The following is a 134,651-nucleotide window of genomic DNA, read 5'->3' on the forward strand; positions in this document are numbered from 1 at the left end:
TCTTACATATGTATGTGCTTAAGAGAATGGATATATATGTATATACATACATATACATATATACATACATATATACACAAGGATATGTAGGTAGCACACCTACATTTTAATACACACACATACCCACTTCATTGGGTCTAAACATGCACTAGCAAGTTATTTTAGGGCTTCAACTCTTCAGAAAATCTCATTATGTGAGGAGCGAAGTGGCTCTGCGGGGAGCATTATGGAAATATCTGGGCTTGATTTAATGAGGCTGTTCACATTGGTGGAATATCAACTTAACAGAGAAAAGTCTACCCAGGGCGTCCGAGTTACCAAAATGAAAATTGGCAATTGAGATGATAAGAACGTGGCTTTCTTCTGCGAAATCACTTCAGGTAACAGAGATAACATTAAGTAACATACATTCTATGCACCAAGAACAATGTTTTATGTACCGAGTCTCTTATCCGTCTCTCCTAATGACTTCCCTTAGCGGGTTGTTAGTACTTGACAGCAGGTCTCCGTGCGGGGAACTTTTCTCCAATTCCACATTCAAAGGAGGTCCATCAGAGAGCATGATTGGCAATTTTCGTCATAATCTGCACATTATTAGCATCAAAATTGACGTGGCAGTTAACACTGGTGGGTTTTGATGTGCCTTTCTTCAAGTTCAAGGAAACCCCTCCAGTAGCCGGGGTTGGCAGAATGGGTCTCAGCAACCCATCCGTGGCTTTGCAGAGGCGAAAGCGCAATAGACATGCGTGAGAAAGATGCCAAGAACCATTTTGCCCGAGCAAAAGGAAAACGAGGAGGGGAAGGAGTGAGGGGAATCGAGTTCGAACTTAGAAAAGTGTCTAAGGAAATGCTTCAGGATAATATATATCTAGAGATTCAAGTATTTCCCAGATCGAGTGGAACCCGGTAGTTGGAAAACTGAGCTGGAAACGCTTCTTCAAACATTACAACGATCTGTCAATCTTACCCCTCCCCATTCTTTCGTTTCTCTTTCCTTTTCTGGCCAGGCTGTGGCACCCTTATTAGCCATTGCTTTTTGCTTAAAATATGCAAGACGCCTGCATCCCACACCAAAAGATCAAAAGAGAGAACAGCGGAGGGCCGAGAGGGGAAGCGAGACCACCACTCCTTCCGGCCTCGGCTTTGCCCTTCCCCGGGCAGGAAAGACCGCCAGGGCCCCCGCCGGCCTTGCTCCCGCACGCGGTAAACCATCTCACGAACACCCGCAGCCGCCCGCGCTCTCCGTCCGCCCTCCTGGCCTTCTCAGACCTCCCTTCCTCCGCTCCCCGCGGACAGGGCCCCTAACAAGCTCAGGCTGAGAGGAAAAATTGCCACCTCCCCTCACCCTCGTGTAAAGAAAAGAAAGGATGGAAGAAAAAGAGCAGCCGCAGGAACCTCGGGGGCGACTTGCCCTTCCGCACAAAGCACTAGCGCACAGCATTCCCCCCTCTCTTTGTTGTGGCTCTCCGTTGCTTCTGGCCACGTGGTTCAGGAGGGCTTACAGCCAGGACCCCAGACCTCTGAGGACCAGTTTGAGGGCGAGGGGATTGTCTTCGGGAAGACCAAGAGCTCCGGACAGAGGCGGGAAACGGGGCATGGGCGGTGGGAAACACTTAGAGGAAAAGATGCTGCTGGGTAGCCAATACAAAAATAGAAATCATTTGAGGGCACACCGCCGGGTTTTTTGCGCGGCTCTTTCCCCCAATTCGGTCGGGGCAAGTTCCCTTCGGCCTCCCGCGCCGGGGCGCCCCCTGGCGGCAGCTTTGGCAGCGGGCAGCGCGCAGAGGGCACGTAAGCGCGCGGAGGGCGCGGGGGCGCTCAGGGGACCCCCGGGCACGGCCCCCTGGCGGCGGCGACGTAGTTATCTGGTGAGCGGTGCCTCGTCCCTCTGGTCCGGCGGGCTCACGGCGGTCTTGCTAAGCACGGCGGCTGAGTAGGGCAGGAAGCCGCTCTCGGAGCGAGGAGCCGCGGAGCTGCAACCGAAGTCCGAGCCGCCGGCGGCCCCCGCGCCGCCGCCGCCGCCACCCCCGCCGCCGCCGCCGCCACCCCGGGAGCCCAGGGCCGCCGCGGCTGCTGCTGCGGCCGCCGCGGCGGATTGACTGCTGTGGCAACTGAGGCACGAGCAGGGCGCGGAGCCGCCGCTGGGGGGCGCCCCGGCCGCCGCGGCCGAGGAGGCCGCAGCCGCCGCAGCGGCTGCAGCCGCGGCGGCCGAGGCCGCGCTGTTGAGCCCCGCGGCGGCCGCGGGCGTCTGGTAGAGGCCCGGGTGGCGGAAGCTGCACAGCAGCTCCGGCCGGGAGTAGGGGTGCGAGAGGGCACGGAAGGTGTCCAGCGGGCGGATGGAAGTGGCGAAGGGCGACGAGGCCGCGGCCGCTGCGCCGGAGGCCGCAGCCGCCGCGGCCGCAGCCGTGACACCCACGTGCGGGTAATAGTGCAGCGGCACGTGCGAGTGGAAGGGGTAGGGCAGGCTTCCGGTGGCGGCCGCGTGCGTCATCATGTAGGTGTAGAAGCTGGGGTCGGCCGGGTGCGGCCACGACATAGCCAGGCGCTGCCGCTTGTCCTTCATGCGCCGGTTCTGGAACCACACCTGAAGGGAGAGCCGCACCGCGGCCCGAGTTAGGGAGTGCCCTGAGGCCTCAGCCCCCTCCCTGGGCCTCTGCACCCTTCTCGGACCTCCGAAAGGCCTGACCTACTCCCCTTCGACCCGACCCAGTTTGGAGACCCCCTATTCTCCCAGCTGGCAGTGAGGGAGGCAGTGGGAACAGGAGTGGGCAACCTTCCTCAGCAAAAATAATCTGCGCTGTGTCCGACTGCTGCGGCTCCTGCTCCCTTACTCTCCGCTGCGTTTTACGGTTCCCAACGCAACCTTCCCTCTCCTTCCCGCCACCCACTGGTGCCCAGCCTTGCTGAGCACCGGTCTCTCAATCCCAGGATTTGCACGGGATTCTAGGCCACCGTTGAAGAGGGGCTACCGCGGCAGCTTTTCTAAAAGGTCGCCGCTCGAGGTCTTGAGTCCTCTGAGCTGCAAGGGCCTGCCCCAAGGGCACGGGTACGATTTTGATACTGAAGGGATGATTTTTGTTGGAATCGTTTGCCTCAAGTGAGTAGCGGGAACAACATCCTCTTAAACTGGGAAAGGGACTGTTATACCCCTCCCAAGACAGTCTAATGAAGACATCACTCGTCACAACTCTAAATTAAAGAAAGCCCGATCAAACCAAAGGGAGACTTCCACAACCTCCCTTATCCGTTGGAGCTTCCTCTTTGCTTTTTCTAGAGTGTGAGATCCTCCGCCAAGCGTTCGCCAAATCGCCCAACCTCCCAGCTATCGCTCCCAGGTTAATAAAATTAATCACTTCGAGATATATAAGTAAGGACAATTTCGTTGTAGTCTCCCTTCCCCAGGAGGTTGCTTTTTTCCTGCTGCCCAGGAGAAAAAATGTTTAGGAAACTACTTTCTGAACCCAATCGATTTTTAAAATACAGTATTCCTTCCTCCATGTTGTAACGATTTATGTGGAAAATAAATCTCCAAGATCAAGAGCAGATGAAAAGTTTCACCTAGGGTTCGTGCCAGAGGAACAAAGACCAGCCGGCTTTGCCGCCGAGGGGAAAGTGGGGCCATGGACATGGGCTAGGGGCACCTGGGCAGGCGGCTGGGCAAAATTGAACAGAGGCCAGTGCTTCCGGCATCAGCTCCGCCATTCCCCGGGCTTCCCAGGTCAGCCAGGCCGGCCAACCCTTCGGATGCGGCAGCTGAGAAACAAATACACCAATTCCGTTGGTGACTCTACCCCGCAGATTTTCAGGCCCTCAGCTAAATGTGGCCACCCAGGAAAGAGAAAGGAGAAACAAAAACCAACCCAGACACCCCCCCCCCCGGGGAGTCTAGAAAAGGCGCGTGCTGGAATCGATACCTTGATGGTGGTTTCGGGCAGGTTGAGCGCAGCGGCCAGCTCACACCGGCGGGGCCGCGACACATAGTTCTCTCTGTAGAACTCTTTCTCCAGGCGCGCGATCTGTTCGCGGGTGAACGCCGTGCGGTAGCGCCGCACCTGATCCGCGCCAGAGCCGGAGCCGCCCAGCGACGCGCCCCCGCCGCCGCCGCCGCCGCCGCCGCCGCTGCCGCTGCCGCCGCCTCCATGCAGGCTGCCAAGGCCGGAGCCCGACGCAGACGTCGTGGTGCCCGCGGCTGAGCCGCTCTCCGAGTACCCTGGCAAACAAACGGCCGACAGCGCGAGAGTCACTGTAGGGCCGAGATCTCCGCGCTGGAGCTGAGCGCGGATGGGGGAAGCCGGGAGAGAAAGGCAAGAAGCTGCCTGAATTGATGGGGTCTGTCATGCTTACAAATTGCTGCCGTGAATGGAATCAATAAAGTTTGGGGAGCCCTTCTTAACCAAATAATAGGAACTCAATTAGGAAGTTTCTTTTTTTCTTAATAATTAGAAATTTTCAACTCAGGAGGAAAAGTGGCCAAGGGAAAATGCCTACATCTAGGCGTAGTTTGGTAAACTCTAGGTTTACCATGGTCAGGAGATGGCAGGGCAGCTTTCTGTAGGGTTTCCAACCATTCTTTGATGGTCTTTTGGGTTTGGTTAAAAATATTTTTAGAATTCAAAAGACAGCAGCAGCTCAAACCCGAACCATTAGGGGGTGGACTCTACTTTTCAACTCTTTCTCCCGCTGACCCAGGCGGGTCTCCCAGAGGCGCCCGGCGAGGCTCCCTCCGACTTACTCAGGATGCCCCCTCCACTCGGCCTTGGGGAATCAGGGGCAAGGGGGGTTCAGAGCAGCTACCCAGGGCACCCTTCCCTTAGGGCGACTCGGCGGTGGGCTAGAGGTCGGCCAGCTCGCATGGGCTTTTAGACCAGCCCGAAGAAACATTTTCCCTGACTCGGGCGAAGGCGGGCGGGCGGGCGGGCGGGCGGGCCTGGAACCTCCCAGGCCTGCGCCTCGCTGGGAGGCTCAAGGAGCAGAGCAGGAGGGCAAGGTTCCCAGCATGCGTCCCGCCCCCGCTCGAGCCCGCTGGGTGCAGCTTGCCTGCGGAGGGTCGGTTAGGGGCAAAGGCAGTAGGAAGGACCAGCAGGGGCCGCGGAAGAACCGGGAGGATAGGACTAGAGAGCGCGGCAAGGGCGGCGCGGTTACCTTTGCCATTGTTTTCCTTGAGCGGCGCGGCAGCAAGGCCGCCAGGGGAGCGCAGCGCCGAGCAGCCCACCTCCACGTCGCTGCTCATGTCCGCCTCGGCGGCCGCCTCTGAATAATGACCCGGCTTTTTACGGCCTTCGGCGGCGGACGAGATTTCGGAGGAGACGGTGCTTTCGCTGCCCGGGTGCTGCAGGTTGAACAAAGTGTCTATTTCGAATTTGCCCTTGGCAGGGAGGTCTCCCAGAGCGCCGTGCAGGGGGGCGGACGGCAGGCGCGGGCTGAGGCGAGCCGGGTGCTGCGAATTTTCCAGGGCCTCGAGCACAGCATTGCCAGCCGAATCGGATAAATTGGAGAACCGCTTGCCGGTCGTGGGGCTGTGCAGCCCCCTCTCCATCAGAATCATCTCTTTTCTTATTCTTTCCATCATCTCAGCTTTCTAAAAAATGTCACAGTGGCCCGGCTGTCCCGTCCTAATGATGGGCTGCGCCTAGGGCTAATTCTCATTCAGCCCCAGCGAGCGCCTCTAAATATTATTATCTCTTTTGGAGGGAGGCGGAAAAATTGTGGGATGCCAGAGCGAGGGAATGACTGGTCAAAATGACCCATACATCCTTCCGAGCCCGAGATGTCATTCATCAAAAAGTAGCGCTCGCTCGTCATTAAGGTACGAATGACGCCGTTCGAATAATCATTTATTGTAACAGGTTTATAAGCAAATAAATACACGCTCCTGTCAGTGGGTAATGAAGGCAGCTTCGGAGCAGACAAATAGATCCAGGTAGGAGGCGAGAAGAGACAAGAAGTGAGGAGGAAGGCTCCGGTCCTTTGCCCGCTCAGAGCCGGTTCTGTTCGCCCGGGGGTTTGGCCTCGGGGGTGAAATTGACAGTCTGATTAATAGAGCGCGCCGCGGCACATTTCCCCCTTCATTTAGGGGCATCATTACGCTCTCAGTTTGCTGGGTTGCCCCTTAGGTCCTAATCATGCAGCGCCTTCCTCATTTTTCCTCGGACACAGATACGTGTTAAATAATAGATAATGCTTTGATTTTCCAGAGTAGATCGTCGGGAAGGTTTTTTTTTTTTTTTTTTTTTAACATTTACAAGCGGGAGGGGGTAAGGGAGGGGACAAGAGGGAGGATGTAGAAGAGTTGCGTAAGGAGAAGACCTTGCGCTCCTGTCTGGATTACTTATCTTTCGAATTTTAGAATCAAATATGTATTTTATTTAACAAATAGGATGCCTAATTTTCTCTCTCCCCACTGCTTCGCCTCAGCGTGGCTGTTCTCCTCCCACCCCAGCTGAGAGAGAGAGAGAGAGAGAGACTGAGAGAAAGACAGAGAAAGGGAAAGGAAATATCATAGAGTTTTGAAAGCACTTTAGTGCTACGTGGCTGGGGAGGTGCGTTGGGCCCGCGCCTCCAAACGGAAATCATTAGGTCCTCTCTGATTTTTTAACACCGTTTGCAGAGTGAGTACTGAACTTGAAGTCCTGGGTTTTTTACTTTTATAACCCTGCTGATGGATAGGCTTCTCGCCTACGCATTTTCCCTGGGGGAAATGAACTCGGCTGGACGATTTCATAGTAGAATTCGACAGCTAACTTTAAACACAGTCGCGATTTACAACGCCATATGGGCCGCCCCAGATCCACTTTTTGCGTTGCCAACTTTCCCCCTCCCTCCTCAAATCGAATTATTTGTGGCAAAGTTGCCGAATTTCTAGGTCAAGGGGGGAAAGAAGGGACTTCGCTTCCTTCCCCTACCATCCCGCTATCCTCCCTTCTCCACTGCTCTTTCTTCTCTCCTTCCTCTCCTCCCCCAACCAGGCCTCTTACCTGTGGCCCTGAGTATTCCCGGTGCTGAGCCCGGGCGCGGAGAGTCGCGGACCAGCCTTGCTGCTGCTTCTTGCGGCCTGAGCTTGGCGGCTGAGCCTCTTGGCGATAACTTTGATGGTCATAATGACGCCGGTGGCAACCATTTTAACGAAGATCAATCTTCACTCAAGGCCGTTGCACATCTCCTCCTGCGCTTGCGCCCCACCCTGTCCGGACCCCCAATGCGTGCGGGTCTGCCAGCCAGCAGCAAAAGAGGAGAATCCGCGGCCACAGGCGGGAACGAGAAGATAGGGACAGGACACAGAGGTCGCCTGCAAGCTTCCGAAGCGGCCGAGAGACCCTGGCAATCTGGGCGCCCGGCGCGGGTCTTGCATCCTCGCCTCGGCGCCAATTCAGACCCCAACCCAGCCCCCCTTCTTCCTCCGTGCCGCCACACCCAGCACATTGGGGTGTGTTGGGGCAAACCCAGAATCTATTTGCCCATCTCTCCGTTGGCGCTTTCCTTTTAACCTTGAACCCGTTGGGGGCGCGTCAGGAATGTAAGGGGAGACGAGGTGTTAAATATATTTATATACATTTATACACATAGTCAATGCCAAAAGTTTCTCTCCTGTTCCCCTCGGCGCCAACTTACTTCAACAACGCGAGCTTTGCTTAGAAAATCAATTCCACCTCTTTAGGTAATAAACGGAATTCTCCCCCAAGGTGAGAAATGGAAAGCTGGATAGGCACGCGGTGGCTACAGAGTTGGGGGTGGGGGGGGCCGCGGAGGGGGCGTCGGGAACCCAGAACATGACTTGACTCAGCGTCCGCCTCCCACCCTATCCTCGAGGCCACACAACTCCGAGCACTATGACCCCTCCTCGAGCCGGCTTTCTGGCCATTAACGCGGTCAAAGATTAGTCTTGTGGACACCCCCACCTCTCCCTCCTTGCTCCACAGTCCAGGCCCCCAGTTCTGCCACCTCTGGTAGGGTGCTCCTGGCAAAAAGAAGTCGCTGTCCCAGGAACCTGGGAAGGGTACCCTCTCCCTAGTCCCACTTGCTTAGGGAAATAAATGGGACATTTCGGTCCAGGCTTGGGTCCGTGGGTGGCCAAGGCCCTGGCGGGGGTGGGGGGTGGGGGTGTGATCTGCGGAGGCGCGACCCGGGCGGAAGTCGCAGATGCCTTTATTGCTGTCGTTTGGCGCCCCCGTCTGTTTTATTCGCGGTTTCGGCAGCTGAGAGCTGCTTTCAATCGCAGAAGCCGCCGCTGGGGGCTGGGGGCTGGGGTGCGGACGGCAACCCCTTCCTCCTTCGCTCAAGGCTTCTTCCCTTCCTCTGGGACCTCACGCCTCCGGTCCCAAAGCCTTCGCCAAACCGGACCTCAGGCTGTTGAAAAGGTAAAACACCGTTTCTAGGCGACACCTTCATTCATTAGTGGGTTTGAAAACTATTTTGCACCTTTTAAATAAAAGTAATATTTCATATTCTAGCACGTTTATTATAAAAGGTACACTGGAGACCATGTCAGAGAAACTATTCACAGTAAAAGACACATAATTTTCCCCTAAACCGTGTTTAGCAATGTTTCACGGGAGACAGTGAGCACTCCGTTACAATATTTAATGTTCCTTAATTTATTTAGATTCCATACCTACTAGTATAGTAATATTGGGCAATTTATTTATAGCTTTTACACTAAAATTACACGTGCTTTTTACATATATTATCTCCTCTAAAGCTCACAGCAACTCTCCAGATCCACTCTATTACCCTTTTACTGAGATGAGAAACTTTCCACACAGAGAGGTTGAAGGACTTGCTGATTTAAACTTTTCTCTGATAATATCCAAGTTATATATCCAAGTTTAAAAGCTTTGGGGCAGCATTTTTGGTTGATTTTTTTTTTCATTTTACATATTTCTTCTTTAAATACAGGCCCACCTCAAAAACATTGAGCGTGTATAGAGGGTAGTGAGAAGATTAACATTTGTTGATGTTTGTTAATGAAATGCCCAAACCTTGGACCTCTCTCCAGATTGCAGAGGTTGAAACTGAGAATGGGCCTCTCAAGTGTTCCTAGTTTTTAGACGTAGAGTCCGGGCTATATCAAGGCCTCCGACCTACTACCAAGGTACAGGACTCACTCAATAAAACAAGACAGGAATCCAACCCATGCCCCCGTGGTTTGGCAAGAATTTTTAAGGTGCATTGGGGGCGGGGTGGGGGGGGGGAGAGGAGGGCCTGGGAAGGGCTTTCTCCAAATGGACTGAAAAGCACTTTTTGGTCGAAAGGAGGAATTACATGAAAGAGGTCTAATTTTTGTCTGTGTGTTAGGCTTCCAGACTAAATATTTGTTTCTTGAGCAGCAGCAGGTCCTCCGAGGTGAAGTGGTAAACACTTTTGGCCTTCGACTGAAGGTAATAAAAATTTGTCCAGGCTGCCCGAAGGGAGGGCGCCGGTAAAACCGGAGTTGTAACGGGAGCCCCGCGTCCGCCCGGGCCTGGCTTCGGTCTTCCTCACGGTAGGCTCCCGGCCAAGAGGGCCCAAAACCCGCGGGCCCGCATCGGGACGCAAGCTCGTTCGGGGACTGGGACCGCCTGGGTGTGGTGGGACCTCAGAACCGCTAAAGCCTGGGCTTCGAACCACTGGTACATTTTCTTTTGAGTAAATGCAGTCCCCGCGGCTTAAGGCTCGGAGGTTTCGGTTTATAAGGGAAGGAGCCTCGGCTTCGGCGACTCCAGGCCAGACTCCTTAGTGGCAACTTTTTGCTGCCATCCCTCGGCAGGTCGTTCTCACGTTGTCTCTTATAGGTCTCTCTGGCTGCTTCTGGTTGTCCTCTTCCCGCTACAATTGCGCACCCTACCAGGGATGACCAGGGAGTGGAGGTAGGGTACTTTCTCCCTGGACTCTGGGGCTGGCCGCCTGAAGCTTGTGCGTCCTCGGACGCGACAGGAAAACTTGCAGGGACATCTAGCGCCAGGCCTGAGGAACTGCGAGCTGCCCGGCCGGGAAACTAAGCCTGACCACTCGCCCCTCCCCCTCCCTCCCTGCGCTCCCCCCCTCCCACCTTCGTAGTTAGGCATTTCCCTAACCTTCATCCCTTCTCCCTGCTGGTGACCACACGTGGATTCCTCATAGAGACCGCGGGCTCTGCGTAATAGACACACACACACACACACACACACACACACACACACACACACACACAGACGGTGGGGAGAAAGAGAGAGAAACATTTATTTTCTTTCATCTCCAAAGACCCACAGAGTGAGCACTTACAGGACTTTAGTTAACAATGACATTGCTAGAGAAGTGTATCCCGAGAACAATCCCACACCTTGAGATACAGGACAAAACAGCAGAAGATTGCAGTCCCAGCTTTTGTTGTGGAAAAAAGCAGCAAGTCACCAGTATCCTCGAGCTCTGGGCCCACCCTCCAGTGCCCTCTTCTCCAGGACATTAGTGTTTCTCTAAGAGGGAAGACTCTTGCTGTGTTTAATTTTTGCCAGGGCTGAAGGTGTTGTCTTCATCCCAGACAAGGGCCCACTACCCTGTGGGAGGCAGACCTGGGTTCATCAAATAGCGCTTCAGGTTTAGAGAGCATTCTGTTGTCGCTGTTGCAGACAATTTACATTTAATATAGACTAATTGTATTGTCAAATTCAAATGGAATACATCTCAGACATAGAAAGTGCCCAAACTGAGGATTCCACTGTCTGGCTTTTGCTAGAAACCCCTTTCTTTACCCTAGATTTGTTGTTTAAAATTAAAAAATTATATATCCAACCCGAATGAAACTGGGTATTGCCTACAGAGAGAAAATTCACTTCAAAGTTGGCAGGGTACAGACTTGGTTGAGAGTTAGGACATTCTCCAGACAGTTCCGCTGGATTTAAGACTTTATTTTGGAATTAAGACTTTATTTCTACACTGAATTGTTGGCTTCTTACGAGTTAATTAGGAAGGTGTCTTGCCTTTCCCGGTGTGACCATCAAGGAAAACACTTTCAAAGGAATTTCCAGCACCCCGCTCTGATGGGACTTGGTAATTGTTATCCTACCCTAATGGTCAGGATTATGTGGTTAATTGAGCTCACTGCTGTCTTGGCTAGCAGAGGAACTTATGTTCATCAATAAATCTAAATCGCAGCCTTCACCCACCCATTCCCCAACCCAGGACAAGGCCATGATTTGAAAGATCGTCTACAAGGAGGACAAGGGAGGATGTAACTTTCAGAACTTTATTAATTCCCAAAAAGGGTGCCTATGGAAAGAGAGGAGAGAGAAAAGCAAGTGATGGGAAAGGAAGGCAGAGCTGACCTCTCTCTCCCTCTCTCCCTCTCCCTGCTGCTCCCTTCCCTCAGTGGGACCTTGGGCAATGAAGCGTTTCTCACTCAAATCAGGAAATGTGACAAAACTGGTTTCACTGAGTAACACATCAGTGTTTGGAGACATTTCTGTCTGGTGGCAAAGGATTTTCATTTAACAAAGATTATGCCTGTTGTTAAAGCCCCAACATGATGCACCTCCACACATACACAGGGTTCAGTCTGTGCTCCTGGCCAGTAAAGAAAATTATTCCCATTAGGTTTAAACCTAAGATCAACTCGGATACAAGGGTACACAAGCTAAATGAAATGTTTCCACAAATTCAGCCTCAAAATTCCTCCACTACCTACTACCCCTGGCTTGTAACCTATGTGTCTTATTAGTTCATAAACACAGCAGCCCTGACTTTGCTTGGTACTCAACCACAGCCCTATGATCCAATAGTAGCAGCTGCCCTGGGGTCCTGGGTCCAGTCTGAACCTCTTTCCTAAGGGGAATCCCAGTAGGGTCCAGTCTGAACCTCTTTCCTAAGGGGAACTGGCTCCCCCAGTGCCGCGACTTCGAAGGCTGTACTGGAAACAGGTTCAGCGGCAGGGTAGCAAGAGCCAAAGCTCCTTGTTGTTCAAAACCTCCGTCATCCCTGAACATCTGCTAGGATGGGCAGAGAAACCCCAAATCCTGTGAAAGTCCCCCAGGGCAATTGGAGGCAGGGCCATCATTGAGAAGCCTCTTTCAATTAGAGCATTAATGTCTTTCAAAAAGAGCATGAATTGGGACTTTACTCCCAGTCCTGCACAATTTAATTTGCTGCATGGAAAATCAAACCAAAATTGAAGGGCTGTCTCAAATCAGCAAAACTTGACAAATTCTTCCTTCCTAGCTTAATTTCATTTTCTTCATTTTTTTGGCGTATAATCGGCTAATAAAGTGTATCAGATAGAATATGGCATTGAGGTCCCGGTGTGCAAAATCACAGGGATATTTAGTTTTAAAAGACTGAAAGTTCATTGGTGCCTGTTATGTCTTAGAAATTATTTCAACAACTTTGCTTTTTGAGGTCACAGGGGAAAAAAAAACTTTTAAAGATGCCTGTATTTTCTCTCTCCGAGAAAAAGCAAGGAAGACAAAGGAAAAATAAGTGTTTCAGGGCAGCATTCCATGACTGGTTTGGTACCAAAATTGTTGGGTAAAGACGACCCAGCCAAACTCTTTCAAAAAGTCCGCAACTCTGTCACCTGGCCCCGCTGGTGTTTTAAAAACGCCAATTCAGCCTCCGTTACTAACTTTTGCCTCCTTGTTTCGAGTAACCAAAATTGCTCTCACCAGCAAACTTCTATTCCCTATGACTTTCTAAAAAGGCTCAGCCCCCTCTGACTCAAATTTGATCGTGAACACATCTAGGACTTCAAAAAGGTCAAATTCCCCTGCTTTTCCTTTCCAGCGCCCCTCTCATAACTTTCCCCTTTATTTGAGCCTTTTATGGTTACTGCGTTTTGCGTGTCAACACTCCCAACACCAGCAGCCCACCCTGCAATGCCAGGCCAGGCCCAGGAGGGCCTCTTTGGCGTTTTTACTTGCCCCATCCAGTCATGTCTTGGGTCCAGGAATGGCAGGGCTGGGTGACAAGCTGGCTTCACCAATCAAGGCTCAGGGGAACAATTTTCTTGGAGATGGGCTGACCTGGGGAGTTGATGCTACAGAACCAAATGGGCTCACTCCGAGGGCTCCTGAACCCCACCCAGCACCTTCAACTCCTCAAATGAAACGTTGCTCCTAAGGTGTAGCCTTAAGTCCACAGCCGGACACATACCAGCTCCCCATTAATGGCTAAGATGGAGGGGGGGCGGTGCTGGGGCTCTGTGTCTGAGAAATGGCACGAAGGGATGAATCCGGTCAGGGCTGTGATGCTTGTCACAGGAGCCCACTTTATCCCGGGAGACCAGACCCAGTTGCTCTGGCTGCTCCTATCGGGAGCCCCAACTTTGCTCGCGGGGGAAAAAAAACTACCTTCCTAATTTGCCCCTCTCAGTTCTCTGCAGTTGGCAGCTTGGAAAAGAAAGCGAAACAAAGGTCCCTGGGAAAGTGAAGTTTTCAATTAATTGGTGTGAGTAATGGGCGGGGGCGGGTGGTGGCTGCAAAATGCAAGAGGCAGTTGGGCTGCAGGGGAGGCGCAGAAGTTTCGTGGCGGGCAGCAGAGTGGCTTTCTCCAAGAGCTTTCCACAGGGTCTTGCTGCTGGCCAAGGGAATCTGAGCAAGGGCCGGGGAGCCCAGTTCGGGAGGCGACTCCCGGCAGGCCTGAGTGTAGAGGCGAATAGTGTGGACCAGGCATCCGTCCTTTTCTCCCTGGGGCAGATCGTCACGTTCGCCGCGTCAAGGCCGCGTCTTTTCGTCCGCTTGACTTACTTGTAAGTCTCTGTCCTGGCACCAAGGGCACTTCGTGGGCATTTTCCTGGTGGACGGTGTGTGTGTGTGTGTGTGTGTGTGTGTGTGTGTGTGTGTGTGTAGGGAGGGTCTGCTCCAATTGGTCTTAATTCGGAGGATCCTTTATGAGAACATGCGTGAAATGCCTTTGCCCGGTAGCAATGCTTAACGTAGGGAAAATTAGCTCCCTCGGGTTTGGGGTCTAGGTCAGCTAATCCAAGGGATCAAGCAACAGGGTCAAAAATCAGACTGTTTTCACATCATTCTGACCATCTCTGTCCTTCGCCTTCGTTTAGTTGTACGGCTCGGGGATCCGAGGAGAGGTGGCAAAAACAGCCGTGGCCGAAACAAGCGGCAGGCCTCGGCGCCCTTCTCAGTCGCAGACAGGGCCTAGGATGGGCGGTCGCGCAATCAGCTCGTGGGGGTTGGCTTCGGCGCAAACGCCAGGGTCCAAAGGAGGGCGGGAAGGGGCGGTGGGCTGCGCTAGGGGCTGGGAAGGGGTAGGGGCCGGGGTGGGTGGGTCCAGCGGGGCCCGGGCCCGGAGCCAGACTCTCCCGCGCCCCCACCCCCACGTGGCCCCGCGCAGCCAATGGCGCGGCCCCGAGCCGGAGCCCTCGGGGAGGGAGGAGGCCCCCCGACCGGCCCAGGCCCCCTCCCAACCTGAACTTCGTTTTTATAAACGTCCCGCGATGAGCTAACCTGTTGAAGGGCGGGCGGGCGGGAGGCGGGAGGCTCGCAGAGGGAGAGAGGGCGAGAGGAAGAGGGCGGGAGCCAGAGAACGAGAGAGAAAGGGGAGGAAGCGCGCCGCGCCATGGTGTCTTGCGCGGGGCCGGGGCCGGGGCCAGGGCCGGGCCGGGCCGGGCCATGAGCCGCGCCGGGAGCTGGGACATGGACGGGCTGCGGGCGGACGGCGGGGCCGCCGGGGCGGCCCCAGCCTCCTCCTCCTCCTCCTCCGTGGCGGCGGCGGCGGCCCCCGGCCAGTGTCGCGGCTTCCTCTCGGCGCCAGTGTTCGCCGGGACACACTCCGGGCGTGCGGCGGCGGCAGCGGCGGCGGCGGCGGCGGCGGCGGCGGCGGCCTCGGGCTTCGCATACCCGGGGACCTCGGAGCGTGCGGGCTCCGCCTCGTCGTCGTCATCTTCGGCTGTGGTCGCAGCGCGTCCAGAGGCTCCCTCCGCGAAAGAGTGTCCCGCGCCCGGCGCGGCCGCTGCAGCGCCTCCGGGCGCCCCAGCTCTGGGCTACGGCTACCACTTCGGCAACGGCTACTACAGTTGCCGCATGTCGCACGGCGTGGGCTTACAGCAAAACGCTCTCAAGTCGTCGCCGCACGCCTCGCTGGGAGGCTTCCCGGTGGAGAAGTACATGGACGTGTCGGGCCTGGCAAGCAGCAGCGTACCGGCCAACGAGGTGCCCGCAAGAGCCAAGGAGGTGTCCTTCTACCAGGGCTACACGAGTCCCTACCAGCACGTGCCTGGCTACATCGACATGGTGTCCACCTTCGGTTCCGGGGAGCCTCGGCACGAGGCGTACATCTCCATGGAGGGCTACCAGTCCTGGACGCTGGCCAACGGGTGGAACAGCCAGGTGTACTGTGCCAAGGACCAGACACAGGGCTCCCATTTTTGGAAATCCTCCTTTCCAGGTAGGGGCGACGGGGGAAAGGGGTGGCCGGGAGGGAGGGAGGGAGGGGAGGGAAGAGGGAGAGAGAGAGCGCGAGAACGAAAAGAAAGCGCTAGTAGTGTATGCCCCTACTTGGGAGCTGCGCTAGTCCTCCTGGCCGGCCAGGGTTAACCTATGGAACAGTTCGTCCAGTTTGCCTGAAATCTGTACATTTCTCCTTTGATTTCAACTGTCTTTCTCACAACCCTTTTCTTCTGCGTGCGGGTACAAGCCTGTTTTTCTCCCACAGTTGAAGGTCTTTGCGTGCCCTTTGCCCAGGCCTTGGCCCCTCCTCCCCAAAGAAGTGTCAGTGTTGGGCCCCACTTTTGAAGCACACGTCTGCCCCAGGGTGACCACTAAGCTTCTAAGAGCTCACAACCTCCAAACACAGGAACACAAGAAATCAAAGCTTGAACAACAACAACAAACTGGATTTTTAAAAGACTGTTTGTATGTATGCCACAGGCATTTGCAGAAACTGTCCTTGTAACTGTCCACAATAACCATGCCATAAAATTGAAGGCTTGTTAAGATGCTGGTTTGAGAAACCATGATGATCCATCAGCATCAAATGGCCTTCACTTTGAAGTGTAAATAATCTTTCTTTAATAATGTGTAAATAATATGTCTGTGTAAACAATAATAAAATGCAAACAGCCTGGTTTTCTTTATTCTCCATACCCCTTCCGAATGTACACACACAGTCCCCAGTGGTGCCCCCAGAAACCCTGGTCTAATTTTTTTCGTGCTTTTTTTTTTTTTTTTTTTTTTTAAATACCAGGGGATGTGGCTCTAAATCAGCCAGACATGTGTGTCTACCGTCGGGGGAGGAAGAAGAGGGTGCCCTACACCAAACTGCAGCTCAAAGAACTGGAGAACGAGTATGCCATTAACAAGTTCATTAACAAGGACAAGCGGCGGCGGATCTCAGCCGCCACGAACCTATCCGAGAGACAAGTGACCATTTGGTTTCAGAACCGAAGAGTGAAAGACAAGAAAATCGTCTCCAAGCTCAAAGACACTGTCTCCTGATGTGGACCAGATTGGTCAAAGAGAATTTAAATGCTTTCAGTTGTCTCCAAAAGACCTTCGGAAAGACTTGAATATGTATTTAATTCCTCCCACCTCCCTGCCAATCATGGCAAATTTTGTGAATTGTTTTTCTCTCTTCCCCTATCAGGCTCTAAAACCTTTTGCTACCCCAACCTGACTTTGTAGTTCTGTTTCTTACTTGCTTATTATTGATTTTGTTCTTGTCTAGGTTTATTTTTTATGATGTTTTTAATGTTCTGTTTCTCCCTCCAGGCCAGTATAAAGGACTTGAAGTACTTTTGAATAATACCCCCCCCCAAAGAATTTCAGAAGTGCCATTATGATTTTAGGGTTTTATTCTCTTAAATTACTTCAAATGCCTGTTTCCAGCACTGATTATCTTCATAATCTATTAGGGCAGAACGATTTGCAGTCATTCATATCCTGTGATTGGGCAATTTAATCATTAGCTCTCAGCAGTCACCCTGAGGCAAGTGGAAACAGCTCTGGGCAGGCAGCGCTCTAAGGTCACTGGGAAAGTCTAAAAACAGGCGGCTGGAGGTACTCTGATGGCTTTAAAAGCAGCTACCTTATTAAATAGGGTTTGTATCGATATTGAAATGAAGACAATCTTCCCTACTTCGGATCTTTCATTTGCTGTTGTACTTCTATGTGTTTAGTATATGTCGTCGATTTGTGCTTTTATAATCTTTAATTTGAAAATAATTTGTCTTCATGGATGCCTTCATTTCCCCAGCTCTGAATGCAGATATTTAAGTGGCTGCAAATGTGAGAGTAATCCATGGATGGTATAAATGCACACCTTCTCCTTGACCCTGGGTCTGTGGGACTAGAACTGAAGTGATCTCCTCAGTCCCCTGAAAGAGAATGAATCAATGTGGCCAAGGGTGGGAACTTTTGTCCAGAACCCAATGAAGAACTTGACTGTCTGAACAAATGTATTGAGCCCCTCTTGGAATTTTAAAACATCTAACGAATATGAAAATGTGGAGCTCTAAAGTTCAAGGTGGAAAAAAAAAATGATGTGATGATAAGTAACTACTTTTTAAAGTGCTGCATATTTATACAACCAAGAGATATTTTTGTAGATGAAATGTCTGTGAGCTGGGATATGTGTGCAGTGCTTCAGGCATTTAAAAATGATTTTTTTTTTTATTGCTAGGGAGATGCAAATAAACAGAACTCTCTTGTTTCTTCGTCTTTTATATATTTTCTTTTTCCAAGCTTGTTACCTCTTGTGTTCTTATTTATTATAAAATCTCGTTGTCCTCAACATTATGATGTTCGCTATAGATGAAGGGAACTCAATACCAGTTATACTCTCTGAAACTCCACTCCATTTCCGCCACCCCTCTCCACCCTTTTCCCTGTGGCTTTAACATAAGTAGTGATGTCTTTAAATGAGAATATAATTTGCGGTGTCTGAAATGGTATTTTTTACCGGACCAAAAAAAAAAAAAAAAAAACATCTCCAATAAAATTTTACTTCTCTTTCAATATTATCACTTTATTCAAATAGTTTTATTTTTTTAATCAATATGTATGTTTGTGTCTGGGTATAGGAAATTGTGCTCGCTTGAAGGTGTTCTTCCTAGAAAGGCTGTTATAAATATCCACTCTTGGAAGATCCTGAAATTAGACACATCCATATTTGGCAATTGAAAAAGAAACATTTCAGGCTGATCCCTTATCACCCTTTCCGAGCAGCCTCCAAACAGCGTTTGAGGACTGAAAACCATAATTATACGCCCTAAACCTCTAGACGCAATTTTTAGGCCCAATGAACTTGCTTTTTTGAGGCCTTTTTGCCACTCAGGGAAATGGCCGCTGAGGAGCTGGGTGCCTCGTGTTGTTAGCGCCTAGGCACAATCAGTTTAGTGGTTGCTAACTTTTTGGTATGTAAGTTAAATACGCATGTTTAAAACCTCACACAATATGTAAACTCTTACGGCGGGAGGGCTCCCTTATGGATCCGCTAGAGAAAACGCAGAGACCCGAGGTCCGGAGCTACTTTCGTTTTCTCTGGCCCGGCTTGATTTCTTTCATATCTTGCATCGATGGTTGGCTATGGGCGGCCAACTTCGTTTTAACTGGCAGAGATAGAGAGACACAGAGGGAGACAGAGGCAAACAGAGAGAGAACGGACTACGACTCAAATTCTGGAGAAGTAACCCTGAACAGAACTAACCCTGGACAGAACTACCCCGACCTTCCACTTTAAGGAAGAGTTTCTAATTAGCATGTTGCTTTCCTCGCAAGATGTGCGTTCATCTGAAGCAGGCCTGTTTTCCCTTCTTTTCCAACGTCGTTTTCCCTCCTTTTTGGTAAATTCCAGACTCCAGGGCCGCACTCCATTTCCCAGGTCCATTTCTGAGGTTTCCTGTCGGATGCGGGGATTGCCTGGAGGTTTTCCTTTCATCCGTAGTTTGCTGGTCAGTTTACTCTGCCTAGGAGAAATGGGGAGGTTTGCTGAAGATTAAAACTGCTCAAATGCTCTCCGGTGGAATTTGAATTGATGGCTAAATCAATAACAGATGAAGACGTTGCTATTTATATGCATTCCTTTTATATTCCGAATTGAGGAGGGAGGAGAGGAGCCGGTAGGTGGCCGGAGCGCTGGTAGGGAGGCCCACGGGGAGCAAAGGCGAAGGGAGCTTGGGAGAGAGGCCTTTCTCCGGGCGGAGACCGAGAGGCCGCAGGGAGGACGCGTCTGAAACCTAGCAGGTTTGGAGTGCCGCTGGTGGAGACTCCAGGCCCGCGCGTCTACGCGTGATCCAGGAGGCGAAGGAGGCGTTTGCGGCCGGGACGCACCGCCAGACAAAGGGGCGGCCGCGACACTTCCCCGTGTCTGGCAGCCTGCCGGGTGCCTCTGACTCCGCTGTCCCCGCCAGCCTTGCTGCCACGATCTCCGGCTTTCCGAGACGCTTGGCGGAGCCTGGCAGCGGGCCGTGACCGCACGGGCTGGCGACCCCAGGCCGGCTGTGCCGCCCTTCACTGTTGATCTTGACCGTGCGGCGGCGCCTCGCCAGGCGTGGAGCTCGCTCGCCATCTCCTGGGCGGTCGGCGGCATTGGCAGAACTCGCGGTTTAGCTCCGCGGCCAAATCCTCTCCCATTCTCCAGCTCACCAGCCAAGCCTCCTGCCCTTCCCACCAACACCCCACCCCGCCCCCGCCCCCGCCCCGCCCCGCCGCGCAGTCCTCAGCTCCAAGCTCTTAGCTCCCAGCGTACAACTTTGCCTGCTGGACCTCGGAAATTACAAACCCAGGAGATAAGGTGGGGCAGATGGACACCATTCTGAGCCAAAGAGAAATGGAGGGAATCTAATTGTTCTAGTCTTTCATTGCTCACTTAGTGCCTTTATGTCTTTAGTCCCCAGGGGTAAACCGCTGCTGTGCGGCTGCCTAAGGGTCCGGAGAAGACACCCTTGGACTTGGAAATACCGGAGCATCGCTGCATGCTGAGACGGGACGAGATGAGACTCCAGGGATCCCTGGAGCTGGAGCTTTTGGGCCTGGGGAGTCTGTAGCTCCTGGAAAACAGGGAGAGTTTCCCAAAACGAGAGCCTGGATCCCTTAAGCCCCTAAGAACTGAGGTTGCAGCTTATGGCTACACCTCCCCACGCCCCCACCCCCAAGGACGGGGAGTGGAGTTTTTTTTCCCTCTGTGTCTGAGCTGGTAAGGAAACTCTGACAGAACCCTGAGGAGTCTCGGACATCCCCATCCTCACCCCATACCCCCGCCCTAGAGCGGGAGGAAGAGACCGACTGCGTTCCCCAGAACCGCCCAATTGGTCGCCATAACTCACAATAAAGTCGCAGCGCGGTGGTCAGCCTTGCCCTCCGGCGGCGCCTGTGTGGTCTCCGTGCCGGAGCTGGCGGTCTAACCAATTCCAGCTTGGCTCGGGGACCGCGAAGAGGGCTGCAGGTTGGGGTGGCCGCCAGTCACGCGGCCGCTGGGTTTCTTGGGACCGAGGCAGGGGAGGAGGACCCATAGCCCTCTGGCCAAGCTAAACCGGAGGGCCTGCGGAGGGGGCTGCCGCATTGCCCCCGACGAGGGAGCGCCGCCCCTCCTGCTCAGGCCCCTGTTTTCCAGAACCCCGAACCCGCCAGCGGCCTTGGAGGCGCTGAGCGGAGCAACGCCGCTAGCCTGCTGCCTGGGCGAGCCGTGCTGTTCCCCGCCGAGTGACTCTGGCTCTTCTGTCCTTCCACACCAAGTCCGGGGAGCTCGTTCTGCTCTGCCCGCTGCAGAGGAGATGAACAGCTTGGAGTTCTGGTTGGCAGGATGTAGTCGCCAAGGTGACTCCTGGCAATAAAAGGAATGTAGCCTTTGGCCACGATTGGCCAATGCAGCTGCCCCTTCCTGGGCCAGCATTCTCCACGGACCGGGATGGCCGCAAATTTCCTGGGAGCAGAGGACTTGGCCATAGAGAAGCACACCAGAATTGGTTTGAAACCACCTTCCTGGGCACCAAACTTGGGCAGAGTTTGTGATGCATTTCTCCTCCATCAGCAAACCTTTGGAGCATGCCGGGTTCAGGCCGTGTGTGGGTCCTCGATGCAACATGACCAGTGCAGAATCCTCTCCAGAGGGACAGGGGCAGGAAGAAATCGGCCTAGGAGTAGCATAGCTCAGGCCTAGGGACAGAGCTGGTGGCCCCACCAGACAGTGGACTCTCTAGACAAGCCTAGCCAGAGGTGCACAGCGCTAGAAAAGGCCTTGGCTGCAACTTAAAGCTCGTGGAAGCAAGCCTGGTCTAGGTAGCCAGTGGGAAGGGGGAGTGCAAAGCCAATCAAGACCAAGAAGGATCCCAAGGGACATTGGGGCAAAGGCACCCAATGTCCCCCGCTCCTGAAGCTGAGCCCGGAAACTCACAGTGGTTTCACCTTCGTTCCACGTTCCTTGGTTCTTCTGCCTGGCAGCCTCCTCCTTCTCCATCGAATATTGCGGGAGTTATCATAATACCCTGAAGGGGGGGAAAACGGGTCGGGGGATGTAGGCGGTGCTGAAATGACCGGCTTTGAAGAACCTGCAGGCAAAGTTTCGTCCAATCGTCTGAGCCTGTCCTCTTATTCCCGGTTGTAACTAAATACTGCTGCGAGCGCAGCCGAAGCCCTTTGTTGGAGATGTGTGAGCGCAGTCTCTACAGAGCGGGCTATGTGGGCTCGCTTCTGAATCTGCAGTCGCCTGACTCCTTCTACTTCTCCAACCTGCGGCCGAATGGCGGCCAGTTGGCCGCGCTCCCCCCCATCTCATACCCGCGAGGGGCGCTGCCCTGGGCCACCACGCCCGCGTCCTGCGCCCCAGCGCAGCCTGCCGGTGCCACCGCTTTCGGCAGCTTTTCGCAGCCCTACCTGGCCGGTTCCGGGCCGCTTGGTCTACAGCCCCTGGGCGCCAAGGATGGACCCGAAGAGCAGGCCAAGTTTTATGCGCCCGATGTGGCCGCTGGGCCGGAGGACCGTGGCCGTGTGCGGCCGCCCTTCGTCCCCGACTCTAGCCTGGCCCCCGCGGCCGCTGCTCTCAAAGCGGCCAAGTACGACTACGCGGGTGTGGGCCGTGCGGCAGCGGGCTCTGCAGCCCTGCTCGAGGGGACCCCCTGCGCTGCCGGCTTCAAGGACGACACCAAGGGCCCGCTCAACTTGAACATGACAGTGCAGGCGGCGGGCGTCGCCTCTTGCCTGCGACCTTCGCTGCCCGACGGTAAACGGTGGCCATGCTCCCTGGGCCAGTCTGGGCTGGGCTGGGAGGTGGGGTGCAGGGGAGAGTGTGCAGAGGGAGGGAGCCGCTGGGGGCGGGCAGACAACTGGGAGCAGCCGGCAGGGCTGACTTGGGTTGGGGCTGTGTTGCAGGCCTGCCGTGGGGGGCGGCCCCAGGGAGGACCCGCAAGAAGCGGAAACCCTACACCAAGCAGCAGATTGCGGAGCTGGAGAACGAATTCCTCCTCAACGAATTCATCAACCGCCAGAAGCGCAAGGAATTGTCCAACCGGCTGAACCTCAGCGACCAGCAGGTCAAAATCTGGTTCCAGAACCGGCGTATGAAAAAGAAGCGCGTGGTCCTGCGCGAGCAGGCGCTGGCGCTATACTAGCCCCCCGCGTGGCCGCGGCTGGCCAGGCCTGCCCTTTTAAGCCGAGGCCTGGCGTGGAGGAAGAACTGGGACTAGGGGCTTTTTCCTTCCGCTCCTTCTCCGCTGGTCCCAAGTACCCTCCCACTAAGTCTACAGCCCAGGAGCCCTGGCCAGTTGGGCCTCCACGCTTTCCGATCTCTGGGAGGGGCCTGCAGAAGTTGCAGCACAACCTTGGCCTTGAGGCTTCCCAAGTGGGGGCCTGGGGTCACCTGTCCTAGCTCTTGTCGGGGGCATTTACACGGGGGCTCACTCTAGCACCCTTGGACTTGGAATTCTGCTTCCACCTAGACTCCCTTTCCTCTCCTCCCCAGTTCTTTTTGAATTTAGCAGGCACCTCACTAGAGCGCAGAGTGGAATTGAATTTAGGAAGTCCTCCGGGAAGGAGTAGAAAGGGCTGCGGGCCCAATTCTCTTTGCCACCAAAGCCGCTTGTGGCAAAGCCAGAATCATGGCTCTGGAGTGAGGAAAGGGTGCCGCCCCTCTCCTGTCTGCCCTGGCTGCTTGTGGAGGACAAAAGCTACCCTAGACCTTCAGACTTGGGGAGGAAAGGCAAGGGGAAGAAGGCTGGGGTGGCTGGACAAACTCATGGACACCTCGGAGTTTGGGCTGGGCTGACCCTTCCAGCTGGGCAGAATGGGGTGGATACTTCCTTCCCATGGATTCGAGCAGGGAGGCTGAGGCTCCACCACAAACTGAAATCTCTAGACTGTACTGGTAAAACTCCCCTACGTCTCCTATCTCCTCATACACGCCTAGGCCAGAGCCCTGCACTCTGTAACTGGACTGAGCTCTGGTGAGGACAGCTGCTAGTCTGCTTTGAGGCTGGAGTGCACTAAGAGGTGGGGAAAATATCCAGGGGGAGGAGAAGGGAGTGAGCAAGGATAAGCGTGTCCTACATTCCAACTGTAAATATGGCTGTCCTGTCGAGGTGGGTAAGGGTGCGGACATGTCTTTCTTGAATTAGGATAATTAGGCAGGGGTGAGAGGCCCTCCAGTAGTCAGGGGGTGAAGGAGGAGGCCCTTCAAATCCTCAGCCCCTGGTCGCTGCTCTAGACCAAGTAGAGAGAAGTTCTTCTCTCTCACCCTCATCACCACCAGACAACCCCACTGGGGGCCTTTCTGTGCCTCAGCGCTATGCCCTTCCTGAGCCCATGCCTGGCCTGCCTCCATGGAGCCTGTAAGGCCCTGGGCCCTGCTGGGCTTGCTTTGTTGCAGCTGGGGTTCCTGAATGCCAGGTAGAGGTGTTTTGCATGTGCTGGGGTGTCCTGTCTTAACCTCACTGAAACCGAGCACCCCCCTCCAGCTCCTTCTACCATCCCCTACCTCTTTTCCCTCTCCTTCTGAGAAGTAGCGCCCCCCAACTTCAACTGAGATGTATGACAGCCAAAGAGTTGATTCCTTCCCAAAGTCGGATGACTTGTTTTTAGTGGGGGACTAGGCCCTAGATGGGGAGTGGGCACCCCACATAGCCCCAAGCCTCAGCCCAACTGACCTCAGTTGATGTTTTGACTAATTGCATTTTCTCTGCTATCTAATAGTTGTTGTGCATGTTTTATGTTGTTTTGGTTTTGTCAAAAAAAAAAAAAAAAAACACCCCACAATAGCTTGTACATATCAGATACATAGAAATGTTTTGAATGGAAATAAATATCCGAGTCCCAGCCAAGTTGTCAAGGGACTGATGTCAATTTTTCTAAACAATTCAGATTCCCTCCTAATGATTTTAGGCCACCAAATTCGTTTTTCTTTTCTGGTTGTGGTTTCACTGCGGGTGTTGACTGTTCGTTAAATGAGAAAATGGCTTCCAAGTCGGTCAGAAAATGGTGCATAAAAGCTCATGAATAAAATGTGTATGAAACATCCAAGTGGGAGGAAAGGGGACTGTAGGCAGATTTGAGCTTGTCTCCAACCTTAAGGGAACTCTCAGGTTGTTGCACACCAGGGCTTCTGTATTTTGCCTAAATTCCCCAATTTTGAAGCTTGCTGTTATGGGGAGGGGGTGCTTGCCAAAATAGGAGGCTCCTCAGATCTCAATACAAAAGATCTCTCCTTGCCATGTTTTGGGTCAGGCTTTTTTCAAACAGGCTATGCCCTGTGGAAATTCTCCATGCTGGCACCTTTGCCTGGAGCCCAGCATGGTCCCTTGGGAAATGTGGCCTCGGCACCCTTATACGCGTTAGGAGCCTCCAGCTGAGGCTGGGAAAGCTGCCATCCTCTTGCAGACCCCAACTCCCAGCTAGCTCTGAGATGGAAACTAGAGAACTGTTAGCTTTTAGCAAGTGGAAGAATTAGCAAGAACCACTAAATCTCTAAGACCAAGTGTTCATGGGTTCCAACTCCCTTTTCCTGAAGCCAGTTTGATGTGTATGTTAAAAATATTTTTAAAGTAGCTCCTTTAAGAAAAACACAATGGTGGGGGGGGGGGGCGGGGGACGGGTAGGAAGCCAGAGGCTCCTGAGGCCCTGTCTTTAGAAATGTTTTCCCACCTGATGGGGCTCAGGGAGGCGGTGGTACCCGGAGCTGGATCTCTCTCCCAGAACAAGGGAACAAAGGCGGAGGCCACACTCAGACCTCTCAGACCTCAGGTCCGGAAAGCTGGGTAAAGGACTAGGAAATCAGACTTAGATGCAGACCCTACAGTAACACAGAGAGACAGTTTCTTTCCCATGTATACCATTAAATCACCATGTTCTTTCTCTTTAGCCTGGGATGTGGGGTGGGAGGAGAAATTCATGGAGACCACTCCCCAAAGAGATCGAAAGGATTCTAAGTGTAAAATCTTGACCGTTGGTTGGGGCTTCAGCAGTGTTTTTTCAAATCTATCCCTTTTACTGACCCGCACAAATACAAAGGCAGTGGTATCCTCTCTCCTTTCCTAGCCGAAGTCCTATCAGGGATTTGGAACCACGACGAAATTCGTAAGAAACAAACGCCGAGAGAAATGATGCTGAAATCTGAGTGCTCAACATTCCCTCGCACAAAGACAAATGCGTCCTCCGAAATGCGGCAGTCCAGGCAGGCCTCTTGATCAAGAAAAAGGGTTTTAAATGAGAAAAAATGGCTTCGTCTGGCACTCAATCGGCTGCGAGCTCAGAGGGCCGACCGGGGGACTCTTAAGGCCTGGGGGCTCTTCCCGAGGGAGGCGGGCTGGGGAGGCTTCCGGGAGGCCGGCGGGTGGAGGAGAAATTCAGAACCGTTGTAAATATTCATGTCTGCGGGGGTGGGGGGGAGGGTGCCTCTTCACCCCGCCTCTCCCAGCTGCATTCACCACCACCCCCCCTTCGTGGGGGGGGGGGCACAGCGCCTGTCCGATCGTCCTTGGACAAAGGTGATCTCCCCACATTTTTGTTCTCCGGTCATTTGACTTAGGGAGTCCATTCCAAAGGTTCTGCTGGGAAGGGACTGGCTCTGGGTGTTTTCCCCCCGCGTTTCTCCTCTTCTTTCGTTTCCTAAAAGAGCATAAATAATTAAAGTTTGGCAGGGAGGAAAAGCTTTCTTGCAGAACTGTAGTGGCAATAAATGAAATGACTCAGAATCCCTTCCCCAGTCAGCTTTTACGAGGGCTGCCAGACAGTGTCTGTTCACGTTCTCCAGATACCAGGGGCGCCCTGACAAAGTTAAGGTCAAGTTAGTGTCTTATCTTGGGTGGCTCAAAATTACCGCATCGCGTCTGGGCGCTGCGCGGAAAGCTACCACTCGCGGAGCAGCTGGATGTGCCGGGAGGGTCGGATGCGCTCTCTGTGCTTCGAGTGGGGCCGCGCAGGCAAGGACAAGGCCACAACGCCGGAGTCTTCATGGTAGGTTCTCGCGGGACGCGCGGGTCGGGAGGCTGCGGTTTTCCTTAGGTTTCGGGGTGAGGATCGAGGAGGGAGCTAGGGCAAAAGGCCGTAGCGGGCCGGGCGGAAAATGAAAGCCCAAGGTTGGGTGTGGGGGCGGGGGTCCGCGCTAACGCGCAGAGAGGGGTCCGCTGCCCCTTCCCCTGTGCACCCGCGCGCCGCTGCAGATGGCGCACCCTCCCCCGCCAAAGCGCGGCTCCAGCCGGAGCCGCCATCGCCATGTCGTTGAACTTGAATGGTTCCGTCCTCCCCATTTCCCTCTTCGGCGGTCAGCAGGCTCCGCTTTGGGGGCAGCAGGCTGCCTGCGCCCCACCCCGTACGAAGAGAAGGTGCGAGAATTTTCCGCACTCCCAGACCCATAAAGACTCGGCTGCGGGGGTGGGGTGGGGGGGCGCAGCCGCTGCCCTGGGTCCTGAGCGGCCGCAGGGCCAGTGTGCAGTGTCCGGGGAGCCATTTTAGGAGAGAGATCCAGGGGCGTCGACCACGAACGAGCCCGAAAGGGAGAGGCTTGGGCGGGGGATGGAGATAGGAGGCAGATAAGTGTGCTGGCGGTCTGGACTGAGGAGAAAGGGGCGAGCGGGAATCTGGGCGAGGGTGCCAGCTGGGAGGAAGGTGCACAAAACGATGGGTAGTTTGGGGGGCTGGGGGAGCCTCCTTGCCCTCCAGTCGCCACCGACCTGTTTGCGCAGCGTTCGGAGGAAAGCAGAGGTGGGAGGGGGGCGGAGGAAGAAGAGTGGGAGGGAGAAAAGGAGGGAGGAGAAAGAGGAAGAGGGGGGGACAACGGCCAGAAAATAGATATGAGCTCCGATCACCCGCCTTTTCTCTGTCTGTCGGCATGGTGGGCAGAGCTCACCACACGGGCACTGCGGCAGCCGGGGCCAGGGAGGGAACCAGCTTCTCAGCCTGCGTCGCCCGCCCTGAGCGTAGGGTTGAGGCCCAGAACCCAGTTCTGGGATTGCCTGGGCAGAGGAATCTTGGGTACAGGGGCAACTTCTTGCCCTCGGTTCTGGGATTTGGGTTTGGGGAGCTTCTTTCCGAGAGACTGATTCTTTCCTTTGGAGAGCGCTGGCTCTCCCAGAGGCCGGAGTCCAGGCCTCGCCCGGCCCCACGGGCTAGGAAAGAGGGACACAGCGGCAGCGGAGGAAAGTGAGGCCTTGGGGCAAATGGATGGGGGGCCCTGGGGGTCAAGTGGTACAGGGAGGCTCAAGCAAGGAGGAAAGAGCTGCTGAGAGCACTCCCCCCTCCCAGAGCCACCGGACCACCTGGAGGAGCCCCTCAGTGATCATGCCCTCCCCAGGGCACCGCAGGAGCCTGGGGGAGACTCGGCGGCGTGGACGCGTAGGCCTTGGAGGGGCTCCGAAGCAAAGAAGGGGCTGGATGTGAGGCGGGCTGGTCCCAGTCCAGGTCAAAAAGCAGAGAGGGTGAGGAGGGTGAGGAGGGTGGAGGCGCCAGTGGTTTGTCTCCGGTTGGTAGGGAGTGGGAGGCCAGGCACCTTTAGAGTAGGACTCCAGATCCTTTTGTTCACCAGACCCCCCACCTTCTAGAGGGGCATGGGGCGTCTCCGCTGGCTGAACTTCCTCCTTGCGTTAGCGTTGGGAGAGAAAAGGCAGAGAGGCAACAGGGAGAGCACAGAGGTGGTGACACACAGCTAGGGGAAAGGAAGAGGGAGGATCAGGGGACAGAGAAAGGAAAGGAAACGAGGAAAGTAAGAGGAAGGAAGAAGGCAAGAGGATCGAGAGTCAGATGCTCTGCTGACTGAGCCAGCCAGACACCCCAAGGAGGCAAGCCGAAACAAGAGAAGGGAGTGTGAGAAGAGAAGACAGGAGAGAGAGATGGGAGAAAACTGAAGGGAGACGAAGGAAGGAGAAAGAGAGACAGGAGCACAGGAGGAGAGAGGGCGAAAGATCCGAGTGGGCACCGAGGCCCTGGCCTGGGTGAGCTCCTGGTAGGGTTTTGGCGTGGGTTTTTTTTCTGAGGCTGGCACTCGCGTTCCCGGGGTCAGGAATGGAGAGAGCCAAGTTATTCCGCGATAAACGCGCAGGGCTGAGGAATATGTAAATCAGGGCTCCTCGCGCCCCGAGAGTGGCGCAATTACGCCCCTTGAGCAAGAAGCAACAAGCTCCTGGCGGGCAAGCTGCAGAGGGTGGCGGCGTCGCGGGGGAGGGAGCGGCTGCAGGAAGAGGTGTGGGGGGTGGGAACCTCACAACCTCACACCTAGTCCCCTGTGCCCTGGGCTGGGGCTCCCCCCTCCGCTCTCCGCTTCTTTCCCTTCCCCCTTCCTCCCCCTTCCTCCCCCTCCCTCCTCCTCCCCGCCGGCTTCGGTCCGCGTACTTAAAGCGGCGCGGGCGGGCGGGCGCGGGCGGGCGGCCCAGCCGGGCGGTGGCAGATGCACCCAGCAGTGGCAGCCGCCGGCGGCGCACAGGTGACCGGCCTGCGGCGCAGCCTGGTCAGAGGGCGCCCGGAGAGTGCCGGCTGGAGAGGGAGACCGATCCGCCCCCAGCGCGCGCGTGTCTCGGCGCCAGGAGCCGTCCCGGGGCGTGTTGGCGAGAGCTGATATAGATATAAGGACATTTCTCTCCATGGCGTCACGTGACATAATTACCACCAGAATCAATCAAGATGAATTGCACGTCAGCGCCCGGTGGGGATTTTTGCTTAGTTGATCCTGGCCCAAGCCTCTTGTGCAATCGATGGCTCAGGTTGGCGGCGCGGGGAGCGGCCCGGGGCTCGCCGGCGCGCACGCCGCGGAGCCATGAACGACTTTGATGAGTGCGGCCCGAGCGCAGCCAGCATGTACCTGCCGGGCTGCGCCTACTATGTGGCCCCGTCGGACTTCGCCAGCAAGCCGTCGTTCCTATCGCAACCGTCGTCCTGCCAGATGACTTTCCCCTACTCTTCCAACCTGGCGCCGCACGTCCAGCCCGTGCGCGAAGTGGCCTTCCGCGACTACGGCCTGGAGCGCGCCAAGTGGCCGTACCGCGGCGGCGGCGGCGGCGGCGCGGGGGGCGGCGGCGGCGGGGGCGGCCCCGGCGGGGGCGGCAGCGGCGGCGCCGGGGGCTACGCTCCCTACTACGCGGCAGCCGCGGCTGCGGCGGCGGCGGCGGCGGCGGCTGAGGAGGCGGCCATGCAGCGCGAGCTGCTCCCTCCCGCGGGCCGCCGGCCGGACGTGCTCTTCAAGGCGCCCGAGCCAGTGTGCGCCGCGCCCGGGCCGCCACACGGCCCCGCGGGCGCCGCCTCCAACTTCTACAGCGCTGTGGGCCGCAACGGCATCCTGCCGCAGGGTTTCGACCAGTTCTACGAGGCTGCTCCCGGGCCCCCGTTCGCCGGGCCGCAGCCCCCTCCGCCTCCTGCGCCGCCACAGCCCGAGGGCGCTGCCGACAAGGGCGACCCCAAGACGGGGGCCGGTGGCGGCGGGGGAAGTCCCTGCGCCAAGGCGACCCCCGGCTCGGAGCCCAAGGGGGCGGCAGAAGGAGGCGGCGGCGACGGCGAGGGGCCCCCGGGGGAGGCGGGGGCTGAAAAGAGTGGCGGCACAGGTAGGCACCCGGTGCGGGGTGGGCGGCTGGGCCGGGGGGCCGCGGGCGCGGGGGGGCGGCGGGGGCCTCCCTCTGCTTGCGCCGTTTTATGTGCTGCTTTATAAGCGTTCGAAGGGGTTTATACATCCTATAAGATTTCCCGGGCCGTTGTAAAGTGTGTTTACGATAGGAAACCAATTTAGGTGGGCTTAAGGTAGACTTCGAGGGGACATTAATCGCTACAGAGAGCTTTTCCCCAGTTTGGGGGGATGGGGTGGTGCTAGAGACCATGGAGTGAGGGAGGGGAGATTTCAAGCCACTTGGTGAGTGTGGACACTGGAGCCTCCTGCTTCTAAGGGGGGTGGGGTGGGGAGATCCTTGAACTGGACTTTATCCAAGCCTCTGGCTGACGCGCGCTGCTGGCTGGAGTCGGAGCAGATGCCCCGGCGCGCTCGTGTTTCTCTCCCTTAGGGTTCCAACTCAGAGCCTGCCTTGCCCTCTGCTTCTCCGCCTCTGTGCCAGTGTGTGTGTGTGTGTGTGTGTGTGTGTGTGTGTGTGTGTGTGTCCGGGCGTGTACACACGTCCACGCCCGCACTCTCCTGTGCCCGCCCATATATCATCCCCCACGACGCAAGCAGGGTCTTTCAGCTGCGGCAGGGGACGTCCCCAACGGGCCGAGGCCTGGCCCTCGCTTGGGCCTGGGCCGCAGGGCGGGTGGGGGTGGGCAGTCAGCGGTCTCTCTCACCTCTTGGTTTCTTTGCCTTGCAGTGGCCCCCCAGCGGTCCCGGAAAAAGCGCTGTCCCTACACCAAGTACCAGATCCGCGAACTGGAACGCGAGTTTTTCTTTAACGTGTACATAAACAAAGAGAAAAGACTCCAACTCTCTCGGATGCTCAACCTCACTGACCGGCAAGTCAAAATCTGGTTCCAGAATCGAAGAATGAAAGAAAAGAAACTGAACAGAGACCGTCTGCAGTATTTCACTGGAAACCCCTTATTTTGAGAGCTCCAGGAAGCACCCCTCTCCCCGAGCCCCACTCACCCACCCTCCTCCCCAGCAACCTGCCCTCGGCAGGCCCAATGTCCTTGGGTTTAATGACGCCTCTTCTCTGTGGAACTCCACGATTCCTTCCCACGGTCAACTCGGGACCTCCCAGCGACCACTGCTGCCTGCGGACGAGGCCGGGGACTTGGCCGAATGGATCCTAATAAGGGGAAAATGGTAAATGCAAACGTCCCTTTACAATTTTACCGCCAATGTGCTGTTGTTCTCCCTCCCTCACTCTGAGTCCCCGTGGGGACGCTGTGGGATCTGTAGAGAGTTTAGGCCGCTGGGTTGGTTGGAAGGCACTTGTTTTTGTTCTGAGTTTAAGGGACCCGACCTTCCCCCTTGGTGAATGCAGATTATTTAAACTCTGGGAAATGTACCTTTGGTCTGTCGTATGGAGGCATAAGTCACTGTGTTTTGTGTGAATAAATGGTTTCTAGTAAAATGGAGGTTACAGCTTCAACACACTATATGATTTTTTCCTCTTTAAAGAAGTTTATTGTCTGATTAGGGTATTTTAGTAGCCAGAACCTTCTCCCATATGCAACTGAAAATCAAGTGAAATGCTTTTTGATCCTGCTGAAATAAGAGTAGCTCTCTCTCACCTTCTCTAGGTTACACTCATTTTAAAATTCACTTTAGAGATGAATTTCTGAATCGAGGGTGGGACCCAGCCATGGTGGTGCTTCTTCCTCCAGGCAATGAGGCTGGGAGAGCAGGACCTAGGAAGGACGTCTCCTCCCCCCTATTTCCCAGCTTAGTGAACTTGGAATTTCTGAAAAGGCAAAAACCATTTAAAAAAAAAAAAACTTGTTAGACAATCCAAATTCACTCTTAACAAGCTGTCAAGGAGCCAGGGTCCCCCCCAAAAGAAACCAAGATTAGAAACCTTCATTGAAAAAAAATAATAATTTGCCAAAAGGAAGTTACCAATGGTGGAGAGGGCTTGGGGTCCTTGCTAGTGTCACAGCGGGCCTGCAGGAGAGGAGGTAAGACCCCTCCCTGCAATAGGGCCTGAGGCTGCAGACCCACTCCTCACTGCATTTATCGCTTCAAGTTAAAGAATGTGGTGGGGGCTGAACAGCACTTTATGTTGCAGGGCCAGGCCAGGCTGTTTACAAAACCTTGAACTGTCTAGACAACACCATAAAAGCCAAAGTTCTAAACAGCTTAATTGGGTTATATTATACACCTTCTGGTGGGCCCAAAAGAGATTTCCGCAATGTGCAATAAACTGTAGGAGTGAGAAAAGCATCTCTTTCTCTGAAAAAAGTAAAGTGAATCTTATGACTCTTAACCTCTCCTAAGCCCAAAGTCAAAAACAAAACAAAACAAAACCATAAGGTGTACGGGACCCCATGCATCTTCAGAGGAGGTATGCATTTCCAAATGCAAAATTTTTTTAATTGCCAAAGTTTGGGGGGGGGAAGGAAAAACATAAGTGCATAAGTGTATGCCTTTGAACTTCCAAAATGTCAAGGTCATCACCTTTAACCTTTCTGAATAATTAGGCGCCTTAAGGTTCTTCTGTGATATTCAGCCGCCACCCACTCTCACACACACACATGCTTACACATATCCAGACCCCCACATACATTTATGACCACACAGAATCATAACAGGGGCTCACCATAAATCTAAGCAAATTCCTAATTTCAGGATCAATAACCTTAATTTCCCTTCAAACATTTGTGTAATTCGATAGCAATTGACTTCTTTTTTAAATACTGGTTAGATTAAAATGTCTACCAGCATGCTTTTTATACAGCTGGTATATACTGAGGTGGGTTTTTTCTGGGGCGGGGGAGGGTGTCATAGATAGCAGTCCCCTTTGCTGTAATGAAGAACCATGACTTTAAAAGCAGGCGTCTGAAAGAGGAAGCTCTAGTCAGATTTACACCTTCGCTATATTTGGGGGGGGGGGGAACTGTTGCCCCGTCAGATAAATTATTGTACTTTATGGAACAAAACTAAAAATATTTGTGCTGTTTTCTAAAGTGCCCCCTCAACCTTTGGTGAAAATTGCAAGAGAAACAAAGCCTACAATTGAATAATTTCGTTCGGAAGGGGATTCCTTTGTGTGGATTTCTGGACGTCCGTTAAAATGTCAGTGCCCTAGTAGTATGATCGTTGCAGGATCTTAAAACTGGTTTATTTCTCTCTCTCTCCGGCTGTCTTTTTTTTTTTTAACTGCGTCTAAATGTAGCAAGCTTGTGTGTCCACCCTCTTAGGTAAGCTCAACCGAGAGATACCGTTTCCCGTTTGCATGGCCTTGGAGAGCCACACGGGGGCGTGCTCACGTTCCAGAAGCCGCGTTTGGCGGAATAGGCCGCGGTACCGTATCTTTCCAATACTGGATTCTAATAGGCAATCTCAGCCCGTTAGAAACCGGCGGCCCCTAAGGTATTTGTTTGCTGTTTGTTTGTTCTCAGCAGCCACGAGGTGTGGGAAGTTGTATAAAGATAGAGAAAAGGGAGCTACCCGGATTCCTGAAATAGACAATCACCTAATCGTTGTCTTCCTAAAGATAAGGCTGTCGCAAAGAATACCGTAGTATAACCTGGTGGTGTCGAGGAGAGATTTTTTTAGAAGACAAATATGTGCATTTCGAAATAAGCCATGCCACTGCGAGTTAATTAAATTAGAGAAAACCATTTTCTTGTTGGTTTGAGTATGAAGAAGGATACAGGGTAGGACCAACTCCTCCCCAAAACAGCATCCGCCTGGTACGCTCTCCGACCGCCTGAGATGATTAAAAGGCTTTTGTTTAAGACAGATGAGGGCGCCGGCAACTTAGCTGAGTGTGGTCTCAGAGAAAATGAGCCATGAGCCGCGTTGGGACTGAGGGGGTCGTTCTGGGCGAGGGAGTGCCCCCCAGTCGAGCCGTGCCTGGCGCCCGGTGATGGGAGGCTCGGGCAGAACTATGAGTTGGGGCGACAGGGTCAAGCTGGGCTTGGTGGCTGCGGGTAGCGGCAGACCATCCCGGGGAAACATTTACACTACAAGGTGGCAGAGAATGGGGGTTGCATTTGAAGCAAACGAGCTTTGCCTTTGACAGAATCCTGGACATTCTCCCCAGCCGCCTGCTGGCCTTGAGCACGGAGTTTGATTTTGGCACCAGCTCTTGGAAGCGGTTTTCTTGCTGTGTGTCCTCCTTGTGCCCCATCCCCCTTTTGCAAAGCCCCTGACTTTGGGGAGGGCCTCTGTCACCATCCTTGTCCAAAAGGGAGGTTCCAGAAGGGAGGGCTGCAGGACCTGGGCCGTTCTAAGGGAAGGTGGCTATGCCTTCTTTCCCGAAGTTCATTGTGAAGCGCCTCCATCCCCCAGAATTAGTGCTGGCCTCTTCGGCTCCACTGTCTCTGTCTTCTTTCTCCAGACCCTAGACCAAAGGCCCTGGGTCCACCCCTGGGAGCCGGCATCGGCTTCAGTGGAGGCTGGGGCGCCACGAGCCCCTAAGTGAGGCGTCAGCCAGAGGCATAGGTGTTCCCCGCGGGCACCCCTGACTCCTGTCTGTCTGACCGCGGGTCGCTATCGTGAAGCGACATTTCTCGGAGCCTGACCTGGGCCTCAGTCCAGGTGGGGCGAGAACTCTCCTCCCCAAATGTCGCTGTGTTCCTCTTTAGGCAGCTGCAGCGGGGGTGCACGTGGCCTTTCGGGGGCGGGGGTCTCTTGGCCTTGGCTGGCAGCCTTCCTCAGACAACGGGTACTCGGCAGTCCGCAGTTCCCTTCCTACCAGCAGCGCCCTACATGGGCCTGAAAAAGGACAGAGGATTGGACCAGGACTTAGGGGGGCTGCAGAGCCAACCCCTCCTGACTGTTCAGAGCCGGTGGCGCTCGTGGAGTGTGGCCATGTATCTTGAGTCACCGAGGTCTCAGGTCCTGAAGTGGAGGGAAAATGAGCCAAGTAGGAGTCTTTTGTGTCTGTAACGGAAAGAGGCTCCCCGGCGGCCAGCCTTTTTGCACAATCTCCACACACTCTTCATTGAGGTGGTGGTGGCTTCCACAGCCTCCCCAACTTGCCCCCCTGATTGCTTTTCACGTTGCCTGGGAGGTGCACAGTGCAACCCGGAGGGGCTCCCTGGGGAAGAAGCCTTTAAAATTCGTCCCCATCCGCTCTGCCCCCAAAGAGTGACACAGCCCTGAGGCCACTCGGGGCCCGAATTCAGGGTGAACCTAGGAGTCCCCAGGTCTACTCAGGCCCAGGGTCACTGCTCTTCTTCCTGGTGACAGAGGAGCGCAGATGCAAGCCACTTCTTGATTACAAATGCTAATTTCTTGCTAAAGCGACCCTATTAATTTTTCTCTGGGAAGAGCTGTGCCAGGGAGAAGGATGTCTCCGCACAAATATGGATATTCATCTCCTTTATAGCGCGATATTGATTTATTATTAATGGTAACTGCTCCAACTGATCTAAAGATGATCGAAAACAGCAGCTATGGACCTACATTAAATACTCGTAAGCAAAATACAGGCTGGCCCCGAAAGCCACTGCCTTTTCATTCCATTTGCCCCATGTTAGTTAGCCTTAGAGTCTTAGCCAGTTGTTCCATCCTCCCAGGTCCAGATCATCCTCCTGTATTCTTTCTATTTTGCTCAATTTTTATGATAAAATCGCCCTGAAACACTGGAGTCTCTGGCCTCAAAGAACTGGTCTGAAGGCAGATATTTGAGAAAGAATAAAATAGAATTTTGTGATAATAGATTCAAAATTATATCTGATACACGTTTTCTGTGAATGAAGAGGACCTATTTAAAGCTTCCAGTGCGGGGGTGACTTAGAGCCCCAAGCCACTGAGAGTTGAAACAGAAAGGCCCCCAAATTCGGAAGGCAGATCTTGTTTGTTTTGGCTCACCGCTAGACCTACCCGCTCTGCAAGGAATTGCTGGGTTTTCGCCTAATGTTTTCTTCGTGTATAAATAAAGATTATGAAAGGGCATTTGATGGGCATAAAATTCCCGATTAGATTAAACAGTCTTGTCTCACGAGTGGGATAGGGAGAATTGGACATCCGAGTTCCAGGCAGCTCCCCTGGCTGAGATGCAAAGGGACGACAGTCCTGGAGCGCCAGGCTGGCGTCAGGGTGCCTGCCGAGAGTGCGTGCAGCGGGCACTTTGTCCAGCCTTGGGCACGCTTAACCGTGGCCGGGATCATGATCTCCACCTTGTGATAAAACCATTTTGGGGGTGATGGTCAGCGGCTGTTAGCTTTGAACAGGACTGTAGCAGGCTAGAGTGAAAAGTTGGATTTTTTTTTTTTTCTCCTGCTTTCCTCACCGCCACCTCCCCATCCTCAAGCTTAAAATCAGCCACCCCTGCGGAAAGGTAATGTTTAAACCCCGGGCTTCGCCAGCCGGCATCCCGCAGCCGGAGCAGTTAGAGGCGCCAGGCTTTTAACCTGACAATGATGTTGTATTTGAACAGCTGCGTAAAGGTTTAAAAGGTCTGTCTCATTGCCACCGTGGAGTTTTTTAAAAGGGGTTATTGTTTGGGCGAGGGCACTTAGAGGGGACAGGCAAAGTGGTCCCAAGGCCGAAAATAATGTTCAGCGCCTGTTTCCACCAGGCCAGGGGAGATTCCTTTTGGGGAGGGGGGACAAAGGGTTTATTGGAAAAGGTTTTTGTGAAGGAGTGAGCAGGCTGCTAGTTCCCCAAGAATGCTGAGACGCGTTAATGAGCATCGGGCTCCAAAGAAATGTTCTGCTGAGGCGGAAACCCAATTTGCCCACAAGTTCAGTCTCTGGGCCTGAAATCCAAGGCCAGCCCGCACAAGGCGAGTGTGGAGAGAAGAAAACACAGACGCCTTCCCGGACCGAGAGAAACTGGTTCCCAATCAGGGTTTCTGGGGCCCTTTTCCTCTCTCAGATGCTGGGAAGGGGATCTGGGAAGCCCGAGGACGGCTCCTGTGCCCTGGCCCGGCCCCTCGCCTAGGGCAAGCCTTTGGAAATCAAGGTTAAAGCTCCCCGCTGCTGCCCCGAGGCCGGGGCTTCCGAAGGGCGGCTCACCCGCCTGCAACCAGAGAACAAGAAAGGAAGTTGTTGGAGAAGTTTCTCATAAAACTCTGAGTTTCCATGGTGGTGATGGTGGTTGTTCTTTAATGAGCTCGACCACAACCCCAGACCAAATCCTCTTTATAGAACTTTCCGTCACCAAAGGAAACAGAGGACTAAGGTTCTCCCACCTCCTTTTTTTCTCCCTCCCCTTACCCAAGCAAACCGGTGTCAAATAATTTTAGGAATTGTCCAAAACTATAAAACGCAACTTCTGACAAAAGTATAGCTTTTAATATTTGACGATTTGTGTTAAAACAAAAATTGACCTTCTTGGTTAGTAGCGAAGGGGAAAAATCAATAGTATAATTTTCAATAATTCATAAAGCGAACGCCATTATGCTAAATCTTAACTATTAATCTTATCCTTTACAAAGTCTCGATTGATTTGTTAATAAAATATCTTCCCGTGTGTGGCAACAGCGGGTATAACTCTTTAAAAACCTTCAGAAGCAAGAAAATTACCAAGTAGCCCAAGAATGTAGATGAGAATTTTATTGATCGCCCTGATTCTTCTTAATATGTATTAATAAATTCCACAACCTTTTGTACCTTGCACTTGTCAGAAACCAATGCTTTTACAAAATCCATAAAAGGAAAACATATTTTTCTTTGCAGAAGAACCAAATGACACCTTTGCATCTCTCTCTGTCTGCTACTCGGCCCAGTCAGTTTTCTAAAACTTCTGGAGTCTGTGGGCGAGAGTTTTCCCCTTTCCTTGCAAAAAATTCTTTTCTTTCTCCCTCCCTTCCTTCCTCTTTGCTCATTATTATCAGGGTGTGTGGGGAGGGAAACCTCGGTTTCGTTCTCCCGCTGGGAACCGGAGGGACGCTTTCCAGGATAGCCCGCTGCTGGCGAGGGATTGTCTCCGGGCTGAAAGCTCCCAGCGGCCCGGCCGCAGAGGTCGGGGTGTGGTTCCTCCGACTGCCGAAGGCTCCAAGGCTCGGAGAGCCCACTGGGGCGCGGAGGGGCCGGGAGCCCGCATCTCCCTCGGGCCGGAGGAGGGAATGGACAGCGCCAGAGCCGGCCGGTCCTCGGGGCTCCGGGCTGGCCAGCTGCTTGGCCTCTTAGCCCTCGCGGCTCTTCTCGCCTCCGCTCCCCACCATAACTTGGCCGCGTCTTTGCGTGAGAGATCTTTACTGTGGCTCCCTGGGGTGGGGTGTCGCAGAGCCCGGGGAATCCGACTCACCTTCCCAGGCTGCCCGGGAGAAACTGAACCAGCCGGGCACCCACCCCCCGCCCGTGCCCCGGCTCTGGGGCGCGTTCTGCCTGGGTGTGTGCGGGGAATGCTTCTGTGAGCTGGCGCCACGGCACTGCGGCTTCCCTCCCCGCGCGTGTCCTCCCGGAGGCCCCTCTGGCCGAGACTTTCCTTCCGCCAGCGGGGCCCGGCGGCCGGAGCGGGGGGACGCGAGTGGGGCTGGCCGGCCGAACGAGCCCCGGGGAGGCTGGCGGGCGACGGAGAGCGCTGGGCCGGTTGTCTCCAGCGCGCACTATCACGGGCGCGTAGTAGATGTCGCTGTTGTCCGTGCTTACGCGGCCGGCCGGCCGGGCTCTGGAGCACGTGACCTGCGAGGAGGCTGCGGCTCAAGGCCATTTTCAAATCTCATTGGCTTGGTTGTCATGTGGTCGGCAGAGGCATCCACAATTACACGGGGAATGTTTTCCTAGAGATGTCAGCCTACAAAGGACACAATCTCTCTTCTTCAAATTCCTCCCCAAAATGTCCTTTCCCAACAGCTCTCCTGCTGCTAATACTTTTTTAGTAGATTCCTTGATCAGTGCCTGCAGGAGTGACAGTTTTTATTCGAGCAGCGCCAGCATGTACATGCCACCACCTAGCGCAGACATGGGGACCTATGGAATGCAAACCTGTGGACTGCTCCCGTCTCTGGCCAAAAGAGAAGTGAACCACCAAAATATGGGTATGAATGTGCATCCTTATATACCTCAAGTAGACAGTTGGACAGACCCGAACAGATCTTGTCGAATAGAGCAACCTGTTACACAGCAAGTCCCCACTTGCTCCTTCACCACCAACATTAAGGAAGAATCCAATTGCTGCATGTATTCTGATAAGCGCAACAAACTCATTTCTGCTGAGGTCCCTTCGTACCAGAGGCTGGTCCCTGAGTCCTGTCCCGTTGAGAACCCCGAGGTTCCTGTCCCTGGATATTTTAGACTGAGTCAGACCTACGCCACCGGGAAAACCCAAGAGTACAATAACAGCCCCGAAGGCAGCTCCACAGTCATGCTCCAGCTCAACCCTCGCGGCGCGGCCAAGCCGCAGCTCTCGGCCGCCCAGCTGCAGATGGAAAAGAAGATGAACGAGCCTGTGAGCGGCCAGGAGCCCACCAAAGTCTCCCAGGTGGAGAGCCCCGAGGCCAAGGGCGGCCTTCCGGAAGAAAGGAGCTGCCTGGCTGAGGTCTCCGTGTCCAGTCCCGAAGTACAGGAGAAGGAAAGCAAAGGTCGGTATGAGCAAGTTGCCACCCCAGCGGGGCGTGCAGCCCGGGAACCCGGCAGAGAGGGAGCGCCTGGGTGCCCAGCGTCGAGCCGGGGCAGCTGAGGCGGGGCCCGACTGGCAGGTGCTGCTCCTCCCGGCTTTTAGAGGGGCAGTCTCAGTCTCGAGAAGGTCCCAGCTTCTCCCCGGCTGCCCTGGCCCTCCTGGCTAGTCCTGGCCCCACGCTGATGGCGCCTGGGCAGAGGAAGGGCTTGCCGGGTTTATTTTTCCTGAGCTAGACCTGAAATGCAACAAAAGAGGGCAAATGAGACCTGCGGCTCGTAAACACGGCCCCAGAACCTCCTTTCTCCCGCTCAGATTTGCAGTCCCAGCTTTGCCTTTCACCCAATGATGATTTTAAGGTGGTCCAAGGCACCGTGTTCGTGTTCAAGTGTGTGCACCCCGCATCCTGCGAGCTTGGGGGCGGCAATGGGAACGAGATGACTGGGCTGATTGGCGCTTGGGCTGGGGAACAGGGCTCCCTACCTCTGCGGGGCTGGGTAACCTTGGCTTTGTCTGGGGAAAGTGCCGCAAGCTTTGCAATCCATTTGCAAAGGGGGCAAAGGCTGAAGGGAGGAGAATGGAATCTGCATGGGCTAGGGCAAAGAGCCAGGGGCTCTGGCTTTTTGAGGAGGAACCCTGCCCCAGAGCCTCTCCCCCAGTGTCCAGAGGTGGGCCGCAGTAAGAAGCTCGGGGAATGCTTTTGTGTGGAGACAAGAAGGTATGAGAATTCAAGAAATTGTGGGGAGTACCTCAATGCCCAGGCAGGTCGGAGAAGGTGCACTCAGTTCCTTGGTTATCTTTTGAAAGAGAAGGGCAACTATAAACCTGGTTGTGGGGCTCCCCGCCTGCGCAGGAGAAGTGGGGAAGAAGTGGCAGCCTTGGGGATGTGAGGCAGCAGTGGGGTCGGCAGACTTGTTCAGGCTGTGGTTTGTTTCTTCCACTCCCGCCCTGTTGTGAGCTGACCACTTAGAACGTTGCTGGGGAGATCCTGGAAGTTTACTATTGTACTAATGTTTTGTGCAGGTCAGAAAGTTGAGAGAGAAAAAGAGAGAGGGAGAGAGAGACAACCCTACTAGCATCGAGGGCGAGAGTACCCTCCATCGTGTCGTTGTGGGCATTTAAACTAATCTGGCATCAATTACAAATCCCTTCCAGGGCCCACCTCATAAGAGGAATGTTTAATACCAGCATTTCCCAAAGCGGCCTGGCTGCCAGCGGGGTCATGGCCAAGGGTACATTTGAACAGGCTAAGAGAGAAAAAAAAAAATCTTGATTTTTTTTTTCTTCTTCTCCCTTTAATTTTGTTAGAGGAAATCAAGTCTGATACTCCAACCAGCAATTGGCTCACTGCAAAGAGTGGCAGAAAGAAGAGGTGCCCTTACACTAAGCACCAAACGCTGGAATTAGAAAAAGAGTTCTTGTTCAATATGTACCTCACCCGCGAGCGCCGCCTAGAGATCAGTAAGAGCGTTAACCTCACCGACAGGCAGGTCAAGATTTGGTTTCAAAACCGCCGAATGAAACTCAAGAAGATGAGCCGAGAGAACCGGATCCGAGAACTGACCGCCAACCTCACCTTCTCTTAGGTCCCAGGCCCGTCGGAGGCCGGGATCGGAGAGGGGGCACCGCGTTCCAGGGCCGAGTGCTGGAGGACTGGGAAGGCGGAAACAAAACCTTCATTGCTCTTTGTTTTTTGTTTTGTTTTGTTTTGTTTCCTGCTAGAATGTGACTTTGGGGTCATTCTGTTCGTGCTGCAAGTGATCTGTAATCCCTATGAGTATATATATTAAAAAAAAACTAGCACGTGTAATTTATTATTTTTTCATCGTAATGCAGGGTAACTATTACTGCGCATTTTCATTTGGGTCTTAACTTATTGGAACTGTACAGCCTCCATCGGTCCATTCATCCATCCAGCAATGTGACTTTTTCATGTTTTTCCTAACACAAAAGGTCTGTGTGTGTGGTTAGTCCATGATCTCATGGCGTTTTGAATACATCCAGTACTTTAAAGTACTTAAATTACATATATATTTAAAAAAGATTACGAAAACCCACAAGCTTTGGGGGGAGGGGGACTAAAAAAGCACATTACAATGTATCTTTTCACAAATGAACTTAGCAATTGTCCTTGGTGAGATGGAATATTGACGACTTATGCCTTGTAGCCTTCCCTTGTGGTGCATCTGTGGTTTGGTAGAAGTACAACAGCAACCTGTCCTTTCTGTGCATGTTCTGGTCGCATGTATAATGCAATAAACTCTGGAAACGAGTTCGCTCCCTCTGCTTTCTGAAACGGATGTATGTTTCGGTGGAAATGAAAGCCTTTGGTGAGATTATCTTCCTGTTAAACTGCTTGTTTGGGGGCAGTCGGGGGGGGGGGGGTGGGCGGTGATAGAGGGCAGGGGGAGGAAGATAGGAGAGGCTGGAGGAGGCCTAGGGCGCTAAAATTTGGCAGTGGCTGGGGGAATGATAATCCAGCCTGGGTGTGCTGGCTTCATAGTTGGGAAGAAGGGGAGTCTTCTCCCTGCCTCTCCCACCCTCCCCCCCCACCTCCCCAAGGTAGTAACAGAATTGAATTCTAGATGGGTGTGAGTTCCCCTCTAACCAGAGCCTGGTAAGTAAGCCTGTGCCCACGCTGCTTTTTTCTTCACAGCACCTCATTTGTGTGTTTTCCTGTCTTTGGTTTTGGTTGTGTTATTTTTTAATACTTTTAGTGGGGTCTTGGCGATTTCTGGCTGGCACGCCATCGTCAGGGGCTAGGTTGAAAGCGGTCTTGCCCACCTGGAAGCCGCCGGGCCTCCATTACAAGAACAAGGACAACCAGCAGCTAGCATTGCATCGGATCCAGTTCTGCTCCCCCTTCCCTCACCCCCACCCCTATCCCAAGCGCAAGACAAGCCAGGCCACAGCGAAGCCGAGGATGGGTGAGTTTTCCCATCCCACTTTGCCCTGGTTTCCTTGTGGAAGGATTTTATGTTCAGTCATTACCTTTTAGGGTCCCACATGAAATTTTCTTAAAGGAGGAAATTTTTCCCCCCAGGAAATGCTCTCTCTATTTAATTACAAAATGCTGGTTGGAGCCACTGTCTCTGGGAGGCAAGAAAACGTACAAAAGGTGACTGATAGAGAATTTGCAAATGAACATGACTTCCCATGAAGTCCAATGTTCCAGCTGCCGACACAGCTTGGAAAACTCCAGCCAGCCTTCACCGAGAGAGTCCAGACTTATCTAGTGCTGCCTGGGAGAAGGGAGAAGAGCTGACAGAGAATTCGTTTCCCCAGGTTGTGCTGTGGTCGCAAAAGCTCTCCACCAACTTCAAGCAGCCTCACAAAGCACGGCCTTTTCACTTCTTCCTTTTTCTCCATAAAACTATCTATTGAGGGGCTCTAGGCCTTACAGTTCTCATCCAGGGAGTCAATGGGAGGCTCCGTATTTATTCAGGGTTGTAAACCTCCTCCTGAAAACCAAGAACCTTCCCCAGTTCCAAGACAGAACCCTTTAGGGGAGCCATTTCCTAGGGGTGGGAGAGAGAAGGCTCGGAGTCAATGCCAGGTTGGGAACACTGGGATAGATTTGCCCAGACCTCCATTGGTTGGGCAGGAGAAGGAGGGCAATTTTAACTTATCCGTTTCCTCCCTGCAATGTGGGGAGCGCCATTAGTTGTTGACAGGGGGCCGTGTCTCGGAGGAAAACCCGTGCTACAGGCAAAGGCATCTCTTCTGGAACAAAATCAGAAAGCCATTGGCAAAGGCAATCAATCAGGCCATAAGTAGCCATTTACCCCCTTCCTTTCCGGGGCTCGAGGTGGGCTGGGATCCCTCCAAGGGTGCTCTGAGCAACTTGTAGAGTGAGGACTATATTCTCCGCCGCCTGCTCTGGGGCTGCTTTTGTCTCGGCTCCCAGCGGCGCTTCCGAGGCTTTGTACCATGGATTTGGGAGTGACAATGGGCATTTCCCTCAGATTCAAGGCTGCCCAGCCTTACCTCTGGAGGGGGGGAGGGGGTGGGGAAGGAAGAAGAAGAATTCAGAAGACAGTGGCCCAAGGACAACCACAAGAAGCGGTCCTGGCCCCGGGGAGATGCGGTTCCCGCTGGCCTCTTCAAGGCAGAGTTGGGGCGGTGGATGGGAGCGGGCCTGCGCTAGCATTTGGGTTCTGCCCTATGGCGTGTTCTCTTCCAGGGCCTTTCCGGCAGCCCCGGAGAAGACAAGGCACCCTGGCCGCCACTGTCTTCGCGGTGCCTACTCGACAGCCTGCCGGCACTCCCGAGGGCACACAGAAGCCCCACCGGTGGCCAGTGAAGCACCCAGTCGGCGGGCCAGGCCGCCCCAGCTCACCCTTCGGGCCGCGGCGTGTGCTCAGCCTCACGTCGGGGGTGTGTGTGGCTGCGCGGGCGTGTGTGAGTGTGGTAGGGGGAGGAGGCCCTCGAGCTGCTCCATCCGTCCGTTTTATTAGGGACACATTAATCTATAATCAAATACACCTCATAAAATTTTTATTGAAAGGCATAATATCATTACAGAGGTCTTCCACCTGTTTTAAACAACACGACAAGCTGTGAGAGAGCGTGTGTGGGTATGTGGAGGGAGGGGCGGGTTTGGGTAGGGAGAGAGGCACAAGGAAAAAACTCCCCTCGGGCGCCAGGGGGCCGCCTCGGAAGGCCGGCCTGGCTTGGGCCTCATCCCGCCCGGCGCTCCCCGGGCTGCTCCGGGCTCTGGCCAAGCGCTCGGTGCGCCCTGGACACGCTGGCGGTGGCTCGAAGTCCAGGCGCTAGGGAGGCAGCGTCTCGGTTCGAACTGCAGGACCGAGGACAGCTAGAGGAGACGAACAAATAGTCCCCAGCGCCTCCTCCGGCCACGGTCGGGCGTAGTGGTTCCAGCCATCGCCCGGCTGTCCGAGCCCGGCCGGACCGAGCCGGGCGCACGGACCGGGCTCACGCGCTCTAATTGCGGCGTTTATGTTGATGATGATATATATATATTTTTTAAATCACAGCAGCCCCCAGTTTAGCGGACTGATTTACTCCCGGTATTGGTAAATATGATCACGTGGGCCGCGCGACCAATGGTGGAAGCTGCAGCCTGCGAACTAGTCGGCGGCTCGGGCGCCGGCGGGGAGCGGCGCCGCGGCGGGCAGTGTAACCTTGGGTGGGAGCGCACGGCGCCTCAAAATGTCCTCCAGTGGCACCCTCAGCAACTACTACGTGGACTCGCTCATAGGCCATGAGGGCGATGAGGTGTTCGCCGCGCGCTTTGGACCGCCGGGGCCCGGCGCGCAGGGCAGGCCCGCAGGTGTGGCCGACAGCCCGGCCGCCGCTGCCGCCGAGTTTGCCTCGTGTAGTTTTGCCCCCAAATCGGCCGTGTTCTCCGCCTCGTGGTCCGCGGTGCCCGCTCAGCCCCCGGCGGCGGCGGCGATGAGCGGCCTCTACCACCCGTACGTGCCCCCGCCGCCCCTGGCCGCCGCCGCCTCCGAGCCCGGCCGCTACATGCGCTCCTGGATGGAGCCGCTGCCCGGTTTTCCGGGCGGCGCGGGCGGAGGCGGTAGCAGCGGCGGCGGGGGCGGAGGTGGCCCGGGCCCTGGTCCCAGCCCCGGCCCCAGCGGCCCACCCAACGGGCGCCACTACGGGATTAAGCCTGAAACCGGAGCGGCCCCGACCCCTGCCGCCGCCGCCGCCACCTCCACCTCCTCCTCCACTTCCACGTCTTCCTCCTCCAAACGGACTGAGTGCTCCGCGGCCCGGGAGTCCCAGGGGAGCGGCGGCCCCGAGTTCTCCTGCAACTCGTTCCTACGGGACAAGGCAGCAGCTGCGGCTGGGGGAACCGGGCCCGGGCCCGGGGCAGGGATCGGGTCCGGGTCTGGGGCAGGCGGCTCCTCGGAGCCCTCGGCTTGCAGCGACCACCCCAGCCCAGGCTGCCCACTGAAGGAGGAGGAGAAGCAGCATCCGCAGCCGCCGCAGCAGCAACTTGACCCAAGTAAGTGCAAAAGAAATTGCCCCCTGATTTATTGCTGAAACCTGTAAGGCTCGAATGTGCAAAACTGATAGTTTTACTAACCTATAAAAACGTCTAGACGCCTACCCTAGCCTAGGCGAGCAACACGCATCCATAAAAAGCTTCCCATAACCACCTACCCTAGGCGCGCGGTTTGTACGGTAAACAGAGCGCGGGCATTAAGGCTTTTTATGATAATTCCCCCCAAGTTGTGAAAAGCGGCCATCCTTGGTGAAATTAATTTAACGACCTCTCTCCCCCACCCTGTCGTCTCTCCTTGCCTCCCCTCCGCCCTCGATCCCCTTCTCCAAACCCCCCTCTTCGTAGACAACCCTGCAGCAAACTGGATCCACGCTCGCTCCACCCGGAAAAAGCGCTGTCCCTACACCAAATACCAGACGCTAGAGCTGGAGAAGGAATTCCTCTTTAACATGTACCTCACCCGGGACCGGCGCTACGAGGTGGCAAGGATTCTAAACCTCACAGAGAGACAAGTCAAAATCTGGTTCCAGAATCGTAGAATGAAAATGAAAAAGATGAGCAAGGAGAAATGCCCCAAAGGAGACTGACCCGGCGCGCCGCTGGCGGGACCACTCTGCGCTGCAAAAGCAGCGGGTTTTTTTGGTTTTTTTGTTTGTTTGTGGGTGCTTGATTTACAGAAACTCTCCAGCGATTCGGACATTCCCCCCTTCCCCCCCTTTTTTTTTTAGGTAGAAGTGACTGTGCGGTTGGTCTCTGTGAGGTATTTGGGGGACTCTGTATTTGCTCGCTTATGTGTTGGAGAAACCAAGTGGCTTTGGGGTTTCGCCTTTTCCCGCTCCCTCCCTTTCCTGACCCGTTGGTTCCATAGGAAATGCTATATTTTGTGAGTGCACGCTGGATTGAAGAGCCCTCTCTTGTGTAAATGTCCCCTATGTTTCTGAAAAGTGCTGTAGTTTAGCCCCCAGAGCTGCTCAAGCAAGGGCCAAGTGCGCCCCACTTCTGAGAATGAAGGCAGAGCGACAACCGTGGGGGGCCCGCCCAGGTTGCCCACCAGTTAGTGAAGTCCTCTTCCCTCAGAGAGCCCGCGGGCCCTCCGCTGAGACCTGAAATGAGGCCGAGAGAGGAGCCCAGGGCCTCTGGTGGGTCGGGGGTTTATTCTCAGTGCACTGGAGGAGCCGCTCTCTCCTGGGGAGGGCTCACCTCGCGTGGGCGGCCGCGGGTGTAGGCCCTCCGGGTTCCTGCCTGAGGACCAGTTGTAAATGTTACCGCTTCCTACCAATAAATGCTGACCTGATCAAATGGAGCCCAGACGCTGGCCCTGAACACTGTGTGCCTGCTTTCTCTTTTTCTCTGCAAAATATCACCCTCACAGGACTTCTCCCCCCATCTCTGGGAGGGAGACACTGCTAAAAATCTGGAGCCCTTACACCTGAGAGGTCTGTCTGATGTGCCTCTGAGTCTCCCTTTGTGTGGGCAGAGGCAGCCAGAGCACAGCCTCTGGGGGGCCCTTGGCTGCTCTGTCTTTCCCCCAGCCTGATTCCAGCTTCTCGGCGAACTCTGTGCCCTGGGCCCAGTGTCAGCCTCACGGCAGTGCCCAGCAAAGCCCACGCCCCCCCGCCCCAAGCCAGGCACCCTCTCGCTGGAGCTTTGGCACACTGCACCCCACCTCTCCCGCTGCTGATGAAGTACCAGCCATCCACTCTCCTCTCTAAACAAGGGAAAGGCCAACTCTGTACTCGGGAGCAACTCCCCCCAGCTCGTCAGGCTGGCTGGCTCCCGGAGGGCTGAGCCAGTTAGGCTGGGAACTTCCGCCCTACCCTCAAGAGCCCCAAAGTGACCTTAGCAGATCGAAATGGTCAAGTCTCTCCTCCTCAGCTATCCCCACCCCTTCTCAACGCCCCCTCCCCCCCAACTCAGTTTCGGTGACTGTTTAGCCCCCAGCTTGGCCCTCAGAGGGCCGCCTTCAGAGACTAAAATGAAGGTCATTGTAAGTGAGGGTTCGGGCCCAGCACAGCCTTTGCAGGCCTGAGGGGCGGCGGCGCCGTGTGGCCTGGGCTGGGTGGAAGGCGGGGGCAATGGCAGAGTTTGGGGGGATCCTGATGAAAGAGGGGACTTGAAGAAAAAGCAGAGGGGGGCTGGGAAGGAAAGCCAAGGCCCAGATCCGGCAGAAGGTGCTGCTTACTCCCGCCCCTGCGGCCAACCCGATACCTAGGGCTCTTTGAAAACAGGAAGAGCCAAGGTGTCATAAAGCCATCGAGCCGGCGAGACGTCTGGAGGTAATGAGTTTACGACAGGCTCGGCGCTTCGCTTTGAAACCATCTCATTTTGATGTTGTGTTTGTGGGAGGAAGGGAGAAATGCAGACAAAACTGGGTCTTAAAATCTGGACAATAAAATATAAACAAGACTGTGTCGACCAAGAAGGCAGGGGCTTGGGAGCCCCCGGTGAGGTGTGAGCACCTAGGAAATAAAAATGGGGGAGGGTAGGAAGGAGGAGATGATGTAGTTCTGATTTTTAAAATGGGCCTGGTATTAGAATTAGCCTACGGCGGGTGTCTCTTTACAATATTTCACTGTGGTCTCCGTCTAGCTCGTTCTTTTCTTTCTTTCCTTTTTCATTGGCCTGTTATTTGGAGGTGTGAGAGTTCGTGATCTTGAGTCATTTACTCCGGCCGATGGGTCTCCCAGCGGCATGGTTGCAGAGCCGGCAGGGAAAAATGAAGTTACTTACGTGTCCTTTCATAAAAATACCTGGCCCTCCGCTCCAAACTTTGCTGCAAAAGTACTGTTGGAAATTATATCTACTTGCTTATAGAAAATGTAATTCTTACAGCTGAATTAGAAGAAAACATTTTTGAAATTGAGAAAAAGACTAACCTGGAAGGAAACAAGCTGATTAAAGCTTTGCTTTAACAAAAATTCAAGTGGAATGCTTAGTCAATTCCTTTCACTCTGTGACTTTTGATGTAAATTTAAAATCTCATTTATTGTGTATAGAAATTCCAATAAACACAGCCCAACAGGGCCTTTCCAGATAGCCGCTCAGAGATCCAGCAGAAAGCTTTTAAATTGGTTTCTATTTCTGCCTCTCCTGCCCCCAGATTGCCCAGCGATGTGGGCCTGAAGGATTAAAATTAGGAAGTTAAAGTAGCAAATATTCAGGTTTTAATGCTAAGAGTAACATCTTTAAAAGAAAATAATAAAATGAGCTTGGGTCATTTCTTCGTTTTCGAAGTGCTTGGCTCCTCTGACCAAAAACAAAAACAAAACATGTTACAGTTAATATTTAGAAAGTTGTAATTTGTTCGGTCTAGCCCGTCCTGTAATTGTGGGCGATTACGGAATGGGGACCTACTGTGTCTGGCAAAAGAAGGGCTGGAAGCTTTTGAAAAAGACTATTGGAAGCTCTCGGGAGTACAAATATCTTTGGCGTTCAGAAGCCCCAGCTTGTTGCACTTGACTTGTTGACAATCAAAGGGATGAAGCATTATTAGTGTCAGCGATCCAAGCCCCAGTCAAACTAAAGAACAAGATTAGAACTGCTTTGAGTCGAATAAAGGGAAGTTAAACTCCGTCAGTTGGAGGCGGCATTTTGCCACTAGAGGGCGCTGTTGCTCCACTTTGTGATCTCGTAAAGCTGGCGTTGCGGCGGCGGATGGTTTTGATTTAATATATTTACAATCTTATTTTTAATTTCAAATTAGGATAAACTTAAGCAAAAATAAGCAATGTACACTATTAAGTTCTCCAGCCGTGTTTTTGTTAGGTATAAAATTTTGGATTAGTCAGGATTTCAGAAAATTTGGACTCCGGCACGGCTGAAACTATAAAATGTTATGGTTAAGTTAATGCATTCTAACAAAACAAACGTGTAGAAGCATAGATCTTTATTTACAAAGTTAATCGTGCCCTTTTCCCATTCAGATTATGAATAGAATGCTTGGGGGGGCGGTGAAACTGTTTTGTCCCAAGAGGAAATGTTAGTTTGTAATGTTATCTTAATTAGGCCAGAACATGTAGAAATGAATTTCGTAGTGCTTGTGTTTTTTTTTCGCCCCCCCTCCCCGAAATCACACAGTTCTGGAAGGTGCCTTGTGTAATTGACATCTGGGCTCGTTCTTCTTTTTCCCCATTCTATTCCAAAACCCACTCACTGGTCCAGAGTTTTAATACGCATACACACACATGCCAAACATTGAAGTTAAAAAAAAAAAAAAATTACAAAGTTGGTTCCAGGGCTTTATTGAGAATACTTCTCTTTTAACTGGGTATTTGCAAGATTGGAGTACAAGTCGTTAACTATCAGAATCTATTTGTTCGCCTTCGGATCTCAAGGAAGTTTTACCTGGCGATATCCAGCAGAAAACAACCCCCCCCTCCCCGCCCCCAGTCTCCTCCACTCCATGCTAATTTAAAAAATAAAGCATGCCCTTATCATCTGGAAATTCATTAACAATCCGTTTACCTTAACCATTTCCAGGCATTCCCAGTAGAAACAATTGAATGAGTATTACATACTATCTTGTTATGCCTTTCCATCTCGACTTCATTTTCTCCATTTGCAAAATATGATTCAGTCCTTTTGCAAAATATGATTCAGTCCACAAGGACTGACCTCAGGATCGCACTCCCAGACTGGACCAACCCACGAGTAGGGGGTAGTTGAAACGACTCGCCTGCTGTGCTTTTGGGGGCCGTCTCGGGTTTTTAGACATTTGTATTTGGCGTGAAAAGCCGGCGTGCCGTTTTAGTTTTAGCCGGAGCGTCCTCGGTGGGCTCGGGGCGTGTTTCCGAGGAGGTCGGTTCCCAAGGCTGGTGTGGGCCTGGTGCCCTCACAACAATGGGTTAACCCTAAGGGAAAAGGGTTCGTCCGTCACCCAAAGAACCCACGGAAAAGGCCGAGCAGGCGAGGGAAAACTCACTCAGCATAGACTCATTACATTTATTGGACATTAAAACGGGAGTAGAGAGGGGAAAAAAAGAGATGTGGAGGTCAGAAGATAGTTGGTGGTGTAACGCCAAGCGGCTTTAGACTGAGCTTCTAAAATCAGGAATATTTTGCCGATTCACACTGGACTTGCCCACATGACTCGGGACGGTTCTCTTCCTCACCGCTCACAAGCTAGGATGAGCCTTCGCTTTCCTTGCTTTTGGAAAAGTTAGTAACTTTTTAAGCTGGGTCTAGCGCCCGCTCTCAGCAGAAAGTTCACAGGCTTGGCAGATGGACTAGAATCGTTAGCAGACGATGGGCGCCGCCTTCAGCTGCCTGGAACCGGCGCGATCCGAAAGCCGGCCCGGAGGTTCGATGGGGGGAGGGGGGGAGGCACTTGCAGGCGTCGGCCCCCTGTGCTCCGCCCGGGGCCACTGCCCGCCCTGGTCCGCTCCGTGCCGGGGCTGGGACCCCGGAGCCGCGCGTCCTGCTCGAGGAAACACCACCCACCCCAGCGTGAGTTCTCCTTCCCGCCTCGGAACATTTCTGTCCGCTTTTCTATTTACTCCCTCAGCAATGCTAATGCCTGCTTCCCCCCCCCCCCGCCCCCACATTCTTCAGCTTCCCCCCTGAGCCTACTGCTGACGTCTATCAAGGGTGAAATGATGGAAACTATATTCATGGGCATGATTTCCATTAAATATCAATTAACCTGGGAGCCTCAGCCAGGCGTGCAGTGCGTCAAGGGTAAATGTACATCTCATTTCCACAAGGCCTGCTCGCCTGGAAAAGAAGGGACTAGATTCGCTTTGATAATGCCAGGTTTTGGGGTCACCCTTGTGGCCTTTAATCAAACCACTTAGGACTCAACCCAACTGTACGCGGTCCGGCCTGTCTACACCGTTTGCCCTTGTTCCCTGGGCTGCGCCCGCGTGTCCTGAGGTGCAAAAGCCACGGCCAACCTCTGGGGGGCTGCTCTAGGGGCCAAGGGAGGGAGTCATTTGCTCCTGTAGCCTCTTGGGAGTGGCCTCCCTGCCTCCCCCAAGTGTAAGGTTCTCTCGCGCCCCCGCCTCGCCGGCCGCTTTCCCCAGGCCCAGGGGGGGCAAGACGAGCCCTTGGCAGTGCGGCTTTATGGGCCCCCTTTAAGGCCGGCGGAGGCATCTCCCGGCCAGCGTGAGACGTCCCGTCGGGAGCGACGGTGTCGCCTCCGCGCGGATCCCTCCGCGCGGTTATCTCGCCCCCATCTTCTCCTCACAGTGGCGTGGTGCGAAAATGCCTCGCCGGGGCGCACCGGGGCGGCAGCCTCGGCGGCGGCGGCGAGAGCGGTGGGAGGGGGCCGCGGGGGGGCCGAGGTGAGAGGTGGCGGCGGGTAGAGGGTGTTTTTTTCTCTTCCCTCCAGAGCGGGGGTTTGTAAACCGAAGCCAAAGAGTGTCCCCGTGGGCCGGGCGCACTTTTTTTTTTCTTGTCCCGGTGCGCTCAGGGCCGCCTGGTGCCTGAGAGGAAACAGTGGAGGCAGCGGGGCAGGTCACCCGGGGCGTCGGCGATTATATTGTGGCCCAGCCGGCGCGCGCCGGGAAAGGCCGGGCGGGCGTGAGCGCGGGGGCTGGGCGAGGCCCCGCGACCCGCGAGGGAGGCGGTGCGAGGCCGAGTCGGCGGGCGCGAGAGCCGGGCATGAACGCCCAGTAGCCAAGTGCCCGCGGCTGCCAGGCCTCAGAGGCGACGCGCGCGCAGGCGGGCGGGTGGCAGCAGCAACGTAGCCCGGCGGCCCCGGCGGCGGGAACAGCCGCCCCAGAGGCCCCCGCGGCAGTGCGGCCGCGCTGAGGCGCGCTCCCTGCCAGCTCCGCACCGCCCGCCCGGGGCCGCCCTACCTCGGCCCCTGGCCGCCGCCGCCGCCGCCCCGATGAGCTCTTACTTCGTGAACCCGCTGTACTCCAAGTACAAGGCGGCGGCCGCGGCGGCGGCGGCGGCGGCCGCGGCGGGCGAGGCCATCAATCCCACTTACTACGACTGTCACTTCGCGCCTGAGGTCGGCAGCCGCCACGCCGCCGCCGCCGCCGCCGCCCTGCAGCTCTATGGCAACAGCGCCGCCGGCTTCCCGCACGCGCCCCCGCAGGCGCACGCGCACCCGCATCCGTCACCGCCGCCCGCGGGACCGGGTTGCGGTGGTGGGGGCGGCCCGGGCCCCGGCCAGGACTACTTCCACCCCGGCGGGGGCAGCCCGGCCGCAGCCTACCAGGCCGCCCCCCCTCCTCCTCCGCATCCTCCGCCTCCGCCTCCCCCCTGCGGCGGGATTGCCTGTCACGGGGAGCCCGCGAAGTTTTACGGATACGATAACTTACAGAGACAGCCGATTTTTACGACCCAGCAAGAGGCCGAGCTGGTACAATATCCTGACTGTAAATCGTCCAGTGGTAATATTGGCGAGGACCCAGACCACTTAAATCAGAGCTCGTCTCCTTCTCAAATGTTTCCCTGGATGAGACCACAAGGTTGGGATGCATTTTTTTTTTTTTTAATGCGGGGAGAGGGGGAGAAATCTGCTTTCATCTCACGTTCTAGCTTTAAAAACTACCTTTTCCTCTCTCTCTCTCCTTTTCCTTCTTGTGTAGCTATAGTGGCTCTTATTCATAAAGTAATACTTTTTTTTTTCCCTTAAAGTAGAAACCGCGTAAAGATGATGGGGACAGTAATTGTGAAGATCTTCCCTCTGTTGCTCTTGCCTGCATATCCTATATATATCAGAGCTAAAGAGACTTGTGTATGTTTCATTCTTTAGACCTGTTCCAGAAAGCTCCAGCAACCTGCAGAGGCACCATTTCATTTCTAAAACGTTTATTTTCCTCTTTTTTTTTTTTTTTTGGTTTGTTTATTTTAATCAGCAGCTCCTGGTAGACGAAGAGGAAGACAAACCTACAGTCGTTTCCAAACCCTAGAGCTGGAAAAAGAATTCCTTTTTAACCCTTATCTGACCAGGAAGAGAAGAATTGAGGTCTCCCACGCCCTAGCCCTCACGGAGAGACAGGTAAAAATCTGGTTCCAGAACAGGAGAATGAAATGGAAAAAAGAGAACAACAAGGACAAATTCCCAGTTTCCCGACAGGAGGCAAAGGATGGAGAAACCAAAAAAGAAACCCAAGAGCTGGAGGAAGACAGAGCCGAAGGCCTGACAAATTAACTTCTACCTTTAAATTTTTACCACAGACTATTAAAACTAATGATCAACACATGCTGTTGGACACCATCTATTTTCTTTGTTGGAAAGAACTTTACCTGTATTTCAAGCTACCTTCATGTCACTGCTCTTGAGGTTTCTGCGCTTTGAGAGGGGCTTGGGTGTTAAAAAAAAAAGTTTCTAGTATCGAATAGAAGCAGCCCTTGAGCTGTCCTATGTAAGGGTAATTTGATACTGACCTTGTTGCTATATTTTTATAATGGTAGTTTTTAATGTCTGAGCTGGTGATTCGCCTCAACAACATAAACTTCCTAATGATTAGCGCTAAATAATTGAATATAAAATGCTTTATTAATCAAACAAGTGCACTTGAACACTTAAAATCATTTCTTTATGGTGAGTAAATTAAAAGAGATCTATTAATTTTTTTAAGAATTATGCCTGCAGAATATTTACTTTATGTTATTTGATTAAAACATATTTATGTTTTATTTCTGCTTTTATAATGAATGGTTCGGGTGCCTTTTGTTTACTCCTTAAAGGTTTCTTTGGGTATTTTGTAAATGTAATATCTCTGGGAAAAGTCTGGGCCAAATATTGAAAAAGCACATGTTAGCTGAAGAGTGTAATGTGTAGTTCGGCTCTGCAGCTTCCTTAAACTTGGGGAAAACGTTGGGCCAATGAGAAAAGTTTCAGGAAAGTGTCAAAGTTGACATTTGATAATTTTTCATAGTGTATACAAATTATGGCAATTTAATCATCTAGAGTGAATGAATACTTGAAAAGCCAATTATAACATTTTCACTCATTAATTTTTCACTCTGGCTAGTCGCCTTGTGGAATGCCCCTCATTTCTCAACTTGCTTTCGTTTTGAACTGCGCTTGGCATCGCCTGAAATCGCTAGGTCTCTGTGTTGTGGCCGCTGCTGTGATTCCGTTTCTCTGAATAGGTGCCATATTTATTTGTATTCCCTTCGCTCTGTTTGCACGCCCATTTTGAGCCAACTTGTGTGCGTCTCAGATGTCGGTTGGTACGTCCTCTGCTGTTCTCCAGGATGGCCTCACCTATTGAAACAAGCCCCGAGAGCAAATGCAGAAAAATCTTGAGTGTAAACAACCGCTCCAGAACATAGCTAGCTCCTTAATAAAGAAATGAATCTTTTTCTAGAGCTAGTGTCTTTGAGCGCCGCACATAACCCTTTCCCTGAGTCAGGAAATACCTCCTGGGCTCACTAGAAGCTGTAAAGCTTCTGTTTGATTTAAAAAAAAAAAAAAAAGTAGTGGGGATTACAGGCACTGCGCTGCTATAAAGATAAATAAATAAATGCAGGGGATGGGGTCTCTTTTTCATTCCAAACAGGGCTGGCAAGGCTATCCTAGCTTCCTCTTGCTGTAAATAACCTTGCCAAGGTACTGTGAAAGCTTTGAACTTCGCAAAGGATTCAGAGTTGTGGGCCCAGTGGGGGAAGACCCAGAGTCCAGGTTACACCACAGCTCATTCCGCTGAGCCTGTGCTGATGCTGGGGTTTGGGATGTGTTATTAACAAGATATCCATTTTCCATTGGAGGCTTCTCCTGCAGCTGCCATTTTATGAGGGAAGAGGAGGGGGAAGAGGGGTAGTGGAGAAGAGAAATTCAAGTGTACCAGTATTTCTGCCCCCCAAACGGACAGCACCTCATCAGATAGACATTGAAGAGCTCTTTGCTTTTTCTAGATGTTTTTATTTTTAAGGAGGTACATTTTGATTTCCAAAGTGGTTTTTATTGCACAGGTGAAAAAAAAAAAAAACAACCTGGAATCTGTTTTGGGCCTGAATCAGCCCCCCAGGCATTGGGGGGCTATTTGCCTGCCACTTCAAGGACCGGGGAAATGTCGGCATGGGTGGGGCCAGAAGTGAGGCACCACCTAGCTTTCTATCCAGGGAAGAGGCCCTGGCTGTGGCATTCGCTGACCTGAGCCAGAAAAGACAATTTTAAGTCACGGGCGGCCTGCGGCTTAAGAAACATTTGCACAAGAGGAGACAGCTGCAAATGTCCGTGCTGGATTTGGAAACGTTCTGCTGTGTGCCGCCTGAGACTCTGCTGTTGGCTTCTACAGAGCAAGGGTGCCAAGCGCCTGAAAGCGTGGCTAGAGAACAGCCTGTGGGGTGGGGGTGGGGGTGGGGGGCGATGACGGTGGCGGTGGTGGGGGTGGTGGTAGCAGCGGCAGTGGTGGTGGCAAGCTGGCTAGAGCTTCTCGCTGGCTAAACTCCGGTTGCCCTCCATTTAGGGGATTCCTCTGTTAGCAAAATTCGCGGTCTCCTGCTCAGGAATACTCCCCAAATACCAGTTTTAGAGTCACTGATTTGGGGCAAGACTCAGGTAGGAGACCTGGTACGTGAATGGATGTGGAGATGAAGGAATGAAGGGGAAGTAGTAATGTCCTCATTTCCTCTGTATTCTGTGTTGCTCTGGAAGTGTTGTACCTTCTTGTCCCATTGGCCCCAAATCCACAGTAAAATTGTAGCTCTTGTACAGAAAAAAACTCTGTTGCAGTAATTGGTGCATTAGAGAGTATTTGTACATACACAAATTTGGTATTCTGGGGGTATATATTTGGTGTATTTGTACATAAACATGGATTACATATTGCAGAAAGTATTGGTCATAAAAGTAGGTATATATGTTTCTTTTTGTAGCTGGGAAAATCATAGATCTGCTTCCAAATAAAGAGTTTGAGGAATTACACATCTGTCTCTCTCTGTCTTCCTCTCTCTCTCTCTCCCCCCCACACACACCCCACTGTCTTTCTTACAGTGGCTAGAAATCCCCCCCATCATGGTATTTCATGCAGCCGAGCACAGAAGATACCCTTCTAATTGGCTCAAATCTGTAAACATACGAGGGGTGCGGCAAAAAGCGAGCAAACATTTTTGCTGCAGAAATTTGCATAAACCTTCAGAGAATCCTTTGCAAACCCAGACGATGCTTTTCAGCCCTGGATTGCTTAGAGTCTGCTTAGAGAGGTCTGTAAACCGTTCAGAGAAAAGGACCCTCCAATGTTAACACTGAGTGAAAGAACCAAGCCTTCGAAATGATTTAGGTTCTCTGTTTTTGAGAACCAGGAACACACAAAAGAGGGTGTGGGTCTCAATGGTTTCTAGAGAAAAGTCAGTTCAGGGACTGCCATTTTGTGAGGTTCCACAAAGCCCAGCACACCCGCTTACCTCTGCACAGGAGAAAAAGTACAAATATGGCTGCCTATTCAACAATGCAATGTCTTTTTCCCATCCCTCCTTCCCCAAGCTGAAAAGGAGGGTCACAAAGCTCCGCTTTTATTTGGGCAGGAGGAAACTGACAATTGAGATTATTTCTTAGAATATTTTAGAAGTGAGCAATCTCTGTTCAGTTCCACATGTACAGACCAGTATAAAGTGTTCTAGCTTAGAAAGGGCCCCCAAAACTTGCCCCACGTATTTTTACACTTTTCTTACACATTTTCTTTTGTAATTAAAAACATTGTTTTATTATTCTTCAGTGCAGAAGGTGTTGCTATTTCACATCCAAGCTTGTGTCCTCTGCTTCCCTGGTGTTTGCTGAATGTTCCGGCATCTGGGGGTAGACAGGGGAATACAGAGAACATTTTAATGGACTTTGGCTACTGCTGTGGTTCCCTCCAGCAAAACTAGAGCACACTGTTTCTAGAAGGAATATGACTTTTGCTGACAGATGGCAACAGAATTCCTTTAATAAAAAACATCCAAGGTCATCGGAACCTTTTCAAGGGATACAAATGGCCTGCTCCAGAGGGTGCTATGTATTTCCTGCTTAAGTCTACGTCCACTGAGGTACTTACTGGGTGTCAGGATGTTAATAGCAGAGAACCTACACATACACATCCAATGCAAATATTTATAAATGCATTACTAGAAGTTCAAAGACAGTGTCCTTGAAAGCTTGGAGGGATGGGTTACCTCTTTCACACAGGTTCTGAAGCCTGGATGGCCATGCCTATGAATGCATTAATGATGAGGAGAATGCTGGGGACCTCAAGGACATTTACTTTGAGCTGGTGTTCTCTGCAGCAGCTCCTATCAGAAGTGCAAAAGGAATGGGATTCCTGCCTTTGAAGAAAAAAGACTATTTTTTTCCCCAAGGTTGAAATGGGGATCAGCTCTTTCCCCGAACAAATGGAACCCCTCTCCTCTTCAGTGTTGCATTGCGCAGGCTTTCCAATGGTCAAACATTTTGGGGACAAGGCAAGAGGGGGAAATTAAATTGCATAGAAATAAGAAGTGCACTTAGGGGAGACACAGCAAGGGGTTTCATAGGGGATCCAGAAAGACTGCTTCTCCCTTAACCCGGTACTGTCCAGGAGGATATTTCTGCCAAGATAAATTGCCAAGCATTGGGAGTTCAAACTGTTATCTTGGAGAACCTGACAAGCAACCTAAAACCATCACCAGGATTTGAGCTGGTTGGTACCTCTCCTACCCCCAGAAACCCAAAGAAATGGGAGGGACCCCAATTTATGTTGGAGAGGGAAAAGGGGACGGCGGCCTTTCTTGGCCTGCAGAGCCCAGGTTTTCTGCGCAAGATCGCTGGGGGGGCTGGCTTGCCTGCAGATAGATGAGAGGGGCAAAAACCGAAAGTGCTTGGCTGCCGCTCCGGAGCGGGCCTTTCTGCGAGGGGAGGGGAGGAGAAGCCAAGTGACCCGCGCAAGGAGAGTCAGAGGGGGGTGACTGCCAGGATCAACTCCCCGAGCGCCTGGGCAGTACACCGCATTCATTTCCCCTCTAACACAACGCCCTATTCAGCAGAGGTTTCGAGCCAAATCAAAAAAAGAGCAAAAGAAATACTTCCTAGAAGAGGTGAGAGTCAGGACCCATGGAGGCAAGAGACGCAGAGACAACAGAGGGGAGCAGAGAAGAAGAAAGAGGAGAGGAGGAAGGAAGGAAAAGGAGGAGGAAGAGAGAGAACAGAAGAGAGCGGGGAGAGAAAGAGAGGAAAAAACATGGCGCTTGCGAGCTGTATGTGCAAAATCCGCAAGGAATTGCAGCAAATTCCTTTTTGTTTGAAGAAAATTTACAACTTGGTAATAGACCTTTTTATGACCTATTTGCGGTCGTCATTGGCTGCGGCTGGTCATGTGCAGGCGCCGCTCGCCTTCACGGCCTTTTTCCTGATTTCCCAGGCGAATTTCCCCCCGCATTCTGCCTTCCTGGAGCCTCACCCCCTCTTTTTCTAACCTTTGTCTCTGCAGAGGTGGGATCCAGTCGCCGGCTGCGGGATTGCGGGGTCCGCGGCGGCCTCCGCTCCCGCCCGGCGCCCAACGTGGCCCCACCGCCGCTTCGCTCGGGCCGCGCCGCTGCCGCCTCCGGAGCCGGTGGGGAGCCCGGCGGGCGGGAGAGCCCGGAAATAGCCCTGGGCTCGGAGGCCCCCGCCGGCGCCGACAACGCTCGCCGGGAGCAGCCGGCCTGCTCCGGGTGACTGCAGCCGCGCGGTTCCGACGCGACTCCTTCCCCAACACGAGCGGATCCCTGCCGCCCCGAGTGCGCGTAGCCCGGCAGCGCCCAATGGATTACTGCAGCCGCCCTGGCCGACCGCCGCCTCCTGCTCGGCAGCCTCCGGGTAAGAGTCGCCCCTCCCCGCGCCCCTGCACTGCCACCGAGGAGCTCCAGGCGCCCACCCCCTTGGGCAGCCCAGTGAGCCTGCCCCGACTCCCTATACTTCTCCGGGACCTTGGGGTGACTGCGCCCCCGGCTTCCTCTTCACTCCACCTCTGAGCAGGCATCCCCTGGGGCCCCGGATGGGGTCCCGCTGAGCTCAGAAGTCGAAGGGAAGCCCCATTTCCTCTCGAGCTTCCGAGAGGTGGAGAGCAGCAGATAGGACCCCACTGTCTGGATGGAGAGCTCCTCAATCCCCACCCTGGGAAGAATGGGTAGATGGTTCCAGGACGGCTTAGCTTTGCTGTGGATCACTTGAAGGCATTCTATAGTATAGAGCAGTGTTTTGCGGCTTGTCTGTGGTCAAAGGTATCTGGGAGGCTAACAGGTGTTTTTTGAGGGTTGGGGCTTGGGGTGGGGGTGGGGTGGATTCTGTATACCCAAGATGTGTTTGGTTTGTTAACCTAGGCTTTGGTGAGTGATGCTGGCTGATTTCTAGGCTTTATTGAGCTTTATGTATGAGATGGAATTTTCAATATTTTAAACCGTTTCTCTAGTTTTTAGAGAATTTTTGTAACGAGAACGTTTCCCCCCCATATCTAATAATCTGTTAGGTGAAATTGGATTATTTTATGTCGCAAAATGTATACATGTTTTGGGAGGTAATAGTATCAGAAAAGCTGGTGCAGGTCTTGGGTAAAAAGCAATAGATATTTAAGAAATGCAAACCATGTCTAAGTTCAAATATCGCGTGTCTTTCTTATTTGCCAGAAGAGGAAAAGAGGAGATGTTTTGCTTTCTAAATGCACTGTCGTGGTGTTTGCCTACAAATAAACGTTGTATAGCAACATTTTACCCTCTACTTCAAAATTACTGAACTGAAACATTATCTATGCATCAAAAGAAAATCCTTTGCAGAAAAAAAGAATGCTTTTATCCCACCCATTTTGAACAGTACTTAAGGATGCAGTTCTCAAAATCCTCTTGACTCTTCCCTCATGAACACCTTGCGAAATATTAAAACCTGTGGACAATCTGCCGCATTGCGCATGGGATGGACCTGCGCACCGCTGAATATCTTCCCCAAAGCACCCAGCGGCGAGTCCTAGTAGTCCAGATATTCCTTTGTAATCGTTTTGACCATAAATGTATTTCTAAACAATAAATGACATCTTTGTAGAAAGGTATTTTTAGCAATTCACGATGGAATCACGCTGGTTTCAAAATGGAGGGCCACTATTTGTGGCCAGTTGACGTCTGAGGGATTGTGGTGGATCACTATGATCTCACAAATAAGAAACTGAATGATATTTTTTATTTGGAATGTCTGCATTTTGTAACTATTTCGCCACTACGGTACAATGGCTGTTGAGATCATTGTTTCATATTGGTAAAAAGCATTGCCTATTGAAAAGCAGGCCCCTGGTCAGGCACGTAGGCCTGTCCCCTGGCCTAAGGAGCCCCCTAGGTGGGCTGGGACAAGCGTGGGGGTGGGGAGGAGTTGTGGCTGTGATGGCCAAGCCCTAGTGTTCACTTTTCCCTGGGTTCGGTGGCTGAGTGCGCCCAAGTGACTAAGAACTTAGGCGGGCTGCAGGTCCTTTTAAGAAGCAGAGGGTGAGGTCATGGGCAGATATGGAGGACTGAAGGGTTCTTTGTAACTCCTGTGGTAGCATTAAGAGTTTATTGGAACTAAGTGGTCGGTTGCATTTAAGGGAGTAAATAATCTGCAAATCACATTTGAACTCGGGCCAGAAGGAGACCAGTTAACGCTTTTGCTACTGCCGGAAATGCCCCCATTGTTCCGGATAACCCAAAAAATTAAACCCAATTTTTAAAAATTAAATAAGAAACACTGGGATTGTAAGAGCTCACAAGCCGGGAAGTGTAACTCCCAGCGTATTCAGTGGGAACCTCCATCCGTTTATAGTTCAGGCAGCCGGTGGCATGTCCGGGCCTTGGTATTTACCGGTCAGGCTGTGAGCTGGGCTTGCACTCTTCACGGGGACCAGCGAAAAGAACGAAGCTCGCTCTTATAAATGTGGCCAAGCACCAGGGCTAAAAACCAAACGTATTTTCTTGTCAGATGCTCCTCCAAACACGTATATTTCGCCAGAATTCTTTCTGAACTAGAGAAGCAGGGAAAAATCGGAACAAAGACAGTATTTCACTCTGGGCAGGCAGGCAGCTGTTAGAGGTATTTACGGCCTTGCCGCAGTGCGGCCGCGGGGCAGGGCACGCGAGGGCACCGGAAGCTAGGGAGAAGCCACCAAGAACTCGGAATTCCGATGTAAGTCCAATTTGGGGCCACTTTTTCCGGAATTGGTGTGAACAGATACCCTCTTTCTAGGAAATGGTCCCTTAGACTTGATGGCTGTGCAGAATGAGGGATAAGTTGTGCTTTCTGACCATAGGGGGTCATCCCCCCCCCACCCCGCCTTGATTAAGGACTCAAGAGAAACCGTGCAGTAGATGTGAAATCGCTAATCCAAATGACAACCTTGAGAGTGTTCGTTGACAACATGGCGATTTTGTTGGTTTGGCGGAACAGAGCTTGCAAATCAGAAAGGACCGTTGGGGGTTTTAATACAGGTTTTGCTGAAGAAAAAAAAAAAAAAAAGGAAGGAAGAAAGAAAAAGTACGTTTTCTGCCTCTCTCAGACGGGGTGTCCAAGCTGCTCTGCAGGTAAGCACGCAAGGAGTGCGCGGTGGCACACACCGCAAAGCGCTGCGCACGCTGCGCTTACCGTTCAGGGTTCTAAGCGCCTGCCACGCACGCTCGTTTGGCGTGTGGCGCATGTGCAGTGAAATAGCCCAGCCCGGGGATCTAACCATAAGGCGCAGATGGGGGGAGGGGTTGAGCGTACTCAAAGCAGGAAGATATAACCTGATCTCGCCACTCCTCCCTCCCTCAGAATTCGCTACTTATCTTGCCTTTATTCCTGCCTTCATTCTAAATATAGCCAACCACATTGTCGTTGATTACGTTATTTTCAAGCGCCACCCCATCCCAATTTAAGTCTGTACTTTAGAAACAGCCTGCAAATAGGAACTAGTGGCCAAAGGGAAGCCAAATCTTTCAAGGTGTTAAACACACACACACACACACACACACACACACACACACACACACACACACACTTTTAACACTTAAAAGAAGATTTATATGTGTGATCCTCGGGGAAGTGTATAGATTTTTTTCCAGCCTGGTGCCTCTGCTTGGGAAAAGGCCTTTCCTCCTGGCGTCTGCTCAAACCGCCAGACTTCGGGCCAGTCCTTCAGGCGGACCATTCCCGGATTTTGTTACTCTAGAGCAGCACGTTTGAGGGCTCTGAGGGGGCCAGCGGCTCAGCATAGAGCGGCCAAATAAATAAATAAACGACAAACTGGAGGGATTTTCCGCCTGGACTCGCCTAATTAATAAGGGATGCACTCTCCTGGGCCACAAGCCGGGACGAGGTTGGGGGTGGGATGGGAGGCATTCTCTGGATCCTTTCGACTTCTGGTCGCCCCAGGGGACACTGAGGGACCAGCTCAGAGCCTTTGGTGCGGAAGACCTCCACCCGCGCGAAGAAGCCTGAGAACGCGGTTTCCCGGGCAGGCTCAGTCCCCCTGCTCGACTGTCGGCGCCTTGTCCAGGAGGAGGCGCTGTAGGACAAGCGTCTCGCCCGCTGCAGCGGCGCCGGAGATGCCCCGGGCGCGGGCGGGGGTAGGGAAACACATGTGACTCCCCTCCCTCCTCTTCTAATCGCAGGGTGCTTTCGGTCTCAGAGGAGGGTCGGAGGTACGGCACCCACCCCCAGAGGGCCGCTTCCCTGGAGGGGCAGCCGAGGCAGAACTGAGGCCGCGGAGCCTGAAGGTAGTGGTGGCAGGCCACCTCACTTCCTCCGCCTTCCCGGAGGTGGCGCGATTTCTGCGCACTGGGCTAAGAGCAGGAAACCAGGGTCCCGCGGTTGGACAAGCCGCGTTTAACCAGCCCCCTGAGGCTGGGCTGCTGTTCTTGCCACTTTTCCTTACTGCGATCCCTGATACCCAGAACGGACAGCCTTGAAAAGCACTGCGTTCAGGGCCCCCCATCCCGACGCGGTCCGAAGGGCCTAGACTTGGCTTTCCTACGACCGGGCTTGGGTTCCAGCATTCCCTCTGGCCTTCCTTGAGGCTCTCAAAGGGAGAATATCATTGACTTTGCAGGTTGAGGACACTGCAGATTGTCATCTCTACTCTCTTCCACACCCTTTTTTCACCACTGCGCCCATTTCAGGACTTTGGTGGGCTCCACGGGGTGTTTCTGGCACCATTGTGACACCCACCTTCAACATCGGGCTCTGATCCAACCCCACTGATCCTCCATGGCAATGCAGTCTTTTTCTTCCCTCTTTTCCCTACTTTAGGTCAACGATTCTTAATGAAGGCCTGCATTCAAATTGTTAATAATTTAGGTTCCAGGGTCTCAGGCCAGACATTAAATCAGAATATCTGGGACCTGCATTTTGTAAACACTCTCTCCCAAGGCAATTAAGAAGCATGCTTACATTTGTGAACCGCTGGTCAAGAGTCTCTCCTGATTCTTCTATGGTTCTTTGGTGTCCAGGCACCAAGTTCCCTTTACTGCTCAGCACCCCCATAGTTCCTGGGGCTCCCTCCCTAATCAAGTTTTTAAATGTCACTACCCCATAGGCTGATTAATTGCTCCCATCTAGGGAAGGGGAACATTGACTTCTTACTAAGTAACTTCTTACTTACTAAGATTTTAAAGAGAACAAAAATGTTCTCAGTCCGGACTGCTTACGTTCAATTCTTTACTACTAACCTGCTATGTAACCTTAGGCAAGTAAGGCCTGTTCCCTCATTTGAAAAGCAGGAATAAGAGTACCTTCAAGGGTTGTTATGAAGATTTTTACTTATACAGCAATGCTATGTACCATGCACTATTCTCACCACCTTGCATACATTAACTCACTGGTTAAGTACTTAAAAACAGTATTTTGGCACATAACAAACATTCAGTATGTGTTACTTATCATCAGTATCCTTTTCCTGCTCAACAATCAGGCCTAGACTTTTAGAGCTGAAAGAGACCTGGTTCATTTCACCCAATTCTTGAATTCTACAGAGGAGAAGACAGGCCTAGGCTGGCTCACCCAGGAGAACATAGATCTGGGACTCTTCCTATTGCTGTGGTGGGCCTTGTAGGCCCTGCCCCCTTGGGTCTCAGTATCTGGCATCTGCCTATGGGTAGACTTCAGGGCCACATTCAGAAGGAAAGTGCCCCTAGCTCCTCACTGGGCAGATGTCAGGTTGAAGAGGCCTTGCACCCACACAGGCACATCTCAGGCTTCTACAGAAGGCTTCAGGCCTTTCCTGAGAGAGGCCTCCCACTATGCAGCTCCTAGAGTCACCTTCTCCACTGCCACCTATCACTGACACCCACCAGAGCAAGTCTCTTCTTTCTAGTCTCTTGAAATCTGGGGCAGGATAGAAAAGCCAATGGCCAGTGGGATGTCAGAAGTGTTCCATTCCCTCTTAATCGGCTTATGTTTCAAGATCTTGGCCTCAGGGCCATGGCTGAGCCACAGCTCCCAACTTGGGCCACAGTGATGCCAAGGTAGATCTTGGAGTGGCCTTATCCCCCCAGATTTCCATCAGCTCTTGCAATTTTTTGAGATTCCTTAGATCTTTTAAGAAGAGCTATGTAAGTGCTACAACCCATGTACACGCACACACCCCTTGTAACCAGGTTCCACCCCCTTAGTCCTGGCTTCCATGACTTATACTTACAGATTTTTCCTAACAGGGCCTCCGAAGCCATTGGCCAAACTGCTTCTCTTGGCTTAACCAGGAGTTCATCTGGGTCAGATTTTCTCTCAAAACACACATGGTCTCTTTAGCTATCAACCACGTCAGATGAGGTTTGGCCCATGGCATAGGGCAGTGCTGCATTCCCAGCCACACCCAACCCCTGTGCCATCTAACCTCCACTCTTGTTTCTCAAAGTACTAAGGTGACCACCCCAGACCCTCCCTTTCTTGGGGCCACTGGGGGCTTTGTCGCTCCCGGCTTCATCATCAGAGATCCTGTCTCAGGGCCCATTCTTTTGGATCCCATCTCTCACTATTGGAGTTTTCTTCTGGGGTCACCTTTTCTTCCCAGAGGACACCAAGCCAGACCTCCAATGAGAAGACTCCATTGTATGGGGTAGGGGTGAGGGTAGTGGGAGAAGTGTTCCTCTTCCAGTGATAGAATACAGGGCCAGGAATATGGGATCATTATTTCTCTCCTGCTCGGGACTTCCTGCTCAGCCCTTCTCTGGCTCTACCCCCATCCTGTGTTCCTAAGTGCCAGGCCTGTGTAGTCTCCTTCTTCCAACTGCCCCCCATCTAGGGATTTCATTCAAAGTCCCATGCCTACCTATCCTGGTTATGCAGACACTTAGCTTAAGAGGAGACAGGACACCTAGGTGGCTCAGTCAGTTCAGCATCTGACTTTGGCTCAGGTCATGATCTCATGGTTCATGAGTTCAAGCCCCACATTGGGCTCTGTTCTGACAGTGCAGAGTCCGCTTCAGATCCTCTGTACCCCTCTATCTCTGCCCCTCCCCCACTCATACACACACACACACACACACACACACACACACACACACACACACTCTCGCTCGCTCGCTCGCTCACTCAAAAATAAACATTAAAAAAAAAAAGAGGAGTGCTCAACAATACCTCTGGGCAAGAGGCCTCTTAAAAGTCAATGTCAGAATATTCTTTCCTGGAGCCACATAGCAAGGACTGTTAGGGTGGGCAGAGGGTAGGCCTCATTACATTTGGACTATAGCTGACACCTGCTGGTGCGCCTTCACTTTCTCCTCCTTCCTGGAAAAGCTGCTCTGGCTTCTAGGTTGGTGGAGTCCTACACGGGACCCTACCTCATGGGAGCTCTCTGGGCAGGAATTCCCAGGACTGGCTCTTTCTAGCCAAATGGGGAGGGGTAGTGCCCAGAGTCCCACTTTCCCCCAAAACTAATTCCTTACAAGTTGTAAAGAAGGCTTCAACCTCTCCTTCCCCACCTCTTCTTCCGTTACCAGCACCAACACCACCATTGAAACTCCTTGAGAAAACTCCAGCAAACTGGCCCAAGTTAGTATGTTGTTACCCCTGATGCTCAGTCTTTTTATTAGATCAAGTTTGTTCTTCCCCATCCCCACTCTCTCATTCATTCACAGACACCTGGGACACTGGGGACCCTGGGGCAAGCAAAGACTGTAGGAAGGTGGACACTCTCTCCTTAATCATGTTCCTGGCTGCTCTAAGATTAGAAAGTAATTGAAGATGTCTGCCTTAATGTCTTCCTTTCCTCCTTTTCTGTATGCATAGCTAGTTACTTTCCTGTTATTATCTAAATATACAGAGTAGTCTGTGTCATTTTATTAATCTTCCTGTGTAAGCCGCAGTAAAGACTGCAAGCCCAGTCACCATCCTTCATTACCATTCATTCAGAAAATATCTACTGAGCCCGGACTAGGCGCCCGGCATTGTTTCAACCACCTCCTCAGCCTGGTCTCCTCCTTATATCCCACCCCCCATGAAAAGCTCATCACAATTGCCTGGAAAGTCATATATCCTTTGATTAATTCTGTTTTATTAACCTAAGGAGAAATAAAGCTTTTCTCAACCTCTCAAATTCTAATTATTTTTTTACAGTGGATTAACTGGGACTTATTTTGAAACTGCTCACTTAGTCCTAACAGAATCAGAAATCAGTTTTTAAAGGGTCGATCTTTGCTCATACTTTAAAAACAGATGCTACCAACTGTAAAAGAAAAAGGTCGTCCTGAGTGGCTAATGGGGGAGGGGGGGGAGAAAAAATGTCCTACGGTAGGTAGGTCGGAGCTAACAGCTCCGGCTTTCCAGCTAATGAAAGTCAAACCAGGAAATGGGTTTAGAAATACACAGCGAATGGGTAGAAATTAGGATGCAAAGAGATCTTTGTAGAGAGGGGTTTCTTTCAGGGGCTTGGTTGGACTTGCTGATGAGAGCTTTTGCAACTGAAGTTGACTTAGAAATCATATGTGTGTGGGCTTTACAAACCTACACATAACACCTATGCTTTTTAAACCAGAATAGTCAAAAACACATGTATTTTCACACTGTTTGGTGGAAACTCTGGCGGGCTATGGAAGGGTGCTGGGGTCACTTCTCGTTTTATTTACCCCCCTTGGTAGGAGCTGGGGGCATCTTTCCCACCCCCACCTTGCCCAGCACAGAATGTCACATCCTCCTGGAGAGCAGCGCTCAGGCCCAAGCTCCTTTTCTGGGCTTTCTCAGCAGGAAAGTGCACTCCCTCCTCCTCTCTTAGGCTCTCCCTCCAGTGGGAGTGGCGGCGTGGGGGTGTAGCTTTGTGCTCAGGTTTGGGCTCAGGGACTCGAGTCCTGTGGGAGTAGGGACATCTGACTTCCTGGGCTTGGGTTCCTTGAGAGCCTCATTTGCTTCCTCACACCCTGTCCCCTTCACACCAGGGCTGTTTTATTGTTTTATAACCTTCTTTAGAGCTTCAGTTGCCAAAGATTCCGATGGGGCTATTCTCCAGTTTCTCACTTTACCAAACCCCAAGTCTTGCTGTTTTAAGCAGTTTGGTCACTTGCAAAGGCTCCCCTTTCAGATCTAAGCAAATTATAGAAACCTCTAGGCATGTGGCTACCTTCACCTTTCTCACTGAGTCCATCCACAACAATACAGATCCAAGTGTTAACTCCAACTGCCCCCCACAAGCCCACCCAGCCTCTCCCTCACCACCCTTTTTCTGTTGAAGTTTGAACAAAATCTCAAATAACTTCTGGTATAAACAAGTAAGAGGTAACCTTTGATTTTCCTCTTTATTTACTACATCTAGAGCTAGAAAATGATTGAAATAAAGGAGCTGATGGTACTCACAGTGAATGCAGCCAAAGAATCATAAGACATGCCCACCAACCAGTCTTTTCGAAATAGCCCTATCTCCCAACTTAAAGAGACTTCTCTGAAAAGATGCTATTTGAAAAGCCCAGGGTATTGATATGAACATGACCCCCCTTGCATCCTGAATATTTGGAACTATTTAAGTGTGAGAGAACAGTTTCAGTGAACCTTTATTTAGTGAATAAAAGTTTAAAGCCGAAGGTTATTTATGGTTGTGCAGAGATGAGACCTGAGTGGCTATTTACGAGCACGTGATTCCAATAAACTTTGTTTTATGGCTTGAGAGTTGACAAGCCAAAATATAATTCCCACCATAAATTAGGTTAAGAGCATACAAGTGCAGATGCTTGGTTCTTGGAGCAGCGATAGGGAAGTGAGAGGCTCCAGCTAGCGCCAGGCTCAGAAGGAGACAGTTTGACTCCCAGTTCCCCTGCCCACTGGGAGAAAAAAACAGTAAGTCACTTACTACTTTTTCCAGGACAACTCCAGGGGTGGGAGATTTCTCTGCCTTGTCTTTTCTGCCTGGGGTGAGGAGAAGTCCCATCGAAATTAATGTTCATTTTAGCCTAAACCTAAATTAACAAATAGAATGGGACTCCTGGGCTCTTCCCCTCCCTTCGGGACATAGAAAGTTAGGAACTGAGGGCTCCTACCTCACAAAAGGGACTTACTGTCTCTCTCTTCCTCATAATGGAGCATCTGCTTCAGACGGGAATGAAACTGTGGTAGTCTAGGTGGAGAGAGTGGCGGGGGGGGGGGGGGGGGGGGAGGGAGAGAGAGAGAAAGGATAAGGATGGAGATGGCTTTGCCTCTGAGACTTCTCAGGGAAGACTGCCATCATAGAAGGGATGAACACTTAAAGCTGGACACCAGCCCCTGTGAGGATCACCGCTTTGCTTTGTGGGCTCTCCAGAAGCAATACTGACAAAATACTGCCCGGTCCATAGAGCTGCATAACAATCTAAAGCATTGCCATTTACCTTCAAACCCATCGATTTTCCTCCTCCTTCGTTATCATTTGAATCCTCATTTCCCTTGGAAATTGCTCTTTGTTTTGAATTGGAGCAGGAGTGGGAAGGCAAGTCCCAGTCATGCCTGGTCCTTCTTTGGGAAGGAGAAGACAGGTTTGGGGGGCGCTAGTTGGGGCTGAGGAATTTGAAACTAATGTGAAACTGGCAAAAGGGGTTGAATTGCTCCCAGCGCGAGGCAGACAGGGCGCTGGGGCAGGGGACAGATGCAGCGGCTGCCCCCTCCCCAGTGGACTTGCGCCCACCCGGCTGATTGTGCAGAAGGAAAAACACAAAGGCCCATTTTTTTCCTCGCTTCCCGTTTTCCCACTGGGGAAACCCTGTTACAGGCAGCCCCAGTCTGGCCAAGCAACCAGTAAGGTTTTGCCCAAGGGTGCATGGAGTGGGGGAGGTGTTGGGGACCATACTCTGCTACTCCCCGGGTCTGCCCTTGAGGACTGCGGTCTCCCGCTCCGCTCCGCGGAGAACTTGGCGCAGTTCCTGGGGGCGGCACCCGAAGCAGGGAGGTCTGGGTATTGGTGGGGTGTCTGGGCCTTGTCATTTTTCTGTGTATCCTCTACCTCTGCTTCATTATCCTGTGGAATTTAAGTGACCCCCGTTTTCATTGCAACAGGTTCGGGACCATGAGAGGCTGCGGCTGTAAGTACCTTCCCGTTTCTTCCGAAATGCGAAGAGGCGGTATTGATAACTGGGGAGGTGTCGGCAGAAGGGCCGCGCCAGAAGAGTGGGCGGGTGGAAGAAGGGCCCTGACTGCCCTGGCCTGGCGGTGCAAGGGAAGCTCTCTCCCGGGTTGGAGGCTCTAAGTTGATTGAGCTCCTGGATGGATTTTCTGGGGCCTAGTTCACAGTCACCTATCCAAGAGAGCACACCGCAGGCTCTCACCCTTGTCTCCTTGGGCCTCTCTGGACCTTCTGGGCCTCCCCGGGCCTCCCCAGCTCGCACAGGTGCAGCTCCGCAGCAGCCTATGCTTCTGTTAGGAGCTTGCAGCTAATTAGCAGCCCGCTCCATTAACAAGTTGCGGCGAGCATCGCTTTCTGCTCGAACCAACCTGCTAAACACCAAAGCAATGCGATTCTCTTCCGCCCCCCCCCAGCCTAGCTTAACCCGTTCCAGCCTGGCGCAGTCTTCTCTTTTCTTCTTTTGTTTTTAATAAAAAGACGAAGGAAAGAAAGAAAAACGTAACCCTCCACGGCTCCGGGTGTGTGCAGTTGGCCCGCTTCCGGGAAGGAAGGGCTGCGAATTCTGAGCTGTAAGTGGAAATCCCTCCTCGCCCCTCCCCCGGCCACAGCTCCAGACGTTTGGGCTGTGGGCTGGGGACACGGGCTGAGCAAGGAGGGAGAGATACGAAGCTTCTGGTTCACTTCTGTTTCTCTGTAACTGCAATTCGAGAATTTTCGCGCCAGAGCCGCTAGTGTTGCAAGCAAACGTGGTTTTGGTGGTGGTAGTGGTGGTAGAGTTGCGGTGGGGGCAGAGATTCTTGGGGTCCTGGGCTCAGAACTTTGGATCTTTCTGAGTTGCATGTGCCGCGGAAGACAGGTACATTTCTGAGGAGGCCTGTGGGGTCTCCAGGAAGACTATCCCATTTAAGTTGATGGTAGTGGCAGGAGAACCGAGGAAAAGATAGTGACCCTTCCCTTACTGCAAAATGGAGATGACTTTATTTTAATGGGAGATGGAATGAAGGAAGGCGGTAGGAGCCAGGCACCCATCCTCTCTGGTGAGACACCCTCTCTTCAGGGTGGAAGAAACTGGTGCTTGGCTCTGGGCCAGGTTTCTTTGCCTTCCAGGATGGGCAGCCTCGTTGAGTTCCCGGGGGGCTGTGTTCACCCCCAGGAGTGGAGATACCACCCAGTTCATAATTCCTCTCTATTAATCAGGCTGGCTTAAGTGAAACCGACTCTGGGCTCCAGGCTGGAAAATCTGGTGTCCCCAGGACACCCCGGTTTTGCCCCCTTCCTGCTGCTGCCCCTGCTCTGGGTGCTTATCTCTGCCAGGGCTCTTCGCTTGCAAACCCATTCGGCACCCTGTAGCTGAACACAGCACAAAAAGCCCGAGAGATCAAAAGCATTTGTATGGGCAGTTGAGCGGGAGGTGAATATTTAACGCTTTTGTTCATCAATAACTCGTTGGCTTTGACCTGTCTGAACAAGTGGAGCAATAAGGTGAAATGCAGGTCACAGCGTCTAACAAATATGAAAATGTGTACCCTCACCCGGGTCCCCACCCGGCCCAGCAGGCTCCCCCAATTTGTCTGGATAAAGCCTAGGCCCAGTGTCCCCAGGCAGGTGGGTATGTGGGAGCACTCGGCATTAGGGGAAGTTGGGGGGAACCACCCCCTTCAACAAGGAAATTTGGCTTGGGGCAGCCTCAGACTCTGGTTAGAATTGGCACCCAGGAAATCCCTACAAAATAGCCACAGCACTGGAACCAAAGGATGGGGGGTGGGGTGGGGAGCATGCAAAGTGCAGAGTAGAAGCAGGCAGCCAATTTTGCCAGGCTGAGAGGCAGAAAGGCGTTTCTCTGCTCTACCCCACCAGATGAAGGCTGAGGCTGAAACTAATTTTTGAATCACAAGGAGGAAATTAAAACAATCAAAAAAAATTTTTTTCTAGCACCTCTGGCCTATGCTCACAGATCCAAAAGCCGGACTTGAGCCCGGGGCATCCTTCTGCCCCTGAAATCCATCCCGGCCCTGAGTGAGTCTGTGTTCTTGGTGCCCTAAACCGAGGGGTGAGCCCTAGACAGCGCTGAGGCACTGGGGCGGGCGGGTGCAACTCATGAACTTTTGTACTCTTGTGTGCTGCTGTCGGCAAAGCAAAAATAATGAAACTTTGTGATATGTTTGTAAATGATTTCGAATGACCCCTCGCCCTGCCCTTCACCATTAGCACGCCGACCCCAGCCCAGGGCAGCTTGGTGCCTGCAAGCAGTGCCTGCCGCAGGGTCTGCAGCTCAGGACGGAGAGGCCAGCCCGGCACAGGGCCCAGGAAGGTAAATGCAAGACCTCTTGGGGAACTAGCTTTGTCAGCCAACCTGGCTTGCCCCTGCACTGGGAAGAAGAATGGGCAGAGGATATTCTCCTCTTGCATCTTTTCTCCTGCCACTGAGGGCATTTGCTCCTTTCTGGAAAATACCACTTGATAAGGGGGAGGGGGTGGATCTAGAGAGGAGGGTAATAAAGCGCCCATTTCTGGGATGGATTATTTCTTCTTCTTTTCTTTCTTTCTTAAGAAGAGTGTCCTGTCTCCTTGGCTGCTCGGTAACTCCGGCCCTGGTGCAAGGATGGGGAACTCGTTGCTGCAAATTGTCACCGAGCTCTTCAAGCTACCTGAACCCTCTCTGAAAGTGCGAGTGGCTGCGTCGGGCCGGTGATGGCTCCGAGGAAGAGGCCGGGGCTGGCAGCGGTCTGGGTACCCACTCTAGGTGAAACCCGGAGGTAGTAACGTTGTCTATATATACCCTGTAGAACCGAATTTGTGTGGTATCCACATAGTCACAGATTCGATTCTAGGGGAATATATGGTCGATGCAAAAACTTCATGTTTCTCCGAAATAGCCATAGTCGGAAGCTGAGGCCAGAGGCAGCCGGGTGCGGGTCAGTTTCCTTTCTGTTTTATTACCTTAGACTCCAGGAAGATGGACTGAGCCTGGTGACACGGGGGGAGCCTTTTCCCCGAAGCCCCTCACGTTTAAACAGAGGTTCCCGTGTAGACCCTTAATTGGTTGCATGAATGCAGGGCCAAAGGGCTAGCTTTTGGGGAACTGGGGAGCAAGGTGGAAAGCCAGGTAGCCCCAGCCCCAACTCTGTCCTCAAGGAGCATGAAGTGAGGTCAGAGGGTGTCCAGTGAGGAGGCTCACAGGTCGTTGACTCCACGTGGGAAAAGGGAGTGCAGGGTCCTTTGGAGCCTATCTGGGTGAGGTGGGGGTACCATCATCACCTTCCAGGCCCACCCCTCAGCTGTATGAGCTGGGTGGAGGGCGGTCTTGCCATACCTGTAAGACCGACTTTGGCTAAAAGCACTCCATCCTGGGCACTCACAGCAAGCTTGGCAGTTACTCATCGCCTGATTTGATTCGGGCCCGCCAGACTGTTGTAACTTTTGGGTGACCCTGAGGAAGACAAAGCCGGGACTCGGCCTTTGTATGGCAGAGTCCCCGTTCCCGCGGGCGGGAGCCCTGCCTGCCTGGGGTACTCTGCCCAACTCAGAGGCTGCCTCACCCACCGGCCTTTTGGCATTCTGCAGCCTGACAGAGTTGGGGTTTCATTCCCCCTTGAACTGTACCCATTTTGGGGGGCTGTATTTCAGCGGGGGTGAGTGGAGAGGACACTGGAGGTTAACAAAGTCAGTGGCAGACAAAAGCTGGGATTACCTGCCAGGAATGAGGGTGCGGGGAATTGGAGAACTACACTAACATCTGGCGGGGGCCCTCAAATGTGCCATGGCGAGTCACTTGATTACACGTATGTTATTTAGTTAAATTTGTGAAAATTATGAGATGCTCACCAACCCGGTGATAAACTCGCTTCCTTGCTATTGGCTGGCTTGGTCACATGGCCGCCAACTTTATTCAGTTGACAGCAAGTAGGAGGGCCCTATGGAAGGAGAAAAAAAGACAACACGAGAAAAATTAGTATTTTCTACCTTCTGAAATTAATGGCCATGAGTTCGTATATGGTGAACTCCAAGTATGTGGACCCCAAGTTCCCTCCGTGCGAAGAATATTTGCAGGGCAGCTACCTAGGCGAGCAGGGCGCCGACTACTACAGCGGAGGCGTGCAGGGTGCAGACTTCCAGCCCCCGGGGCTCTACCCACGGCCCGACTTCGGTGAGCAGACCTTCGGAGGCGGCGGGCCCGGGCCCGGCTCGGCGCTACCCACGCGGGGTCACGGGCAAGAACCCGGCGGCCCCGGTGGCCACTACGGAGCCCCAGGAGAGCCGTGCCCCGCGCCCCCGGCGCCGCCGCCCGCGCCTCTGCCCAGCGCCAGGGCCTGCAGCCAGCCGGGCGGCCCCAAGCAGCCGCCCCCCGGGACGGCACTCAAGCAGCCCGCGGTGGTCTACCCATGGATGAAGAAGGTGCACGTGAATTCGGGTAAGGCATGGTCCAGCGACCTCTCAGTCCCCACCCCAGCCTGGAGGCCTGGGCCCCCGAGAGGGGGTGCGAGTGGGTGGGGGCTTGTGGGGCTTCAATGGGCGCCGCAATTACTCTCTCCATAAATTTTTATAGCTGAGGGAGCAGGCCGGGACCATGTGGCTGGCTGCTTGGCTGTGGGCGAAAAAGGGGGTGGAGATGGGGGTGGGGTGGGGGAGGACTCCATTTTCAGAGCGGACGGAACCTGGTAGAGGAGGAGAGGGGGGTTTTCCAAAATGCTAGGGAATTCCGGAGCTCTCGGTGGGCCAGGGAGATGGGAGCACGTAAGGGGATCCCCGCCCCGGAGCCTGGGGGAGTGGGTGGGTGGGAGTGAGCGGGTGCGCTGGGTACAGAGGACGAGAGGGCGGGAGGGAGGAAGGGAGCGGGCTGGGGAGTGCGCTGGGAGGGCCGCGGGCCTCGGGCACGCCAGGAAGTGAGCGGCAGTGGCGAGGGCCCTAAGAGAAGCCGGGCGCTGACCTGACCGTGCTGTCTGTTTTGTCTCGCAGTGAACCCCAACTACACTGGCGGGGAGCCCAAGCGGTCTCGGACGGCCTACACCCGGCAGCAAGTCCTAGAACTGGAAAAAGAATTTCATTTTAACAGGTATCTGACCCGGCGCCGTCGGATTGAAATTGCTCACACCCTGTGTCTCTCTGAGCGCCAGATCAAGATCTGGTTCCAGAACCGGAGGATGAAGTGGAAAAAAGACCACAAGCTGCCCAACACCAAAGGCAGGTCCTCGTCCTCGTCCTCCTCTTCCTCCTCCTCCTGCTCCTCCTCAGCTGCCCCAGGCCAGCATTTGCAGCAGCTGGCCAAGGACCACCACACGGACCTGACGACCTTGTAGAAGTGGGGACCCTGGGCCCATTCCTCCCTGCGCTCCCGGCTGAGCCGAAGCTGCGGGGGCAGGCCAGGCTTGCTGTCACCTCCCTGGGCTCTAAGGTACTGTGGGGTGGACCTGGGATACGCAGGCCGCCCTCGGACTAGGTTAGCATCCTGCCCGAGGGCAGCCCCCTCCCTGAAGCGGGATGGGGGTGGGAGGGGGGCGGGATTCTCTCTCTAAGTATATTACATATGGCAGGAGCTACTGAGAACATAAACCTTGGTGAGTCATTAAACTTATGAAAATCTCTGCTGTTGGATTTTGAATTTGCAAATGAAGGTTGGATGCTTTATCCCAGTGTGAATTTGAACATCCTCCCCCACCCCACCCCTCCAGGGATCTTGGTGGCTTAATAAAGTGGGGGAGTTGAGGCAGCAGGTTGGCCATCCCTGTGCTAGGTGCTTTCAGTGGAAACAGGAAAGCTGGGCCAGGATTTCTGAACTTTCTGGGTTATCTGTATAATTTCCGGTGTGAAAAAAATATTTTGCTCCCGGTGGCCCCATGCCCAAAGAAATGAGTCTAAGAAGGAAGTGGAAATGGGTTGGGTTATTTTATGTTTAGATTATATTTGCTTAAATATTTATTTGTTGGGGGATGGGGGACAGAAATAACTGACATCTTAATGCCAAAAATCTTAAGAAGGTGAAAGGGGCTGAGTTTCAGGGAGAAGAATCAGAGATGTGTGGACTAACTTCTGGCTCTAACCGGCATTTTGAACTCCACCCCTCCCCACTCCCCGGAAATGTGTGTAGGGGGCCCTTAACCCTTTTAGAGGGAAGCAAAGGGTCCACTCAAAGTTGAGTTCTTGAAAATATATTTCCACATGTGCTTTTTTCAGCACTGTGCTTACAACTAGTTCTGGGTGATTAAAGGAAAGGGAAAAGAGAAAGAAACAAATGGTCCAACATTTTCCTTCTGGGGAAAGAAAACAACACCTCTATGTTCTGGGTCATTAGATAGTGACTGAATTTTCTATTCCAACTGGATTCCAAATGCTGGATTCCAAATAACCCATGTAGCAGTATTTTATAGGAATTGGTGTACGGCCTATATGGGAGAGGGGGTGTGTGGTGGGGAGAAAGTGGGAAGGTGGGGAAATCTTGCTGTAAAAAAGAAAGAGAACACTAATTGAATCTAGAAGCCCACAAAAGTTGGTCTTAGGGTTTTTTTCCCTGAAGTTTTTTTATTTTTTAAACAAGTGTAAGGAAGTTTTTCTCAACCCATTGATTAGAAGCAGAGATTGTAAAAGTATAAAAGTTTTAGGCCCTCCTCCTTGCCTTAAGAATAGTGGTTTCATAACAATCACTCTCAAACAACAGAGGAGTGATGTTCTTTAGTCATTTTTCTTATGCCTTGCCTGAGGATTCAAGGCTCATTTTTCTAAAATGCTGACCCTTAAGGCTAAGGGGGGGGGGGGGGGAGAGTCAAAGGGAATGGCCAGAGTTCATATACTCAAATGAAACAGACTTTGGAAGTTTAAACCCCAAAGCTGTGGGCTCCAAAAAGAAACCCCTGGTTGTAGCTACCAAAAAGTGACAAAAGAGGGGAGGGAAAAAGGATGAGCTTGAAAGAGAGATTAAGAATTGGAGCTATTTTTTTTTTTCAGTGCTTCAGAATGCTTTATAAAGTTCAGAGATAATTTTTTAAATATATTTAAGTGGAGGGAGAAAAAAAAAGACTTTTTCTGCACGCATGTTCTTTGGTGTCTCCTGAGAGCCGAGAGCAGGTATTCACTGGAGTCTCTAGGCTGAAATTCCACTTCTCTGAAGTATCTTCCAAGCCTTGGTCTTTTGTATTAGACCCTGGGGACAGCTCTTTGTTCCTCCTTGGGGTGAGCCTGGCTCTCAGACTTGCACATGGCAATACTTGAATATCGCCACGTCGGGATATTAAAGATGGATATTCCTGCATTATTCGCATCATTGTTTCTATGACAAAAAGCAAAGAGTTCATACATAGTCAAGACGTCTTTTTTCTGACGCCCTCACGTTGAGAAGCTGAAAAGGTATTTTACTGAAGTTCGGCTAAATTACAGAATCAGGTTCATCCAGAGGACAAATTTTCTATTCGATTAGCTGTATTTCAGCCGGGAGGACTGACCTCTAAACCCTTAACCTTTTGGACTCTAACTACCCTTCTCTTCTTTTTTTTCCCCCTCTAATGGGGAGAGCAGTCTTTGGATGTAGCATTTGAAAAAAGCCGCTATCGTTAGAGGCAAGTTGGAAAGTTGCTAAGATTCTTTCCTAAAGCCCAAATCTGTGAATATATTGAACCTTCTCCTTGGGAGGGGGGAAAAGTATATATTTTCACGACACCCAACTACATATATATTATAAAGATTATTATATAGATTTCCCCATTCCCAGAAGTTCAGGTTATCTACCCCAGCTTCAGACCAAATGCCAAAACTGCTTCACTGACTTCACCCATGTCCCAGAGGAAAGCCAAGAGGCATGTTTTGATGAAGAAAACCCACCTTCTTCTCAAACATAGCTTCACTACTTTGAAAAGTAACTTAAATCAGAGAAACAACTTCTTTGTTTATAAGTCTCAGTTCTCCTCAGTTTCCAGGGATTGTCTTTTGAAATGTTAATGGAGCTTGGATGGCCCAGGGGGCAGTCCTCAACCCTGTGGTCCCAATCGTACCCCAGCGTCCGTTTGGGCCCACAGGAGTGGGGCAGGGGAGAAGCAGCAGCACCCCCCCCCCCCTTCTCAAAACCACCTAGGGCAGGGAAGGAAATGAGTTTCCATCTGGGAACGTACTCTGGAGAAACCTAGATGTGGAAAGGCTCAGTGCCCATTTGCTTTCATTTGTTTCCAGTTTGTTCCCCCAAATATGAGCCAGAAGTGTTTGTTTTGGTGTTGTTTTTCTTTAAAGCTGTGTTGGGGTCGTGACTGGGGAGGAGTGAAGTGTTTACTGAGGACATTGCTCCTCAGACTCCCATCTCACTTTGTCCATTGCAGCCTTTTGTTGGGAGATGACATTGTCTGTCAGCCCCATGGTGTCTGTTCACACAGGATGCTTTTTTAATAGAATTGACCAATGTTCTGCTGCCACTGATTAAAGTATTATTTATACTAATTGTTGCCTGTAGTTTTGATGTAATTCATTGATCTATATTTGAAATAATAAAAGGTGTAGCGAAACTTCCATCCTGTTTGGTGCCTCCAAAGAAGCATTCTTCATTAAGTCTTCTAAAAGCTAACATTCAATATAAACAATTTATTATTTTCTGCATTGTGCCTGACATGTGAAGGTTAAAGTGTGTAAGGGTTAGCAAATCTGTCATTAACCTCTCCCCCACACATACACAGTCCCAATTTGGCCACCATGTTTTGTGAGCATTGGGAAGCCTAACGTTGCATTCAGGCTGCAGGGCGTTATTTTTTGGAAGAAAAAATAAGTAACTTCCCAGGCTAGAAGGAGGCTCCAGGTTGGCCCCGGTTAGCTCCAGACACCTCCAATCTCTCTTTGTCTTGTGGTGGGTGAGAGACCTCCCTGCCCCCCAACTCTGGGAGAGTGCTGGGTTCTGAACCAAGCTGAGACTGGCCAGTGGCTGCTGGGACCAAACCCCTCTGGTCTCCAATCTTGGACTCCTACTTTCCTTGTGCTATTTAGTCCCACTGGGGCCTCCAGCACCTGCCCCTCCTTCCCCCAGAGGCCCCTCTGCCCTCCAGACGACAATAAACACTCCCCACCATAAAAAGTGCCGTGCGCTATTTTTTTTTTTTTTTTTCTGCAAAGGCTTTTTTTCGTCTTTGCCTTGCCTTGGAGAGTGGGCCAAGACAGGAGTCCCAAAATAGCTGGGGCGGGGGGGGGGGGGGGGGGGGGGTTGCTCGCGACAGGAAATGAGCAGAATGCATAAAATCAGACATGTGTCCTTAATATATGGAAGGGCTCGCCTCAGACGCGTGGACATGTGTATTTATAAGTGCGCAGACAGAAGTTTAAATATTCAGACACATTTTATGATTGTCCTCTGCCCGTCTTCTGGTTAATGGCTCCTCCTGTGCCCACCAATACATCAATACCGTTGTGTGTATTGAATCACGGGCAGGGACGAGGAGGAAGCGAGTCCATAGCCGAGCCCGCTTGAGTACAGTACAGTAAATCGGGACCCTCGGCAGAAGGCGCTTCCCGCCCGCCCGCCATGTTGGGGAGCCCTCCCTGCCCCCCGCGCCTGGCTGGGCGGCCGGGGCTCGCCGGCAGCCGGGGGAGGGCCTTTCATAACCCGGAGAATTTTCAAAGTGCGAGGAAGATGATAAGAATAGATTTCTACAAGTCCCGACCACGTGATTGGCGAAATAATTAATTCAGCACGTCCCTTAAGAAACACGGAGTCGTCATTAATCTGCCACGCAAAGGGCTCTCTCCGACTTGGAAAGTGCAGGGATCCCAAGAATATCACCCGCCGAGGGGGGCTGCGCGGCGCCCCCAGCCCTCCACCCTCGGCCCCCAGTGGCGGGCGCGGGAGCGCGGCCAGCAGGTAAATATTTTGGCGACTTTTATTTCTTCGGATTTAAATCCTTAATGAACTTAGCTGTCAGGGCCGCTGACAAATAGTTCCCTTTGCTTCCTGATTTGGAACCGCGCGCCGGCGAGAAGTTGTTAGTGGCTTGGATGGTGACCTTTGGTTCAGCAAAGCTTTGCACTTATGAAAAATTACTGAGAGCGGCCGAGTGTGTGTATGTGAGCGAGAGAGAGGGTGTGTGTGAGCATGTGGGGGTGGGCGAGGGGCGAGGGGGCGAGGGGCGAGGGTGCGCGCGGGCTGCTCCGAAACAACAGGAGTTGTTAAAAAAAAAAAAAAAAAAAAAAAACCCGCCCGGCTGGGGGACGCGCCTGGCGCACGCGGGCCGAGGTTGCCCGGTCGCCTGTGTCTACCGGGAACAATGGTCGCTGTCACGGCATCTGCTGCCTATTCTTAAACCGGTGAGAAAAGGCCCCGGCCCTCTTTTCAAGCGAGGGTCGTAAATTTTTCTTTGCGTCATAATAGAAGGCTATAAAATCGAGTTGAAATTTTACCCCAGGCAGGTTTTAACCAACAGATAATGATTTCCGAGTTGCTTCTCCCACTCCCCTCCTTTCCCACCCCAGCTCTCCTGTTTCGGCCACCCCAGCAAGGAGTTTTCTCCTTCTTCCCCTTTATTTTTGTATTTTTAATTTGGGGGAAGATGGAAAATAAAGGCGCGGGTTAGAAGTCCCTGCCGGCAGGGTGGGAGACCCTGGGGCGAAGGGGAGCCTGGGGCAGGGATGTGCGAGAGAGGCCAGGGAGAGGTGCAAAAGCTGTCTGTCCGGTTGCCTCCCATTTCAGCCTTTCTTCTCCCACACTCCGAGGAGATTCGAGGTCCCACTAGCCACTACGCTGCCACCCCACCCCACCCCCAGCTTGCCGGGGTCTGGGTCGGGGCGGCAGCGGGCATTCTCCTCCTTCAGCTTGAAACTCAGGGCCGGTGCCGGGGAGGAGAGCCTCTTTATTCGCCTCCTTCCCTGTCGTTGGCTTTGAGGATGATTTCCCGCTAGCTGGGGCTGGCTGCGTTGGTAGTTGTTGTGGGATTGTGTGTATGTTTTGATTTCTTTTTTGGTGTGTGTATATTTCCCCGTCAGGACAGAGACAAAGTTTCCTCCGTTATGAATTATACATTCAAACAATAATACATTAATTCAATTATTCAAAGATGACAAATGTTTATGTGCTTTGCAAGTGACTCCGACGCAGATTCCGGGCGCTTTCTTTGAGCTGCTTGCGTTTTTCTCAATGAGAATTGGCTCCCCTCCCACCCCAACCCCACCCACCCCAACCCACCACACCATCCCCTGGTAGGCCCAGAGAAGGAACCCACAAAAAGCCTCCCCAGCCCCGCTGGCAGCCCGGCAGCCAACAGCCTCCCAAGTCCTGGGCTTGGCGGGCACCGGCCCGGGCTATTTTATCAGTGTGACAATTGCCCGGGTTGATGTGATAAATCATCGTAAGTAATTCCTGAAAGGGTGCGAGGCTGTTGGGGGCCGGGCGAGGACTGTAAATCTTTCCGGTTTATTGCTCTATGAACATATGCTCCGATTGAAGAAGGCTTAGATCCTTTCCTGGAGACAAATTCCCGCAAAGCGGCCCCCCTCTTTGGCAGGAGATTAACACTTGCTGCGGGCCCGTTGCTCGGCCCCTGGCGGGAGGCTAGGGGGCGGGATACTCCGGTGGGGGTGAACTGGGGGCACCCACGGTCCGGCTCCAAGAGGCGTCCCGAGTGGGCCTCCAGCCAGGCCCGTCCAGGTGAACAAAAGGAGGAGCTCCCTCACAGGTCTAAAGGGCTCTGAGCAGCCTGTGACCTGTCTTCCGGGACTTCCTGTGCCTCTGCAATGGGGATGAGGAGGACTTTACCCCCTTCTCCCGGGCTCTTCTGGGGCTGCTGAGCACATTCACATTCGCCTCCGTCGCTCGGAGACCTCGCCGGCGGCGACAGGGCATCTGCTCCGTGCCCGATGCCGTTGGGAAGCAGAACTGGCCATGACAACCAGACTTCGGGGATGGGGTGGAGACTTCCGCATGGTGCGGGATTCTGGGGAGCGGGTCGGGCTGGGAGACGACCTTGGGGACTCGCGGCAGGCCGGGACCTGGAAGCCGGTCGCTCACCCTGGCTGGGAGCTTAACTCTTTCTCACACGCAGAATTGTTACCGTAAATTCCGCCTGACCACTCGGAGAGTGCTGGGAACAGGTCCCGATGTAATATTTCTAAAATAGAAGCTCCCAGGACTCCCAGATAAGCCCGGCTAGGGCTGATTTCTCAGCCACCTCGCCTTCTTGGAGGCGCCGCAGGAAGCGGGAAGCCGCGGCCTGGCAGTCGCCGGGCCTGCGGATTCCGTGAGCCCTGCCCAGGTTTGGAGGCGCGCGCTCTCGGCAAACAGCAGCTCGGCGCCTTGGCGGCTCCACGCCGCGCGGAACCCGAGTGGAGCGCGCAAGACGCAGAGCAGGGAGAGCGCTACGGGTCCGGTCGGCTGCTTATGCGCCCTTTCTGGCTCTGGGGAGTGGCGGCTCCTCTGCCGAGTCTGCGGAACGAGCCAGAGCCCCAGCGGGGTGGGGATGGGGGTGGGGTTTCCCCGAGGTGACCGGCCCCGGTCTGGGAGCTGGAGTCACCCACCTTAGGGCTGGAGCCTGCGCTGTGCCACAACTAATTGCCTCGACCGGGGAGGGGGCGAGCAGCCCGTCCGCCTAGGCGGAGCCTGGCCCGGGTGCGTGCGGATGAGAGGTATCGGGCTCGACTGGGGAGCTAAGGGAACCCTGGGCCTCCGAAGCTCCATAGCCACCTCCGGAGACGCCTCTGAAAGGCAGCCTCTAAAATTTCCAGTCCGCGGGCTGGTCCGGTGGAAGGCTGGGCCAGGGTCAGAGGTCGTGGGGGGTGAGACTCTCAGCGCCCCTCATGCCACTGCCGGTGGCCGGATTGGGGCTGGGTTGGACTCGAGCTGCGAGATGAGGGCTTTCTTTTCGTTCCATACCCACTCATGCCTGCTCCGGGGAAGGGGCCCGGATCCCACGCTTCCCGCCCCTCCTCCTAGCCCCCAGGCCTGGCTGCGCTCCGGGGCTGGATGGCGTGAAAGTTTCAGCCTCAATCAGTACAATCTTCCCTTGGGGTCACGTGAACAAATATGCTCGCATTTGAAGGCAGCGTCTGTATTTCCCGACCATGAGGGGGTTTCCGGGGCTCTCTCCAAATCCAGAAAGGGCCACATTCCGAAAGCAAAACAAACCCCGAGCTCTGGGGGGTCTGGGAGGGCTGGGCAGGAACCCAGGAGTGGGTGGGGGCGCGGGTGGCCGCCGCTCTGGGCCTGGGAGCGGACAGGCGGGCGGGTGGACCGACGGGCGCGCATCGCAGGCGAAGCCAGCTCGGGGACTGCGAACTCGTTCCTCCTGCGTTTATTGGTAGTTGAACCTCAGCCTGGTTCCGTTCTACCGGGAATTCCGTGTGCTCGGGTATATGGCCGCGTCTGCGAGCGCGCAAGACCAGGGTTGGGACAGTGTTGTCTGCAGACAAAGGGGGAAGGCTAGCTCTGCCCCCCACTGGCGCCCACTCTGAGGCCGAGGACACCAGGTTTATGATAAATTGGGATCCAGGTAAGCAATTGCATGACAAAATGGAAATCTTTGGGCACCGGGCTGCTTGCTGCCCTGAGCGGGATACTAAATATGATTTATTTTGTGTAATCTGTGATCTTGATTATTGCCAATTGGTGAGGCAGTCCGCGTAGACCTAGATACACTTCTACATATACATTGAGGACGGTGATTAATCGTAAGGAGGTGCGCTTTGTGGGGATGCTCCCCGCCTACCCAAAGGTTAGGAGGACACACTAGCTTGCCAGGCTTGGGGGGTGGCTGATGGCATGGTGGGGGGGATGTGGCAGTTTCAGGAGAGGGTCGGTGAAGGGGTTGGGGGCTGGAGGAACTATTTTGGGGGTAAATGTGCAGTTATGAAAATGGGCTGGGAAATGAAATGAATAAAAAGAAACTTTTTTTACACTGTCACTGCCAAAGTAAGATGGAGCGTCATATTAATTCTGTGTCTTGGGCTGCCTGGCTGGGCATAGGCAGGTTGATTTATATGTATTTAAAATAAACTCTGTGACCAGCCAGCTCCCTGCATTGTTCTGGGAACTAGCTCCATATACGCACGCCTTTATCTCTTGCTGTTGGCTTAATATTTTTTTCCTTTAGTGGTTAAAGTGCTTCTCAAGCTTCTCCCCCAAATTCATGAGAACCCCCAAACTACTCAGAAGAGTTTGAGAGGCTCCTCCAGTACATGCTCCCTCAGTAATCTGGGTTTTGACTTCCAGAGTGGCAGAGAAAAAAGGTTTAGGGCTCCTGGGTTCTTCTCCCCAAAGAACCCAGGATGAAAGCTAAATCATTATTTTGGCTCCTGCCTCCCATCCATCCTTTTGTTTACGGGATCCTGTGGCTCCTGGCTGGAGGAGGACAGGACAATTCATCCTGGATTTTTCCGGGGCCAAAGCCCAAGTAAGCAGCTCCATGAGTCCGAGGGAGCGGCTCCAGGCTCATGGGAGCGTCACACAGCCGGGCCAGACTGGGCCTCTGTGGGGAAGGGTCCCAGAAAGCAAGGAGCAGTCCCTTCACCTACGATGGGACAGGCCCCAGCTGGAGAGGGACCGACTTCCAAGAGGACATCGCCATCAAAGGAGAGCAGTAAAGCCGTTTTGTCAATCGCCTGCTTTTGGCTCCATCAGAACTTAAAGTCACTGGACATTTTTCTTCGCCTGCTGCCTTGGAGCAGCGCGCCTGCCAACTTAGTCAGCTGAATCCAATTACCGCGAGCAGCATTTCATTTGGCCCCGTGGAGCACTCACTTATAACTTCCCCGAAAATTTCAATAATCTGCACCAAGGCTCCCTATCCTAAAGACTTTTCCCGGGGATGCTGGTGGGGGCTGGGGTATAGGGCCCGGCCTGCCGCGGACCAGCTCTCCGTTGACAGCTCCCAGATGGGTCTCCCTCCCGCTACCCCAGTTTCTGGCTGTGGAAAGGGTACTTGAGCTGGTGGCCCAGAGCCAGCAGGGTTAAGCCCGCGATTCTGGTCAAGCAGAAGGCTGAAGTTGGGCTTGTGCTGGAGGGTGGGTGGGCTGAGCAGGGAGCTCGAGAGAAGGCAATGGGGACTCTGGGTGGCCTAACGTTGGCCACCTTGGGGTCCTCTTTTCTTTTCCCTTCCCAAGCCTCCTGAGCCTAGAGCACAGGGTGCACAGGGCATCCCAGAATGCCCAGGAGCAAACTTACCCTGATCATCCATGGCTGGAAAAACAAAATCTAGCTACAGGCATCGTGGGATCAGCCCTGGTGGTCTTTCAATTTAGCCCTCTTCTGAGGGGGAAGATCCTACTTTTAAAGAACCCCCTTTTAAAAAAAATAATAAAACATAGTCAAGCGGCGAAAGTTGATGTCTGTTCACGTGAACGTATCATATAAAGTAGCTTCCGGCTCGCTGATCAGGTCTGAGTACCTGCGTACATCGCACACCCACTGCACAGCCCTCAAGGCTGGCCTAGCGGCCTGGGCCCCCTGGGCCCAGACCGGCTGGGAAGCTGAAGCCTGGGCTCGATATTAGGAGCCCTACTGGGCTGGGATCTCTCCGAGGCGCTTCCGTTGGGTGTTCATTAAGGGGTGAGTTATTGCTGTCTAAGCCAAAGGTCACTTCAAAGGCTTATGGCTGTGCGCTCTGGTCTTTAGAAGGGACTGGAATGCTTTGTGTGGGGCTTTCTCCTGCCCGGTTTAGTGTTTGCAAACTACTGAGTCGACAAATTGCACAGGGCAGATGCAAGAGGGGGGATTGTGTCTCTCCTTTCACCTGACCTGCATGGGCACCCGCTAAGTGCCCGTAGTGGTGGGCAGCTTGGTCTGTTGGGTGGAAGGGATGTGTGTTTCTTAGATTGTTTGCAGCCTAATCCCGACCCAGGAGTGGGCAGCCCAGGCCAGGATTGTGGTGGGTACCGACTGGAATAAAATAAATTCAGAGGAACCATGCAAGATACAAAGTACAAATCAGGAAATAGCGCCCAGCTCCCTTTCCACTGGGGCTGAGTAGGGCAGCCATTGACCAGGACCCACCCAGGCCCATCTTTTTCAGGTGCCCTATGCTGTAGCCTCCCTCCCACACCAATTTTGTACAGTCCTTCTCTTTTACTCCTAGGAGGTTTGGGCTCAGCCTGGGAGACTAAGGCACCTGGAGCACTAAGAGCTTGGCTGAAGCAGGGGGAGAGGACAGATTCCCCTTGTGCCTTTGACCCACTTGGCTCACCCGTTGCTTGAGGGTCTGGCACTTCCCTCTGGTCTGAGCTCCTCCTTCCCCCATCCAGCCAAAGATTTTGGTGTTAAAGGCCACTCACTCCCTAGAAGCCAATCAAGTCTCCCTTTCTGCCAGGGAGAAGGTGCCTGGAATGGCTTCGGGCAACATATACAATAGTCACATTGATTATGACACCCTTAAAGGGGAAAGCCTCTCAACATGTGTGCGTTAGAAGCGGCTGCCACTGAGAGTTTTCCATTTTGTTCCAGATCCGCCTCAACAGAATATCAAAAGGACCCTGAAGAACCTAAAAAGAGTTACAGACAAAATTCGAGAGCTTGCGCGGGAATACACACACACACACACACACACACACACACACACACACACACACACTGTGGTGAGTAGTGTGATTTAAAAAAATAATTTCCACTACATTTCCATCTGTCCTGCAACTCAAGGTAGCCATCTCAGGATCCATACATCAAGACATAAAACAAAGGGCGGCTTTGAAGTGGATCACCTCCGTGTGAACTGCTGCCCGTTACATGATAACCGATCATCGGCCTTCAAATTTATGGCGCTTTAATGGGGTGAGCCCAGTGCCTTAAATGGAGGGTGTATTACGTATTGAGTTATCTGGGCTAAATAAGAATGATTTAGAAGGCGCGTCCAGGGCTTCCCATAGGGTAGAGGAGGCTCAGGCTGAGAGATCGAGAGAACTCGGGCAGAGAGCGAGCCCAGCTCTGCAGCAAATATATCCCCACTGAGCAAACCCGAAAAGGAGTGGTTTCGGAATCCCCCAATAGTAAAGCCAACAGGGAGTGAAGAATCGTTGCTATGTTCCAGTGAATTAACAGAGGTGCCCAGCACAAGTCTTGTCTGCCAGAAAGAGATGTGTGGGTTTCCGAGGCCCTGGTTAGGAAAAACAAAAACAAAAACAAGGAGAGGAGCCAACTACAACCTTAGAAACATTTGAGAGCAACAGAAGCAACCGGCACATCATCGCCTCCCCCTTCTCTTTCAACTTGCCCTGACTCTACCGGCCCATAATTTACTGCGACTGCCGCGCTAGTCACAGCCCAGCGACTGCCGCCCCCTCCTTCCCCGAGCCCCTCGGTCTTTCACGGCCCCGGCGGGAGAGCGAGGGCCGGGCCGGCCTCTGAGCATCCAGCGAGCTTCCCGGCTTCCCCAGGCAGCGGCGGGCAGCGGGTCTTCGGCCCCGGCGGAGCTGCGCGCGTCCGGTCCTACGTCTGGCCGTGCAGCGGAGCTGTTCGGAGAGACCGGCACCGGCCACTTTATATAATCCCCCAGCTCGCGGGGCGCGGGGCCGGGAAAAGTGCGGAGTAGGGAATTCTTTTGCCGCTCTTCCTCCTACGCGGAGCCTGTTTTCCACTTCTGAAAAGTGCCGGGCCTTGGGAAGTGTTTTTCTTTTCATTCCTTACTGAAGCGTTTACTGCCGCCGTGCTTGCAGTCATAAATTTTGTTACAAACCACAATGACAGGTGCATTGATATGCACCGTGAGAGCTCCAGCTGCTTAATAACCCCGTCCCCTGGCCGCTGTGAGCGCCTTTTATTTATTCGGTATCATATTAGGTATTGATCCCGGGCAGAATTAAGTGCAGTGAGCAAGTATCAGGGTTCGGCTGTTTCAGAAGCGCGGCGAGTGTGGCGGTCCAGCGCGGCCCAGGCGGCGGGCGGTGGTCGCTCTGAGGCCGCCTTCCTTCCGTGTGGCTAGGAATCCTTTGGCCCTGCATTCCCAGCCTGCGGTTGGGCCTCCAAGCTGAGTTGGGCAACTTCCCGGCACCGCAAGAAAGGTCGAGTCAGACCCTGTGTAGTGCCCTTACTCTAGAAGGGGCCAGGCTTGGTGCCGGCGGGGTTCTGGGGAGCCTGCCCTGGCCGGTGCCCTGGGGGTTGAGGGGAGGAGGAATGAGAGAAAAGGGCAGCTGAGGACTTCGAAGACTGCCCCTCCCCCCGACACGGGCTAGTCTTCACCCCAAGGCATTTGGGTCCCCGAGCAAAAATGAGCAGAGATACCAAAGGGCCAGGAAAGAAAGCCTTTAAGGGGGGGGGGGGGGGGATCGAAAAGATGAGCCACTGAACAGTTGACCATTGTCCAAGTGATTTATGACCCATTCCTGCTTTTTAGGTTCAAGCAGAGTTCACAAGGAGTAGGGATTTCTACAAAGAAATAAGCTTTTTTATTTTTTTTAAACCAGTTTTGTAACAATATTCTCAGGTTCTGTTTTAGGAGAGGTGGCTTTTTGGGGGCATTATACTGCGGAGGCGGGGGGAGTCTGCAAAGCCCTTCCTGGTGAGGAGAGGGCTACTACCCTTGCTTCTGGGGCAAATAGACATTGCAGTGGTGGATCATCACTGAGTGGGCCTTGAAATCCCTTAAGACAATGAAAACAGAGGCAGAACAGACGCTGTGGTTATTCATGAAGCTGCCAAATATTTACACTTTTAAGGCCCAGTACACAGCTTTTCCTAAGAATATACCATAGGAAAAATATATATGTAAAGCCATCTGTTTCAAAAACCTGGTCAGTTCCTAAAGAAGCTATTTTAATGTGACTGGTCCACCTATCAAGATAACCTTGGTCAACCTGGGAGGCAAGAGGGAAAGTATTTTTGCTTCCACACTTGTAAATGAAATGACAGAAGCAGCAGTGACTTCTGGTGGGTTGAGTGTCAAATGTGGCCATTCTGATATCCAGAGGGCCCAAGGTTTAAGACTGGAAGTAGGATCCCAGAAAAGTCCAGAAACAGCTAAACCAGTCCTTTGGCTTGGGGGCAAACATATATAAACGTTAGAGGATGAGGCTGTAACTTTCCATTTGATATTCAGGAACTTTAATAGTCAGAATGACATAGAAATTGAATGAAAGAAAGATTAACATCAGCTTTGCTAGGTAGATATCTTAACCGCATACATTTCAGAACAATAATAGAAACAATTCCTAAAACATAACATCCTAGTATTCTATTATCCCATTGAAAAGGGTCTGTGTCTTATCAAGATAAATGCCATATTCACTTATTCTTTGTAACAAAATGGGCAACAATACTACCAAACAAAGGCTAATATAAAGGATTTTAAAAATTGGGTTAGGCTGTTTGGTGAAAGTGGAGGGGAAATGAGTGAATGGCAGAGTGGTTTTGGTACCAGTGGTCAAATCCTTTAGGCCACGTAAGTTGTCTAGACAATGTGGTCCATCATGATGACCATGATGGAAGCCCAGGGAGTTTTGAGGAAGGAAAGGTGCCTGAAAGAGGAGATCAAGAATTAAGACCAGGGAGCTGACCTATGAGTTTTCTTTATCAAGCACACAAAAGTGGTTGAATGCTATTAGTTATACTTTAACTCCTTAGGAGCCTTTCACGAGATGGGGGTGGAGTAGTTGACAAGGAAAACTTCCATCAAGAATCAGAGGACACAAAAGGGAAGAATTTTTCTTAGTTTTTTTTTTTTTTTTCTTCTTCTAATTCTGGGTCCATTCATCATGCCATGAGAGGTTCTCTCATTGGTTGTAGAGTGGGTGGAGGTGGGGTGCAGTGTATGATCCAGAGCAGAGGTCAATAATAATATCTGTTCACACAATTAGATGCAGGATAAAAATGATAAAGTTGTAACATGAAGCATTCTGCATTTACCCATGCTCCATGCATTTCAAATTCTAAATCTCTTTACCAAGTTTCTAGTGGTATCCACTTAAAAGTAGTGGAGGACAAAGTAAAGAGTCTAGAAAAACGTAGATGAAAGAGAAGAAACATCTTTCTAACCTCAAAATAAGTTTGGGAGTCTTTAAGTGTTCTTGGTTTTTATCTCCTGGTAGATTTCACAGTGCTGACACACAGAGTTAACTGGGTGGCTTCTCATCCCGGCACCAGAAAGTGGACTGTCTGGTCTCCATGAAAGATGCTGTGATTTTGAAACCAGGTGGGGGAGATACTTTTCTTCTTCTCCTCCTTCTCCTCCTCCTTCTCCTTCTCCTTCTCCTTCCTCCTCGTCCTCCTTCTTTTGAGAGTTCTGGCTGTTCTGAACTTTCTTTTTTCATCAAAACTGTGGGAAGACCCAAAGATTGATTGATAGGTCCATTTATTCACTCATTCAATAAGCATTTATTACACTTACTACATGTAGGGCACTGGGCTGGGTGTTAGGAATATATAGATGAATAAGACACAAGGAGCTCAAAGTCCAGTGGGAGAATCAGCCATTAAAATGTATGAGTCCGTAAGTGCTTTCCTATGCCATATCAAAAGCTATTTGACAATCTTGAAGAAAGAAAACATTATCTGGGTGGGGGTGGGGGAAGCCCCTTCTCTTGGATGGAGTTGAGCTAAAGAGTGGGAGTGGTCTTTTCATGTTTATAAGAAATTCCTTCTGACTTTTTCAAAGGTTCAAATAAGTTGAACTTCATAAAATCTCAGCTCCTTCCACTCTGAACTGGGTGGGCAGCAGAGAGCCTGGGCTAGCTGGTCCTCATACATCGACTGTCCTGTCAGTTACAGTCTCTCTGGGGCCTTTCGCTTTTCTTCTCCACAGGTCACCTGGTGCCTGCGGCTACCCCAGCCCTCTCGGGATTCGGCAGACAGTGGAGGTGGTGGTGAAGGAGACAGTGGTGGTCAATGTTATTTGAGCAGGGTCAACAGACCCTGGAACTTCCTGAGTGCACGATGCAGAAGGCTGCTTACTATGAAAACCCAGGACTCTTCGGAGGCTACGGCTACAGCAAAGCCACTGACACTTATGGCTACGGCACTCCCCATCAGCCTTACCCACCCCCTGCCGCTGCCAACTCCCTGGACACTGATTACACGGGCTCCGCCTGTTCCATCCAGAGTTCCGCACCTCTGAGAGCCCCAGCCCACAAAGGAGCTGAACTTAACGGCAGCTGTATGCGTCCTGGCACTGGGAACAGCCAGGGTGGGGGGGGTGGCAGCCAGCCTCCCGGCCTGAACTCAGAGCAGCAGCCACCACAACCCCCTCCTCCGCCACCAACCCTGCCCCCATCCTCGCCCACCAATCCCGGAGGTGGAGCGCCTGCCAAGAAGGCCAAGGGTGGGCCCAATGCTTCTGGCTCTTCAGCCACCATCAGCAAGCAGATCTTCCCCTGGATGAAAGAGTCCCGACAGAACTCCAAGCAGAAGAACGGCTGTGCCGCTGCAGGTAGCTCTCTGAGGGGGCTCATCCTGGGCTAAGTCTCCTCCCCACCCCCCCACCCCCCCCCCACCCCCGCACTGAGCCCCAGAGGCTAGCTCAGGCTCATCTAGGAATCAAGAGACTGGGGGCTAGAAGCGCAACTTTGGAGGCCACATGTCTAAATTCCTACTCATGCAGAAATGTCCTTTCTTTTTAGTGTCCCTGATTGGACCCATGCCCTTACAGTGACAGGGTGTTCCATTCCGGGCTGTTGGTGCCATTGCTGGACAAGTCCCATAGTTATTAATAGATAGCTCTTCCATATATTGACTTAACATTTGTTTTCCTGGGTGGCTGGTCATAACTTGGCTCCTTCTACCATCCAATAGCTCTTCGAAACTTGTGATTCCCCAAGCCTGGGTTTTTAGGTATCTTACATCACACGAATCCCGTTCCCTTAAATTAATAAGAACTAAAGTCTGTGAAGGGCTATGTTAAGAACCATGGTAAGCGCTTTACAAGCACTATCTAATTTTCCAAAGAACCGTTTGAGGTAGGTATAGCCCCACTTTACAGATAAAGGGTTAGACAGTTGCGCAAGATCACAAAACCACAGAATGGGGCACTCGAATCCAACCGGAGCCTGCAAGACAGCCAGACTCTACTTGGTCCACGCCAGCCCAGTTCTCCCCATCCCAGCAAATCCATAATGGGGAGGGGCATATCTTAAGGGAAGGGGATATGCTCTAAAACAGGAGCAGCCTTGGATTTCTCTCCCTGAAAAGGGAGACCCCAGAGTTGGGAAGATCTTCTGTGGGTCTATTCAGGGTGGGCAGAAGAAGATGGGCAGGGCCAGGAGGTCTGAGGCCTACTGCCTCTCTCTGTTTAGCCTGCCTGGTCCCTAAAATTTTCTGGCCTCGTGTCGTTTGATGCAGTTTATCTTCAGATAGATGAATATGCTTCCAGGTCCAGGGCCAGTTTGAGGCATGGGATGTAACTACCTTGTTATCAAATCTCTGGTTTGCCTGCAACTCTCTGGGGCTGCTGCTCTTGGGGGAAAGTGCCTTCCAGCCGGTAAGCTCCTTCTCCTGCCCCTCCCTCCCAGCTGCAAGTCCAGGCCCCTCCCTCCCAGGAGAAATCCATTTGTGTAACCAAGGAGGGAGTGGACAAGCTGCGGAGAGGTGGCAGGGGTACTGGAAACCAGTGTTCAGACTGCTGCTCCTAGCACTGCAATACTCAGACTGCACCCAGGCTGGTCTTGGAGCCCCTGAAACTCTGGAGAAGTATTTTTATGGCTTATCACTTCCCTGGGTCTGGGTGCAGCTGAGCTGGGGTGAGGTGCCATGATCTCTACCCTCATTCCATGCTTCCTGGGGTGCCTTGCCCAGGAGCCAGCCCCTAAGCAAGGCAAGCTGGGGCTGCCTTCCTCCCCCAGCCCGGCAGAGGCTGGGAAGAGTGTTCAGAGAAGTCTGTTCCTTCTTTAATGGGGGTTGGAAGAGGGGGTAGGCCCTACCAGCTGCTACTAGTTTCTCATTAAACTCCTCCACAGCCTTAGCCTTAGGGACAGGATGATGGACTAGGCTGAAGGGGAGGGGGTGGCAGAGTGAATCGGACCTCAGAAGGCAGATGTGTGTGTGTGTGTGTGTGTGTGTGTGTGTGTGTGTGGCGGGGGCGGGGGGGGGGGGGGGGCTGGAATTCAGGTGCAACTCATAGGTATGGCTGGGGCCTGTGAAGTCCCGTTTGGAATCTTACGTCTCAGACGCCCCTCCCTCATTCCAGCCAGCATTAAGATGGGAGGAGATGGGGAGGAAGAGGAGGGATCCAGGGAAGCACCCCGCTTTGGCCCTGGATGTCCTCGCCATCCCCCGCTCCCGCTCAGCGTCCCCTCTGTCTCCCTTCCTGCCCAGGAGAGAGCTGCGAGGATAAGAGCCCGCCGGGCCCAGCGTCCAAGCGGGTGCGCACGGCCTACACGAGTGCGCAGCTGGTGGAGTTGGAGAAGGAATTCCACTTCAACCGCTACTTGTGCCGGCCACGGCGCGTGGAGATGGCCAACCTGCTGAACCTCACCGAGCGCCAGATCAAGATCTGGTTCCAGAACCGGCGCATGAAGTACAAGAAGGACCAGAAGGCCAAGGGCATCCTGCACTCGCCAGCCGGTCAGTCCCCGGAGCGCAGCCCGCCTCTGGGCAGCGCCGCCGGCCACGTGGCCTACTCGGGCCAGCTGCCGCCCGTGCCCGGCCTGGCCTACGACGCGCCCTCGCCTCCCGCCTTCGCCAAATCTCAGCCCAACATGTACGGCCTGGCCGCCTACACGGCGCCGCTCAGCAGCTGCCTGCCACAGCAAAAGCGCTACGCGGCGCCCGAGTTCGAGCCCCACCCCATGGCCAGCAACGGCGGCGGCTTCGCCAGCGCCAACCTGCAGGGCAGCCCGGTGTACGTGGGGGGCAATTTCGTCGACTCCATGGCGCCCGCGTCCGGGCCCGTCTTCAACCTGGGCCACCTCTCGCATCCGTCTTCGGCCAGCGTGGACTACAGCTGCGCCGCGCAGATTCCCGGCAACCACCACCATGGACCGTGCGACCCTCATCCCACCTACACAGATCTCTCGGCCCACCACTCGTCTCAGGGACGCCTGCCCGAGGCCCCCAAACTGACGCATCTGTAGCGGCCGCCACCGGCCCGAACTCGCGGCGCAATTACCTCTCTTGCTTTGGTGGCGGGGGTGGCGGGCGGGGCCCACGGGGCAGCTCTGTGACCCCCCCCCCCTCTGGCCCGGTTGCCGCCTCCTGGGTCTCGGGCCAACAGCGGCCGAGGCGCAGGCGACTGGGCCTCCCCTCCAGGAGCTCCCTCCTTTGGGTGACTCGCCATAAATCAGCCGCAAGGATTGTCCTCTGTAACCCTGACAGTGCCATATACTGCGGACCGAGGGACTCTAATCTGGTAATGGTGTCCCGAAGGTAAGTCTGAGATCCACCGGCGGCGCGCTCTGCAGAGGGTCCAGAGCCCGGACAGCCCCGGGCCTGGCCCGCGTCTAGCTTAGTTGCGGAGACCTTAATTTATATGCTCCTTCCCGTCCCGTAAGGATTGCATCGGACTCAACGACCGTATTTATTATTTGAAGCGAGTCATTTCGTTTCCCTGATTATTTATCCTCGTCTTAATGTATTTATGTGTATATTTGTAGAATTCTCCAGCCGAGCTTAGGAACGCGCTCCCAGGCCGCGGGGGCCACGTCTCACCTCTTTAGTCCCCTTGCTCTGAACTAGTTGAGAGAGTAGTTTTGAACAGTTGTAACCGTGGCTGGTGTTTGTAGTTGTAAAGGATTAAGACCGCAAATTGTCCTTCATGGGTATAGAGTCAGGCGGCCCCGTGGCGTGGCACGACACCCGTTACTCATTTCTCAACAGCCGCAGCCCTCACCACTCGACACAGTTTATTGATTTCAAATTGTCTGGTACTATTTGAACAAATATTTAGAATAAAAAAAATTTCTCAGTCGGAAGTGTATCTGTGTTAATCAAGCACACTTGGAAGTAGATCGCTCTGCCTTTTATCTTTTGCACAATCCCAGCAGAAGGCCCCCGAATAGGCTGACTCTTTGATATATCTATTTTTCATTTATTTGGAATCTGGTATACGAATTGGTTCTGGGGATACTTGATTACATTGCAGCTATTGACATTGGTGGGGGGTGGAAATCTGAGGATGCAAACCCAGAAATGCCCCGGGGAGCGGGGTGGGGGGGGGGATAATCTGGGTAGGGCTTTGTGCTGTGCCTGCTATGCTATTTCCACCACCTTCTTTTTAGACATAAATCAACTTTTTAAGGTTGCATTTACACTGGGGAGGCCAGCTCTCACGTTTCTGCGCTAATAAAAAATAAACTTTGAAAGAAAACTGACAATCAAAGAAAAGACAAGAGAAGTTGTAAGAAGAACGGAGCTCTGAAAAAGCTAAGGTGCACAAAAAGAAATGATCATTTGGAGACACGCACCTAAGCTTTTTCTCTAGGAAATGCTGTCAGGACTTTTTCCTTTATGATGGTTGGTGGTTCATTTCTCAAGTAAACAAACATTCCCCACGATGTAAAGTAATAAAAGTTTAATTAATGGAACACAACAAGTATAAACACCTTGTTTATTCCGGTTTCTTTGTACAACACGGGCAAAAATGTCTTCAAGGATTTATATCCACTTTGTAAATATTAGCCTGGCTTCGGCTAGGGGTGGACAATGTCCACCCGCTTCTCTAGGAGGAGACACTTGGAAAGCGCCTTCAGATAAGGTTCAAGTCTTTTGTATTTCAGCAAAGTCAGCCCACGCATCTCTATTCGGTTTGACAAATAATACAGCTCCTACTACATCCCCCCCGTGACACGAGGTGAAATTCCCATTGTGTGGAAATAATTTAACTTCTAATCTTCTGGTGGAACAACAATCGTTTCTATTTGGATGTTTGTGTTTCGCTAAATAATGATAGCTCAAATAATATCTAGTTCCCTTGTTCCTTTGTTTTTAAAATGGCATGTTAGATCGGGGGTGGTAGGGATTATCCTTTTGCAAAATTTTACTTTATCTGAGCAGGTTTAGAGTATACATGTTGTACAAGTGTATCAACAGAATAAATGACTTCAACTGAAGGGATATTTTACCCATTTGCAAGGTTTAAAATTGTTTTCTATGAAACTTGCATCCATAGGCAGAATTTCTAATTGTCTTGTAAGAAATTATTTTTTAAGCTATTAGGGAAGTCAAAGAAGAGCTTGCTGCCTTGCAGGGATTACAACAACCTTTCTTAACTGGCTAAATATTAAATAGATGAATTATCAGGCTGTTTAGATTCAGCCCGGTTTTCCCTCATCTCCTCTTCCTACCATAAATAATAATAAAAATACATAATGCATTATGGCTCCAGGCGTTTTCCAGCGCGGTGTGTTACCGCAGGAGTATCTGCTGAGTCTGCGGGTGTCTGCAAGGCCCCAAGTGTCATCTGCGGCTTAGGTCTCATGGATTAGACTTTAAACGGTGTCTAGGCCGGCTGACATCAGCTTCCTCTCACACTGATGCTCCAGAGAGGTGCGGGGTCGGGGGCTCCCTCTCCGGGCAGTTACCCGGAGGCACCCCTCTCTAACGGGGTGGGGGAGTTCGCTTGGGACAAATTGACTTTCTCTCACCTTTGGTGACAGGTTTCCTCGAGGCTTCCTAGAATGGCTTGGATTCTTTCCTGCCCTCGGCGTGTCATGTGATGGGCGCACTCCGCCGCTCCTGGCGCGGGGAGGAGGGCGCGGTGGCGAGTCTGGGGAGGCGCTTCCCGCGCGGCCGCCGGCCAGGGCGAGAGGAGGGCCTGCAGCACAGCCATTTAAAACTTCATAAATTATAAACAAGCCGCCTTGGCCTTCGCCATAAATTCTGCTCCTTTTGAGCCCGCAATTAGCGTTAGGAAGCACCGGAGTCTAAACACAACCAAACGCCCTCTGAAGGGCCCAACTGCCCAAGGTTGCAAACCTTTATTTATTTCCCAGTACCACCCCCCTCTGCACCCCGAGGTCTGCGCATACAGTCGCCTCCTCCCCCGCCAGCGGTACACTCGGTTGGGTTCCCGCTCGGCGAAGGAAGGTCACAATAGCTGCTCTATCGGCGGAGGCGCCCGCCTCCTCCCTCCCGGGCCTCGGGAAAGCAGAAAGAAGAGCGTGGGGGAGGGGAGCACCGGCTGGGCAATGGCGCTCTGGGCCCAGGCCTCTCCTTCCCGGGGAAGTGGGAGGGGGGGGGAGTGTGTGACCTGGAGCGGGAAGGGGCAAGCTGGCAGGAGAAGGAAACCTCCACCCCAGCCCGTGACTTTTGCCCGAGACGGCCGCGTGGGGTACAATGGGGGAGCGCACAAGGCCTCGACTGTCCGGCGCTAGGTTGAGGGCGCCGAGCAAGCCGGGCTTCCAGGAGCGGCTGCGCCTTTGTGTGCGCAGCTTCCCCAAGGGCTCCGCGTCGGGAAAGGCCTCACAATGGTACTGTTGGGCCTATGCCTGGAGGTGGGGAAGGGCCGGGCCTCGCTTTGGGCATTGGTCTCTGGGAGGTTTACCCCCTTTGCTGCTCCAGAGGAGGACGTGGCTCTCTGGCTCAGGCCTTGACCAGCTCGGCTTTTTTTTTTTTTTTTTTTTTCCTATAGAGGCGGCGGGGAGCGCTGGGGGAGGGGAGGGGATCAGCGAGGTTGTGGGGGATCATCCTGAGGCCTGAAGAAAGGGTCCATGGATGGGGGTGGCAGCGGTTTGGGAGCCCCTGGTTGTTCTGCCCAGGCAATCAAATGTTAATTAAAGCTGGGTAGAGAGGAGGCTGCAAAAATGGCCCGCAGTAGAATGGGAGGTGGGAGTGGGAAAAGATTTAGCCATAAGGAGACCTTGCCGTGGCTACCAGGAGAAACTCAGGCCGAGCCAGGAGTGGGGTAAGAAGACCCAACTGAGCTAGCCAGGGGTACGGGGACGTGGCAGAGGAAAGGTCTGAAGAGCAGTCCTGGCCCCTGGAAAGGCGGTAAGAAAGGGCGATTAAGTAAATGTTCTGCCTCCTGGCTTTCAGACCTCAGCCTCATCCTGGGTCCTGACAGAGAAAAATCCGCCTCTGATGGAATCATTAAGTTAACCATCCATTTGTACCATTTCTTTGTACAGGCTTTCAAATGAGAGAGAATGATAGAATATAGAGTGAGTACTTTCCCCCTGGTGCAGCCCCAAGCCTAGTCCCTATCACAGACACGTCAGCCAAATCGGTTTCCCAGGCCCCAGAGGCTGCTAACCTTGCGGAACAGGATTTTTTGGATTGCTATCTGTAAGGAGTATTAAAACACAGTAATTACCTATACTAGCTTCCCATTTCTTCTCTCTCCCCCATTCTGTACAAGCCAACCCACCCTTGAGTGAAGTGCATCTTCTCAGTCATAAGTCTTGGGAGCCTAGGCTCTCCATCTGTTGAGGTTTGTTCATTAGGGAGGGACAAGGGATGTGTGTGGGTGTATGTTTGAATAACAAAGAAGAAACCCAACATTCTAATGAAAAGTGTTCCTCTGCTTGACCTGGAGGAGCCAGAAGCTTGTTTACACTGTCAGTGTTCAAGGGACAGTCACAGGCCTGTTTGCTTTTATCCTGAGGATTAGTTGAAACTTTCTCTCCCAGTAAAGAACTGGTTAATCCCAGTTACAGATCCAGGAAGGTCCTCTTCATCTGGGAGTTCTTGGTGTTACTTCGGTCCTTCTTTCAGAAACTGTAAGGGAAAAAAAGGGGGGGGGGGGATGAAGAGAAGTTTGTGAGTATTAAATAAAAATAAAAAGAGGGGCAGGAGGCCCCAGTTCCCACAGGCCTACAGCCTCACCACTTTAGGGCACTGTGCCTTCCCAGAGAGGATATAGCTACCGGTGAGCAGACTTCTCCCTAGACACTTTGGACACAGTTGAGACACAGTTGAGACTGAGTCACCAGCCATACCCTCCACCATCTCTGAGCACTGGCTCACTCTTGCAGAGGGCCGGGATGGAGAGGAAAAACGACTGGGTAGGTGAATCCTCTGTACTTACAGCATTGTTGGTACTGGTGGTGGTGAAGATCATCACAGAGGGTGAAACTTTAGTTTTCACTGTTCCCCTCTCTTCTGGTGCAGCTACACATGCCCTTATCCTTGGGGCCCAAAGTTGGTACCAAATGGATTTACACACCTGGCCCAAAGTCCACGCCTAAACACCTCCCTCAGGTCTCATAACCACCTTGGCAAGTTGGAATGGTACAAGGGGAATTCAAGGACCCACTTTCAGGCCAGGGGCAGCCTGAAGCACAGTGAACAAGTTTCCTTCCACACATGAAGAAGAGGAAATGTAAATGGATGTCCAATCATTTGCAGTAGCAGAAGCAGGTGAAAGGTCCCTAGGAGATTTGCAAGGTGGGCAATAGTAGGTAAATCCTCTTGTCCTAGATCCTGTGGCAAAATATCTTGACTGGTTCCTATGGCTAGTCTGGATCAATTTATGGAAGAATAATATCTGGAAAATAATGAAAATGGGATGTTTACATCAGTAAGAGTCCAAGGAGGAGACTTTATATTAGGATTCGTGGAGAACAGATGAAGTGTTTTTACTGGGAAAGCAGGCCTAAAATCAGGCCAAGAGGACCTGTTGGGCCACGGCCTTTCCGAAAGAGGGGAGAAGAGCCTAGCTGCCTTGGGAGACCAGGGAGAAGGCCTTTTGATGGCTCTATTGTTCCAAGCGCTTGCCCTACAAATACCACATCCCGCCCCGTCTCTTCCGCAAGGGCAGAGCGGGAAACTGGGTCGGTCGGTTGGGCCGAACTCGAAGTAGCGACAGCGCTGGCACCAACCTCTCGGCCCCTTCTGCGGCCCCTTGGGGCGGCAACGGCGCGCCATTCCCGTCGCAGGCCCAAAACACACAAAGGAAGCCCCCACCCGTCCTCAGATGTGGGGACACTCTGGGGAGGAGGCTGGCGTGGACCCCGAGTCTGAGCACCTCCCTCCCCCGCGGGGAACAATAGCCGCCGCCTCCCCGGGGCGGCCGGGCGGTCGCGCGGCACAAAGGCCGGCTCCGGGCCGCGCCACCATGTGACGCGCGCGCTCGTTCCGCGCTCTCCGGCCTGCAGCCGGGCGCAGTCAGCAGAGAGCCGGAGCGGCCAGGCTGCCTCAATCCACCTGGCACACTTTCCGAAAGACAAACGGTGAGTTAATCACCCAACCGGCTGGCGGCCGCGTCCCCTCTCGCCGGCGACGAGGCCTGGGGAGGGGTGGGGCGGGGGGGGGGGGGCTTGGGTGAAGGATTTCTCAGTGTGTGTCGAGGGTCGGGGGGGTGGGGTGGGTGGCGGGAGAGGTTAGTCCTATTAAGAATTCATCAATCACCCGGTGTGCACTTTTCACTCGACAGCGGTTCCTCCTACTTCAGAGCAAGTCTGGGCCAGCTGGGAGCCGACCAGAAACCGCAAGCAGAGGAGACACAGGCACCCGGGGTGAGCGCTCACGGAGGGCGCGACCCGCTGCCCCAAGCTCTGCGGCGCGAGGCCGGACACCCCCCCCCCCCCCCCCCCACTCCCGGTACTCCCGGCCGCCTGCCGGCCCCGCCTCCGGACCCCTTGCAGCCCACGGCTCTCCTAAGGGGCGGCCCCCGCGCCCGCCCCAGACGCACGGAGACTGTATACCCTGCCCCCCCCCCCCTGCTCCCCGCCCCCCGTCACAAGCTTAGCGCAGCTGTACCCCTGGAAAGGGAAGAGGAAAATCCCAGGTTTTGCAGACACTATGTAAGAGTCTTAAAAAAAAAAAAAAAAAAAAAGATTCCCAGGGGACTAGAACTCAGGGATGGGGCGGAGCTAGTTTAGTTCTCTTATTTACCTGCAGGAGTCATTTATTTGGAAGGAAGCAAGGGTATCCCTGTTAAACTTGGAACTAAACCTGAATGCCATATGAAAAAGAACAATAAAAATACACGTAAAATGCCAACCATAATGATATGCCTCTCCTCTCTTTTCAAGTGTGAAGGAAGGACTGGAGTATTTTTACTTCAGCTCTTTTGGGGTTCATTTTAGAAATACCAGAAAGGGATAGACCGAAAACTGTGAGCGTTGGTGGAGGGAGAGAGAAGGAGGTCATTAGCATTAGAGCTGTTTGCAGCAGGAGGTCATGGGTAAAGTGGGTGGTGAAGCGTTCTTACGGTGGTGCTTGTAGTCCTCGGTAAGTTCTAAGAAAGTGTCAGGCTACCCCCTCTTTTACCCTCTTTTTGAGTGACATCAGCTGAGAAATTTCTGACGCTAGTTAAAAGTTGTTGCCTTAGCCTATAGGAAAGAGCCCCTGAAAGACAAAATCCCAGCTCCTCCCTCCCTGTCTTCTCTCTCAGCATCCTCTCAGGTGGAAATTAACTTGCTTTGGAGAGATGTTCTACTATCATTTTACTTTAGATAGATAGAAGCTGTAGCATTAAGTCTTGCACAGTGTCCTGAACTCTTTAAGCAATTAAAATACTGGTCCTCTTGTCCTTGGGTCAGAGTCTCTCTCTCTCCTTGCCTTTCAGCAATACCTGCTGAACAGCTCCTGTGTGCACTGTGCTGGGCTCTGAGATCTAAAAATGGGTCACTAATAGTGTATGCCTTTTGATCTACTGGGGAAGAAAAAGAATCCTAAAACTGTGACAGATGCTAGAACAGAAGTATGGCCTAAAGGTTCCTGGAATAAAGAGAAGGAGCCACTGACACAAGTGTAGTGTCAGAAAAGGCTTCTCAGAGGAGGTGAATTTTGATTCCTGAAGTATGAGCTTTTTAGGTCTAGGAAGGAGGGACATACTCGGTGGAAAGAGCAGCACACGCAAGCAGGGAGGGAAGAAAGAACGAGGTCTAGACCTGGAACAAAGAGAGTTTGGAGTAGAGCATCTGGCTGGCAAAAGAGGTTGTATGAGGTCCGTGGAAAGGAGTCTGGAATTAATCTGCAGGCAGTGAGAAGCCACTGAAGTTTTTAAACTGGGACATGACGTTATCTATTTGGAAAGCTTGCTCTTTGGGAGGGATGCTGTGTCTGACTGGAGGAGGGATGGGAGGCAAGAAGGAAAGAAGAAGGGGAAGCTGCTGCAATAATCCAGCCTAGGGAGGATCTAAGGTAACGGGGATGAAGAGGGAAGACCTTTAGGAGGACAAATTCACAGGACTCGCTGACAGTTGGACAAGTGAAAGAGGAGTTATGGATGTTAATCCCTAGGCTTCTATTTAGAGGCCCTGATTGGGTAGCCAGGCCGTTCACCAAAATGAATACAGGAAGGGGAAAAAGAAGATTTTGCAGGGGGAAACTAAGGACTTCTGTTTTAGGTCTACACTGTATTTTCTGTTTTGCTGATACATTGTATGACCCTCAACAATACACTTAATCTTTCTGGCCTTCAGTTTCATCTTCAGTGAAACAGTCAATAGATATCTACCTCATAAGTTTATCAGTAAAGTTGCGTGTGTGTGTGTGTGTGTGTGTGTGTGTGTGTGTGTGTGTGTGTGTGTGTGTGTGTGTGTGTGTGTGTGTGTGTGTTATCTTCACCAGGTATCTTCACCAGGTCTAAATGAGAGTCACAGGCAAAGCTAAAACCGAGCGAAAACATCCTCTTACCCACACCATGCTGATCAATAACTTAGATCCTGGATGTCCAGTGAGAAATAAGTCTCAGGAAAATTAAAAACAACACCTACTGCTTCCCAGATATTGAATACAGGCTAATGCTTAGGACTAGGTCAGATCATATTGCTAATTAGAGCTCCTCTGCTTCCGGAGGGTACTCTCCAGGGACACATGCAGAAATGTGGTCTTGGTATCAGACCACTAAGGAGGAGGCCTCTTAGCAGATGTCGGAAAGCTTTTTTATATCATGTGTCTTTCAGGGAATGCCTGAAGCCACCCACTCTCTCTGAATCTCCTTAGGCTTCCTCGGGGCACAGTGCAGTACAGGAAAGAGTGCTGAATGTCTGACCTTGGCCATTTACATTGGGTGTGATAACGACTAACAGTTTATCTTTTCTGTGCCGCCATTACCATTTGTAAACTAGAATTATGAAAGGATCAAACAAGATAAAAAAGAATGGCATTTTTGGAGATGCTATAAGGATAAGTAAAAGGTATTATTCTTTATTTATCAGACTGGCAAAAATAAAAACTTTTACTATCCCACTGACTTGGCAAGGGTATGAGGTAACAGGAATTCTCATATGTTGCTGGCAGAAGCATAAAGTGATTCACATCTAAGGAGAGCAATATGGCAATCTGCGTCAAGATTGCCAGCGCACATACTTTTGACTAAGTAATTCCATGTCTGGGGATTTTTCTAATAGGTTAAAAACTTGAACATGTGTTTGTAATGGGAAAACAATGAATAATAAGCGAAATATCCATTAATAGGGGATTAGTTAAATAAATTGTGGTAGGTGTGTACAGCAGAACAGCATGAAGTTGTAAAAATAAGCCAGGAAGTTCTGTATGCATTTATAGGAAATGATCTTCAAGATACAACAGGGGAAAAAACATGGTGCGAGAGAGTCTGTCTGGTACACCATCACTTAAGCAAAAAAAACAAACAAACAAACAAACAAACAAAAAAAAAACGTGGGGGGATTTATAGATAGATAGAAACATATAAGGTATCTCTGGAAAGATATGTAAGAAACTCTTAACTGGTGCCTATGTGAAGGAGAACTAGGTGATGGGAGAAAGATGCTCACTGCATACCACTGTGTACCCTTTGAATCTTGAACCATGTAAATTTCAATGTATACCCTATTTAAAAAATAAAGGAGAAAAAGATTAGTACAAGTGTAACCGACCTGGGTATACCTGTGTTCACACGATCCTAAATTTGTACTATCCAGTTACATTAATGGAAAGACACCTCTGGTTTTGATCCCCCAGGGATCAAGCTCAGCAGGAAATGAGGGGATCCTTAACCCTTGCGTGGTGGAGGGGGTGGGGACCCAGATCCATCTCTGCCTTCTCTAGGAGTAGCTCAAGGTTGGGCCTCAGAAGTCTGGAGCACCAGTTCAGCAAATTGCAAAGGGAGGCCAGCAAGCCTCCCAGGCAGTCACACTGCCTGTGTGGCCTCCCAGAAACAAGGGTGTCTCCTTCAACACTGCTCTGCTTGCTCAGCATTGACCCTTCCACAGTGCAAAGGAGGGGCTGTTTTACTCTTTCCTCTTCGTACACTGTGGACAGGCAGCAGACTGTAGACAGTCGGGAGACCCAAGTTAGTTCCCTCATTTTTTGCAGGGTAGTTTTGTCTTTTTTTTTTTTAATGTTTATTTATTTTTGAGAGAGAGAGAGAGAGAGACAGAGCAGGAGTGGGGGAGGGGCAGAGAGCGAGGGAGACAGAATCCAAAGCAGGCTTCAGGCTCTGAGCTGTCAGCACAGAGACCAATGCGGGGCTTGAACTCACAGACTGCAAGATCATGTCCTGAGCCAAAGTCGGACGCCCAGCCGACTGAGCCACCCAGGCACCCCGATAGTTTTGTCTTTTAACCTCTGAGTAAAGTTACTTCCTCTCTGAAATGAGGGGTTCAATGTCACTCATCTCTAAGGGGCCTTCTTGCACTGACATTTTATGACATCTTGATCTTTAATCAAAGGAAGAGTTACAGCTTAGGCCAAGGGACATTTCATCCCCTCTGGCTCCCCGGAGCTCAGATGTTCATTCCAGACAATTTGGGAGAGGTGGAAGGAAAGAAGAGTTGGCTCCGCCCTCTTGAGACTCCTATTCCCACTCCTCCTTCCTTCTTTCCATTACCTCAGAACTATTCTACATTTTCTCTAAAGAGACTGGGAGAGACAAACGCCTTTCACTTCCTACCTTACTGGCATCCCTAAAGCCAAGTTAGGAAGGTGACAAGGAGCGGAAGCCAGGTCTCTGCAAAGCACTATTTTATCAGCAAAACTTGGGAAAGTTCTACTGACTACTACTTAAGGATATTTTATAAAACTTCACCCCAACTAGACTTAGGCTGCCAAACCAAAATGTGAGAGCCATTTCACATTCTCTGCCCCTACCACCCAAGAGGCTTCTGGGCACTGTTCAGGTATAATGTTCCCACTAGCCATGAGCTCTCATGATGCTAGCCAAGGGCCCCTCCCACCGAATTACCCCTCTCTTCCCACATTGCCCACCCCAATTTCTGAGAGGCAGAAATTCTCAAAATATGGTTCCCAAGAACCCTGCTTGAGAATCACTCAAGAGGCTTATCACAACTCCTACTGGAGTCAGGCATACTAGATAAAAATCTCTTGGGTGGCCTCAGGAACCTGCACTTTTAAAGAAGCTTCTATGCTGATTTCCACCCACATGAGTTGGTTTTGGGAGCCGTTATCTAAAGATATCTTTTATCCGATATTAGTCATGGTAAAAACACACCATTCTGTCCATTTTTATTTCTGTCCAACAAACATTTCTTGTATGTTTACTGTGTGCCAGGCAAGGGCTTGACCCATGAGCCTTTCATTCACAAAGCTCTCAGGGAAAGGCACAGCACTCCAAACTGTTTTCCTCAAGGAGGGTCCTGTTATCAGGCTTCTGATAGGTTTAGAATTCCTGTCCTTCACCCCCACTTCCATCATGGGATGACTGAAGGCTTCTGCAGAGAACTACAAATCTTGCTTGAGAGAAAAGCCCAGAATCCCCCCCATCCCCCCCCCCCCCTGCTTTTCACCCCAACAAGCAAGAGCCCTTCTACCGCTTGGGGCTGTGGAGCCAAAAGTCTGCATGTGCTCAAAGCGTCTCCAAGGGGTAACATGAAGAGGCTGGTGGAGAGGGGTTGCAAGACGCTTCTTAGGAACAACTGTAAACATACAGAAGACCAGAGTGTCACCCTCCCTCACTTCTGTCTTCTGTCTGCAGGAGAAAAAAAAAGTTTGTTGTTTGAATGAGAGACAAAGGTTGTCATGGGGGGTGGGGTTTCAGGGTGGCTGCCCTGGTTAGCAGTATGGGAGAGATTTCAAAGCATTCCTACATCAAACACAACCTGGCAATCAGGCCCCTCTGCTGTCACCTCCTGCTGAGAACTTACAGCACCCGGACCTGGCAGGGCAAGTGACCCTTGGGAATTCATGACTTGAACAAGCAATAAAATTAGTAAGACATTTCTCCCATACTCTGTGAACATCTAGGAGACAAACTTTAAAGTTACTCAAAATATCCTACGTTCATATCTTTCTGCATATAGCTCCTCCAATAATATCTTCCAATCTCTCCTTAGAGAACTATAGATTCACATTCTTCTGGAGTAGATTTATAGCATAGTTGAGACCTGTGCCAGAAATGAATCCCTTGTTCCTTTGGTTTGAGAGTATCTTTTTGTGTGCAGCCTAGACCTCCCCTAACAAAATGTTCTTACACAGTAGGTCCTTGGGAAATGATGAATCTGAGTCTGAGATGACCAGAGTCTCGGCTCCAATATGAGTAAGTCAAGGACCAGTCCAGGAGTTGAGATGGCAGCTCTTGGCCCCAAGGTGTAGGATATGCCAAAGCCTGAGAGGTTAAAGGGAGTAGAGAGAAGGACAAACAGAATGTAGCTCTCTGTACGCAATGATCATTGAACTGCAATTGGGTCTGAATGAATATTGAACACCCTCCTCCCAGCAACTCTCACTCATAGTTCTGAAAACAAAACAATACAATTTTAAGAAAAAAATCTCATTCTCTTTTAGGACATTTTCTTCCACCAGCGAAAGTTCAATCTCCAAAATTTGCTTCAGAGAAACAGTGTAGACAGCTCATGGGTGGATCAAAGTCAATGCTTAATTGTGACAGGAAGGACCCAACCTTTGCCCCAAGTGCTTAGCAGCAGAAGCCTGGTCTCTGTTGCAATGAAGTTTGCCAAGGCACCTAGGCTGCCTGTTTTCCCTGAAACCTTAGAGCAAAGGCCCTTAGTGTGATAGGTTTTGGTCAGATCTGCCGGGCAATTAGGCTTAGTTTTCTGTCCTACATCCTGAGTTGCAGCCTGCAGGATGCCTTCTCCAGAGAGGTTTAGAAGGCCATCTTCCTTCTTGACCTGCTGGGGCTTCTGGGCCTAGGAGTTGTGATTAACCGAAAACCTTTCGAGAGAAAGACTGATTTAGACAGAGGTGTGCATGCTAGGTCACTATCCTGGTAAAAACTGGCTCTTAAAGTCTAGCCAGGGGTGCATGAGGTGTTACGTGAACTCAGCAGCATCTGGGTCGCTGATATTTTTGTATGGCCATCAGAGTTGGGGACAGCAAAAAAATGTTTCTACATATGAAGTCTCAGCTAGGTCTGAAGAGCTCTACCATTCCCTGTCCAGAGAGCTAGAAAAGAGACTCTATTTTTCTCTTTCAAAGAACTATTTAGGACCTTTGTCATCTGATTGGCTAAAGGAAAAGACTGAAGTAGCAACATCAAGTCTGAAGGGCCATCTTCAGCACAGGATTCCATTTCCCAACCAAATCCCAGAACTCCAGCGGTGCCGCAACACCAGAACTATTAGCTTTGTGCTCACTCCTAGCTGGGTACCCTCCACCTCCCCCCTCCCCACCTTGGCTCAACTTCAGCCTCACCAGGGTAACACGTCTGGTGTGGCTCTGTTTATTCACAGGTTCACATCCCTGTAAGGAACTGGCTCCCTGGACTGTGATGGCTCCTATTTTCCCCGCTTCCTCAGAGTGGAATTTTAGGCAAGGGCTCAATCGCTCTTGCATGACAAGTGGATCAGTGAAACAATAATAAAACCTCCGTCACCATAACTAAGAGGCTATAATAGATCAAATTCTCAAGGGCACTTGAATAAGTCAAGAGTAGACCGTATTCACACAGTTTTAGGAAGCCACCCTCTCTCATGACTGCTGTGTGTAAATAACATTTATTTATATAGTTTTGCTATTTTCCTGCAGCCCCAAAGAAATGTTCAAGGAAGTTGAAAAGTTTGTCCATGTAAAGCCGGTCTTTGTAACCTTTCTACTCTTCATTTCCTGTGCCAGTTGCACTTTTATTTCCCGTCTCTCCACGCTCAGTAAACAAAACCGTATTATCAAGGGAAAGACGTGAGCCCATTAACATTGTGAGCCCTCAGATTTCACTCGCAAGAGACGACGCAGCACTTAACTGATGGAACAGAAGCTTTAATTGCTTCAAGGTACGAGCCCGTCCAAACCTCTGAGATCTGACGGCTCCCTGGGAAGCCTCTGCACCCTCCAGCCAAGCGCCCCAGCCAGAGCGTGCGCAGCCCGGGTGCGGGAGCCAGCCTCCCGGAGAGGAGCACGAGCGTTCAACCACAAGCGCAGCTGCTGTATTTGGATAACCCAGTTATGGGGGAAGCCTGGTAAACTTCTCCGCAAGGCAGAAACCTTATCTTTTGTCCCAATCAAAACCTGGCGCTCCAACACTCGCCCCCACCTTGACTCCACAAACGGTAAGAGCGGAAACTGAAGGGACTCTGTCGAAGTAACGTGAAAATCTAGTCTAAACGTGAAGATCTGATGCCGCCCCAGGTACACAGCGCCTAGGGCACAACATTCAGTCCGGTGAATCGGAGGCAGGCTGAAAGCGAGGGAAAAGTAAACACGTCCTTTAGGTTTAGGGGAAGGGTAACAGCAGTGCCAGGAAAACCGAAAGCGCATAGGGCTCTGAACAGTGCCCAGGGGTCGAACTCCACGCTCCCTTTTAACCCCTTCCCCACCTCAGTGCCCACTATCCGCACCCGAGGGATCAGCCACCCACCGATCCAGAAGAACAAGCGTCTCGCCCTCTATCCTCTCGTCCTCACCCGAGCGGCTAGTCTTGCCTTTCTCCTCCCGCTTCGTCCAGTGCCCGTCCCGGGGGGCAGGCGTCCGGCGCTCTCGCCCCGCCCTCCTCCACGCCGCCCCGGGGCCGCGCCCGCTCTCCCCGCGGCCTGAGGGCGCTGGACGGCGGCCACCCGCAGGTTTGGCAAAGTTGGCGGCGGGGCAGGCGCGTGGAGCAGCTCGCCAGTCGGGACCCCGGCCGTGCGGGGCAGGCGCCCATTGGCCGGCCAGCGCCACGTGGCCACCCCCGCTGCTATATTAGGCCACTATTTACCTCCGGCCCGCTCGCCATGGCTCGGCGAAGGCAGTTCGGGTAGAGAGGAAAGGCGGAACGGCGCAGCCCGCGGCGGTCCTGCCCGGCCCCGCGCTCGGGCCCCCGCTCAGGCGGGTGGGCCGGAACCATGAGCTCCTACCTGGAGTACGTGTCGTGCGGCAGCGGCGGGGGCGGCGGCGAGGCGCTCAGCTTCGCGCCCAAGTTCTGCCGCGCCGACGCCCGGCCCGTGGCCCTGCAGCCCGCCTTCCCCTTGGGCAGCGGCGACGGCGCCTTCGTCAGCTGCCTGCCCCTGGCCGCCGCCCGACCTGCGCCTTTGCCCCCGGCCACCCCCGCGCCACCCCCCGCGCCGCCCTCGGCCGCGCCCTCCTACGCGCCGTGCACCCTGGAGGGCGCCTACGAGCCGGGGGCCGCACCTGCCGCGGCAGGGGGCGCGGACTATGGCTTCCTGGGGCCGGGGCCGGCGTACGACTTCCCGTGCGCGCTCGGGCGGCCGGCCGACGACGGCGGGGCGCACGTCCACTACGCCACCTCAGCCGTCTTCTCGGGCAGTGGCTCCTTTCTCCTCAGCGGCCAGGTGGATTACGCGGCTTTCGGCGAGCCCGGCCCCTTGCCGGAGTGTCTGAAAGAGCCAGCCGACGGCCACCCTGGGACCTTCCAGACCGCGTCCCCGGCCCCTGGCGCCTACCCCAAGTCTGCGTCGCCGGCCTCCGGCCTCCCCGCCGCCTTCAGCACCTTCGAGTGGATGAAAGTGAAGAGGAACGCCCCTAAGAAAAGTAAGTATCTGGGCCTTGGACGGACGCGACTGGGGTTGGGATCGGAGCCTCCTCCGCAGAATTGTGCTGGGAGCGCGTTGCAGCTGCCCCTCTGGACGGCGATTTAGGACTTAGGAAGGAAATGCGTCCCGCAGCGCTGTTAAAGTAGGCGCATTCCATTGAGCGTGCCCCAAGTACACGCTCCGAAAATGTGCCAGGCATTGAGGAAATTTCGGGAAGGCGCTCTCCGTGGGGCGTTTCTTCTGGCACAACTTGCGTCTACAGAGACCCAGGAGAGCTGAGCTGTGATTTTGATTCTCACCGGCCCCGCTGCTCGCCCGCGTTCTACGTCCGCGTCCTCTCACCCCACCGATGCCCTGTCTTTATGTTGTAGGCAAACTCGCCGAGTATGGAGCCGCTAGCCCCTCCAGCGCGATCCGCACGAATTTCAGCACCAAGCAACTGACAGAACTGGAGAAGGAGTTTCATTTCAATAAGTACTTAACTCGAGCCCGACGCATCGAGATAGCCAACTCCTTGCAGCTGAATGATACGCAAGTCAAAATCTGGTTCCAGAACCGCAGGATGAAACAGAAGAAAAGAGAACGAGAAGGGCTTCTCCCCTCGGCCACCCCTGTGGCTTCCCTCCAACTCCCCGTCTCAGGAACGAGCACCACCAAGTCTGACAAGAGCCCAGGGAGCCCTTCTCAGGCCCAAGAGCCGTCATGAGGTTTAGTCTTGGGGCTGAGAAACCTTGGCCTGCAGAGGTCATAGGTCACCTCCCCCCTGTCTAGACTTACTAGCTCAGTTTGGGATAGAGGTTTCACTTGGGAAACGAAGTATCCTAGTCGGCTTCTGAGTTCTAGGCTGTAGGTGTACAGATAGCAATTTGAGGTCTCTTAAGCCACTCGTTTGTGTTTTATTTGTGTCTTATCAGGGAAAAGGTGCCCAGCTGCCAGCCCAGCCCTGCTGCTATGTCGCCTAACTTAGTCATATGCAATTCTTGGGTGCCGAGTGGCAGAGTTGCTGATCTCTGACAACCCCTGATGTACTCAGAAGAACATCTACCCAAAGTTTTCCAGATTTTAATTTAAAGGACGGGCTACATGTATTCAGCTTGAGATGACCAAAGCTAGTTAGGGCCTCCTTGATGTAGCTAAGCTGCTTCAAAGATGATCTTCACATTTGCACTCCAGTTTTGTTGTTTTTTTCTTTAAAAAGCAGTTTCTACCTCTTCATGTGCCTGAGTGAAGATACAATCGCTGTTTAGTTAGTAGCTGAACAAATCCACAGGGTGGGTGAAGATTCGAACCTGAACTACACCTTGACACCAACTACTCAGACTTGAATGTAAATATATACAGTATGTATATTTTTTAAAATGTTTGCTTGCAATGAACTTCTCCATGGCATTGAATGTCATAGCATGTAAAGAGTTCGAACTTTTTTTTTGTAATAAAAATTACAGAATCTGCTACTCTCTGTCTTTCCTTACGCTCCTTTCATTTCCATGATTTTTCTTAAAAGCTAATGGGGTTTCTTCAATTTGGAATTTCTTGATTCTGCTCTGGGAAATTTTTGACTAATAACTTTAAAAAGTAACAAACACATTTTTTATAGGTTGTTTACACAAACAAGTAACGGACAATTATCTGAGCAGTTTAAGGGTGAAAAAAACCTACTCTGCCAAATATTCAAGTAACTAAGGAGGTACTATACTTTAAGTGCCTGAGTTTTATGGTGAATACAGAGACTGCACATTAACTCAAAGGTGTCCACTGTGGGAATGTCGTAAAGCCAAGAAGACACTGCAGAATGACCTCCTTATTCTTTTACCTCTTGCTCTCAGGCAAGGAAAAGGCAACCTGAAGATTTTGTTAGTTGGTTTGCATTCTCTGAGAAAGGCAGCTGCATATCAAAAAGTTCTCAATGGCTGAATTCCCATTTCCAAAGTCAGGAATTACAAAGGAAGCTGGCAGAGACTTTCCACTTCCTGTAACCCAGACTAAGCATCTGGCTTACTAAGACAGCACAGAGGTGTCTCCGTTTTTAAAGGTGAAATATTTTCAAAGAATTCTTTGAAAGAAGCACAAAATTTGAAAGTTGGCAAGAGGGTGGGTATGTGATAAACTTGTTTTCACCCAAACTCCTAGCTTCACCAAACTCCCTGAAAGCACTCATGGTTGACTAGGCTTTTATGCAACCTTACAGAAATATTATGTGAAAAAAATGCAACAGTCATACACAAAGCCAAGTGGATACTTGAGACAATTGTCAGGGCAGGTCCTCACTTTATGAATAGTTATAGCTGTATCTTTAAAATCTCTCTATAGTTCAACCAAAAAGCATAAAGGCCCAGATAATCCAGATAAGAAATTTTAAGCTCTCCTTTTACCCAGATTTCTAAATTCTAATGTAGTGCTTTGTTTTTTTTTAATGTTTTATTTATTTTTGAGAGAGAGAGAGAGCGCGCGCGCGCGCGCGCGCGCGCGCGAACAAGCGGGGGAGGGGCAGAGAGAGAAGGCGACCAGAGGATCCGAAGAGGGCTCTGAGCTGACAGCAGCAAGCCTGGATGTAGGGCTCAAACTCATGAACTGCGACATCATGACCTGAGCCAAAGTCGGACGCTCAACCGACTGAGCCACCCAGGCGCCCCTAGCGTCACGCTTTAAGTCCAATAATTCAGAAGTCTAACAGTTGTGGGTGATTACTATCCCTGTAAAACTGTGATGCGATTGTCTTAGGAGATTGAAGTTACACTTAAATTCTTGTCTTTTGCACCCACGGTTTAGTGGAGTTGAAGAGATCGCGTAGAACTCAGGTCTGTCAATATTATTCTTTTTTTTTTTTTTTTTCAGTTTCACCCTCTTTTTTAAAGGTTTTTATTTAAATTTCTGCTCGTTAACATACAGTATGAGAGTAGTTTCAGATTGTTGATATTATTCTTGTGTTTCACCATCTGCCCTCCATTGACTTGATGCTAATCAGATCTTGTTTGAAAAACAGCCCCACCTCACCATTCCACTCCCAGCTTTGTAGCTATTTGAAAGGACTTGTGACAGGAGCTGTGATCTCCTTGCTCCAGCCACCTCAGGGCTTCCCCTGCAGCGGTCTTTGACAAGACAATGTTTCCTTTTTGATAAGCATTAAATGTATACCTAAACAACGACGACAACAACAACAACAGTAAAATACCAACACGCTTGGTCATTTCCTTAATCTACCACCGTTTTTTCCAAGAAAATAAAGCTTTTCCTTTTGAAGCTGTAGCTAGCACTTAACCCTGATGGATGTCTTCCTTGATAAAGGTGGCTGTTTTGACGTATGTATAATGTTGTCCTATGAATCAGACCAATATTAGCTATTTTTTGACCAACCCCAGGGATCTTTAAAAGCTTTCTTAATGCAGATCACTATATAGCTATATTCAGTATTAGGGAGAGTCCTGGCTGGAGATCGGGGTGAACTAGGTGACCTCTGGAGGTACCCTCCAGCAATGAAAATGATACAGAAACAGTTCAAAGATTTCTGCATATTTTATTTTAGGCCTAACATTGGAAAAAAGTTCAGCTCTAAGAAAGTAAATGCAGTCCATGGGAATACAGTGATACTGTGTTTGTACAGGAAAAGCGGATTGAAAAAAAATTTTTAATGTTTATTTTTGAGAGAGAGAGAGAGAGAGAGAGAGAGAGAGAGAGAGAGAAATAGAGCACAAGAGCAGGGGAGGGGCAGAGAGAGGGAGACACAGAACTGGAAGTAGGCTCCAGGCTCTGAGCTGTCAGCACAGAGCCCCATGTGGGGCTCGAATCCACGAACCGTGAGATCATGACCTGAGCCTAAGTCAGACGCTTAACCAACTGAGCCACCCCACACGTCCCTGGGAAAAGTGGGTTTTAGAGTTTGTTAAATATATCTTGTCAGTGGAGGTACCCAACCCTTGTGAATTGTTTATAGAACATGTCCCCTTCCCATTATTCAGAGCCTTGCATTATTTTGAGTCAGATCGTCCATGGAGTATGATGGTAGCTATGCACACTGTGAAACTGCTAGAACAATCCCATCTCTATTTTATAAAAATTCAAACTAAATATGCTAATGTACCCACCAGTGTTCCATTACAAGAATGAATACACAGTGGACCGTTCCGGCTGTTGTATAATTTACTGTTCAATGTTCTTTTGTCTTCACAGAATGACCATGTGTCTGTCTGTTTTTCTGGATTCAGGATAGTTAGGAATGAGGAAGAAGAAATAAAGCATTTAATAATACTTAAAATTCCATTACTTGAGTACTAGCAAACAAAGGGCTTGCTAATGTAAAAACCTAAAGCAATGTCACCTAAATCCTCAAAAGATTAATTGTATGTGAGTCTTCTGTCCCAGTCTTATGTACGGTGAGGCCTGGGACCAGACAAGGTTATGTCCGATTATCATCAGAAAAGAGGGGCAGACTCAGGGAGACCTACAGTAGCTCTGGAGTTCTTAATTATTTCTTATGGCCTAACAAATGCTCTATATTTGCTGAATATTGAATTTAAAAACCTCAGGACCTAATCAGGTTCAGAGAGATATTTAGTCTGACCACAGACCTCTCAACAAGAAAAATGCCGATTGTTAAAACTGTATTTGTGGTTTTAAAGTGAAATCATACTGGACATAGCTCACAAATAATGATAAATCTCCATCTAAATAGAAATCTAGTTTTTCATGGTTTTGACCTCTAAAGCATGTTTCCAGAGCATGAACATGCAACAAACATACAAAATAGTTCTATTTGACATCTCACTTATAACTGCTTCTGAAGGTATAATTGTTATGCAGAAATATAAATTCAATAGAAACTTTCAATTCAATAGCAAACTAAGAGGAAAGAATTCCTAAATATTGGCATAAAAGGAAAGTCAATTGCTTAGATTGTAAAGACTTCAACATTATCTCTTCCACTTCTACTAGTCTTATTGATATAATTTAATAAATACAAAGGGTGGCCAAAGACTGGTGGTCATTTGGACTTGGAAATAGCTAATACAGCAGGTTACTGACCCTTTTGAGGCATTTCTAGAGAATGCTAGACTATAGCACCTTCTTATATTCCACTCTTCCACTATATTCCCTTCTTAGGGGTTTTGTTGAAACTAAACTACAATTTGGGGGAATAGCTTTAAGAAAAAAAAATTACGAATACAAAATTGCTAGGGTATCTTTCAGGACCTGAAAGGGCCCAAGTTAGTGAAGCTCAAGTTTTTTCCTTTCTTTTTTAATTTTAATATATATATATATATATATATATATATATATATATTTTAGTTTTTTAATGTTTATTTATTTTGAGAGAGAGACAGAGAGTGAGCAGGGGAGGGACAGAGAAAGATACAGACACAGAATCTGAAGTGGGCTCCAGGCTCCGAACTATTAGCAGAGAGCCTGGTACGGGGCTCGAACCCACCAACGGTGAGATCATGACCTGAGCCAAAGTCGGACGCTTAACCAACTGAGCCACCCAGGCACCCCTTAAGATTCTATCTTTAAGTAATCTCTACACCCAGTGTAGGGCTTGAGCTCACAACCGGAGATCCAAGAGTTGCATGGTCTACCGACTGAGAGCCCAGGCGCCCAAAGTTTTTTTGGGTTCAGGGTCAATCTCTATCTTCCCCTTCCGGAAAAGGCTGCTCCATTCCTAGTATCCAGGATTATTTGCAAGATGATAGCAGTGATTGCTTCTCTCCAACATCTTGGAAACAGAAGGTCTGTTTGCTCCTCTTGAAATACATCAAGTAGTGGCAGATAATGCAGAAAAGAATAGGTTGGGGCTTTGTCCTCCACGCTGAGTATCTCAATCCCACTCTGCTCTTCTGGGCTACTGGCTGGCTGAACTATTTCACTGTCTTGGAAGGAGAGCTCTGTCTCATCCAGGAGGCTCTTTTCTGTTGTATTTCCTTCTCAGTGTTATAAACAGAAGAGAAATACAGAACTAGATATGACACAGCTACACAGTTGGCTTCTAAGCATTTCCCAGAAGGATGGAATCACTGAAGCTTAGGTAAAGGACTGGGAAAAAAAGAGAACATTATTCTTCAGGGAGGAGATGCAGATTTTAGCACCAGTTGTGTTTTCTTTCTTTCTTTCTTTCTTTCTTTCTTTCTTTCTTTCTTTCTTTCTTTCTTTCTTTCTTTCTTTCTTTCTCTTTCTTTCTTTCTCTTGTTTAACCCCTTTCCTTTCTTTTTGTTTTCTATTTATCTATTTTTTTGATTTAATTTATTTTTAAAAATTTACATTCAAGTTAGTTAGCATATGGTGCAACAATGATTTCAGGAGTAGATTCCTTAATGCCCTTTACCCAGTTAGCTCATCTCACCTCCCACAACCCCTCCAGTAACCCTCAGTTGTTCTCCATATTTATGAGTCTCTTCTGTTTTGTCCCCCTCCCTGTTTTTATGTTACTTTTGCTTCCCTTCCCTTATGTTCATCTGTTTTGTATCTTAAAGTCCTCATATGAAATCATATATTTGTCCTTCTCTGACTAATTTCACTTAGCATAATACTCTCCAGTTCCATCCATGTAGTTGCAAATGGCAAGGTTTCATTCTTTTTGATTGCCGAGTAATACTCCATTGTATATATATGCCACATCTTCTTTATCCATTCATCCATCAATGGACATTTGGGCTCTTTCCATACTTTGGTTATTATTGATAGTGCTGCTATAATCATTGGGGTGCATGTGTCCTTTTGAAGCAGCATACATGTATCCCTTGGATAAATGCCTAGTAGGGCAATTGCTGGATCATAGAGTAGTTCTATTTTTAATTTTTTGAGGAATCTCCATACGGTTTTCCAGAGTGGCTGCACCAGTTTGTATTCCCACCAGCAGTGCCAAAGAGATCCTCTTTCTCCGCATCATTGCCAATATCTGTTGTTGCCTGAGTTGTTAATATTCACCATTCTGACAGGTGTGAGGTGGTATCTCATTGGGGTTTTGATTTGTATTTCCCTGATGATGAGTGATGTTGAGCATTTTTTCATGTGTCAGTTGGTCATCTGGATGTCGTCTTTGGAGAAGTGTCTATTCATGTCTTTTGCTCATTTCTTCACTGGATTATTTGTTTTTTGGGTGTTGGGTTTGATAAATTCTTTATAGATTTTGGATACTAACCTTTTATCTGATGTGTCATTTGCAAACAGCTTCTCCCATTCTGTCAGTTGCCTTTTAGTTTTGCTGATTGTTTCCTTTGCTGTGCAGAAGCTTTTTATTTTGATGAGGTCCCAATAGTTCATTTTTGCTTTTGTTTTCCTTGCCTCTGGAGATGTGTTGAGTAAGAAGTTGCTGTGGCCAAGGTCGAAGAGGTTTTTGCCTGCTTTTTCCTCGAGGATTTTGATGGCTTTCTGTCTTACAGTTAGGTCTTTCATCCATTTTGAGTTTTTTTTTTTTTTTTTATATGGTGTAAGAAAGTGGTCCAGTTTCATTTATCTGCGTGTCGCTGTCCAGTTTTACCAGCACCACTTGCTGAAGAGACTGTCTTTATTCCATTGGATATTCTTTCCTGCTTTGTCAAAGATTAGTTCACTATACATTTGAGGGTCCATTTCTGGGTTTTCTATTCTGTTCCATTGATCTGAGTGTCTGTTCTTGTGCCAGTACCATACCGCCTTGATGATTACAGCTTTGTAATACAGCTTGAAGTCTGGGATTGTGATGCCTCCTGCTTTGGTTTTCTTTTTCAAGATTGCTTTGGCTAGTCAGTGTCTTTTCTGTTTCCATACAAATTTTAGGATTGTTTGTTCTAGCTCTGTGAAGAATGCTGGTGTTATTTTCATAGGTATTGCCTTGAATATGTAGATTATTGTGGGTAGTATTGACATTTTAACAATATTTGTTCTTCCTATCCAGGAGCATGGAATATTTTTTCATTTTTTGATGTCTTCTTCACTTTCTTTCATAAGCTTTCTATAGTTTTCAGCATATAGATTTTTCACCTCTTTTGTTAGATTTATTCCTAGATATTTTATGTGTTTTGGTGCAATTGTAAATGGGATCGATTCCTTGATTTTTCTTTCTGTTGCTTCATTATTGGTATACAAGAATGCAACCAATTTCTGTGCATTGATTTTATATCCTGCGACTGCTGAATTCATGGATCAGTTCTAGCAGTTTTTTGGTGAAATCTTTTGGGTTTTCCATATAGAGTATCATGTCATCTGCAAAGAGTGAAAGTTTGACCTCTTCCTGGCCAATTTGGATGCCTTTTATTTCTTTGTGTTGTCTGATTGCTGAGGCAAAGACTTCCGATACTACGCTGAATAACAGTGGTGAGACATCCCTGTCTTGTTCCTGACCTTAGGGGGGAAGCTCTCAGTTTTTCCCCGTTGAGGATGATATTAGCGTTGCATCTTTCATATATGGCTTTTATGATCTCAAGGTGTGGTTTTTCTATCCCTACTTTCTTGAGGGCTTTTATCAAGAAAGGATGCTGTATTTTGTCAAATGCTTTCTCTGCATCTATTGAGACGATCCTATGGTTCTTGTCCTTTCTTTTATTGATGTAATGAATCACATTGATTGTTTTGCAGGTATTAAACCAGCCTTGCATCCCAGGTATAAATCCCACTTGGTCGTGGTGAATAATTTTTTTTTAATGTATTGTTGGATCTGGTTGGCTAATATCTTGTTGAGGATTTTTACATCCATGTTCATCAGGGAAATTGGTCTATAGTTCTCCTTTTTAGTGGAGTCTTTGTCTGGTTTTGGAATCAAGGTAATGCTGGCTTCATTAGTTTTTCCTTCCATTTTTATTTTTTGGTATAGCTTCAAGACAATAGGTGTTAACTCTTCCTTAAATGTGTGGTAGAATTCCCCTGGAAAGCCGTCTGGCCCCGGACTCTTGTTTTTTGGGACATTTTTGATTACTAATTCGATTTCTTTACTGGTTATGGGTAGCTCCAGTTGTGTTTTCTAGTTGAAAGGGAACATAATTTCCCTGGTCTCAGTTTCTTCTATAAAACAGAGGGGTTGGTCTGGGTGATCATTAAGTTTCCACATCACCCTATTATTCTGCTGGATTCCTTATCTTGCTGGTTATTACTGAAAAGTTTATTTAGTAGCAATGTAGCTGTGTAAGATTAGCATCAACAAGAAGCTTTTACATTTTCATCTACTTGTGTGTGTGTATGTGTGAACCAGATGATGTTTCTCATTGGTCTTAACTGGAGCAAAAGAGCTAACAATGGTGATAGTTACTCCCAAAGTTACCACTTCCCTTTGAACAGATAAATTAGGGTCTAATAAACTTTTCAAATGTATGTCAGTGCTTCAAGTTAGGATTCTCAATCTCCTTATTCTTAACACTTCAAAGTAGACAGCTTTCAGAACAGAGAAATAATTTGGAATTTCTCCTCCTTTAAGATATGTGGGATTCCAAAGTAAATACTCTGTTCTGTTCAGGAAAAGAGATACAAATATCCAGCTTGCTCCTGCTTTCCATTAGTCACCAAGCCCTACTTATTCTTCCTTCAAAATGTCTCATGCCTTCTTTCCTTCTCCATTGGTTCAGGCTTTATCATCTCTCAATCAGCTACGCAATGGATGCCCTGCTGACCTCCTTGCCTCCGGTCTCCTTTCTAGCCATTCCGTTTTAAAGCCCTGTCTTCATGTTGTCCATTTTAAATTCTTGGTAGCTCTTGGTTGCCAGTGGGAAAAACTCAAATGTTTTAACCTGAGACCCAAGTCTCTCAATGTCTGTGTCCATTCATGTTAATCTCACACCTGACATAGAAACTTTACCCTAATTAATGTTATCTCTTCATTCTTTTCCCCAAGGAAATTTATGCTTTTTCTGCCTCTGCACCTTTTCCTATGCCATTCCTTTCTCTTCTTTCTCTCTTCTTCCAAGGTCATCCTTTATGGCACAGCTCGAATCTCATCACTGTGACATCTGTTTGCACCACCCAAACTTAAAGTGAACTCCTCTGAGCTTCTGTACCATTTGTTTGTATTACTCATTCAGCACTTACAATATCCTGCTGTATTGTAAGATCGCTTTCTCTCTCTCTTTCCCTCTCCCTCCCTACTGCTGTTTCCCTCTTCCCCCTTCTCCATTAGTTTTCTCTCCATTGTTATATATTTTATCTCTCACTGAGTACCTGTTACATAATAGTGATTCTGTATTAGTTGCTGAATGTTGAATGCAGTTTTATTACATCATCACATACAGTGCACCTCTTCTGCCAGGAATATTATAAACAATTTGTTAAGTATTCCTTTTCTTTCTTTCTTTCTTTCATTTATTTATTTATTTTTAAAGTAATCTCTGTGCTCAATGTGAGACTCAAACTCAGGATCCTGAGATCAAGAGTCACATGCTCTACTGACTGAGCCAGGCCGGAGCCTCGTGCTAAGTATTCTTTCTTTCTTTCTTTCTTTCTTTCTTTCTTTCTTTCTTTCTTTCTTTCTTTCTTTCTCAAAGTTTATTTATTTTGTGAGAGAGAGAGAGAGAAAGAGAGAGTGCACATGCATGAGCAGGGGAGGGGCAGAGAGAGACGGAGAGAGAGAATCCCAAGCAAGCTCTGTACTGACAGGGCTCAATCCCACGATCATGAGATGATGACCCAAGCTGAGATCAAGAGTTGAATGGGGCGCCTGGGTGGCTCAGTCGGTTAAGCGTCCGACTTCGGCTCAGGTCACGATCTCACGGTCCGTGAGTTCGAGCCCCGCGTCAGGCTCTGGGCTGATGGCTCAGAGCCTGGAGCCTCCTTCCGATTCTGTGTCTCCCTCTCTCTCTGCCCCTCCCCTGTTCATGCTCTGTCTCTCTCTGTCTCAAAAATAAATAAACGTTAAAAAAAAAAATTAAAAAAAAAAAAAGAGTTGAATGCGTAACCAACCGAGCCACCCAGGTACTCCATTATTCTTTATATTTCATTATTCACAGAAGAACATGAGCTATTCTTGGCCACACAATAAACTACCAATAGGAGGTGAGGAAGTGAAGGAGGAACTATGAATTTCCCTTCTTGAGCTTCAAGGCACATTTTTTTTTCCAAGTTTTTTTTTTTTTTTTAATTCATTTATTTTGAGAGAGGGAGAGTGTGGGAGGGGCAGAGAGAGAAGGAGAGAAAGAGAATCCCACTGTCAGCGCAGAGCCTGAAGCAGGGCTCGAATTCAGAAACTGAGAACATGACCTGAGCTGAAAACAAGAGTCAGACATAACCGACACAGCCACTTAGGGGCCCCAAGGCACATTCTTTCAACTGAATATATTGTAAACCAACAGAGACTGTGAATGTTATCTAAAACTATCCCTTTTATCCTTATAGAATATAATGTATAATGCACTTTGGTTGTTATTTGGGGCTTTGTAATATACTGTATTGCATTCATTACTATAATTACTCGAGTACCTTGTGGGAATTTAAGTACCTTATGGGAATAGAACCATTGGAAGAGGAGTTTTGAAACCAAACGAGGTCTAGTATGGGGTTTCTCAAGAATGGTCTGGAGACAATTAAACATAGGGGTTACAAGAGTGCATCTTGGAGGCAGACAGTCTTGGGAGCAAATCCTAGGATGGATAATGCAATGTCACTTAGCCCTACGTTCCTCCCTTAAAGACAGGAATAATAATATCCTTATTTCATTGACTTGTGAGGATGAACAGAGGTCATTCATGCATATTGCTTCACACAATGTCCGATGCTTAATAAACATTCATGAATTATTAAAACAGGATGGATGGATTATGAGAGTTGTAACAGGAAGCTAAGATGGAAAGACACAGGCTGAGGGAGAGAAATATTCATGTATATATAAAACATATATTTATTGAGCTTAGGTGCCAGGCACAGAGAATTAACAACTAGAGTTGAAGAAATATTGAGAAGGGAACAAGAATTATAGGGAATCAGGGGCACCTGAGTGGCTCAATCAGTTGAGCATCCAACTCTTGATCTCGGCTTATGTCAGGATCTCACAGTTGTGAGACCAAGCCCTGAGTCGGAAACCTGCTTAAGATTCTCTCTCTCTTTCTCTCTCCCCCTCTGCTCTCTCCTCACACTCATTCACTCTCTCTCTCTCTCTCTCTCTCAAAAAAAAAGAAGAATTATAGGGAATCAGGTTGAAGTGAATAAGTAAAGGTTTAGGGTTATTGATAAAATTAACAAAATATAGGTGGTTCATGATAACAGACTAAAACAAAATGGTAGTTAATGAATACTCGATGAGAGCCATGGCTGAGCACTCACTGAATTAAGATCCCAAGACAGAAGATCCCAGCCTAGGAGAAATAAAGGATGAAAGGGGCATTAGACCATTGACCTTGGCTTCCAATTTACTAGATCATCTCAAACAATGCAAAAAACTTAAGTCCATTATACTCAACTTTTCCCTATCCAAAAGGACATGTGAAATCACATGCATGGCATTTTGAGGGTCGGGCATCATAAATTAGATTGCAGTGATAATTTACATGAGTTTCCTACATTGTGGCACTTCCCCAGGTTTGAATTTATCAACCTTAAAAATAGAGACTCTGGTTGCTGTGTTCTGTTGACATCAAAGTTAAAATAGGATCAACCTATTGATTCTGTTGCTGCAGAAAGAAGAAATTCCTCCCTCTACCTGCTCTGGCAGTGGGGAATCATGAATTTTCTTAACTGTGCATAAACCTACAACTATTTCCATTGTGGGTTTATGAAATACTGCCCTTAAACTGGAAAAGAAAGAAAGAAAGAAAAAAGAAAGAAAAGCTTGCTGCAGAGGGGACATTTTAAGGCAAGATTATCCTATGTAAATAGAAAGTATCTTATTTTTCCTAAATGCCTATGACCTAATTGTCGAAATAGTGTTAGTATTCTATTGCTTGTATGAGTAATTACTCTATCATATATAAATGTTTATATCTCCTCTTACATTTGAAACTTGAGCTACGTTTCAAATTCATGAAGTGTTTTGGCTTTACTATAGGGGGCAAGGAAAGAAATTACTAGCTTATAAAAGAATTATAGAAAATATAGATTCAAAGTAAATAAATATAACAAGCTACAAAGGACAAGTTAAAAAATATAATATTTCTGAGGTGTCTGGGTGGATCAGTCGGTTGAGTGTCTGACTCTTGATTTCTGCTCGGGTCATGATCTCATGGTTGTGAGATCGAGCCCCTTGTCAGGCTCTGTGCTGAGTGTGGATCCTGCTTAAGATTCTCTCTCTCTCTCCTTCTGCCCCTCCCCTGCTTATGCTAGCTCTCTCTCTTTAAAAAAAAAAAAGTTTAAAAAATATATAATATTTCTTATTCAGACAAGGATAACATACTATTTGTCCCTAAAAATCTTTAATCAACTTTAAAAACAATTTAAACTTCCTTGGGTTAACCTGCCAAGAAGCCCAGTTTATTCCTCTGTTTTGACTGCAAGTGAAAGCCCACATGCAACCAGAATAATCTATTTTTCTAGTAGCATATGGTTCCTTTGCAAACTTCAAAACCAGCTGTGTTTGTGTCTCTAAAGAAGCTTTGGAATTTGTTACATGGTGATGCTATCCAAGAACTGTCCAAGTCTACTTTTATTGAAAGTTTGTGATTTTTGGCTTGGCCCTGAATTTTGAAAATTATATAGGTTATAAAAAAATGTTAGGGCGCCTGGGTGGCTCAGTCAGTTAAGTGTCAGACTTCAGCTTGTGTCATGATCTCACAGCCTGTGAGTTCGAGCCCTGCATGGGGCTCTGTGCTGACAGCTCAGAGCCTGGAGCCTGCTTCAGATTCTGTGTCTCCCTCACTCTCTGTTCCTCCCCTGCTCATGTTCTGTCTGTCTGTCTCTCTCTCTCTCTCAACAATTAAGAATAAACATTAAAAAAAGTTTTAAAAAAGTTATAGATTTCTTAACTAGTCTCATATGAACAAAACTATTGTAAGTTACATATTTTATTATACCAATAAACTGAAAGAACTTCAGTCTGAACGATCAAAGATGAATAAAAGTATTGCTTTATAACTGTCCCTAACGTCATATGCATCACAAAGACAAAGGTGAGCTAGCACCAGATTATTTGTAAGTAAAAGTTTCAGATTTTCCAATTCTGTTCCCTTCTAATTTTAGTTGTAAAACACAATTAACATTTTGAACTCAGAACAAATAGAGTTAGCTTAAAGCTTTCTGAGTTAAGATTATGTAGTATTAGGGACACTAATAAAATCAAAAAACACATATGAGTTGCTAAAATGTCCAGACTTTTAAGTATTTTCCCCCTTTAGTGTCAGAAGGCTCTTCTAGAGACTACTCTCTTAGTGAAGAAGAAATAGTTACGTGTTGGGACACCTGGGTAGCTCAGTCGGTTAAGCATCCAGCTTCAGCTCAGGTCATGATCTCACCATTCACGAGTTCAAGTCCCACATCAGGCTCTGTGCTGACAGCTCAGAGCCTGGAGCCTGCTTCCAATTCTGTGTCTCCCTTTCTCTCTGCCCCTCCCCTGCTCACACTCTGTCCCTCAAAATAAAAATAAACACTAAAAAAATAAAAAAAAAAAGAAATAGTTACCTGTTAGTTTCATCTGTTTCTCATTTCTTAAATTCAATATTTTTATTTTAAAACTAATGGGGCGCCTGGGTGGCGCAGTCGGTTAAGCGTCCGACTTCAGCCAGGTCACGATCTCGCGGTCCGTGAGTTCGAGCCCCGCGTCGGGCTCTGGGCTGATGGCTCAGAGCCTGGAGCCTGTTTCTGATTCTGTGTCTCCCTCTCTCTCTGCCCCTCCCCCGTTCATGCTCTGTCTCTCTCTGTCCCAAAAAAATAAATAAACGTTAAAAAAAAAAAAAAAATTAAAACTAACACGCATGGTATATCCCCAGTTTTAGAAAATTATTTCTGTGTACTAAGCTATCTCTGCATGTGTTCATCTATCATTCCTCCTGTCTGTGTGTCTACATAGATAGGAATGTCAAAAAAGATGTTCACCTAATGTTGATGATGGTTGTTTCTACATGGCAGGAAAATTTTGTTGATTTTTTCTTTGTAGTACTTTTTTATGTTGCTTAAAATTTTAAAATAATGGATCACTAAATGTAGAGGTAGTACAGTCATTACTCTAAAATATATGAAAAAGGGAAAATTGCATTGGACAGTCACAGTCTTTGCATTTATTTTTGCCAGTGGAAGACCCCAGAGGAATTAGGTAATGCATCTCATGTGCCAAATCCTGAATAATTAAATAAAAATGTCTGTCATATACATGGGTGTACACATGAGTCGAATAAATGATAGATAAGGTCTATCATTCATTTCTTCAACAGGGAATTCAGCACTTGGGTGTCACATATGTTCAATTTTCATCCTACCAGTTGGAAACAAGCTCTGAATCATGCTGATAAAAGCAGAATTCGTGATTAGCAGAAGAATAAGAAAAAAAATACGTTTAGCTTAAGTAAAATGGAGAACTAAGAAATATGGGAAACGACACTCTATTCTATTGTGTGGAACATAGTTTTTAAAGGGAAGTATGGTTGACACACAATGTTGCGTTAGTTTCAGGTGTACAACACAGGGATTGGACAATTTTTAAAAAATTTTTTTAACATTTATTTATTTTTGAGACAGAGAGAGAGAGAGAGAGAGAGAGAGAGAGAGAGAACATGAACAGGGGAGGGTCAGAGAGAGGGAGACACAGAATGTGAAGCAGGTTCCAGGCTCTGAGCTGTCAGCACAGAGCCCGAGGCGGGGCTCGAACCCACGGACCGCGAGATCATGACCTGAGCCGAACTCGGACACTTAACCGACTGAGCCACCCAGGCGCCCCATGATTGGACAAATTTATACGTTATGCTGTGCTCACCACGAGCGTAGCTACCATCTGTCACCACACCTTGCTATTATAATACCATCGATTATATTCCCTGTGTTGTGCCTTTTATTCCCTTGACTTATCCATTCCGTAACTGGAAGCCTGTATCTCCCACTCCCCTTCACCCATTTTGCCCATCCCCCAAACCCCCCCAAACTAGACTCCTGGTTATCATTTTTCCATACGTCTAAAGCAAAACTGAGGAAGCGTTGCTTTTTATGTGAAAACCAAGTTTCCGAAGACGCGAGCAAACTTTTGATAAGAAGGAGTATTCTTTTTTTTTCTTTTTTTTTTTTTTTTTAAATTTTTTTTTTTTTCAACGTTTATTTATTTTTGGGACAGAGAGAGACAGAGCATGAACGGGGGAGGGGCAGAGAGAGAGGGAGACATAGAATCGGAAACAGGCTCCAGGCTCTGAGCCATCAGCCCAGAGCCCGACGCGGGGCTCGAACTCACGGACCGCGAGATCGTGACCTGGCTGAAGTCGGACGCTTAACCGACTGCGCCACCCAGGCGCCCCAAGAAGGAGTATTCTTAACTTGCGTTGCATTTTTTCTGGAGAGCGACACCAAAATATCCTTTGGTATCCATCGTCCATTCATGTTGTAGAAAGACTAATGAAATGTCACAGTGGTCTCTGAGGGAGACCCACCAAAAACTCAGGTCCAGTTGAGCCTCTGGGAGACTAGTTCAAGGTCCAATAACTACCGTGAGAAAATGCTAGCTCTTTCACTGGCTTTATTTTGGGTTGGCTTATTTTGTTAGCAACTTGATACCTCTAAGTTTTTGTGAGAAAATTTAAAATGGATACGTATTCCAACCGTATGAGGTGTCTTCATGTGGCCAAAAGTATTAAAATTCTGTGGAGCACCTGCATTGCGGCTGCTAGTGGTCTGGTCATTTTGGCTGACCTTGTGCCTTCTTCTTCTTTCTCCAACAGCTTTCCACTTTTTCGGGGGGTAAAGGAACAGCTGATTGTCCTGCCCACGGCAGCGAAGCCAGCTCTAGAACGGGTGCTGGCTTATATTGAGGGAGGTGTTCCTGGCTGGCTGGAGAGCCTCCTCTGAGCAAAGGTCTGTGAACCTCCTGGAGGAACCACACCTAATCATTTTCCCACCCTGTTTCAACTAACTTGAGTGGGTCCAATGTGTGCCTCTTAGAACCCTGTGTGATGCACTGCCCTCAAGGAACTTAAAAACTGAGTAGTAAGGGAGATCAGACAAGTCCAAAAATAACTTTAAGTGCCTTATCGGAGCTTCACATGCTTAGGACTGTGTCTACACAGCACAAAACAAAGTGGCAGTCTGGCACGCGTCCAGTCGCTTTAACAAATTTGGCAGCCCATTGGATACATGAGGCTTCAGATCTATCATAAGATCTCTGGAGAAGGGATTCCACAACTTCCACTGGAAACTCATTGTGAGTCGCTTCATAGACTGGCATTAGAGAAATGGAATAGGTTTTTTCCATCCATCTCTTTTGGTTTCCAGGAACTTTCTCAGCTCAAAGTGGGAATTTTGAACTAAATGATGGCAAAGATCCCATTGCCAATTGCTTCTTGCTTTGTTTCATAGTTCGATTAACTTTAATTCTATTTCTAAATCCTTCTGTCTTCCGCTTTGCATTTTGTACACAAAATGTCGCAATGATCTGCATCGGTGTCTGTCTCCTCCAGGAAAGGAGCTGTAGTATTCATCTTCCTAACTCTGGATTCCCTACCTTATCTGCTTAGTGTTACACTGGTTTTACACACCATAATTACTGAAGAGATTTTTGTATTTTTTTATTTTTAAATGTTTATTTCTTTTGAGAGAAACAGCGCGAGCAGGAGAGGTGCAGACAGAGAGGGGAACAGAAGATCCCAAGCAGGCTCTGCGTTGACAGCAGCGAGCCCGAAGCAGGGCTCAAACTCATGAACCATGAGATCATGACCTGAGCTGAAGTCGACCACTCAACCAACTGAGCCACCCAGGTGCCCCTGAAGAGGTTTTTCTTTAAAGGAGTTGTCCATGTGTCCCACTCTGGTCCTGTTAGAAGGTTCTTTCGCCCATGCTTGGGTTAAGATGATAAAGTAAGAGAAATTTGTCTCTATATCTTCTTTTTTTGAGGCACTCTCTGCTACTCCTCCATTTACCCATGCTATCTAGTCAGTTAGCAACAAGCAGTAGCTGGCAATATTCTGTCGCAACCAGGTTACATGGGTAGTTGAAATTACACACGAAAGCTTAACGTACCCTTCTGCCTGTATGCTATATTTCACCATCAAAATAAGTGAGGGGTGCCTGACTGGTTCAATTGGTACAGCATGTGATTCTCGATCTTGGGGTGGTGAGTTCAAGCCCCACGTGTGGTGTAGAGTTTACTTAAGAATAAAATTAAAAAATGAGTGGAATAATGCTTGTTAAAAACGGGTGTCCAGCCTGGGTTTCCCTCTGAATGAGAGAGAAGACTGTTTAAAAAAATTTTTTTTAATGTTTGTTTATTTTTGAGACAGAGAGAGACAGAGCATGAATGGGGGAGGGTCAGAGAGAGGGAGACACAGAATCTGAAACAGGCTCCAGGCCCTGAGCTGTCAGCACAGAGCCCGATGCGGGGCTCGAACTCACGGACCGCGAGATCATGACCTGAGCCGAAGTCAGCCAGAGAGAAGACCGTTTTAATATGTGTGAAGCTTCTTCTAAAGGCAAGAGTGAGGCCCTGAGAGAGTTAAACTCTCGGATGACACAGAAACCAGTGCTGTGAGACAGATTGGATGGGATGAGGCGGTATCCGTGAGGCCATTTAACGGGTTCATTTCAATAGACTACTCGAGAGATGATGACGGCTTGAGGCAAGGAAGAAGATGGAAAAACATAAAACAGACACTTTGGAGGAAAAATGGGAAGGAGTTAGTGAGACCAGATATAGACCTTGGAGCTCTAGCAACAGAAACGATTAGAAAATAAGTTTTTCGTTACGGTAAAAGATACATAAATTAAAATTCACCATTGTACGCACTTTTATGTGAACAATTCGGTGGCATGACGTGCATTCACATTGTTATGTAGCTATCACCACCATCCATCACCAGAACTTTTCTATCTCCCCAGACTGAAGCTCTGTGCCCATTAAACACGAACTCCCCATTCCCTACCCCACCGCCCGCTGCCCCAGCAACCACCATTCCCACTGCTGTCTCCACGAATTTGTCTCTTCCAGATACCTTCCACGCGTGGAGTCATGTGTTATTTGTCCGTTTGCGTCTGGCATATTTAAGTTAGCATGATGTTTTCACAACAGGAACGAATGTTGTTGTGCCTCACCTCTAATACGAGGCATTTAAGATAAAATCGTGTTTTTCAAAATCACACCAAATTATACGTACCCTTAAATTTAAGAAAGCATATCTCTGGGTTTTCTGGTTGCAAATTTTGGATGATTGAAGCTAAACTTTTCTCCCTTTCTGCGTCGGGGGTGTGGGTGGGATGTGCGTCCGCTCACCTACTGGGTATTCACCCGCTCAGGGGCCTTCCAACACCCGGAAACGCTGCATTTTCAGATCTTTCTCAAATGTTCTTTAAACATTTCCCAGCTAACATTCAAATTGTAATTAGGGATTTTTTTTTTTAATTTTTATTTTTTCTACTAGACCTTAAAAATTCCTACAGACAATCTAGAAAGGGAAATTCAGGAGAGAGGATGGGAGACTTTGGCCAGAGCAGGCTTGGGGCTCTCCCAAATCTCACATGGGGATGAGCACCTGGGATGGCTCTAGGGCCCCAGGACTGGCCACTAAAGGTGACTGGTGCTTTAGGTGGCATGAAGCAAGGAGGGGAGGAGGAGCTTTTCACAACACAGAACTCACAACACACAACTCTGCTCGGGCCAGAAAGAGACTTAGTGATTTTCCGCTCCAGTCCCAAAACATGGGCTTGGAAATCAGAGGATTGGAGTTTGAATTCTGACTCTACTCCTTACTCTTTGCCCTTGGGCAGGCCGTTGGACCTCTCTCTTCTGTGCTTGAGTTACCTTACGGGGAAATGAACAAAATGGTATCTGCCTCATAAGACTGTGGGAAGGATTAAATACAACAATATATAGAAGGTGCTTATATGTTTATAAAGGTAGTGGTTTATTTAAAGCAACAGCAATCACCCGTGACCTCACAGTTTCTGCGTCTTGGGAATTCTGGAGTGGCTTGGCTGGGTTGTTCTGGCTCAGGATGTCTCACGAGGTTACAGCCAGCGGTGTAACCCGAGGTTACAGCTAGATATCAGCTGCTCTTTTTCTTCTAATTTCAGTTTTCAAAAATACCCAAAGGCTACGTTTATTACAGGGTAATGGACTGCAAAATCTTATTTAATTGCAATGAGCATATTTAGTGGAGTTACAAAAAAGAAAAAAAATACGTAATTCTGTGAACATCCATCAGTTTAAAAGAATCAAAACCACTGTTCTCACTCTCCTTTTCCACGCCTTCCATCCTCATTCACTCCGACTTCACAGACCTTGAGAAAGCAGGAGACCCTGGGCCTCTACATTCAGAAGGCCTTAGAGACCCATGGCTCATGGAGTTGGATGTATCTAACATGCTTCAGGGGTGATTCTGATACAGGGCTTTCGGGTGGCTCACCACCAGCAATTTCCAGAACCTTCCTCCTCTGCAGACTGAGAATGCTCAGCAGACAGATTGTGTTGGGGGGGAACCTTGGGCCACAAGCAGTCCCACTGTCTATGAGCTATTCTGGTGCATTCCCTACTTACCCTGAAAACAGTGTGAGCATTTTCTGAGGTGATTAACAGTGGCCTCACACCAACAGTCTTATTTACGATTCTCGAATTGGAAGCTATTTTAATGGAAGAATTTCTCCAGACATTTAAAAGCAATAATTAAAGATAGATAAAACATACAAGTTTAGGAAAAGTTACTTCACTCAAATTCTTCTAGCAGATCCTGGTGCTATTACGTATATGAGTATATTTAATTCAATCTAAGATGATTACTTCAAACTGGATTCTCCTGCTGTCTATATCTGGTTCCTCAGGGATTCTGTGAAAAATCTGAGGAAATTTCTTGCTGATTGGGGAGATATTAAACGGCAACATATGGCCCACACATGTGATTAGTATTCCTCTAAGGAAAAATGTAAAGGATTATATTTAGAACACAGGGTATGTGTTCAGTGGTTCTGGATGACCCAGGGGATTATTAGGTTCTTCTTATGGAATTTTCTATAGTTAAAAGATGAACCCGGAATTCTGACTGTTTGGTGTGGACATGGGAGCTCATCTGTAAGATTTTGCAGGTGTGAGGCCTGCCAAATTTTCAATATCATGTAGTTTCCTGAAAGGTATTTATACTGTTCTTCAGAGATTTTCTGAGTTTAGCATCTCTACCATATATTTTAGAGGAGTCTTCTCACACAGGTGTCTTCTGAAGGAAAAAATTAATAATTCATGAGCAATATGTTATTGGCCCCCAAGTAAAATGGGTTGAGCCTATACTGGCATTACCTGTTTTGTGCCTACAGTACCTTAAATGAAATAATCCCAGATCTCATTCTTTTTTGTTCTGACGTTTCACCACAAATGTGTTTTACCACATAGTTGGTCATGGAACTAAAGAATGGGACATGATTTCTGATAAAATTCTGACACTCACATCATGGTCCTGGGAGGCCGCAGGCAGATATCAAGATGGCCTGCTGCCTTGGTCCAAGGCCATGGCTAATCTGACCATCTCAGAAGCTCCATAGTCCCTTTTCGGTCTTCTGGTAAAATGTTCTGTATTGTAATATGAACTCCATGTTTTGTATGTATCCGACTTCAACCACAAAAATCCTAAAGAACAAAAGGGCTTCCAACCACCTATATGAGGCCTTTCCCCCTGAATATCCTACTATCAACTCAGAATCATATCCCACGCCCAATATGCCCCTCCAGTAAACTGGTTCTCCTTCCTGGTTACTCAAGTCCTGTCAGTTTAATGGTACCACCTTCTCCTCATCTCCAGTCACTCAGGTGAGAATTTTGGGGAAGTACAATTTTGTTCATTCTCTTACACTAATCTCTTTCTAAGTTCCTTTATTCATTTTTCTCTTCAAGCATTTGGATTCATTTTCCACATCCCCCTCCTTTGACATCACATGGGAAGCTCTGATTATAGATATTTTCCATAACTCCGGTGTCCTTCCTGTCCAGTTCAGCCTCAATCCTGTCCAGTGATTCTTCATGAACCATCACTCTCTCAGTTGTGCCACTGCCCTGGGCTCCAGACATGGACAGCAAGCTTACACTATTTTATCTCAGGGGCGCCTCTAATAGGAATCTATTCATCTGGCCTGATTTCCCACCGTCGCTAAAAAAACCTACTTCAATCAGGTTAATTTCCTTCTGTCTTTTCCTCTTTTTTTCATATTAAGCTCTTGTTCTGTTTATTTATTTATTTTTTTTCTTCCTGGAATATTTCTCTTCCCACCTTTCAAATCTCCATATTCAGACCTCTGATAATCCTGCCTCCCAGTAGCTTCTTCTTTCTCTGTACTTAAAATCAACAAAAAAAAACATGCTTCAGAGTCTGTGTCTTATTCTTTCTCTGCGCCTCCCCCACTTGTGCTCTCTCTTTGTCTCTCAAAAATAAATAAATGTAAAAAAAAAAGGGGGGGTGCCTGGGTGGCTCAGTTGGTTAAGCTCTGACTTTGGTTCGGGTCATGATCTCAAGGTTTGTGGGTTTGAGCCCCGCGTCGGGCTCTGGCTGACAGTTCAGAGCTTGGAGCCTGCTTCGGATTCTGTGTCTCATTCTCTCTCTGTCCCCCACCCCCCAACTCATGCTCTGTCTCTGTCTCTCAAAAATAAATAAATGTAAAAAAAAAAAAGATTTTTTAAAAAATCAACAAAAACAAATCAAAACCACAAAAATGTGTTCATATTCTTTAATCTAGTAACACCATTTCTAGAACTGTATCCTAAGACATTAACACTAATAAAGTAGTGTTCACTCTTGTGTGAACGAAGTTCCTCCTCCCCTCTGACACTATTGATGATACTATTGAAGAAATGGAAACAAATTATATGTTCAGGGATAGAAATAAATAATTATCATACATCACTCTATGGAATACACAAAATGAATATTATAAATACTATGTAATTATATAAGATTTTAAAAAATATATGGGGCGCCTGGGTGGCGCAGTCGGTTAAGCGTCCGACTTCAGCCAGGTCACGATCTCGCGCTCCGTGAGTTCGAGCCCCGCATCAGGCTCTGGGCTGATGGCTCAGAGCCTGGAGCCTGTTTCCGATTCTGTGTCTCCCTCTCTCTCTGCTCCTCCCCCGTTCATGCTCTGTCTCTCTCTGTCCCAAAAATAAATAAACGTTGAAAAAAAAATTTTTTTTTAAAAAAATATAAAGGTAACTGGACAATAGCAAGAGAATATTGTGTGTATATAAACATTTAAAATCAGCCCTTAATATGCAAATTTTAAACAAGTTTGATTATGAAATGGTGAAAAGAGATAAATTAACCCTAAAGACATTACTGACATATGAGAAAAAAACCACAATAAAAAACCGCATCTATTTACCAGTTTCTATGTAAATAAATTTGGATTTTTGTTAAAAAGAATCTAACATCTCTTATGTACCTATGACATGCTAGTTTTCTTATATTTCATTTAATCCTTACAATATACACCGTGAGGGAGGTATTGTTTGTTCTATTTTACAGATGGATGAAACAGGCTGGGAGAGGTTAAATAATTTTCTGAGGATCACACAGCTAGGAAATGGAAGGTTCTGGATTTCCACCTGATTCTGCTGCATGGGAGTCTGAAACAAATTTAAACACTTCTTCATTCCTAATAAAATTTCTGTTATTGAAGACTTGATTATTAAATAATGTGCTTATTGTAAACTTTAAGAAGTAGGGGACAAGAGAAAGAGAGGAGTTTGGGACTTCTTCCTAAGAAGTAGTCAAAACAACACAGAAGTTAATGACAAAGACCATGCTGGTGGACCTTCTGGGTCCTTCTGGGAGCTCTGGTTCACCATTTTTAGCTTTAACATTTATGATTCAGAGGTGACAATGATAAAACTGCGCAAGCACTTGAATGATTTGATTTGATTAGGATGCAATCCACCCTCAAAATCAGATAGAAGAAAGGATGCTACCACCTTTCTATAGACTATAGAGATTCAGACTCAGGTCTGTTTCTGGAGTGGAAGAGGACCCTGTAGTCATCTCCCATACATGGATCATAAGAAGCTATGAGATTTTGGCAATTTCTGACTGCAAGTAATAGGTCAATCTGCAGAGAATCTTGTAAAAATAATGTTGGCAAAAACCTAATTTTACTAGATTCGTGGAATTGGTAGCCACTTGGGAAAGGTTAATTTCAGAGATCCATCCATTTTCCCCTGGGACTCGAAAACTGAAATCCCAAACAGGTTTAAAAATTAAAATTCTTGGGGCGCCTGGATGGCGCAGTCGGTTAAGCGTCCGACTTCAGCCAGGTCACGATCTCGTGGTCCGTGAGTTCGAGCCCCGCGTCAGGCTCTGGGCTGATGTCTCGGAGCCTGGAGCCTGTTTCCGATTCTGTGTCTCCCTCTCTCTCTGCCCCTCCCCCCGTTCATGCTCTGTCTCTCTCTGTCCCCCAAAAATAAATAAACGTTGAAAAAAAAAATTAAAAATTAAAATTCTTCATGTGAGGGGCGCCTGGGTGGCGCAGTCGGTTAAGCGTCCGACTTCAGCCAGGTCACGATCTCGCGGTCCGTGAGTTCGAGCCCCGCGTCAGGCTCTGGGCTGATGGCTCAGAGCCTGGAGCCTGTTTCCGATTCTGTGTCTCCCTCTCTCTCTGCCCCTCCCCCGTTCATGCTGTGTCTCTCTCTGTCCCAAAAATAAATTAAAATGTTGAAAAAAAAATTAAAAAAAAATAAAAAATAAAAAATAAAATTCTTCATGTGAACAGCTTTCGCAGACAGGAAATGCTGAAATTAGCAAAGGTGCATGGCATGACTAAGAACATCCACCAAGCCTTCTATCTGACCACCTTAACTGCGTGATAGAGAAATAAATAAATAAATAAATAAATAAATAAATAAATAAAAGAGATAAAAACATTAAAGAGAGAGAGGGACAAAGAACTCCAATGGGCTTTCTCTCTTTAATGTTTTTATTTATTTTCGAAAGAGAGAGAAAGAGAGAGAGAGTGTGAGCGGGGGAGGTGCAGAGAGAGAGAGGGTACAGAAGATCCAAAGGGCTCTGTGCTGACAGCAGACAGCCTGATGCAGGGCTCGAGCTCACGAACAGCGAGATCACGACCTGAGCCAAAGTCAGATGCTCAACTGACTGAGCCACCCAGGAGCCTCTCTTTATCTTTTTTTTTACTTTTAAGCCTGCCTAAGGTCTCTTTTTATGTGAAAGGTTAGAAGCAGTATGGCTTCTCAT

At 50.4% G+C, this 134,651-nt stretch overlaps 10 protein-coding genes and 3 long non-coding RNA genes across 28 annotated transcripts in view; 10 read left to right on the plus strand and 3 right to left on the minus strand.

Moving 5' to 3' along the window:
* EVX2 (even-skipped homeobox 2) overlaps positions 1–7,670 on the minus strand; it is an 8,443-nt gene extending 773 nt beyond the window's left edge. Inside the window, exons 1-4 of the mRNA XM_086718938.1 lie at positions 6,975–7,670; positions 5,143–6,008; positions 3,915–4,210; positions 1–2,584 (exon numbers count right to left, since the gene is read on the minus strand). The exon at positions 1–2,584 is cut by the window's left edge and continues 773 nt beyond it. Coding sequence (XP_086575064.1) covers positions 1,862–2,584; positions 3,915–4,210; positions 5,143–5,569 — 1,446 coding nt within the window. The 5' untranslated portion in view covers positions 5,570–6,008; positions 6,975–7,670 and the 3' untranslated portion in view covers positions 1–1,861. The remainder of the gene's footprint in view (positions 2,585–3,914; positions 4,211–5,142; positions 6,009–6,974) is intronic.
* Positions 7,671–14,535: 6,865 nt separating this feature from the next.
* On the plus strand, positions 14,536–17,607 carry HOXD13 (homeobox D13). The gene is made up of 2 exons (XM_086718941.1): positions 14,536–15,345; positions 16,144–17,607. Exons 1-2 carry the CDS (start codon positions 14,571–14,573, stop codon positions 16,392–16,394), a joined length of 1,026 nt encoding a protein of 341 aa, XP_086575067.1. The 5' UTR covers positions 14,536–14,570; the 3' UTR covers positions 16,395–17,607.
* Positions 17,608–20,269: 2,662 nt separating this feature from the next.
* Positions 20,270–24,347, plus strand: HOXD12 (homeobox D12). The gene is made up of 2 exons (XM_025935345.2): positions 20,270–22,113; positions 22,263–24,347. Exons 1-2 carry the CDS (start codon positions 21,540–21,542, stop codon positions 22,499–22,501), a joined length of 813 nt encoding a protein of 270 aa, XP_025791130.1. The 5' UTR covers positions 20,270–21,539; the 3' UTR covers positions 22,502–24,347.
* Positions 24,348–28,751: 4,404 nt separating this feature from the next.
* HOXD11 (homeobox D11) lies at positions 28,752–31,399 on the plus strand. Its single transcript, XM_086718939.1, has 2 exons — positions 28,752–29,908; positions 30,656–31,399. Exons 1-2 carry the CDS (start codon positions 29,128–29,130, stop codon positions 30,889–30,891), a joined length of 1,017 nt encoding a protein of 338 aa, XP_086575065.1. The 5' UTR covers positions 28,752–29,127; the 3' UTR covers positions 30,892–31,399.
* Positions 31,400–33,243: 1,844 nt separating this feature from the next.
* On the plus strand, positions 33,244–41,755 carry HOXD10 (homeobox D10). Its single transcript, XM_025935027.2, has 2 exons — positions 33,244–39,448; positions 40,792–41,755. The coding sequence occupies exons 1-2, from the start codon at positions 38,494–38,496 to the stop codon at positions 41,067–41,069; spliced, it is 1,233 nt and encodes a 410-aa protein (XP_025790812.1). The 5' UTR covers positions 33,244–38,493; the 3' UTR covers positions 41,070–41,755.
* A 1,765-nt stretch (positions 41,756–43,520) lies between these two features.
* HOXD9 (homeobox D9) lies at positions 43,521–46,780 on the plus strand. Its single transcript, XM_025935209.2, has 2 exons — positions 43,521–45,457; positions 45,803–46,780. Exons 1-2 carry the CDS (start codon positions 44,656–44,658, stop codon positions 46,042–46,044), a joined length of 1,044 nt encoding a protein of 347 aa, XP_025790994.1. The 5' UTR covers positions 43,521–44,655; the 3' UTR covers positions 46,045–46,780.
* A 3,628-nt stretch (positions 46,781–50,408) lies between these two features.
* HOXD8 (homeobox D8) lies at positions 50,409–54,725 on the plus strand. 5 transcript variants are annotated; one of them, XM_086718945.1, is made up of 3 exons: positions 50,409–50,756; positions 52,728–52,875; positions 53,266–54,725. In XM_086718945.1, exons 2-3 carry the CDS (start codon positions 52,851–52,853, stop codon positions 53,559–53,561), a joined length of 321 nt encoding a protein of 106 aa, XP_086575071.1. In that variant the 5' UTR covers positions 50,409–50,756; positions 52,728–52,850; the 3' UTR covers positions 53,562–54,725. The 5 variants fall into 5 exon arrangements, with proteins under 5 accessions (XP_086575071.1, XP_086575070.1, XP_086575072.1 ...); XM_086718944.1 differs by lacking the exon at positions 50,409–50,756 and adding an exon at positions 50,763–50,902; XM_086718946.1 differs by lacking the exon at positions 50,409–50,756 and adding an exon at positions 51,723–51,738.
* A 2,089-nt stretch (positions 54,726–56,814) lies between these two features.
* On the minus strand, positions 56,815–59,562 carry LOC147578549 (uncharacterized). Its single transcript, XR_015255332.1, has 3 exons — positions 59,279–59,562; positions 57,512–57,628; positions 56,815–57,149 (listed from the first exon to the last, which is right to left on the minus strand). It is a non-coding gene; the product is annotated as an uncharacterized LOC147578549 (long non-coding RNA).
* HOXD4 (homeobox D4) lies at positions 59,030–86,750 on the plus strand. 12 transcript variants are annotated; one of them, XM_086718954.1, is made up of 6 exons: positions 59,030–59,168; positions 69,789–69,814; positions 71,788–71,871; positions 72,064–72,166; positions 72,407–74,266; positions 74,812–78,339. In XM_086718954.1, exons 5-6 carry the CDS (start codon positions 73,831–73,833, stop codon positions 75,150–75,152), a joined length of 777 nt encoding a protein of 258 aa, XP_086575080.1. In that variant the 5' UTR covers positions 59,030–59,168; positions 69,789–69,814; positions 71,788–71,871; positions 72,064–72,166; positions 72,407–73,830; the 3' UTR covers positions 75,153–78,339. The 12 variants fall into 12 exon arrangements, 11 of the variants coding, with proteins under 11 accessions (XP_086575080.1, XP_086575078.1, XP_086575082.1 ...); XM_086718950.1 differs by lacking the exon at positions 59,030–59,168 and adding an exon at positions 70,333–70,424 and having other exon boundaries at positions 59,623–69,814; XM_086718953.1 differs by lacking the exon at positions 59,030–59,168 and adding an exon at positions 59,623–68,600.
* Positions 86,751–89,810: 3,060 nt separating this feature from the next.
* Positions 89,811–94,620, plus strand: HOXD3 (homeobox D3). Its single transcript, XM_086718940.1, has 3 exons — positions 89,811–89,912; positions 90,522–91,145; positions 93,026–94,620. The coding sequence occupies exons 2-3, from the start codon at positions 90,605–90,607 to the stop codon at positions 93,781–93,783; spliced, it is 1,299 nt and encodes a 432-aa protein (XP_086575066.1). The 5' UTR covers positions 89,811–89,912; positions 90,522–90,604; the 3' UTR covers positions 93,784–94,620.
* A 621-nt stretch (positions 94,621–95,241) lies between these two features.
* On the minus strand, positions 95,242–108,610 carry LOC147578550 (uncharacterized). Its single transcript, XR_015255331.1, has 3 exons — positions 108,327–108,610; positions 98,673–99,131; positions 95,242–98,362 (listed from the first exon to the last, which is right to left on the minus strand). It is a non-coding gene; the product is annotated as an uncharacterized LOC147578550 (long non-coding RNA).
* LOC147578551 (uncharacterized) lies at positions 98,667–103,196 on the plus strand. The gene is made up of 2 exons (XR_015255333.1): positions 98,667–99,816; positions 100,020–103,196. It is a non-coding gene; the product is annotated as an uncharacterized LOC147578551 (long non-coding RNA).
* HOXD1 (homeobox D1) lies at positions 108,524–110,891 on the plus strand. Its single transcript, XM_025912179.2, has 2 exons — positions 108,524–109,435; positions 109,809–110,891. The coding sequence occupies exons 1-2, from the start codon at positions 108,790–108,792 to the stop codon at positions 110,141–110,143; spliced, it is 981 nt and encodes a 326-aa protein (XP_025767964.1). The 5' UTR covers positions 108,524–108,789; the 3' UTR covers positions 110,144–110,891.
* The last annotated feature ends 23,760 nt before the right edge of the window (positions 110,892–134,651 follow it).

This window comes from Puma concolor, chromosome C1, assembly GCF_028749965.1.
Source record: "Puma concolor isolate L17-30 chromosome C1, mPumCon1.1.hap2, whole genome shotgun sequence".
Lineage (NCBI taxonomy): Eukaryota > Metazoa > Chordata > Mammalia > Carnivora > Felidae > Puma > Puma concolor.

Coding starts and splice junctions, on each gene's coding strand:
- HOXD13 (XM_086718941.1), top strand. CDS start 14,571: ATGAGCCGCGCCGGGAGCTGGGACATGGACGGGCTGCGGGCGGACGGC. Junction 15,346..16,143: donor TTGGAAATCCTCCTTTCCAG/GTAGGGGCGACG, acceptor TTTAAATACCAG/GGGATGTGGCTCTAAATCAG.
- HOXD12 (XM_025935345.2), top strand. CDS start 21,540: ATGTGTGAGCGCAGTCTCTACAGAGCGGGCTATGTGGGCTCGCTTCTG. Junction 22,114..22,262: donor GCGACCTTCGCTGCCCGACG/GTAAACGGTGGC, acceptor GCTGTGTTGCAG/GCCTGCCGTGGGGGGCGGCC.
- HOXD11 (XM_086718939.1), top strand. CDS start 29,128: ATGAACGACTTTGATGAGTGCGGCCCGAGCGCAGCCAGCATGTACCTG. Junction 29,909..30,655: donor TGAAAAGAGTGGCGGCACAG/GTAGGCACCCGG, acceptor TTTGCCTTGCAG/TGGCCCCCCAGCGGTCCCGG.
- HOXD10 (XM_025935027.2), top strand. CDS start 38,494: ATGTCGCTGTTGTCCGTGCTTACGCGGCCGGCCGGCCGGGCTCTGGAG. Junction 39,449..40,791: donor ACAGGAGAAGGAAAGCAAAG/GTCGGTATGAGC, acceptor TAATTTTGTTAG/AGGAAATCAAGTCTGATACT.
- HOXD9 (XM_025935209.2), top strand. CDS start 44,656: ATGTCCTCCAGTGGCACCCTCAGCAACTACTACGTGGACTCGCTCATA. Junction 45,458..45,802: donor GCAGCAGCAACTTGACCCAA/GTAAGTGCAAAA, acceptor CCCTCTTCGTAG/ACAACCCTGCAGCAAACTGG.
- HOXD8 (XM_086718942.1), top strand. CDS start 52,287: ATGAGCTCTTACTTCGTGAACCCGCTGTACTCCAAGTACAAGGCGGCG. Junction 52,876..53,265: donor TCCCTGGATGAGACCACAAG/GTTGGGATGCAT, acceptor TATTTTAATCAG/CAGCTCCTGGTAGACGAAGA.
- HOXD4 (XM_086718952.1), top strand. CDS start 73,831: ATGGCCATGAGTTCGTATATGGTGAACTCCAAGTATGTGGACCCCAAG. Junction 74,267..74,811: donor GAAGGTGCACGTGAATTCGG/GTAAGGCATGGT, acceptor TTTGTCTCGCAG/TGAACCCCAACTACACTGGC.
- HOXD3 (XM_086718940.1), top strand. CDS start 90,605: ATGTTATTTGAGCAGGGTCAACAGACCCTGGAACTTCCTGAGTGCACG. Junction 91,146..93,025: donor GAACGGCTGTGCCGCTGCAG/GTAGCTCTCTGA, acceptor CTTCCTGCCCAG/GAGAGAGCTGCGAGGATAAG.
- HOXD1 (XM_025912179.2), top strand. CDS start 108,790: ATGAGCTCCTACCTGGAGTACGTGTCGTGCGGCAGCGGCGGGGGCGGC. Junction 109,436..109,808: donor GAGGAACGCCCCTAAGAAAA/GTAAGTATCTGG, acceptor TTTATGTTGTAG/GCAAACTCGCCGAGTATGGA.